Below are 139,811 nucleotides of genomic sequence, written 5' to 3' on the forward strand. Positions count from 1 at the left end.
GCTTGACCTTCCTGCCTCCTCAAGCCCAATATCTCTTCTTCCTTTCACAGCAAAATTCCTGGGAAAAGGTGATCTTGCTTCCCCTTCCTCCCCTCCCACTCTCTCTTCAACCTCTTGCAATCAGGATTTCTATCCTAGTCAGTTATTCGCCTTTGTTCTTGAAGAGGACCAAAGTGACCTCTCTGTGTTGGGGTCAAGGTACAGTGTGTCCGGCTGTGGCTGATCAGACTAATACAAGCTTAGAAGGCTCTACCACAGGTTGGGCACAAATAGTCCATGTGAACATTTGGAGTGGAGATGGCTCTAAATGTGCACATCCGCTCCAAATGTTCACACCTCACATTTCCTTTGTCCTACTTCAACTCTGCTTTGCTTATAGAACACAGCACCTTCTCTGATGAGGGTATGTCATGATGGGGCAGACCTTTGCCGGTGTCTCCCATGTCACAAATTGATTCCAAAGTTCCTCAGAGAGACCTTGAGAGTGTCCTTGTATTGCATCTTCTGACCTCCATGTGAGCACTTGCCTTGTGTGAGTTCTCCATAAAATAGGCTTTTAGGCAAGCATACGTTTGGCATTCAAACACTGTGGCCAGGCCATCACAACTTCACTCTCTGCAGTAGAGTTTGAATGCTTGGCAGTTCAGCTCTAGAAAGGACCTCAGTGTCTGGTACCTTATCCTGCCAGGTGATCATCAGAATCTTCCTAAGACAATTCAAATGGAAATGATTCAGTTTCCTGGCATGGAGCTGATATACTATCCAGGTTACACAGGTATACAACGATGAGGTCAGCACAAGGGCTCTGTAGACCTTCAGTTTGGTAGTCAGTCTGATATCTCTTCTCTCTCACACTTTCCTTCAGAGTCTCCCAAACACTAAGCTAGCTCTGGCAATGCATGAGTCAACTTCATCATATATGTGGACATCCCTGGAAAGTATACAAAGTAAATGAACTTATCCATAGTATTCAAAACTTCTTCGTTTGCTATAACTGATGGTTCCACGCAGGTTGGTGTAGGCTGGTGGAGAACCTCTGTTGGTGTTAATTGTAAGGTCAAAATTAGCACAAGCAACAGAGAACTGACTCAAACATTGTTGCATCTCAGCCTCAGAGGCTCCATTGAGTGTGAAATCATCTGCAAACAAAAAGTCACACACCAACTCTCCCTCCACTTTAGTCTTGTCTTGTAGCCTTTTCAAGTTAAATAATTTAGTATCAGTGCGGTAGCTGACCTTGATGCCATTTTTGGCCTCATTGAAGATGTTTGAGAACACAGCTAAAAATATCAAGCATTGGAGCTTGCTGATGGTTTCAGATAGATGCTACTTATCATTTTAAGGAAGATTCCATTTATTCCTATGCTCACTAGTGTTTTTAATAGGAATGGGTGCTGTGTTTTGTTAAAAGCTTTTTCTGTATCTATTGGGATAATCATATGATTTCTGTTAGTTTTGTTGTTGATATGGTCAATTATGCTGATAGTTTTCCTAATATTGAACCAGCCCTGCATTCCTAGTATAAACCCTATTTGGTCATAGTGTATTATCATGGAGATAAGTTACTATAATCTCTTTGCCAATATTTTATTTAAATTTTATTTATTTGCATCTGTATTCATTAAGGAAATTGGTCTACAATTTTCTTTCTCTGTTTCGGCTCTTCCTGGTTTAGTTATAGCACCATATTTGTATCATAAAAAGAATTTGGTAGGACTCCTTTGCCTATTTCCCCAAATCATTTATGTAGTATTGCAATTAATGATATATGTTAGAGAAGATGTGGGAAAATTGGGACACTAATGCATTGTTGGTGGAGTTGTGAACTGATCCAACCATTCTTGGACAGCAATTTGGAACTATGCCCAAAGGGCTATAAAATTGTGCATAGCCTTTGACCCAGCAATAGCACTTCTAGGACTGTATCTCAAAGAGATCATAAAAATGGGAAAAGGACCAACATGTACAAAAAAAATTTATAGCTGTTCTTTTTGTGGTGGCAAGGAATTGGAAATTGAGGGGATGCCCATGAATTGGGGAATGACTAAATAAGTTGTGGTATATGAATATAATGGAATACTATTGTGTTATAAGAAATGATGAGCAGGCAGACTTCAGAAAAACCTGGAAAGACTTATATGAACTGATGCTGAGTGAAGTGAGCAGAACCAGGAGAACATTGTACACAGTAATAGCCACATTGTGCGATGACTAACTTTGATAGACTTAGCTTTTCTTAGCAGTGTAAGAATCTAAGACAACTGCAAAAGACTCATGATAGAAAATGCTATCCACATCCAGAGAAAGAACTGTGGAGTCTGAATGCAAATCGAAGCAGACTATTTGCTCACTATTTTTAGTTTTGTTTTGTTTCTCCTTTCTTGTGGTTCCTCCCATTGGTTCTAATTCTTCTTTACAACATGACTAATGTGAAAATATGTTTAATATGAATGTACATGTAGAACCTATATCAGATTGTACACCATCTTGGGGTGGAAGAAGGGGAGGGAGGGGGAGAAAATTTAAAACTCAAAATCTTATGAAAGTGAATGTTGAAAACTAAAAACAAATAAACTAATTTAAAAAAAAACATGGGAGCAAACACACAGCCTTGCTTCACTCCATTGGTGACTGGAAAAGTGTGAAAGAATCGTCCATTATCCAGACTCTAGGCAAGCATACTTTCATGAAACTGATGCTTTGTCACTCCCCTGTTGCCGCAGGATTTTCAGGTAAATAAAAAAGGCAAAGTGGTATGGGTGACATCTTTTGATTCTCAAATTAACTGGATTTAAATAAGGCTGAGTTGCTCGACTCTCTTCCAGAGTCATCGGAATCCAGTGGCAAGACCAAGTCAAGACAACTGGTGATGGCTCAGGACATAGTGGATCACCTTGGCATCCTCATGTCTGACCAAGCTCTCAGAGCCCCATGGTGCCTGCTTCAGCAGCCTTCATGGCCGTTAGAACAAATTGTTCTCATCTGCCCATTCCTCTGGGGGAAATATTCCCATGCTTGGGGTAGACATCCCCCTAATTCACTGAACGTTTTGAGACTCCTCAGTTGCCCTCAACCTGGTTTAGCCCATCTACCGAAATAGTTTACCAAGGTGAGGCTGCTGTGCACGCTGTGGCTTCTTGGAAGCCCAGGTGAGAGCTGGGTGGCAGGCGGACCCTGAAGGTGGAAAGCAGCCCTGGAAAGGGCCCAGCTGCCCTCACACCAAAAGATACTAGTCTGCCCTGAATACAGCCAACACCCCAGCTTCTTGCTCTCCTACTCACCTGAAACCAATCTCCGTAAGAACGACTATGTCTTCACCGCTAAGTCTGAGGGTCTTTTCTTCGTCACCAGCAGTACTTGATTACATACGCACAATGCATCCACACATACTTACACACGTGTATACATGTGACTTACATACGTGTTGAGAACCCACCCTTTGGGGAGGACCAGTTCCTTTCCTCAGCTCCTCTGACATCGTTCTCTCCTGATTCTCCTCTGACCTGGATAATCTCTCCCCAGTCTGAGACAGTCAGTCGGCAACAAGCCTTTATTAAGCACTTCCGATGTGCCAGACACTGGGTTCAGCGCTGGAAATACAAACAGAAGTGGGGGGAGGGGGAGAAGGAGAAGGTGCCTGGCATAGGGGGCACAGAAAGTCCTTCAGAGATAAGGCAGCTGTACACGTTGCACGTATGTGTACGTAGGGCATCTTATATATACTACATATGATGTGTTACACACACACACACACACACACACACACACACACACACAGAGCTTCTCTCTCCTAAACTCCAGGTCCCACATTACTAACCGGCTGCCAGACATGTGCACCTGGATGCTCCTGTCCCTGATGTCTCAAGCTCCCCGTGTCCTCATCTACACTCCTCCCAAGCGCCCTTGTTCTGGCGTGGTTCCGCCCTCTTCCAGGCACCTGGCTTCACAGCTTCCTCAATTCTTCTTCTACTCCACTCCCTACCCCCCCCATATCCAATTTATTGTCAGTTCTTCCTCCACATCTCCTGCACCTGTTCCCTTCTCTCTCCATCCAGCCACCACCTGGCCAAGCCCTCAGCACCTGTCACCTGGATATTGCAATGGCATCCCAGCTCAGTTCTCACTTCAGTCTCTCCCCTCTCCAGTCTACGCTCTACATAGATGCCGAAGTCACAGATCTCATCATGTAACTTCCCTGCACCACAGTCTTCCATAACTCCCTGTTGCCTCCATGGCCCAATGTTTAAAGCCTCTGCAACCAATCTGCCTCCACCCTACCCATCCAGACACCGTGTTGCTTTCCTTTGAGTGTTAATCACTATTCTTTACCTCTTAGAATTGGGAGCTTCTTTCAGGTTCTGTTCTGCTTCTAAAGCTTCTGCTGATCTCATTAAATTGACTTGGATTTGCCATGTCCGTATTATGTGCCCCTACGAGAACATAAGCTTTTAGAAGGCAGGGCCTGTTTCATTTTGCCTTTGCATACTGAGCATGAGGTCTTGCACACAGTAGGAACTTAATGTTTGCTGAATAGGATACAATTACTCAATGTGTGAACATGAGCAAGTTCTGAGACTCAATCTCCTTACCTGTGGGTAATGAAATCTACAAGGAACCCTGGGGAGTGATTTCAAGAGCAGGATCGAGCTCAATCTGAAGCCAGGAGGGCAACCATGGCTCGGGTCAGCCCTGTCTCTGCACTGCTCCTGTGAGCTTTGCCCAGAGAGAAATGCCCACTATGCTCTTCCTTTCCTCCCCCTCCAGGAGAGTCAGAGGGCGGGGACTCCAGGGCAGGGAGCAGAGCCTCCCTGTCTTCATCATTTTGCAGAGTATTCTGGACAGTGGGACTGGCAGCATGGCCAGCACAGCTGTATTCTGGGGGTTGGGCTAGCTGCTTTGGACAGCAGGATTATCGGACACAGGAGGACCAAACCCCCTTCCTAAGTTTGAGGTCCATGACCTCTGAAAAGGGGATCCAGACACATCACGCCTGCCCCTCATCCTTCCACCGCTCAGGGAACATGGACAACACACCAGATTTTCCACTTGGGGAAAGGTGGGGAGGATGAGTGGTGATTGCATGAAGCTGTTTCTTTATAACCTTGTTATGCCGAAGCTTTGCTGTCTTAATAAATCATGTGGCCACTAAAAAGTCAATAGGCTCTATTTTATGAATGAGTTTGGTCAATGAGAGTCAATTGCCTGGATTGGGGGTGGGGAGGGCTGCAGTGAGAGAGCGACTTCAGATAGATAATCGGCCTCCAAACTTTGCTATGCACCCTTATCAGTTAAAAAAATTGTAAGCAGGCACTTCCAGCATAAGTCTATTTGTTTATTTCTTTATTTATAAATTAGGTACATATGCTACAGCTTTTAATAATTATGCAGGTCATAAAGCTTGGACAAAAACAGAAGTCATAAAAAGGATAAGATAAAGATGAAATATTATTTGACCCCACAGTCCACAGGATGCCATTGGAATTTATTGAGGAGAGGAGTGACATCCAGCCAGCTGTTTGATTTCAGAATATCATTTGGGCAGCTGTGCTGAGGATGGACAGTGTGAGCAGAGAGAAAGGGACAGGGGTGGCAGATATTAGGGAGAAACAAATTTTGGTAACTGACTGCATGTGTGGGTTGAGGGAGAGGAGGCTTCTAGGGTGATCCTGAGGTCACACAACCCAGTGTGATCAGAAGCACCACGAGTTCCTTGACAGATATAGGGAAGTAGGGTGGAGGGCTGGGGTTTTTTTTGGGAAAAGAGGACATTGGAGATCTGCAATACAAACCACAACCCATCCTGGGAAGCTCACTTTGTCTCACAAAAAATGAGCCAGTCAGTGGCAAGACCCTCCAGCTCTCCAGCTCAGAGCTCACATGCTAAGTAAGCCATAAGGCTGTGAGTCCAGCAAGCTGCTTCAGCCTACAACTGGGTCCAAAGGCTAATGCCGAGGGATGGCTGGAAGAGCAGGAGATGGAGGTGTCTTGAAGAATAAATGTCTGAAAGGAGGGGTGTAGTGATGCTGGAAATAAACCCATCATTGGCCATCTTGGAGAGGCAACCCCCCCCCCCCCACCGAAGACCAGTGTTCTAGATCATACTCGTAGATCTGTTTTGAGCCCAGGACTGGCATCGGCACACCAGAAGCCCTAGAGAGGCAGGGCAGTGGAGGGTGGTGTTTTTGAAGAGCTGGCCGATTGAGGCAGAGGTTTGACACGTGCCGGCAGCTTAGGGACAGTATAGCCTGGTAGCCAGAACACATACTACACTCCCTCTCTGATGGATTAATTGACAGTAGAGTGCAGAAAGCAGGTGAAGGAGCTAGATGTGGCTGCTTATAGTGCCTGCAGATCCACCCAATCTATACCTAGCACCCACTAGCTATCACTAGGGAAAGGGTGAAGTTAATCTTTGCACCACCTACCTGTCTCATCAGGTTCTTGTGGGGGAAACGCTTTGCGAGTACATAAGTGATTGTGAGACTGTGAGCCACTCCTCCTCCTCCTCCTCCTCTTCCTTATTACTCTTCTGGTCTAAGCTTCATCATGAATCGACATTCTCATTGACGTGGGAGCTCCCTCTAAAGATGGAGGTTGTGGCCTTCCCATCTGCATCCTTCCATCAAAGTGCTAGAGGCAGTCTCCCAATGAGCTTAGAGTCTTCTTTACATTCCCTCATCATTGTCTGGATGTCCACGGAGCACGTGGGCTCTCCTGCAAGCTCCCTGGACCCATCATTTTTCCGACAGGCTCCGGTCCACCACCATATGGTTTTCCATTGCCCTTTGAATGGTTCTCAGCTTCCCTTGTTTGAAGATGGCGGCATTATTCCATGACTTCTAGCCAAAGGACACCACCAGAAGAATACCAGCACTACCAAAAGATGGGCCTTTGCTTCTGGCAGAATCTTTGCGTCACTAAAAGAACTGGACAGTTTCCCAAAGGCTATTTAGCCTTCCATGCTTGTGCTGTTCAGTTCTGGACTCATCTTGTCATTCAGTTTCTACTCCAAATATGTGTGCTAATGGAGTGCCCTTACAGTTTGGTTTGGTCTTCCTCTGCCTAGGGGGTAAAGTGAAGCACGCTGGAACCTGCTTAGATACAGTACCCCCACCAAGGACATTGGGACTCTGCTGTCAGTCTGGGTTGGGAGTAGTTTTGTGGAGGGTGAGCCCTTTGCCTATTCCAGAAGGCTTTGGGGATTTCCCTCCTGCTCAATAAGAGGGATAAAGCACACCTTTCTACCCTTGACAATTTTATCAGATACTGTGCACTGTAGTGGAAATGCTGACTCGATAGGAAACCCCCACATCTATCAAGGAGTGTGGACACACACTCTTCAGATTGACACAGAGGGATGGAGGAGCAGTGGCTTGAGTCAGAGGTCGGCTTCGAGGAGTGTGACCCCAAGCAGCCGAGGAAAGAGTTGGGAGAACTAGTCCTGCCAATAAAGAGTCTGTCAAAGAGGAGCAGCCCGTGGAAGTCCCGGTGAGCAAGGCCCTCAGGAGGCATGCAGTCTGTGGCCGGTGGGATATCTGGAAGGGTGGTGAGGGGCCACGTTGCCAGAGGGGTGAGTCGCCTTGGCCACAGGGGCTCCCTCTCTGTGTGCCTCTCTCTTATTATACCCCAAGCTCATGCCCACTCTTCTCATGGCTGCTGGGTGTATCTGGGGAAGCACGTGCCCTAGGTGTATGGTGGGAATGTTTTGTAGCTTCTGTTTTTACTGGACCATTTTAGTAAATGCTATTGCTTTTAGCTGTGCTTTTTTAAAGGCATCTTTCATCCACGTAGTTTTTCTGGTGTGAACAATCAGTCCAAATTCTTCCAAACGGTTATGCATCTGGCTTAGAAGGCACTGCAACATTCTGAGGCATGGTGCAACCAGCATGATAATATCCAATACAATCCAATAAGCATTTATTAAATCCCTGCTGTGTACAAGATGCTTTCCTAAATACTGGGAATACCAAAACAGAACCAAAACTGGCCCTTGCCTTCCAGAAGCTTACATTCTACCTAGAATAAAGCATGTAAATAGATAAATGTGTATGTACAGAATTTAAGGAGGAGAAACAGTGCATTAACAATGAAGGGGATTCTTCCTGTTGGAGGTGGCCTATGGGCTCTGGGAAGGTAGAGAAAGACCTCGTCTGATTTATATCTACCTCTTCTACACGTGGGATCCTGCATGTATATAGTAAGTGTCCACCAGTATTTTATGAGAACCATGCCAGGTGAGAGAGAAGCTCTCAGGAAGACCTGGGCTCACATGGTTCCCCTTCACATAGCCTATGGTAGTTAAATTGGACTCTTAGCTATTTCCCAGTCTTACCCCTCACTCTCTCACCTCCACATATTTGCACCAGCTGATTCTTCCTTTCTCCTCTCTGTTGAAATCCTCCTTTTCCTTCAAGGCAGGGCTCAGGTACTTGTTCTCCAGAAAGTCTTCCCTGACTCCCTTGGAAGGAAGGAGTCTTTCCCTTGCCTTCAGATCATTTTGCCTGGGTCTCTAGTTCTCCCCTATCACATTCTCCCCTGTATCATACTGACTTGTGGGCGTATCTGAGACACCCCATCAGGTCATGAATTCCTCCAGAGCAGGGTCTGCATAGCCTTTCATCTAGCAGCAAGCAAGGGGGTCACTTCCCTGTTGCAGGACCTCATTGGCTTACACTTGGGCCACAGCCTGCTGCTGGGTCTCCTGGCCTTAAATCTCATCCTGCTCCAGACGACTGTACACTCAGCTGCCAGAAGCCCAGCACTGACCGCCGTCACTCCTTCTGCCCCCTTTCCCGAGCTCCAGGATCAAACAGAAAATCCTCTGCTTCGCTTGGGAAGCCCTTCACAGCCCACCTGGCCCTTCCCGTCTTTCCAGTCCCTCTACACCTTTGGTCATTGCTGTTCGGCCGTTTCAGCTGGGTCCAGCTCTTGGTGACTCCATTTGGGGTATTCTTGGCCAAGATACTGGAGTGCTTTGCCATTTCCTTCTCCTCTTGCTCTCCACCACCAATGCTATGATCTGGTGACACTGGATTTCTCCCACAGCATGCTCCATCACCTGACTGCTGTGTCCCCTCCTCCCTCCCCCTCCCAGTTTCCCTCAAGACTCAGCTCAGATCCCAGTGCTGACCAAGCTCTCCCTCCACCTCCTACAGCTAGCCACTTCCCTCTGAGATAACCTCGCATTTGTGTCTAACATCATTTGTATGCATGGAGGTGTCCGCATGTTGTCTCTGCCCTTAGACCATGAGCTCCTTAAGGGCGGGGACCATGTTTTTGCCCTTTTGTGGTACTCCCAGCATGTGGCAAATTGTCTGGCATGTTGTAAGAGCTTAATAAATGTTTGAAGTCAGGACTTGAGTTCAAATGCAGCCTCAGACACTTACTGACTATATAGTATTGATTGATTCCCTTTACCTCTGCCTCAATTTCCTCATCTGGAAAATGGGGACAATAATAGCAGCACCTCCCCGGGCGGTTGTGAGGATCACATGAAATCATATTTGCAAAGCTTTCAGCATGGTGTTTGGCACACAGTAAGCACTTAACATCAGAGTTTAATGAACATCTTAAAAACTGAATTGAGTTATGAAAGCTAGAGTTGGATGGCTACTTGTAGAAGGTGATTCTTGAGGGATTTGGGCTAGATACTTAGCATAGCCATGCAGAGGCTGGGCCTGGAGTCAGGAAGACCTGGGTTCAAATCCACTCAAAACACTTACTAGCTGTGTGACCCTGGGCAAGTCACTTAACCTCTCTCTGCCTCAGTTCCTCATTTGTAAACTGGGGATCCATAACAGCACCTCCCTCCTGGGGTTGTTATGAGGACCAACTGAGATAATATTTGTGAAGCACTTTGCCACATAAATGCTGGATGTCATCATTAAACCTCGGAGGCCTTTCTGAGCTGCGACTTATACAGTACCAGCTGACTTTTCCCAACTAGGTACACACACACACACACACACACACACACACACACACACACACACAGGCCCTCGCGGATGGTTTCATCAAAGACAATGTGGTAGACTGGCACTATCAGGAGACCTGGCTCCTAACCCCAGCTCTTTCACTCCTATGTGACCTCAGCCAGCTCACTGCACCTTTACAATCCACCTTAATCTACCTTTCTTCTCCCCTCCTCTCCCCTCTTCTCCCCTCCCCTCATTCCCTCTCCTCTCCTCCCTTCCCTTTCTCTCCCTTCCTCTCCTCTCCTCCCCTCCTCTCCTCTCCCCTTTCCTCCCCTCTCTTCCTTTCCCTTCCTCTCTCTCTCTCCTCTCTCCCCTCCTCTCCCCTCCCCCCTCCTCTCATTCTCTCTCCTCCCTTCCTCTCCCTTCCTCTCCTCTCCTCCCCTCTCCTTTCCCCTCCTCTCCTGAAGAGTTGGATGAGATGGCTGTCATAGAATTCTCTCGAGTTTTGGGGAGAGGCAGCACCTCTACAGTTGGGGTCTGATGATGGCAGGTCAAAGATAGGAGGCCAGAGTGAGATAAAGAGATTCATTAGCATACTAAAGACTCTTGCTGATAGCAAATTCTAATTCCTGGGACACAGATTTGCTCTTTTTAACTTTTCAGGTTCTCTTAGGGTTCATATCCAATCAGAACATTCTTCAGCGCCTTAAGACAGAAAAAGGAAGCCTTTCACAGGCGAGGGAGGGGCAGAGAAAGAGAGGGATCAATTACGGGAGAAGAGGGGACTATTTGGAACCGAGCTGGTAGGATTTATGATGAGAAAACATTCCCTATTCAGGGGCAGGAGACAAGAGAAAGAGGCCAGATACGATTCTGAGAGCAGTCTGTTTAGACGAAGCTACACAGGGTCTCTTATCGAAAGCCAGCAAATAGTTTGTACCATAGTGAATGACACCATCCTCTCTTACCAGGTCCTCGAAAAGGGGTTGGGGACTTTCTAATGCTAGGTCACCGTCTATCAAGATGTCACAAAATAATTGTGGCTCCAATTTCCCCCCACGCGGAGGAAAAGTTTTTTTCTGGTAGAGATCCTGGGATTGCATGTTGTATCAGAGGGGAAGTCACATAAGACGCAATCCAGTGGGAAGAGCCCTTAAATCCTGGCTCCCCGTGACAGACCATGTGATCTTAGACACATCCTTGCACCTGTCTGGGCCCCTTTCTTCATTTATAAAAATAAAAGGGTTGATCTCAACAATTTCAAAGGTTCCTTCCTTCCCTCAATCTTATGATCCAATCATCTGCCTCACATGTCCTTTCCCACTGAGGCTCCATGATTCTTGGGGAGGGAGAATGCTGCACTAAGAATCATGGAATTTTCATCAAGACCTGGAGTCAGAAGATTTGGGTTCACATTGCCATACTAGCTGTGTGACTGAGATTTTCACTATCTCAGAATTATGGAGAGGATCTAGTCTGGCATGAAACAAATTCTCCTCTGAGTAGTCGGTCATTGAACCCCTTGAACCAACTAGCTGTATGACACTGGGGCCCCCGTCCCTTCCCCTGTAAAACAGAGCTAAGGGCACTTGCCCTCGACCCCTCCCAGAGCTGCCCTGGGGACCAAATACAATAAGAATTGTCCACGGAAGCTCTCTGAGAAGTCAAAAGTGCTGTAGAGGCTCACATCTGGCAGGAATGCAGAAATCTAGCTGTGCTCAGCCTCAAGCACAGACCTGAGAAAGGGAATCAGCAATTGGAAATTAACTGTTCAATAGCTAACAAGGGGCAAAGTGGTGTAGATGTATCCAAAAGCCTGAGTAGATATGTGACTAACAAAGCAGATTTTCTAGTGGAAGCATAGGAAACAGGAGTCCCAGACCCATTTGGAGGAAGCCTGGGAGGCTGGGCTGAGGAAGAAAGAAATCAGGCAGGTGAATGTTCAACCACAGCCTGATTTTGGCGGCTCTCAGTCACAGACTTAGAGACTGTTAGAGTTGGAAGGGACTCCAGAACACAGACGGCCTCGGTTTCCTTCCCTGTAAAATAAAGAGGCTGGACTCATCAATCTTCTAGCTCAAACAGCCTGACTCAAACCCCTAGCACTGATCTCCCCCACTCCCCCAGCTTGGTCCTTTGGCGGGACGGGGAGGAGGACTGCTCCCCCCGTGAAGAGAGAATCCAACCACAAGCCAGGCCAAGCCCAGCTCTGGTGGGCAAACACTAGCCAAGGCTCTGCTGCTGCCTCTGCCTCGGAGGGTTTCAGGGTTGGATTCTCGTCTCTCTCAGCAACTGTCTCTTGGTGACTGACTTTCTCTGACTGCGTCCTCGGGCTCTGTTCAGGCTCATTCTTCCCTCCCTGAGTATCTCTCCTGTGACCACCTCTGTCTTTGGTGGAACTGGGTCAGTTTCTCTTTGATAGATTTTCTGTCCCCCCCCCCGCCCACCCGCAATTCTGCAGCTCTCTCTCTGTCTCTAAGCCACCATCTCCCTGCTCTGTCTCTCCCTGTACCTCTAGAGTCTCTGGGGCACTTACCCCATCTCTGCCTTGCTGCCTTTTCCTTGTCTCCATCTCTGTGGCCACTCCCGACCCCCTCTACCCGTCCCTGTGTCCATCCATCACCCTCAGTGTTCCTCGCTGTCTCGGCGTCTTTCTCTCCCCTCCCTACCTTCACGTCTGTCTGTGTGTCTCCTCCCTGTCTCTGTCACCTTCCCTCAGCCGGTCTCCCTGTCTCTCTCCCCATCTCTCTACTTGGATTGCCCTCCTCCAGTCTCTCGATCTTCATCACCATCCCCTCCCCTCCTGGGGTCCCTGGGGTCAGCGCTATCTCTTGGTCTCCCATCTTGCCCACCAGCCCTGGCCCCTCTTCCTGGAGTTCTCTCTTCAGCTTTGCTTCTCTCCCTTTCTCCACGTGGTTCTGTTCATCTTAGTATCTGTCTCTGTCTGTCTTTTATCTCAGCCCCTGTTTGTCTGTCTCCACCTCCCCATTGATGTCTCTACCTCTCAGTCTCCCAGGGCTCCATCCCAGCACCTGCCTCTCTGACTTCAGCCCCGTGTTCTCATCAGTGGTTATCTCTGTCATCTCTGTCTACCAATGTCTCTGTTTCCATATCTCAGTTTGTCCCTTCTCTATCTCCTTGTCAACGCCTCTGTCTTTCAGCCTCTGTCCATCTCTGCCCAGGTCTCTGTCTCTCTTTTCATGTCTCTGTCTTCCAGACTCCGCCTGTCTCTATGTCTCTGTGTCCAGGTCTTTGTCTCTCTCTGTCCCCGTGATGTCTCTATTTCTGTCTCCCATCCTGTTTCTCTGTCCAGGTCTTTATCTCTCTGTCTCCCTGTCTCTGTCTCTCTGTCTCTGTCCCTTTGTCCAGGTCTCTGTCTTCAAGCCTGTCTCTCTCTGTCTCTGTGACGTCTCTGTCTCTGTCTAAATCTCTGTCTCTTTCCATGTCTCTGTCTTCGTCTGTCTCTCTGTCTGTGACGTCTCTGTCCCTGTGACATATCTGTCTCTGTCTCTGTCTCTGTGACATCTCTGTCTTTCCCTGTGTTGTCTCTCTGTGTCTGGCCCTGTGACATCTCTGTCTGTCTCTGTCCCTGTGACATCTCTGTGTCTCTGTCTCTGTCCCTATGACGTCTCTGTCTCTCTGTCTCTGTGACCTCTCTGTCTCTCTCTGTCTTTCCCTGTGTTGTCTCTCTCTGTGTCTCTGTCTCTATGACATCTGTCTCTCTGTCTCTGTCCTTGTGACGTCTCTGTCTCCCTGTCTCTGTCCTTGTGATGTCTCTGTCTCCCTGTCTCTGTCCCTGTGACGTCTCTGTCTCTGTCCCTGTGACCTCTCTATCTCTCCCTCTTTCCGTGTTGTCTCTCTCTGTATCTCTGTTTGTGTGACATCTCCGTCTCTCTGTCTCTGTCCCTGTGATGTCTCTGTGTCTCTGTCTCTCTGCCTCTGTCCCTGTGATGTCTCTGTCTCCCCCTTTTTCCCTGTGTTGTCTCTCTGTGTCTCTGTCCCTGTGACATCTCTGTCTCTCTGTCTCTGTGATGTCTCTGTCTCTCCGTGTCTTTCCCTGTGTTGTCTCTCTGTCTCTGTCTCTGTCCCTGTGACGTCTCTGTCTCTCCCGCTTTCCCTGTGTTGTCTCTCTCTGTGTCTCTGTCCCTGTGATGTCTCTGTCTCCCCCTCTTTCCCTGTGTTGTCTCTCTCTGTGTCTCTGTCCCTGTGATGTCTCTGTCTCTCCCTCTTTCCCTGTGTTGTCTCTCTCCGTGTCTCTGTCCCTGTGACGTCTCTGTCTCCCTGTCTCTGTCCCTGTGACGTCTCTGTCTCCCTCTCTTTCCCTGTGTTGTCTCTCTGTCTCTGTCCCTGTGATGTCTCTGTCTCTCTGACATCTCTGTTTCTGTCCCTGTAACGTCTCTGTCTCTGTGTGTCTTTCCCTGTGTTGTCTCTCTCTGTCTCTGTCCCTGTGATGTCTCTGTCTCTCCCTCTTTCCCTGTGTTGTCTCTCTCTGTGTCTCTGTCCCTGTGATGTCTCTGTCTCCCCCTCTTTCCCTGTGTTGTCTCTCTCTGTGTCTCTCTCTCTGTGATGTCTCTGTCTCTCTGTCTCTGTCCCTGTGATGTCTCTGTCTCTCCCTCTTTCCCTGTGTTGTCTCTCTCTGTGTCTCTGTCCCTGTGATGTCTCTGTCTCCCCCTCTTTCCCTGTGTTGTCTCTCTCCGTGTCTCTCTCTCTGTGATGTCTCTGTCTCTCTCTCTCTGTCCCTGTGACGTCTCTGTCTCTCCCTCTTTCCCTGTGTTGTCTCTCTCTGTCTCTCTGTCCCTGTGACATCTCTGTCTGTCTCTGTCCCTGTGACCTCTCTGTCTCTCCGTCTTTCCCTGTGTTTTCTCTCTCTGTATCTCTGTTTCTGTGACATCCCTGTGACGTCTCTGCCTCCGCTCTCCGCACCTCACCCCCCCCGCTATATTGGGGCTCCTCTCAATCGCCGTTCTTGCCCTACTTCCGTTCCCGCCTTTTTTTCTTCACCCACGGCACGCATGCGTTCTCACGTTCGCGCTTGCTGGAGCCCGGACATTGGATCTGCTTGGCGACCAGTGACGTCATGGAGCTCTACGAGTTTCGATTGGCGAACATGCTCCGGACCATAGGATTTCCACTCTCTTTCCAACACCTCCCACACACACCTTCCTCTTGGCAAGCATTCGGAAGTCGAGACAGAAGCTCAGAGACAAGTGGTCCCGCTTCACTCAACAACTGGTGACGTCATCCAGAAAGTGAGCTGCGTGATTGGCTAACCGTTCCTCGGCTCAAAGGAACTCTCCCTTCCTGCCTCTTATGACTAGTGCCAGCACCGCATGCGCTGAGGCCGTTAGACTGCGGCGCGAGGCGCCAGGTGGCGCGTGGCCCTTGGAACCGCTCAGCAACTCGTGACGTCACCTAGGCCTCGAGCTTCCTGATTGGCTGTCCGTTTGGCTCCAAGGATTTCTGCTTTCTCTCGTTCTACGCGGCTGCCAACCCTTAGCCCGCGCGGAGACCCCGGGGGCGGACGTTGAGCCGCCTCGCGGCCTGATTGGCCACGCCTCGCCCGCGAGGATTCAACTCAACTGGAAGCTAGAGGACCTCAAAGCCTTGGCCAACAGAGGGAGGGAGGGAGGAAAGGGAGCAGAAGGCGTGAGGGGCGTGGCCACGTAGGGGGCAGGGCCAGCGGGAGGAGGGCAGGGCGGGGCTAGGGCTCCCACTCAGGGGCTGCGGGTCCGCCAGCCACGCAGAAACAATGAAGCCAAGCCTCAGTGGGAGACCAGAGATTCAGGAGGACAGAGACTTACAGCGAGAGAGAGCCAGAGACCTGGCGGGAGAGACATGCACAGGGAGAGAGACAGGAAGAGATCAAGAGAGACAGGAAGCGACCAAGACAGAGACAAGAAGAGACAGAGAGACAGGAAGAGACCAAGACAGAGACAAGAAGAGACTAAGAGAGAAAGAGACTGATGGAGACAGGAAGAGACCAAGAGAGAGAGAGAGAGAGACAGGAAGAGACCAAGAGAGACACTGAGAGAGACAGGAAGAGACCAAGAGAGAGACTGAGAGAGACAGGAAGAGACTAAGAGAAAGAGACTGAGAGAGACAGAGAGACAGGAAGAGACCAAGAGAGAGACAAGAAGAGACCAAGAGAGAAAGAGACTGAGAGAGACAGGAAGAGACCAAGAGAGAGACTGAGAGAGACAGGAAGAGACTAAGAGAGAAAGAGACTGAGAGAGACAGGAAGAGACAGAGAGAGACAGAAAGAGACCAAGAGAGAAAGAGACTGAGAGAGACAGGAAGAGACCAAGAGAGAGAGAGATACTGAGAGAGACAGAGAGACAGGAAGAGACCAAGAGAGAGACAAGAAGAGACCAAGAGAGAAAGAGACTGAGAGAGACAGGAAGAAACCAAGAGAGAAAGATACAGAGAGACAGAGAGACAGGAAGAGACTAAGAAAGAGACTGGGAGAGACAGGAAGAGACCAAGAGAGAAAGAGACTGAGAGAGACAGGAAGAGACCAAGATAGAGACTGAGAGATACAGAGAGACAGGAAGAGACTAAGAGAGAAAGAGACTGAGAGAGACAAGAAGAGATGAAGAGACCAAGAGAGAAAGAGACTGAGAGAGACTGAGAGACAGGAAGAGACCAAGAGAGAAAGAGACTGAGAGAGACAGGAAGAGACCAAGAGAGAGACAGGAGGAGACCAAGAGAGAAAGACACTGAGACAGGAAGAGACTAAGAGAGAAAGACATTGAGAGAGACAGAGAGACAGGAAGAGACCGAGAGAGAAAGAGACTGAGAGAGACAGGAAAAGACTCAGGGAGAGCAGACTGAGGACCCAAGAAGCAGCCACAGAGACCGCAAGGAGGCAGGCGTGTAGGGCCAGAGAGCCGCAGGGGACCTGGGTGATGGGGCACAGATGGGGTCGCTGAGGCAGGCAGGTGTGGTGCCTGGCCCAGGTTTCCCCCGCTTTATCCATATCCCAGTGCCTCTCATGGCAGTCGAGGCAGCAGAAAGTTGTGTGGAGGCCCCCACACCCAGGATACCGGGGACCATGTACCAGCCAGGCCTTAAGGCCTCAGCTTCCTGAATTTCTGACATGTGAACTGTACCCCTCCCCCTCCTTCCTGGCTACTTTTACTGAAAGTATACAGTAAGTGCTTAATTGTGCATCAGATTGAATGGAGCCTGGTGAACTGCCTATTGGACATCTTCAACTGTATGTCTACTTGCTCTCAATCCATAAGCATTGATTGGACTCCATCTAAGACTGGATGCACCCAAACTGAGCCCATTTTCCCCGCCCGCGTTGCTGTCTTCCCTCTTACTGTAGAGGGCCTCCCCACCTTCCTCCCGGTCCCCTGGCCCACAGCCTAGACGTCATCCTGGCCTGCTCACTCCCCCGCCCCATATCCAGGCTGGTGCCTGTCGGCTTCGCCTCTGCCCTCCCTCCCAAATGCACCCCCATACTGGTATAGGGCGTCCTCGCCGCGCACCTGGCCTACTGCAATGGTTGCTGGGGGATCTGCCTGCCTCCAGTCTCTCCCCACTCCAATCCATCCTCCAGCCACCAAAGGGATTTTCCTAAAGCACAACAGCAGCCTACTCAGTAAACTGCTGTGGCTCCCCATGGCCTCCATGAACAAATACAGCACGCTGTGTTTGGCATTCAAAGCCCTTCCTGACGTAGCCCCCTCCTACCTTTCCTGGCTTCTTACACCTCACTCCCCAAGGTGTTCTCCTCGGTTCAGGGACACCGGCCTCCTGGGTGCTCCTGGAACAGGACACGATCTCCCCCCCATGCCGACCGCGTTCCCATCAGCCATGAAATCGCCTCCATTTCCCTCGTGCCTGGAACTCTCTCCCTCCCCATGTCTGCCTCCGGCCTTCCCTGGCTTCCTGCAGCTCTCAGCTAAAGCCCTGCCTTCTGCTGGTGCCTTCCCTCGGTCAATTGCTCTGGTTCACCCTGCAAAGCTCAAACGTACTTGTTCGCACGCTGTCTCCCCCTTTAGACTGTAAGCTCCTCAAGGGCAGGAATTGTTTCTGCTATTGCTTGCCATTTCCAGTGCTTAGCACAGTACCTGGAATGCAGTAGGTGCTCAATAAATGCTTCTTGGTTTGATTTGGAGAGCTGGAGCATTGGAGCAGGCTAAATGCAGTGGCAGTCCTAGGGCAGCTAGACAGATATTTGTCGGGAGACCCTCCCTGTACACATCCATAGAGGGGGAGGCTCAGAGAAATGAGGCGAGAGATAGACACCAAGTGAGACATCAGCCTCCGGTTTCTCCCTCTCCAGCCCATCCTGCACACAGCTGTCAGAGTGCAGATCACACCATGTCACTCCCCTGCTCTATAATCTTCAGTAACTCCCAGCTGAGAGAAAGAAACCAAGAGATATTTTTTTAAACAGAGTTCACACCTATTTGTACACCTCAGAAGGAGATGGCTGGGGAAATAAAGGGAGGGACTTTGGAAGAGGTCACCCTGCCTGTCCTTCATGCCTGGCCTCCACAGATGACACTGGTCTGGGCAGGGTGACAGACCCACGGTGTGTTTATTCTGGTGTTAGCAGCAGCAGTGAGGGAGGCCAGAGACATGGAACAGGACACACGAGGAGCTGGGCACGAGGAGGCCAGCCTGGACATCGCCCGGGCTCAGACGCGGGACAGGCCTGCCTGCAGGGGTGGGCTGCGACATTCACACAGGCTGGGCACGGGAGGGGCAGATACCAGGAGGGGAAGCCCATGGTGGACGTTCACAGCAGTACGAAGGGGGAGGGATGTGAGGACAGGTCCTGGACGAATACTGGGGCAGGAGGTTAGACAAAGGGGGAGGGGTCCCCCAGGACCTTCGACATGCACAGCCCCTTCCTGAGAGGGGAGCCCAAGGTTGGGGAGGACAGATACACTGGGGCTGGGACCAGGTTCCCCCTCGTACATGGCACAGACCCACAGGCCTCGGCCTCCTCGGAGCCCCAAGTCCCTGGCTGGGAGGGAGGGGGAGAGGGAAGGGGTGAGCAGCCTGGAGCCTCCCTCCTTCCCCAGCATTGGACAGCTAGTCCGTATGGCTTTGAGGAGATGAATTCTCTGCGGGGAGTGTGAGAGCCTAAAGGGCCAGACCTGGTGGAGAGAAGTGAAGAGGAGTCTGCTCAGTCACTCCCCCTTCCCTCAGGTGCCAGGCATCCACCCCCTAAGCCCCTTTCTTCCCTCTCCCTCCTGCTCCCTCCCTGGCCCCCTCTGCCTCCTGCTCCCTCCCAGGCCCCCCTCTCCCTCTTGCTCCCTCCCTGGCTCCCCTCTCCCTCCTGCTCCCTCCCTGGCTCCCCTCTCCCCCAGCGCCATTGGTGACCCCATGCTCACCCATTCACTCTGAGCTTTCTCTCTCACTCAGTCCCTTGGCACCCTTGGTGAAGCTGGTGAGCGTCTTCTCCTGGAAATGAAAATCCAAATCAGGAGGGGGAGGAAATTAAAGCCCAGTGATCCTGATCATGTTTAAATTAAGAGGCAACAAGTGGGGGCATGGGCAGAGAGCTGCCCCTGGAATCATAGGGACCTGGATTTGAATCCTGCTTCAGACAGCCGGACTGTGTGTGACCAGCCTATGGTGTGACTGCCAGCCAATGTCTTAATATTTTTGGCAAATCTTTGAACACAGGACGTTCCAGAGGAGGAGCTGAGCTGCAATACTAGAAAGAGTTTCCACACTGGGCACTCCCCAGTGATCCTTGTGATGGAATCACAGATCCAGACCCCTCCCCCATTTCTTAATTTAGGGTAATGTCATTGTGATCAATAACCTTGGGCTTTTGGCCTCTCCTCTTTTCTATCCTCTTTCTAGCAAAACACCATCCACAGCTGAGGAGAGAGACCAGGGAGGGGGTGGCTTCTGAGGGGGCTGCCACGTGGTCTGGGCCAGTCACCTCCTTCAGACATCAGAGGGTTTGGGCTGGAAGCGCTCTTGGAGACCATTAGTCCAGTTCCTCTATTTTAGGGATGAAGAGGCTGAGGCCCAGAGAGGCCGAGCAGCCCGAAGATCACACAGCAAGGTGACCTGATTCAAGCCTGCATCCTCTGCCTTCAAAGGCAGTGGTTTGCTGTCTCTCCATTTCCCATCCGCAGAGGAGGGTTGGAATTGGGGGCAGGGAGGAACAGGATGAGCTTGACAAGGGCTCTTCCCCTCCCCAGGCCTCAGTTTCCCCAGGGCACTGATCAGTAGGCACTCCTGCAGAGGTGATGAGCCATTAGACAATGTTCAAGGGGCCTGGAGGACAGAAGACCCCCTTTCTCTCTCCAGGCCTCAGGCTGTACTTCTGGACAGTCTCAGATGAGTTTGGCCCAGGGAGGGAAAGCGAAGGGGACTGGAGCCATCCTTTGTGGGCCAGTGGGACAGGAGTGGGGCAGTGAGCAGGCCAGGTCCTCCTTCACCCCTCCCAGTCACCCTCACGGCCCAGGACCCACCTCCACCAGCTGATGCCAGTACTCCACAGGCTTTCGGGGATTGGCCAACATCTCTGCCCAGTGTTCTCGACCATGGGCGTCGGCCGCATCTGCCCCGACTCGGCACACACCAATGACCTCATTGTGACCAATGCTTTGATGGAAGGCAGACAAGGGAAGAAGGCAGGAGGGAGGCAGAAAGAAGAGAAGACTGTCAGTCGGGGGATGGTCCTGGCTCTGGCCCAGGCCCCCCATCTCCACTCTGCCTCTAGCCCAGGCCCTGTTGGCCCCAGGCCCCCCAGCCCTGCTCTGCCTCTAGCCCAGGCCCTGTTGGCCCAGGCCCCCCAGCCTCACTCTGGCCCAGGCCCAGGCCCCCCAGCCCTGCTCTGCCTCTAGCCCAGGCCCTGTTGGCCCCAGGCCCTCCAGCCCTGCTCTGGCCCAGGCCCCATTGGCCCTAGGCCCTGTCCCCACTCCGAGCTCCTGCTTACCAGTCATAATCCACCACTGCAATACTCAGCCCCACGACCTCCACGCTCTCAGGGGCCACATCAAACACCAGGGCCTCATTGTATGTGGGGTTCAGGGTGTTCTTCTTAATGGAGGTCTTGCGCTTTTTCAGCCTCCGCCCCTCCGAGATCAGCGAGGCCTTCACATAGGGGTCTGGTGGTGGGAGGAGGGAGGCAGGTAGAGCAGGCCTCAGAGCCTCTCAGGAGCCCCCAGGGTCCCCTAGTCCTTGGCCATTCTTGGCCTCTTAGCTCCTGCCCTGGTTACCTCACCCTACAGGGACCTGGGTGTTCGATCCCCTTGCGCTTGGGTCCTCCTGGGCCCTGGTTTCCAGCCCTCTCTGGTGCTGAGTCTCCCAAGGATCTAGGTGTCCGAGCTCCTAGCCTTTCTCTCTGCTATCCAAACAACCAGGCAATGTGGTTTCTAGGCCTCCCCCCAAGTCTTTAGGGGACCAAGTGTCTGCCACCCCTGAGCTGGGGCTCCCTGGGACCCTTCCATTCAGGCCCCCCTCCTCAAGTGCTCAGGGCCCCTCCAGGCAGCCGGGAGGTGGGGAGAGCTACCTGAGAAGCCTGTGAGGTCCATAGCTTTGAGGTTGGAGGCTTTGATGATGGTCACGGTCAGACGCCCGGCCGTGGGGAGGTAGCACAGAGAGAAGTTCAGCTCCCCGAGGTCAGCTTTCTCCTGTGGGCAGGGATGCAGTCAGGCCAGGCCGCCCACAGGCCCAGGGGCTGCTCTGCAGGCTCTTCTCCCACCTCCACTGCCTGCCTGTCTCCACAGCATGGAGCCACAGATTGAGAGCTGGAAAGGGACCTCAGAGGACTGGCTAGTGGGATCCCTTGGAGGGTGGAGACCTGCCCAAAGCCCCCCTCACCAGGAGCAGAGCTGGCCTCCAGGCTGGAGTCCCAGGTCCCTTCTCCCCACTGGCCTAGTGGAGCTCCTCAGCTCTCCCTCAGCTCCTACCAAAGGTGGAACTGTGCTTCCAGGACATAGGCGCCCAGCCCTTGGTCATCTTGGGCTCCTCACTTTCCCTGGGCCTGAGTCTCGGTCCATCTCTGGAGTGCCTCTCAGATCCACAGCCTTCTCTCCACTCGCCCCTGGCCCAAGCTACTGCCTCAAGTCTTTCCCCTCCCCATTCCTCTTCCATAGAGCTTCCAAAGTAATTTTCCTATGGCACTCCTCAGCACAGTCAGCTGCATGGGGGGCTCCCTCTCATCTTCAGAGCTCTCCCCACCTGGCTCCAACCCACCTTCCCTGTCTCATTATACAACAACACCCTTCATCCAGACTGGTCTTTTGGCAGCTCCACGACACCTCCTCTCCCATCTCTGTACCTTTGTGCAGGTGGTCCTCCGAAGCTGGGATCCACCCCCCTTCACCCCTGCCTCAGCACCCATTAGCCTTCAAAGCCCCAAAGGCACCTTCTATATGAAACTCTTGCCGATCCCCCCCCCGCAGCTGCTGGTGCTGCCCCTTCCCAAAGCGAGTTAACTGGTATGCATTCTGTGTAGACAGACGTAAGGCTGCGTCTCCCTGGATAGAATGTAAGCTCACTGAGGGCAGGAAGCGTTTGGCTTTTCAAGGAGAACGCCAGACACACAGATGACACTTTGTAGGTGTCTGTTGATGGATGGAGCCCGCTTGGGTGACCAGAAGGGCCCAGGATAGTGGGTATTCCCCTCACTTATCTGGGGTGAATTCTCCCACTTCTGCCTCCTCATGTCTCCGCATCTCTCTGCAGTCCTCTGTATCTCTCTCTGTCTCCCTCCCTCCCTCTATTCCCCTGTTTCCCGTGTTCTCCATCTCAGTTCCTGCCTTCACTCTCTGAATGCTCTCAGCTTTTTGATCCATTTAACAGTCTGTCTCCATGCCAGGCCTGGTAAAGCTGTGGCCGCAGTCCCCTCCCCCCAGGGACCCGTCAAACCCCATTTGCTCTTCAGGGAAGATGGGAAGAGCAGCCAAGGCCAGGGCCAACGCTTGGGGGCGGGGGTGAGGGGCATCTAGAGAAAGCAGAGATAGAGAGGGAAAGGCTCATAGGAGCCAAGGCCCAAAGACAGAAGCAGGGGCCAGAAGGCAGAGTCCCAGACACACGAAGGGAGACAGTCTGAGACAAGGAGAGACAGAGATACGCTAAGAGTGGAAGAGAAACAGAGCCTCAGTTACCCAGAGAGAGCCAGAGAGGTGGAGAAGGGCCTGCTAGTGGGCTGGAGAAGGCTTCGGGGGCTCTAAATCAGCGGAGGAAAGGGGGGAGGCTGGAGGGCTTGGGGGAGGAGGAGGAAATTGGGGAGCAGGGCCTGGGAGAGCAGGAGGGGCCCAGAGGCCCTGCATGGGTGTGGGCTGGGTCCACGTATTGGAGGGATAAAGAACAGTGCCAAGGAGATGTCCGCTTGCCTTGGGGTGTCTGTCAGGGCAAGTAGGGTTTCAAAGTCAGGACCTGGGTAGACAGCTTGGAAGGTATGGATTTTTAGCACTACAAGAGCCACTGGAAATGACCCAGCCTTTTTACAGATAAGTAAGCCCAGAGACAAGAAGGGCTTGGAGACTGCCAGAGCTGGGATTCAAGACCAGTTCTGATTCCACATTTTGAACATCATGCCTGGCTGGGGCCAGGATATACAGAGAAAGGGGAGGAGGAGTTCTTCCTGGGTGTCAGGGAGTGGCGAGGTGCTCTGAGCAAGAAGCTGGGAAATGAGGGGTCATCAGAACATGAGGAATTGGCAGGCTGGGGTATTGGGAGTGAGTCTGCTGGGGAAGGTGGATGTCAAGAAGTCAGCACTCAAGGTGTAGAGGGGAGGGAGCATTAGAAGATCTGAGAGTCCAGAAGGCAGAAGGAGAGGTCAGGATGCTGGGGAGTCAAAACTGGACTGTGTGAGGCTCTGGAGGTCAGGATGGCAAAGGGCTGGAGTCAGATGGCCCGGGAGTTGGGACATCAGGAAGACAGCATTTCTGGGAGTGTCGAGGCCAAGGTCAGGGCTGGGCTTGGAACAGTTGGGGAGGAGCCAGATCATCTAGCAAGAGTTAGAACATTTCAGACTTGGACTTTAGGGACTGGAAGACTGGGAGGTCAGGGGTTGGGAGGTCAAGAGGTCCAGAGTGAAGACCAGGAGGGCTTGGAGGCGTGGAGGTTGGGAGTCCAGAGGTCAGGGTGTTGGGTCCAATTGGGGAGACTGACCGATCCGCCTTCGATGATGTCTCTCCAGAGTGGGCGGTCAGGGGGCTGCTCTGCCAGTTCCAGAAGGTTGTCCAGCACCACTTGGCCGATGAGGTCATGTCTCGAGAATCGGTCAAAGTCATAGATGCTAAAGTGCAACTTCCTCTGGGCCAGCTCTGCTAGCGGCACAGAAAATTGGAAGGTCTCGTTGAACACGGGGTTCAGCGTCTTCCTGTGCACCTGCGGACAGAGAAAGGGGGAAGGCAGCTCAGGAGCAGCCTCCTTGAGGAGGCTGTGAGCCAGGCCTGCAGGCCAACCTCTTCAGAGGCCGAGGCACGGGCTCCCCAGCTCCCGGGCCATGGACCTCCCAGACCCTGGGATTGCACCATTAGCCTTGACATTAAGCTCCCACTCCTCTAACACTTTAGCATTGTAGCTAAGCATTTGATAGTAATGATTTCACGGGATCCTCACAACAACCCTCGGAAAGAGGTGCAATTATTTATTCCATTTGGCAGAAGAGGAAACTGAGGCTCAGAGAAGCTAGTCACATGGTCATGCAGCTCCTAAGTGTCTGAGGTGGGATTTGAACCCAGGTCTTCCTGACACCAAGTCCCGCCCTCTCCTCATTGCCCCATACTTCCTCCCTATGCCCCTTCCTCTTGAAGACCCAGCTGTCTGATCCTCGGTCTCCTACTTCCCCAGGTCGCCCTCATTAGAACCCAGTGCTTGGTCTTTCCCATTGCCTCCAGCTCCTGTGGGGGACCTCAACGTCCAGGCTGTCCCCTTCCTCTGTTGCCGGGTCATTCAGGCCCTCAGTTTCCACCCACTTTGGGACCTAGACAACCTAAGTTTCTTTCTCCTCAGGGATCCCATCATCCCAACCCAGACCTTGGTCTGAAATTTTTTCTTGCGGTCCGGCAGCAGGTAGATCTTGACGTAGGGGTCGGAGAAGCCGTTGGAATCTTTGGCTGGCAGGTCAAGGGCCTGGAGGACCCGCACGACTAGCTGGTCAGAGCCATAGAGGTAGCGCAGGGCGAAGCTGAAGCGTCCGGCCCCTGGCCCCCCACCGGGCCCGGCCCCTGCCCGCCGGCCCCCGGCCCCGGCCCCAGCCCCTGCCCCCTGGTACAGCTCAGGCTGGATCTGCCCAATGAGCCTTGCCTTCTCCTCGCCTGCAGGCAGGGGGAGAGGCAAGGCTGGGGCTGGGGGTCTATCCTCAGGCTCAGTCAGGCTCGGGGCTGGGGGCTGGGGGGTCAGAGGCTGCTGAGTGAGGGGCCGAGGAAGAGCTGGGTACCTGTGGGAGGTGAGGCAGAGGAAGGGTCAGGGAGGGGCTGGCCTCCCAACCACCCCCCACCTGCAACTGTAGGCCTCAACTCAGAGAGACCCAGGGGGCCAGAGAGACCCAGGGGGCCAGAGGCTGGATAGGACCCAGAGGTAAAGGCAAGCAGACAAATGCACAAAGAATCAGCAGACAGAGGGAGGGACCCAAGAACAAAAAGAAACAGGACTGGACACATGCAAGGAGATGAAACAGATCCAGAGGGTCAGAGAGAGATTGCAACAGGTAGACACTGACAGAGAGACACCCGAAAAGAACTAAGCAGGGAGAGAGACACCAGGATGGAAACAAGGAGACTCGGGAGGGGAGTGGGGAGAGAGGTAGGGGAAGAGGAAGAGAAGGGGGAAGAGGGGGACAGAGGGGGAGGTGGGAGAGAGAGGAGAGAGAGAGAGAGAGAGAGAGAGAGAGAGAGAGAGAGAGAGAGAGAGAGAGAGAGAGAGAGAGAGAGAGAGAGAAGAGAGGAGAAGGGGGAGAGAAAGGAGGGAGGAGAGAGAGAGAGAGAGAGAGAGAGAGAGAGAGAGAGAGAGAGAGAGAGAGAGAGAGAGAGAGAGAGAGAGAGTCATATAGGGACAGAAAGGGATACACAGAAGGATAGAGGGAGACACTCCTTGAAGAGAAAGCCCCAAGGAGATGCCCAGAGCTTGAGAGAGAGGGACAGGAAGAGCAGCCATCAATAAAGAGACAGAAGGAGGCAGAGTAATGATGAGAGACAAAGAGAGGCAGGCACCAAGGCAGAGACAGAGCGAGGGGATGCTTCTTACCTTGTTGGAGGGGCCAGGCTGGTGACCTGCTGGTGGGACTGGGCACTGGGCAGCCCAACCCCCCCAGGGGGCACCAGAAGGAGACCCCCACCAGTTCCAGCACTGCCATCAGCAGGCAGCTCAGGCGATGTCTGGCTGGGCTTGACCCCAGCCGCTACTGCGGCGGCTGCTGTGGCGGCATCTGGGTAAGAGTCCATATCCAGGTAGGATGGTTCTGGAGGGTCGGGGCCCCCCACCCCTCCAGGCTCTAGGAGCTCAGAGAAGGGTGGATGGTGGTGGGGCCCACCCAGGAGATGATGTGGGCCACCCAGGCCAGGCCCTAGATGGTGACTGGCCCCACCACCCACCAGCCCTGCCAGTCCGGCCCCAGGGTCCTTGCGAAGGGGTCCACCCCCAGGGGCTGAGCCCCCCTTGTCCCGCCAGGGCACCCAGCACAGCTTCCATGACACGAAGAGCGAAACACCCAGCAGGACAATGCCACAGAAGGTCACGATCACTGAGAGCAGGCTCACCGAGATGTCTGGAGGTGGGGGAGAGGTGGAAGGGGCATCCTATAAGGCTGGCCGAGCACCAGCAAGAGCCTGCAAGGGGTGGTAGGGACCAAGGCCCTTCTTCGTTCCTGTCTCATCTCTCTCCTTAATTCTCCTGTCCCTCTCTCTTTGTGTGCCTCTGACTGATTCACAAATGCATCCAGATGGATGGACTGTCTGAACGGGAGGTGGGCAGGCAGACGAGAACCAGAACCAACCAGCAGCCCTTCCCCTTTCCCTGATGTCCAGCCATCAGACATGACAAAGGTGGTGGTGACATGAGGGCAGGAGGAAAGAACATGGAGGACTTCCCTTAAAAGGGAAAGCTGGGGAGACAGGACAAGGTGATTATGGGATAACAGACTGAGAGTTGAAGATACCTCACAGGACGTCTGGTCCAAGATCTCAAGTTTACTAATGCGCCTCTTGGAGGCCCAGAGAGAGCTGCTTGCCTTAGGGCGACCAGGGAGAAAAGAATCTGAACCTCAGTCTTTTGAACCCAGATCCACCACTTTGGGGAAAGTTAGAAGAAGCTCACCTTTCTGGGCACTTTGGAAGTACTGCAAAGGCCCTTGTCTCAAAGATTATAGCTAGTGTGGAGCTGGTGGGGAAGGGGGGTAGACATATGGGCTTTGAAGGGCAGCAGCATGGACAAGAGTCTTCTAGGAGACAGACCTGCATCTGAGGGCCCGGGGTAGCCTCGCCTCCGCCAAAACTCCTGGCATTTTTCATCAGCATCCTGGAGCCGGGAGCACAGGTCAGAGACTAAGGTCAGAGCCCGGTGACAAAGGTCATCATCATAGTCTCCTGACATGGCTGCTGGGTATCCTGTCCTGGAGAAATGAGGGGGAGAGAAAGAGAGAGAAACAGAAAGACAGAGAGACACACACACACAGAGACAGAGACAGAGAGACAGACACAGACAGAGACACAAAGAGACAGAGACAGGGAGAGAGAGAGAGAGAGAGAGAGAGAGAGAGAGAGAGAGAGAGAGAGAGAGAGAGAGAGAGAGAGTCAGGAATAAGGAGTGAGGGACAAAGCTAAAGGGGATAGAAGGAAGAATATATGTGGTGATAAAGCCAAGAGATGGACAGATAGTGGGACAGCTGGGGACAAGCTAAGAGGTAAAGGATGAGAAACGGGGAGAGCCTAAAATAAGGTGAGGATACTTAGGGCAAACACATAAAGTTTAGTTGGATGGGGAATGGATAGGAATGAAAACTGGAATGGATAGCAATAGGAAAAGAAGGGAAGAGAAATAAGGGATGGATGGACAGAAGAACAGGAGCAGGGGAGTGGAGAGGGAGACTGAGATATGGTGTAAACAGGAAGGAAGATGACAGAGTGAAAGTTTAGACAGATGGTGGGACAGGAGGAGGCCAAACAGATGGGGACATCTAGAAGTGATGAATGAAGGAACAAGAAAAGGCCAGATTGGGAAACAGAGATAAAGACTAGGAAGATAGGAGAGGGGAATGGATATGGCCACATAGGGGTAGAGATCAGGGCTGGACAGAATGTTCCAACAGCTGGGAGAAGGGTTAAATAGAAGGAAGAGATAAGAGTTGGCTGGCTGGGAGGCTGGATATAAAGAAAGACAGAGAGGATGCTATAAAGATAAAAAATAGACAAGGAAAAGGAATAACCTAACAGGAAAATGGAAATAAAGGATGGGCAGATGGGAGTATGGACACATGAGAACAGACCCAAGTGATGGTGGGCAGGCAAAGGATGGACAAATGAAGCTAGACATAAGGGATAGACAGACATAAAGGATAAACAGAGGAAAGAGAGAAGGGATGAAGAGTGAAGGAATGAACAGAGAGGACAGACAGAAGGTATGGTTAGACAGAAGGGATGGGGAAAACAATGGCTAGATTGAAGGGATGGGCAGATGGGGGACAGAAAGACCTACAGAAGGAATGGTCAGATGCAGAAAGAGATAAAGTTTAGACAGATGGGGATTGAGGAAAAGGGACCAAAAAGGGATGGATAGCTGTGGAACAGAGAAGGGCGGGGGATGAGAAAGGAACAGAGGAAGGAGATAGAGGAGATGGAGATGAGAAAAGGGGATGGTGAGCAAGGGAGCAAAGATAAGGGGTAGATATACATGGAGACATGAGAAAGGATGGACAGAAATAGGAAACAGGCAGACTGAGTAGGAGAGGAAATGGGCAATAAGGTTTGCTCAGAGGAGGAGATGAGAGGCTAGCCAGCGATAGCAATAAGAGACAGGAAGGGTGACAGAACAAGAGAGAATGTGCAAGGAGACAGATAGGGATCAGGAAATTGGAAGAGACTGAAGGACTGTGATCAGAGGTGGCCAGAACAGGAGACAGTTTTGATAGATGGATGGGGGGACCAAGATAAGGAGGGGGTTAAGAGACAGGGGCAGAATGGGGGCAGGGTTCAGACAAAGGCTATATGGGCCAAGAGGGGAGTCAGACAAGTAACAGTGAGTGAAGAGAGATGACAAAGGTCTGAGAGAAGGAAGTGAATGGGGTACAGAGAAAAGGGCTAGATAGGAAATCAGGACAGGGGACAGGAAGGGGAAAGGGAAGGGACAAAGATGAAAGGTGGACTGATAGGGGAAGAGATAAAGTTTAGACAGCTGGGAGGCTAGGAAGGCAGCCCCCAAAGACTAAGACAGAGGGGATGGCCAAGGAGGGACAGAGAAAAAAGATAGACGGATAGGAGGGAGACAGTAGAGGGGGATTAGGGGTGACAAAAGATGGGGAAATGGACAAAAGGGACGGACAGAGAGTTTAGGGCGACACTGACAGGAGAGAATCAAGATAGACGGTAAATAGATGGGGAGACAGACGAGGGAGCGGCAGGGACAGTAGAGAGGTACGGCCGAAGACGGAGATGGGGGATGGACAGAAAAGGAGACAGGCGAGCACAGAGAGAGAGAGAGAGAGAGAGAGAGAGAGAGAGAGAGAGAGAGAGAGAGAGAGAGAGAGAGAGAGAGAGAGAGAGAAAGGGTGTGCAGATGGGAGATAGCGGAGGGGACCCAGTGAGAGCTGCTGAGCTCGAGAGGGACAGGAGCGTAGGATTGCGGGGGGCACTCACCTTATCCTCATTCCTGATGAGTCCTAGGGGGCATTCGGGGTGGGCGGGAAGAGCCCATTGGGGAGAGCGGAGGGGAGACGACCCCCGCCAGCCTGGTCCCCCACGTTCTGGGAGATGCCACAGGACCTGGGGGAGCGAGGAGAAGGGAGCCTTAGCCCGGCTCTGCTCTCGAGCTGCAGCCTCCGACTGGAGAGAGCCTTCTCCTCCCCAGCGCTTCTCAGCCCGCCAGCTCTCTAACCTCCGCCGGGATACCGAGTGCCCTGCACCCCCAATCAGCCCGCAGCCCGCGGCCCCCTTCCCGGGCTAGGGGACTCCATTTCCCAGCAGGCCGCGGGGCTCTGGGCCAGGCGAGTGGGGGGCATCCCGGCCCCGGAGCCTGCTGGGAAATGGAGTCCGCGCTGCCTCCAGGGCTGCCTCGCCGGGCTGGGAGCCTGGGCTGGGGCTAGGGACCGCTGGGAGGTTGCGAGCTAGAGGAGCACCTGGCCTCCGGAGGCTGTGCCGGTCTGCGGCCCAGGGAGACCGAGGAAGCCTGGGGGCTGGAGGCACCTGCCCCTCTCCCAGGTAGAGGACGCCCCCCACCTCCCCTCCCACCCCCAGGCCCTGCCGGGCCAGGGCCAGCTTCCGGAGGGGAGGGACCAGGGTGGGGGGCACTCACCCAGAGCTGGAGCCGGAGCCGCCACCGCCGCAGCCACCGCCGCAGCTCCGGCCCGGCTCCGCCCCCGTCCCCCCAGCCCGCAGGTTGGCTGCTCCGCCCCCCACCCCCCGCTCCAGCCCCAGCCTGGGATCGGACCCAGGCATCCGAGCGCACACTGGCCCTTCCCTCACTCCGGCCCCACCCCTGCTGTGCCAGGACCCAGGCGTTCTGGCCCCCTAGTTCTCTTTTCATCAGAGACCCAGGCATAACTCATCTTGGCGTCCCCATCGCCCTCCCGGCTTAGGGGCCCAGACATCCTGGCCCTCCAGCCTAACCCCCTCAGGGACTCAGGCGTCCTTGCCCCCTAGCTCTTTTTTCATCAGAAACCCAGGTGTGACCTATCTTGTCGTCCCCATAGCTCTGGTCCTCCAGTCCTCTCCCGTCAGGGACCCAGGCCTCTGAGCCTACCCTTAAACCTGAGGCATCCAGGCATCGGCCATTCCCTCCCCTCACTGCCCCCCACCCATACACTCACTCTCTCTGAGGACTCAGGTAATTAATTCAGTTCAACTCAATTTAATTTAATTCAAGCATGTATAAATTGCCTACTGTGTGCCAAGCACTGTCCTATGTGCTGAAAATACAAAGCCCAATCCCCCAGACTATTCCTGTTCTCAAAGAGCTCACATTCTTCTTGGGCCCAGAGTCTTGTCTCCCCTCCTCCTCCTTCCACTTAAGGACTGAAGGCCTGGCCCACCAGCTCAGCTCTTCCTACCTCACCCTGAACTTTGAGGACTCTGGCTTGGTTTGGTGGGTAGAGGGCCCCCAGCCCACAAACCCAGAGGCATGTGGGGTGGGGAAAGTCGAGAGGTTAGAGATTGTAGAGAGGAGGAGAGATAGGAACCAGAGAGCTAGACTGGTGGAGGGGAAGTGCACTAACTTGGCCAATCTGGGGGTCTGCCTTAGTCCTCTCTGAGGGTTTCATGCTCTTCACCTGTCATATGGGAACAATCAACCTGTCCCAAATTTCGCAGGACTGTTGTGAGAACCAGAGAGGTGTGGCTGGGGAAGGAGACACATAATAATCACAATTGCCATCTCTATGGAGTTTTAAGGTAGAAAACTTTTCCCTCCTCACACAGCCCGATGAGGAAGGGAAAAAGTGCAGAATAATTGCTCTCCCCATTTTATAGATGAGAAAACTGAGGTTCATAGAGGAGAAAGTAATTTATCCAGGGTCACAGAGCTGGTAAGAGTCAGAGCAGGGACTGAAACCCAGGTCTTTCTAACTTCAGGATCGACACATAGGCACAGAATCAGAGACCCAGAGACACATATTCAGAGACTCAGAAATCCAATATGCAGAGAGACAAACATAGGAAGACTCATATATACATAGAGACAACTGAAGATACATTTATATACGCAGAGACCAACATAAAGGTACAAACCCACAGGGAAACTCAGATACACTCAGAGAGAAACATACAGCGATGGAAATTCAGACTTACAAATACACTCCCCCAATGGAGGCATGCCCACTCGGAAATGTACAGAGGCACACAGAAACAAGAGCACATTCATAAACACACACACACACACACACACACACACACACACACACACACACCCCTAGAAACATCCAAGGACCCAGCTTAGCAGAGACAAATCCTGATAATCCTATAAACACACACATAGACACACCCTGAAATTCAGATGCACTCAGACAGTCTCAGACAGACTGGGACACCCACCACATACATACACACAAATCCCAGTGGACTGGTGGTCAGGATGCCTGGGTTACCCCTGCAGCTGTGACATAATTTCTCTACTTTGAGGACAAATGCTGAGTGTCACAGGTTGGGTGAGGGCCAGAGAGGGGACTATAGGGGAAAAGAAACAGTGACAAAAGTAAGGGATAAGACAGGAATACAGAGACAGAGAGATGTATACAGAGCCAAAGAGAGAAGGGGATTGAGCTCCAGATGATGAGACTGAGAGAGACAGAGAACAAGGGAAGGATTCAGAGGTAAAATTCTTCATCTCACTGAGATGGAGAATGAAGAAGACCCCATACACAGGTATAGTGAGCTGGGGGGGCGGGGAGAGAGAGAGAGAGAGAGAGAGAGAGAGAGAGAGAGACAGAGAGAGAGAGAGAGAGAGAGACAGAGAGACAGAGAGAGACAGAGAGGCACTATATACAAAGAGATATGTGTGGAGAGAAATAAAAAGATAGGAAAGAAAGCAATATAAGTCAGAAAGAAAGATATAGTTTATAGGATGGTGGAGAACAAGAGAAAGATAGAGAAGGGGGAAAGGGGCCAGGAGAGGGGCACAGAGACAGACACATACAGAGCAACAGAGAGAGAGTGAGATGGAGAAAGAAGGCCACAGATGCACATAGAGACTGAGACACAATCAGAAACAGTCAGAGACAAAGGACTGGTGAAGACCCAGGGATGGGCTGCCAATGGAGAGATAAAAACAAGGTCCCCAAACCAGTCTCAAGGAATGAACTGGGCAGAATCAGAGATTCACAACACACACAGAGATCACACACACACACACACACACACACACAACACACACACACACACACACACACACACACACACACACCCATACACTTACAGGGATAGCTGTACAGAGAGCCCAATGGATAGACAGAAGCTTGGGATGGTAGGGAGAGACAGAAGTAGAGAGACTGAGGGTGAAAGGCTGAGATGCAGAAAAGCCAGAGAAGAAAAACAAAATGAGGGGATGAGTTGAAGATAGCCAGGGACTGGGAAGATCAAACCAGACAGAGGCTGGAGGAACTGCCAGGCTGGGGAGACACAGGCAGACTTGCATTGTTTCCCGGGGTGTGTGACTCCCATAGAAACCCTAGCCCAGCCAGCCCAAAGGTTCTAATTGAGATCGGTCTTTGGGAAAGGTAATGCTTTCACTTCTAGTCCTTTTTTTTTCCTGACTGGATGCTGAGTCCGGCTCCCAGCTCCTACCCAGACTTTGGGGGCAGCACCAGGGAGGGCATGGAGTGACTGGATGACTGACTTAGAGGTCTGGTTCCACTTAAGGGGCTTAGGCAACTATTCTCCAGCCCCCACCTTCCCTTTGGTGCTCCAGCCTGCCCCTCCCCCTCCAGTAGAATCTACTTTCTGTTTGAATTTTTTTCTGTTTTGTTTATTTCTGAGTGAGATGGAAGTGATGGGAGAGAGACTGGGGAGAGAGAAAGAGGCATGGGAAGAGATGGAGTAACAGAGATGAGGAGAGATGAAGAAAGATGAGAAAAGATGAAGAGATGGGGAAAGATGGGGAGAGAGGGGCTAGAGGTGAAGACAGAATCAAGAGAGAAATAAAGGAAGAGAGACTGAGAGAGATGAGGAAAGAGAGAGAGGGTCAGAGATGAAGGGAGAAAGGGAGAGAGAAACAGGAGGAAGATAGGGAGAGAAGATGGAGTGGAGAGGGAAGAAAATTGGAGTGGGGGTGGGAGGATGAGACCAGACCAGTCACCAGGGCAGGAGTGGGAGAGAGATGGGGGTCTCCACTGAATCTGAGGCAGGAGAGCCAGTACCCCATGTCGATTCCCTTCCAGGTGTGCCCCTCCGAGGCTGCCCTGTCCCTGCCCCTCTGTTGGCCTGAGAAATGGGCAAGTGGATAGGTCCTGGGAGGGTTGGTTGAGTCAGGGCCAGGACCCTCCGTGACCTCCCTTGCCTCCCCACCATTATTCACAGATGCAGCAGCAGCAGCAGCAGCAGCCACAGCAGCAGCAGCAGCAGCAGCAGCAGGAAGGTGAGTCAGGCTCTGGGAGCCTCCCAGGGTAATGGGAGGCAGGTAAGGGGGCTGGCAATAGGATTAGGGTGGAGGTGGGAGGGGTCACCCAGCCTTGGCTACCTCTCTAGGAGCTGGGCCACTGTTTATGGACTTGGAGACCCCAGAAGAGGTGCAGGCCCGGAACCTGGGCAGAACCATCAAATCCTCGTGAGTTGGAGGGCCCCGTGTCTGGCCTAAGCTTTGGCTTCCCAGTGCCTGACGAGGTCCCAACTTGGGGGTTAGTAGTTATCTGACCTGACCTCTGCCCTGAACTCTCTGCCCACTGTTCACCAAGGCCCTTACTGGTTCCCAACTCTTGACCAGACTTCCCATTTCTGACCCTTGACCTTTTCTGCCCCCTTCCACCAAACTTCCCAGGAAGCTTCAGGTTCATCAGATCCTAGCGGAGTATGAAGCCCTGGATCGGGAGCTCCCATGCATCCGAAAGTTCCCCAGCCCACCTCCAGCCCAGCCCCTCTGCTTGTGTATGGAGACTTCGGTGAGGCTGACCTCTTTGATCCCCAATGCCCCCTCCCACCCCCTGCTGGTTCCCGGGGCCCCGCGGTGCCCCATCTCGGACCCCTGCCTTCCAGCAGGGGCTTCTGACAGCCCCGCCCCACGAAGGGAGCTCGTGACCAACTTGGGAACCTAGATCTGAGATTTCCCTCTCCCATCCTAGCCTGAGTACGACTTCACCCACCTGGATTTGCTGAATGCTCTGGAGGCTGAGGTGCCAGGCGCCCTAGAAAGTGGGCGCGTGAGCAGCATCCGGTTTGAGAACATGAATGTCATCTGTGGGACAGCTGGGCGCAAGGACCGGTGAGCAGCCCAGCTCGGGACGCATGGGAGTAGGGGAATAAACCGGCAGGGCCATGGAAAATGACCTTCAGACCGTCCGACTTACTGGAGAAACAGGGAGTGATCCCGAAACTGAGCATGGACACAGGGCGACTCTGGGACAGACCAGGGGCACGGGCAGCGACCCCCTCCATTGACCAATGACGCAGGGAGTGATCCTATGGCTGAAATGGCACCCACGGGTGACTGTGACCGAGGAGGGGCATGGGCAGTGACCTCTCCATTGACCAGTGACGCAGGGAGTGGCCCTTTGGCTGATGACTGAAAGGGAACTGGGGAGTGACCCTGTGAGGGAAGGAGCAGTCACCAAGGAAGAACACAGGGTGACTGACACGGGATAAGGGGATCGTAGGCTCCTGATGTCATAGGTATCAGATCACAGATTTAGAGCCGGAAGGCAGCCCAGCAGCCATTCAGTCCAACCCTCTCATTTTACTGATGAGAAAACTGAGGTGCAAAAAGCTGTGACCCCCTGCTAATTCTATAGGGAATGATGACCACTTGAGTGGGACTCAGGGAGTAGCCCTATGACTAAATAGGGACCTAGGGAGTGACCTGAAGACGGACCAGGGACATGAGTGACCCTTGATCCCCTGAGGCCACAGGGAACGAGTGACCCTCTGACTTGAGCAGGGACATGGGGAATGACCTTGGGACAAAGGAGACACACTAGGAGGACGCCAGGAACTCGAGACTCATCGTCACGGTGCTTAGAGATCCAGGAGATGGGGGAGGGGATGTGACGTAGGCCCGGACTTCTAAAAAACGAGGGTGAGGGAGGGCTACAGCGCCCACTTTCCTGCCGTGAGGTGTTAGGGGAAGGAGAGGAGAGAGGGCGGCGCCAGTCAGAGAGAGGCAGACAGTGGGCGGGGACGGCTGGTTCTTGGGATGGGGAAACTGAGTCAGCAGCCTCGTCGCCCGGCAATTGGCACATCGCAGCGGGGCGGGGCGCCCCGGCAGCCACACCCTTCCGCCGCAGGTGGCTCATCACGGTCACGGACTTCCAGACCCGCTCCCGCCTGCTGCGCTCGGGGCTCCGCCCCCGCGGGATCCCCCACCCCCTAGCGCGCCACGACGAACTCCTGCTCGGAGACTACCGCCTGCACCTGCGCCGAGCCCTGGCCCGACGGCGCATGCTCGAGGCTCTGGGGGCGGGGCCCACCGAGGAAGACTGAGGCGGAGCCACGCCTGCGCACCAGCCCCTCGGGCCCCGCCGGGAGGAGGGGCGGGCGGCCGGGGCGGGGCTTTAGGGGGCGGGGCCTCCCTAGAAAGGAGGCGGTGCGGGCTCGAGGGGAGGGTGGATACTGTGAGTTTAATTATAAAGAATGACCCGGTACAAAAAGCCATTTCTTTGCAAAATCGGGGAGGGGGCGGGGACACCCCCGTCCATTCTCACCTCCCCTGCCCCCCCCGACCGTGGCCTTGGCCTGGACGCCTGGGTCCCGACCCCGGCCCGGGAGGGGCGGGGGAAGAACCGGGCCTGGGCCGTGGAGAGCCTCGGGGCCCCCCGGCCCGTCCTGGCCGCGAGGGGAGGCTGAGGTCCGGAGAGGTCGGGCCGCCTGCCCAGGGTCGAACAGCTGGCCAGTGGCAGTCCGCCTTGATACTGCGCGGCTGCCTTGTTGACCCCGCCCCCGCCCCCCCAAGGAACCCAGGCGTCCTGCCGCCCCGCCCCGCCCCCCGCCCCCCACCCTTTGGAAGACAATTCTTCGGGGTTTGCTTTGAGGTTTTTTTTGTGGGTTTTTTTTCTTTGTATCACCTCCCCCCGCGCTCGGACCCCCCCCCGCCCCCTCCCATCCCACCCTGGGTCTCTCTCCCCTCCCTCCCCCTCCCTGACCCCGCCCCCCTTCCGCGGTGGCCATCCGGAATGAACAAGCCCTTGATAGACGAACACCGCGGGGTCCCCGGGGGTGGGGGAGAACAACGGACGACGGACATGAGGGAGGGAGGACGGATTCCCTCCCCCCCTTCTCCCCCCTCCCCCCAACCCTCCCACAAGATAACCCGCAGATCCCTGACGTGGTGAGGGGGAAGAGGGCTGGGAGCCCCCCCCACCCATGGACGGAGCAGCCCCCCGGGAATTTGGGGGGTAGCAGAAGGGAGGGTGGGCTTAGAGTGAGGGGGAAGAAAGGGAGCTCCCTTCTTTGGCAGCTGAACGTGTGTGTGGGGAAGCTTAGAGGGGCTGTCCTTCCCCCCCAAATGGAAGTAGAGGAAGGGTCCCTAGGGTAGGGGGAGGGGTGACTTCAATCCCCCCCAAGGTTTGTGAGGGAGCTGGTAGTGGGAAGGAAGCATTTGGGCAAATGGGGGGCAGAAAGAGGGTAAGCCATGCTAGAAAGGGGAGTTGGGGGTGGGCTGGGAGAGGGAAGAGAAACCATCATGCAAGAGACGGAGGAAGAAAGTGAACGTGAGAGGCGGAACTAGGAAGAATCAGCCAAGTGTAAATCCAAGAATGAAGTGGAAATATCTGGGAAAAGGCAAGTGTGCACGGAGGAGAGTGTAAATGTAGAGGAAGAGCGAGCGTGCCAAATGAGCAGGAAGAAAGCGAGCAGGGGCTCCAGAAAGTCTAGAGGAGGAGTGGGAGCCGAGAGGAGCAAGAAAAGCGAGGCAGGAGGCTCTAGTGAGCGTGCAAGAACAGGGACGGGAGAGCTAAGCAACAGATGGGGTGCGAGAGGGGCGTGCGAAGGGTCACCGGGAGAGGAGGAAAGGAGAGTGTAAAAAAGAGAACGGACCGAAAAGTGAGTGTGCAAGAGGAGAATATGGTGGGGAGCAAGGAGGGAGAAGAAACAGAAAAGTGAGTGTGCAAGGGAGAGGGAGACAAGGGTTTTACAAGAGAAAGCTCAGGGAGAAAGGGGAATGTGCCAGAACTGTGTGAGAAGAAAGTATAGTGAAGCAGTGTGCCAGGGACGTAAGGAAAGAAGGAAACGAGTATGCAAAAGAGGCAGGAATTTTAAAAGGCGTGCAAGCAGAAAGCACATCAAAGGGAGAGCACAGATCGAGTGTGTAAGAGACTAGAGAAATGATCTGTAAGAGTGGAAAGTGGGAAGAGCAAGAAAGTGTGCGGCAAGAGGCAGTGTATGAGTGTGTAAGCAGGGCATGCACAAAGGGAGAAAAGATCAAGAGGAGTCAGGAGTAGGAGGGTGAATGAGCAAGAGAAGGGATCGGAAAGCGGGCAAGAACAGTGTAGGAAAGGTCAAGGGAGTGTGCAAGGGAAGGTTCGGAACAGACCGTGAGTGTGCAAGAGAAGGACAGCAGAGTGAGTATGCAAGAGGAGAATGAGCTGAGGAGCAAGGAAGGAGCAGAAACAAAGGTGTGTGCGAGTGTTGTGAAAAGTAATCGATAAGTGTAAACGAGGAGCTGGGCCCCAAAGAGGGAGGGGAACAAGGAGAGCGTGTGTGCCACTGACCATGTATAAGAGCGGGGTTTTGGACAGGAGATAAAGCATGTACAGGGTGTGTGCAAGTGCAAATGAGAGAAAGAAGGCTAGGAGCGGGGGAAATGTGCCCGTTGGTACCAGAGGGGCCCGGATGGAAGAGCGGTGATCCTGAGCACGCGGAGAAGCCGAGCGTGCAGGCGAGCGTGAGAGGAGCACAGGGCAGCGAACAAAGGTCCCCAGGGGAGAACTGCTATGGGAGCCAATATAATGGAGAGGGAAGACAAGAAAAAGTGAGCGTGCAAGAGAGCTGGGACCTGCAAGCACCACCTTGGGAAGTGTGCAAGAAAGCAAGAGACATAGCGCAAATTTGTGCAAAATAGCAGCCCAGGGGAGGGGGTGGCACATAGGCGAGCGGGAGTGCAAAGGAGCGTGCAAGAGGCCAGGAGGCAGGGTAGTTTGGAAGGGAAGGAGAGAAGAGGGCAGAAGAGGAATGGGAGTTAGGGTGGGGGCGGGGAGGTCAGGAGAGAGATGGGGGTGGATTTGGGGCGTGGGGGATGGTCAAATCTGGGGCCTGGGGAGGAGATTGGGCACCCCTGCTTCGCCCCCTTCCCCTGCTGCCCAGGGAGCCCCCTTCAACCAATTAGCTTTGGGGCTCCCCGTCTATGGCTCTGCTATTCTTCCCTCCTCTCCCAGGGACCTGGAGAGGGGGAGGTCGGGGTACATCTTCCCTCTTCACGCCTCTCTCCCTCTGGTCCCTTACAGCTTCAGCCATCTCCCTGGGAGGGAGAGGGGTCGCATCTCTCTCCCACCTGCTCCCTCCTCTTCACCCAACACTGACGCACACACTGTCCAGGCCCAGCTGCCCCCTCCTCTGAGGTGCGCATGTCCAGTGGGATGACTGTCGGCGACCGGTCGAGCAAGTGTGAAGCAAGTGGCCGGCCCAGGTCGGGGGGAGGTGGGGAGAGGGCGAAGGGGAGCGTCACATAACATCTGGCCAGCATTCCAGAGGGGCGGGGCCGCTTCGCGAGAGCCCTCCCCGAGGGTCCTCGGTGGGCCGGCCATCACCTCTCCAGGAAGAACTTGAGAGCGCGGTCAATGTTCATTCGGTGCCCCACCCGGGTTACGCCCAGGTCCACGTAGTCCTCCTTGGTCAAGGCGGGCAGGTGGGAGCCATCGATCTCGTGGTCCAGGAAGCGAGCTCGGTGCTCGGCCAGGCCCAGCCACTCCAGCCAATCTGCCACGTCAAACTTGGTCCAGAAGCCTAGGGGCTTGGCCCCAAATGGCTTGTCCGGGGGCAAGGAGAGCAGGCGTGTAGGCGACAGCGAGCGCGAGGCCCCAGCCAACGCCCCACCCAGGCTTCCCGCCATCCCTGCGTGGGGGGGCACGAAAACGGGAGCGAAGGGGTCCGAGGCGCCCCCAGCCCCGCCAGTGGGTGAGCCTCGGAGGTCGAAGAGGCCGGGATACAGGGGCCCAGAGGGCAGGATGGGCAAAGAAGAGGGCCGGGGAGCTGGGCTGACTTTGTGGTCCGAGGGGGGCAGCAAGGAGGGGCTGGGGGCACGTCGGAGTAGAGGGGGGCGCATTTCAAAATCCACGCCCTGGAGGTGGCGGGTGGATGAAGATGAGGACGGCGAGGGCGACCCAGTGCCGGTTCCCCCAGATGCTGGGGTCACCCCAGACCCTGAGGGCAGTGGCGGCAGCGGCGGCTTGGCCCAGTTCTGGAATAAGCTGCTGACGGGTTTGGAGAGAAGCGAAGACGGGGGATCATCCGCGAGCCTGGGATGAGGGTGTGGATGGAAACGTTGAGGGATGGAGGAGATGGATTGGCGGACAGGGGGATGAGAGAGAGAGTGACAAAAAGGGGGAGGGCAGGGCTCGGGAAGAACGAGGAGTCGCGGGGAAGGCGACAAAAGATGAAGGAATACGATGGGAGAGACGGAGAAATAAATGATGCCGAAAGAGTGAGACAGATATAGTGATTGGGGATGTGGGCGGGGAGGGGGGAGAGAACAACGGAGGGACGCAGAGAGGTGGAGACCAAAAGGCAGGAGAGAGAGAGAGAGAATGGAATGGAGGGGAGAAAAGGGGGGGGAGAGAGAGAGAGAGAGAGAGAGAGAGAGAGAGAGAGAGAGAGAGAGAGAGAGAGAGAGAGAGAGAGAGAGAGAGAGAGGCCAAGTTACGGGAGGGATGGGAAGAGGGTGAAGGGAGGGAAAGATGAGAAAAGTGATGGAGGGACAGGAGGAGAAGACAGGATGGGGAAGAAATGGGGAGAGGAAGAGAGAAAGGAGAGATTGAAGAGAGAAGAGAAATGGAGGGAGAAATAAGAAGGATGGGAAGGGAGACAGCGGAACAGGGTAAAGGAGAGAAATGAGCCCAGGGGAAACAGAGTCGGGAGGAGAGATGTAGGAGAGAGGCAGATAGGGACAGAGAAATAAGAGAGAGAGATAAAGGAGAGAAGGGGAACACGGCGAGAAATCTCTTCCCTGTCCCTTTGGCACCAGGCTCTGTCCCTTCTTCCTCTGTCACCACCCCACTTCCCTCCAGAATCAGGTTTCTCCCCTCCCGTCACCCCGGAGGCCTCAGCTTTCAGCTCACCTTTGTCGCTGCAGGGAGGCAGTGCGGTCATAGCTGGGGCCTCCATGGTTATCCCCACCTCCTCCACTGCCTCCTCGGGCCCAGGGCAAGGCCCCGCCGGCTGCGGCGCCCCCAAACTGCTGCAGCTTGGAGCTCAGCTCACTGATGATACTGGCTTTGACTGTGGCCAAGGCCGAGGGTGGGGGCTGGGACAGGGGTCCGGGCAGCGGGGGCAAGGGAGGCGGGGGTGGGCCTGGCCCTTCCTCCCAGGGTAGCAGCTTGCGGGGCAGTGAGGTCGCCCCCGAGGGACCGGGCGCCCCATCGGTGTCGGAAGAGCTAGACGGCTGGGGGCCTCCGCAGCTACTTAGAGCCAGTAGGCCGTCGGCGCCGGCCACCGAGACAGTGGGACTGGTAGGGGTGGTCGGGTCCCGGAGGCCCCCGCTTGGGCCTGGCCGGAGGGCTCGGCCTCTCAGCTTGGATGGGGTCATCAGCTGCGGGGGATAGGCCGGGCCGACCCCGCCCCCTTCCCCGAAAGCCTGGCCATCCAGGTAGGCCACGTAGGTGTCCAGGAGCTCAGGGCCGCCCCCACCGCCGCCGCTGCCGCCGCCGCCGCCCCCGCCGCCTCCTTCGGCCGACAAGCTGCTCAGTGTGGACGCGCTGCTGATGGTCTCCAGTGGGTGGTCACTGCTACTTCGGCTGTCCACCTCCTCGATGCCCGAGTCTGTACCAGGTGGCGGGTCAGGGCCTGAGCCCGGGCCTGGGGCTGCGGGGGCTGCGGGGGCGGGCGCCGCAGGAACTTGGGGCCCCGGAGCAGGGGGGTCGCCGGGGCCGGTGGCAGCTCCTTGGGTCAGCGTGGCCACCTCGCTGTCGTAGGAAGTCAGGCTGGACGCGGTAGAATCCAGGGCAGGGCCGGAGGCGGCCGCCGGGGAAGGGCCAGGGGCCGGGGCGGCGGCTGTGGCAGTGGCTACGGAAGGCGGGTCCGGCAGCGGGGGTGGTGGACCGGGCGTGAGCGGGGATTCAGGTTTCTCGAAGCTGTTGGAGAACTCCAGGGGCGGGGGCAGTGGTTCGGCAAAGAGAAATTCGCCATCCTCCACGTCAACTGACGGGGCGGGAGGGGGCAAGACTAGCAGGGGCAGCCCGTTCTCCTCCCGGCTCCGGGGGGACAGGGCGGATGCCTGCGGGGGGCCCGGGGCCGCGTCCTCCGAGGGGACCCCTCGCCCGCCTCCCCGGGGCTCACAGTTCTCTAGGAAGCGCACGTGCAGGGGGAGGCGCTCCGAGTCGTCGGGGCCGCCTCCTCCCCTCCAGCTCTTCGCAGCAGGTGGGGGCGGACTGGGCTCAGGCCCCAGCTGGAGCAGCAGGGGCCCTACGCCTGGGGGCCCAGGAGGGAGGCGGTGCAAGAGGGAGCGGCGAGCCGCCGGGGGACTCGCAGGCAGGGGCTTCTCCTGGCTGCCGAGCCCAGCCCGGTAGCCCAGCTCTCTTCGCCCGGGCTCGGGGGGCGGGGCGCCCCACAGGCGCAGCACTGGCTCGTGGTGAGGGAGGGGGTGCGCGTGGTGGGGGTGAGGAGGAGGCGGGAGGGGGGCCTCGTAGCGGGGCGACGGGGGCCGAGGAGGGGGCTGCGGAAGGGCGCCGCTCCCCTCCGACGACTCCTTCAGCGCCCGCTCTCGGGCAGCCAGAGCCAGCCCGAGGGGCGACGCGGGGTCCAGGGCCTTGCCGGTGAGCGGATGGACCAGTGGGCGCGGGGGCAAGAAGCTGGTGAAGGCACTGACCCCTCCGCCGCCGCTGCCGCCGCCGCCGCCGCCGCCGCCGCCGTAGGCTCGGCCGGGCCCGTAGCCCCCGTAGGCGCCGCCACCGCCTGCCTCCAGACGCAGGTAGGGCTCGGCGGAGAACATGCCCTCGTCTATGGACTTGGAGTGGCGAAGGCGGGGTCCCGGCGGAGTAGAGCCTCCCAGGCCGGCTTCCCCGCCGTCCTCGTCCCCGGCGTCGGTGGACAAGAAGAGGGTGGAGCGCCGGCGGGCCTCGTTCTGCCAGCCCCCCTCCCGCCGGGCCGCCCCAACTAGGGCTGCCCCGAACTGGCTGGTGAAGTCCAGGGTGGCCGGACCGCTTGGCGAGGGCGGAGCGGGCAGGGGCGATGAAGGCGGCCCCGGGGATGGGGCCGGAACCGGGGAGGCGGGAGAGGGTCCGGCATCGGCAGGGGCCGGGGGCTCGGCCTCCGTGCTGCTGCCCTGGCTGCTGCGCCCGCTGCTGCTGGTGGACGGGGCTTTGATGATGATGGTGGGGATGGGGATGGAGTTCTTCTCGGCCGCCTGCTGCGGGGCGGCTGGCGATGAGGGCGCCGGGGCTGGGCCCGCCCCAGGGCTGACCTTCTGGGGCTCGCCTTCCACCTTGGTCTGTTTGACCAGGGGACCTTTGCGACCCCGGCCCGAGCGGGCAGGTACGTACATGGCGGCGCTGGCCGCCCGGGGCGGGAGCTGGAAATAACGCAGGGCAGGAGCGGGTGATGATCCCACGCCGCCCCCGCCGCCTCCGCCGCCGCCGTGGTGAGAGGGGGAGGGTCCGGGGCCCCCGGGAGATGGACTCGGGCCGCCGCCACGCCAGCCCCGAAGGCTGGGCTGGGGGCCTAGGGCCAGGCGGGGCGGGGGGTCGTCTGGGGAGCCGCCGGTCTCCATCTCCGGGGGGTGGGGTGGGTGGGCATGGTGGTGGTGGGGTTGCGGGGGCGGGGCATGATGGTGGTGGTGGTGTGGGGGATGGTGGTGGGCAGGAGGGAGAACGCCTGGCCCCGCGTGGTATAGACCCTTGTCTCGGCCGGAAGGCCGGGAATCTGGGAGGGTGGGCCCGTCAAAAGAGGCTGGGGAGGAGGAAGGCAGTGGGCCCCCGCTCCCTGGGTTGAATGCCCCAGCCCGGGGGGAGGGAGTGAGTCGTCCAGAAGAGGAGGATGGGGCTGGCGGAGTGCTGTAAGGGGGCTCAGGCGGGGACGTCGTCGGAGGTGGGGGTATATCTTCCGAGCCCGGGACCGACAGACTTCGGCTGAACTTCATAGCTGGGGGCGTCAGGTACGGCCTGTCGTCCTCAGCAGCCCCTGAATGGGCATGTGTGGAAGGGAGGAGCGAGTCAGGAGTGAGCTAGCCTGTGGGACCTCTCCTGCAAGCCTCTAGAAGACCTTATCGATTATTAGGCGGAGTGGGGTGGGGGTCGGGCAGTAGCTGGGCTACCTTACTCCGACACTTCTGGGCTCTGTGAATTCTACCTTGTGGGCTGCCCTCCATCCACTGGTGCAGATCACAGCCCCTCTTGCCTTAGGAGTCGCCTTGCTCAGTTGTGTTTGGCCAAAACAAGCCATCACCTGGTGGCCAGCCCTCTGGTGATGGCTAAACCTCTGTGGACTTGGCCAGGCTAGGCCTCAAACTGAAGACCCACAGTCCAGCTCTGGTTTAGTCCGAGAAGCCTCACCCACCCGCTAACGAGGTAGAACTTGTCGAGGCATTCCAGAATGACCCCAGATTGGCCCTCTCTGTGCCTCTCTTTCCTAAAGGAGGGATAGAATCTGGGCAGGACTGAGGCAAAGTTTTGCAAACCCCAAAGCACAGGGAAATAGCCGAGGCAGAATGGGCAGAAAGCCCGACTCCGAACCAGGAGGCACCTGAATTCAAGTCGTCCCCCCCCCCCCCGAAATCTACTGACTGTGTAGCCCTGGGCAAGTCACTTAGTATTTTAGCGATTTAAACAACTCTAAGACTTAGTTGTGGAGACTGGTATCCTGCGTTTGTAAAAGGAGCCCTTCCTCCTTATGAAATGACAGGGCCAGTCCCCAGCCTGATACCAGTGGGACTCGAACTGTCCTCTGGCCTTTGGTCTCCGCCAAAGGACAATTGTATCTGACACCTCAGAAGGAAGTAGAATGTCAGGACACCCCCCGAGGGCGAGGCCCAGAGCAGGCAGGAATTCCTAGGATCCCGTTTCTTTTCTGACTTTGGGTTCCCAGTGCAGTGTCTGCACGGATTTCTTTTATTACACCTGCTGCTTGCCCGTGAGTATGGGAAACTCCCAGTGAGGAAATTTCTTCCACCAAAAGAAATTGGCCCCAGATAGTATATCGTTTCAGAGAGTGCACCTCAAGGCTAGGCGACTGCTCGGGGTGACCCAGGTAGCGTAACAGCTGACACAGGGTGTTTGGAGGTTTGCAAAAAGCTTCAGAAATATACCGTTTGACCCTCACGACAACTCGGGCAGGTAAGCGCTATTATCCCATTATTATCCCCATTTTACAGAGGAGGAGAGTGAGGAGGAAAGACTGGTGGTCCCAGAATTAGATGGTACTTCAGTAGCCAACTAGACCAGCTTAGAAAGGGGCAAAGTGTCCCATCCGGGATCCAAAGGTTGTCTGAGGCAGAATTCAAATTCGGCTCTTCCTAACTCCAAGTCCAGGGCTCTCTCCACTTCTGGGACTCGAACCCAGGTCTTTGTGATTCAGAGGCCAGCTGTTGAGCTGAGAAGCAACATCCCTTCCCACATAGATGCTTACCAAGCACTTGGTGGGTTGAGGTGGCAGGTTCCCAGGAGGAGGTTTGTGTTTCTCAAAGAGCCCACCATCTTGGGACAATTCCGTACCTGACTCACTCACCTTTCTACCACATTTGAAGTTTGACAAAACCCTTTGCTCCCAATACCCCACTGAGATGAGAGCAGCAAAAAAAAAAAAGAAGTGACCATCCCCATTTAACAGAAGGGGTAAATTGAGGTTTAGAGCAGGGACATGGTGTTTCAAGGTCACACAACAAGTCCAGACCCCGAATCTTGAGACAAGGGAAGAAGAGGAGGCTCTCAGGATCTCAAGGCTGCCCATAAGGTAATGTCTAACCCTCCACCAAGGTGGCCTGCCCAGGCCCATTCTCTAGCCCCATGCAGACTTACCAATAGACTTTTGCCGCAGCATGAGGCCTGGTCCAGGGGGTAGGTAAGATGGCCGTTCATAACTAGGCTGGGAACGGTGATGGGGATCAAAGCTGGACTGGGAAGGGGGCAAGGGCAGGGCAATAGAACAGGTAACAAGTACGGAAGTTAGAGTCATGTTTCCTCTCTCCCCAACACCCTCCCAATTTTCCCCTCCTTCCCCAAAGGCTGCCTTAGGGACAGATCGCCGATGTCAGAAGAAAGGGGAAGCAATTAAAGATGGGGGAACCACCAATCTGTACAGGTCTGTGTCCCCAGAAGCCAAAGGAAACAAGGAGCCCCTTGCCCAATCTGCCATGTTTCAAGAAATAGCCTGGTGTTTACAGCTGGTCACCGAGGCTTCTCTGGAGCAGACGTTTGGCTGCAAAATGTCTGAAATATTCTTGGGAGTGGGAGGGGAGGGTGATGAATCCAGACCCAGGTGAGGTGTCAGCAAGGAACCCCGCAAACCAAAGCAGTGACTCACATTTCTGTAGTGACCCTGGGGCAAGTCACTGCACTTTTCTCAGCCTCACTTTCCTCATTGGTAAAATGGAGATGATGCCTTTAAGCATTTACCTCCCAGGGTTGGTAGGAGGACCCAATGAGATGCTGTTCAGAAGCATTTTGCAAACCTAAAAGTGCTATGCCATTACCAGTTACTGTTATGATCATGTCTCTGTTTGGGACAGGGCCTGCGATTTCAATGGCAGAGGGAGCTCCTGGGGGAGGGTTTCCAGGGCACCCAGAAGCCAAAGCTCCCCCAGGTGACTCACCAGGCAGCCCTCTAACCGCCATGATGTACTGAACCTGCCCTGGTACTCAGGCTTGCACATGAGAGCAGGCTAGCCTTCAGGCAAGGGAGCTGGCTTTTAAAACTCCCAGCTCTAAGGCATACTGGTTGTGAGGACACATCACTTCAGAGTTCAGTCTCAGGGCCCTCTCTAACACCAGAAGATGCAGAGCCAGGCCTGACCTGTGTTGGTTAAGGAAGTTTCCTCATTGGGAGATCACCACACCAAGGAAATCAGAGGCCTACTCCTTACCTCCCCAAATGGTTTGTGAATCAATCTCTCAACAGCACTGGGAGGTAGAGAGTGCAGAGAGAATTGTGTCATTTTACAGATGAGGAAACTGAGGCCCAGAGAGGCTGTGAGTTGCCCAGGGTTAAATGAATAGTAAGGGTCAAGGGGCAGCTAGGTGGCGCAGTGGATAGAGCACTGGCCCTGGATTCAAGAGGACCTGAGTTCAAATCTGACCTCAGACACATAACACTTACTAGCTGTGTGACCCTGGGAAAGTCACTTAACCCCATTGTCTTGTCAAAAAAAAAATAAGGGTCAAGACCTCGCTTCAAACTCAGACCTCTCCTTACCAAAGTCCACTCTGCCACCTTGAGGAGGGGCAGATATGATCACCTTTTCCTGGAAACTGATAGCTTGGGAACAAGGAGCGTCATGAATCAAAGAGGCCAAGCTGGAAGAATCTCTGAAGCCAAGTCCAAGCCCCTCATTTTATGGATGGGGAAACTGATGGGAAAGGAATCTGCCCAAGGTCACACAGGCAGTAAGGGGCAAGAACAGGATTTGAACCCATGTCCTCTGACTCAAAATCCCACGTCCTTTCCCCAAGTCAAGCAGTCAATCATGTAACACACTAAGGCACATGCCCCAGAACATCACTGTGAGTAAAGGAATGCTGAGATTTCCATCAAGAATAGTTCACTTGGGGGCAGCTGGGCGGCGCAGTGGATAGAGCACCGGCCTACAGGCAGGAGGACCTGAGTTCAAATCCAGCCTCAGACACTGGACCCTTACTGCCTGTGTGACCTTGGGGGAGTCGCTTAACCCCGATTGCCTCACCAAAACAAAAAACCCACTTAGATGCATTCACTGAATTGTTTGTCTTTGTCCCGAGGAAAGGTTCAAGGCAGATGGGGTCAGGTAAGGGGTGGGGAGGGATAAAAATACTCAGGTGCTGTGCAGTAAAGACAAAGGGCATCAGTGAAAGATGAACAAAAGAGCCAGCCCATGCCACTGATTTCCTGTTTTGGAAAGGGTCATTGAACTGGTGGGCAGAAGGAATACTTTTGATGGAGTTTATCTAGTTTTGTGAAGCATTTGATAAAGCGTCTCATGATGTTCTTGTGGAAAAGATGAAGAGGTGTGGGTTAGAATTCAGGCTTCTTAAACTTTCTCCACTTGAGACCCCTTCAGCACTTCTTAGACTGTAAGTTCACTCCCTTCTGGGGTAGAGCCCCACAGTTTAAGGCAGATGATAAAACAATTAAATAGATTCAGGCTTGGCTGAAGCGTTAGTCTTCAAGAGCAACCATTAAAGGCTTGATGTCAATCTGGACCAGGGTTTCTAGCGGAGTGGCCCAGGGGGCTATGCTTGGCCCCGTGATATTTAACATTTTCACCAAAGATTTGGTTAGATGGCATCCTTATCAAATCTTCAGATATTCAAATCCAGCCTCAGACACTTGACACTTACTAGCTAAGTGACCCTGGGCAAGTCACTTAACCCCATGGCCTAGCAAAAAACAAACAAAAAACAAATCTTCAGATAACACAAAATCAGGTGTGAGAGCCAACATGGTGGCTAAAAAGATATAAAAAGGCCTTAACAGATCAGAAGGAAGGGCCGAATCTAAGAAGGTCTAATCTAAAGGAGAGAAATGCAAAGGCTTACATTTTCATTCAAAAAGCAGCTTTCTATGTCGAAGATGGAGGAAATCTGGCTAGACACCGGGAGACTTCAGTAGGCTCTAAGTTCAATCTGTGACAACAGTAGGACATGACAGCTAAAGAAGCCTGGGGACCCTGAGGCTGATTAGAAGAGTCCAGAGATACTGTCCCCATACCAGAGGCCTTCAGAAGCCTTGTGGTCAGTTCCGGGCATCCCAGTTTAGAAGGGACATGGGTGCTGTGGAGGATGTCCTGAATGGTAGAGGGCTTCAAGTTCAGGCTCTCTGGGTTATCGGAAGGAATTAAAGAGGCTTAGTTTGGAGAAGACATGTGGTGGGGGAGGGGAGCGTGATCACTGTCTTCAGTCATTGGAAGGGTTGGCCCATGGAAGAAGGTTTTGACATGTTCATTTTAGTCCAAGAGGCAGGACCAAGAGCATAGGTGGAAGTGGGAGAGGATGATTTGGGTGTGATATCAGGAAGACCTTTCTCATGAGGAAAGCTGCCCCAGAATGGAAAAGACTACCTGGGGAATAGCCGGTCCCCCCTCACTCGAAGGCTTTCAGGAGACGTTGGAGGACCATTGTGGACAATGTGATAGAAGGCTGCTTCAGGTTGGATTAGATGGCCTCTGGGGTCCCTTAGAATTCTGGAATTCTGTGGATTTTGGCAAGTTCTTCCTCCCTTCAGCCCCCTTCTCTAAAAATGGGGAGAATACTCCTCAAATTGCCTATTTCACTGGGCCGTTGCAAGAAGAGGTCTTTGTTGACAGTAAAGCAGTATAGTTAGCAAAATATGAACTATTATTTATGTCATTAGAAAATAACTGAGGTGACAGGGGGATCATACTGTTCTCCCTCATGAGGAAGACCAGACAGAGCTTTCTTTCACAAATTGTGGCAATATTAGAAACCCTTAAAAAGCCAAGCAATCTGAGAGCCCCTGGACTATTGCAATGGCTTCCTATCAGATCTCTTCACCTCCAGTTTTCGCTCTTCTATTTCTCCTTCACCCCTCTGATGGGCTAATCTTTATCGGTAGCGGTCCCCCCCCCCCGCCCCCTTCAGTGGCTCGGGCAACTCCCAGCATTAGAGAATTTCAGAGTTGGAAGAGATCTTCTTGGCCACTTGTCCAATACATATGCCTAAAGGAATCTCCTCCACCTTATCCTCTACTTGTAAGCCTCCAACAAGGGGGAGGGGGTCCTTTCCAGGGTGTCCCATCACATTCTTGGATGGCTTCAATGCTTACAAAGTTTTTCTTTACTATCCTGTGTAAACGTGCCCCTTGGCATCTTCCCCCTTTCTCCTAGTTCTGCCGTTTGGGGCCAGGGGAACAAGTCTAGTCTCCTTTCACATCGTGGCCTTCAGAGTACTTGGAGACATCTCTTGTATTTCTCTCTGAGTCTGCATGCAAAATCTCTCCACATCTCCTTTGGTTGATTCTCATGGCAAGAACTTGAGGCCTTCTGCCATGCTGGTTGCCCTCCTTGGACATTCTCCACATTATCAATTTCCTTCCTAAAATGTGGTGCCCAGAACAAAACAAAATATTCCAGATGGAGTCTGACCAGGGCAGAGGACAGTGAACGATCACTTCCCTAGACCTGGAAACTGGGCCTCTCCACACAGCTCCTGTGCACGTTAGCTTTCTTGACAGCCACACTGTCCTTTTGACTCCTCACACACTTGTGGTCCACTAGAATCCCCAAAACTATTTCAAATTCATATCTAACCATGCCTTTCTCTAACTTGTGCTTGTGAAGTGGATTTTTTGAACCCGAATGTAATGATGTGCACTGAACCCCATTGAATTCCATCTGGTTAGAGTCAGCCTCTAGGCTGGGAAGATTTTGGGGGATCATGATTGACATTAAGTGTGTTGGCTACTCCTCCTAGCTTGGGGTCATCCATTTATTTTGCTCTCTAGGTCTCAGTTTCCCCACCTGTACAAAGTGAGAGGGTTGCAGTAGCTTTCCATTCTAGCACTAAATCTGATCATGCTCTTCAGCTCTATTCTTCCCCCAGAGCCAAATATGATCAGGTATTTTCTTCACAAGTTGTGGGATTTTTTGTGACACTGACAACAGACAGTTTCCTAGAATGCTGAGCTGGATGGGACCTTCAAAGCCATGCCTGACCTTGTTGAATCCAGGACCAATATGGAGCTAGCAGGAGAGTGTACAATTGAGGATTAGCGGCTCCTTGGGACCAGACCGGTCGCCAGGACATCAAGCAAGTTGGATCCATTGATACATAATCACCTGTGCAAGTGGTTTTACCCTAGGGACTGAAAACTTGGTGCTTTAAAAACATTTTGAGAACTGTATTTCAATATCATTAGTTTCCTTTGGAAGCCTATGTATCTTCTTTTCTGCATTTAAAAATATTATTCTGAGAAGGGGATCATAGCCTGACTGCCCACGGGGTTCTGCAACACAAAAATGTTTAGAAACCCCTGTTCTAGTGAGACTATGAAAGGGAGAGAGCAACAAAGAGAGGGTGGTCACATTGACCCAGAACTTCCACTTGAGAAGCCTTGGGGCCACATGAAGCCAGAAGCCTGCCATATGCACTAGTGTCAAGCATCCTGGGGGCACAGAGGTGGACACCTGAATGATGGTTAAGTGCTTATGAAGCCCTTTATACTCCTGATTTCAGTGGAACCCCACAAAAACCCTGGATAGCACATAATGCAAGTATTGTCATATGCATTTTGTAAGGGGGAAGAGCATGATCAGATTTAGTGCTAGAGTGGAAAGCTACTGCAACCCTCTCACTTTGTACAGGTGGGGAAACTGAGACCTAGAGAGCAAAATAAATGGATGACCCCAAGCTAGGAGGAGTAGCCAACACACTTAAGGCTCAGAGATGTCAAGCGAGTTACTTAAGGTCACACAGCTATTAAATGCTCAAACCTGGAATTGAGTCCTAGGTTCTCAAATCCAATGACTGCTCTTTCTAAGACTTAATGTCCCCTCCCAGCTCCAAAAAGCAAGATGCCATCTTGCCTGATGTCCCCCTTGTGGGCTGGGATAATGAACTAAGATGCTCCCTGTCCAGACCCTGCCATGTTCAATTGCCCCTGGCAGCCATAGTGGAGAGGTCATTCCTTCATAGGGGCAAGCTGGGAAAGAGAAGAAAGAGAATGGGGACATGAGCTTCAGCTCAGAGTTGGCATCAGCAACTGCCTGGCTCCTTGCTGTCTCACAGCTGTATCCACAAGCCAAAGGGATCCCCTGGGGCTCCCATCTCCCCACACTCTGAGGCTAGCTGAAGAGCCTTCTGCCTTGCACGACAGCAATAACTCAGAGTTCTTGCACATTATGCCTTACAAAGTACCCTCCCCCAAACCGCTCTGGGACGTAGACAGAAGACTGCCCTGCCTACTTGATAGATGGGAAACTGAGGCTCGCAGCTGTCAAAGGACTTATTCCCAGATGCACTTTAGGAAGTGTCAGCTGCAGGATTCAGGTTCACTTCCTCCAGCTTCATTGTCTTTCGATGACGACACGCCACCTCTCACTCTGCACCAAACTCACATCTCACCGTTCTCGTGGCTGGGGCCCCACTGGCTGGTTACTCTGACTAGGCCTGGGTTCTGCCCTCTGCGTGCCCAGCCCTTCTGCTGGGATCTCTTTATGTGCCCCTACCCCTTCTCCTAGTTTGGATCTATGAGCCTACTGTCTTGGATCTGGGACCCTCCTGAATTCAAGGGACTTATGGACTCTTCTCTACCTCAGAAGCCCTCCCTCCCAGAGGCTCATGATGGGGAAGGGCTTCAGAAGTCATCATACCAAACCTTTACCTGAAAGGGGGCGTCCACTACCACAGTTCCAATCAGTATTATCCTGCCTGAATTGACCTGAACTTCAATGATTGAGAACTCACTACCTTCCAAGACAATCAATCTCACTTCTAGAAATCTTTGTTCTTCTTTCTGTCATGACTCTCCCTCCCCTGCTGACAATTTTTCAGTAATTCACTGTAGCCTTGGTAAATAAAAATTAAATTAAATACAAATGCTTCAGAGTTTTTGGCTTTAATCAACCTTTTTAGCCTGCCCCCTTCTCCCAGCCTGATCTGGCCAAACTGGATTACCAGTTGTTCCTAAAGCTCATCCTAAAGCCTTCCTCCACTTCCACACCCTTGCCCATGCCACCTGCCAGTTCCTGAATGCCCTCTCCATAGGCTTGTAGACCTAGAACTGGAAGGATCGTCAGAAGCTATCTAGTACATTTAGAGATGAAGAAACTGAGGGACTTGCCCAACATCATATCTGAGGCAGGCTGGGAACTCAGGTTCTCTGCTCCAGCTGGGGCTTCTCTGATGAGCCATACTACTTCATCCCCATGACCTCTGCCTCTTCTTTCAAGGTCCCACTCAGATCCTCTGTCTCCAGGAAGCTGCCTGTCCTAGTCACCCCAGGTGAGTGATTTCCTCCTCAAAGTATGGTTAGAGGTCTTTGTCTGCACCCCTCTCAGTATGTTTCCACTCTCCCATGTGTCCAATTCTACTTTGTAATACTGTTGTTTGTATACATACTATCTAGATATTAATGCATTTGTATGTATGTATTAATTCATTTGTATACATCCCCTCCCCCAATCAGGCTGTTATTTCCCTAGCAGAATGTAAGCTCCTTGAGATCAGGGACTATATCATGTTTCCTCTTTGTCTTTATCCACTCATCCCTTCATTCAACATTCAGTAAGCATTTGTTGAGTTGTATTAAGAATCTATGAGGATGGGGGCTGGTGGGGGAGGGGGGTGGAAACATGACAGCTTTTCTTTCAGTATCTGCAGAACTGTCAGAGGGAGGAAGGGTTTGTTTGGCCCAGAGGGAAGAACCAGGAACCTGGGGTGGGGGAGTCTCAAAGAGGCCCATCCAAGTGGGGAGTCTGGAAGAACTTGATGACAGTGGGAGCTGTCCAGGGTGGAATGGGCTGTCCCTCGCTGAAGGACTCCATGCTGTGGCTGGAGGACCTCTCCTGGACAGGGGAAGTTGGGGGGTGGGAGGGAAGGGTTGGGTTAAATGCCTCTGAGGTCTCTCTGATTTTGAGATCCTGTGATTCTGGGAAGTTGCCCCAGGCTCTCAACTACGCACTGAATGGGGACAGAGTCGGTAACAGGGTTTCTGCCCTCAAGGGGTTTTCTTCTCATTAGAATGTGAACTCAAGAGCGGGGACCATCTTACATTTCTGTTTGTTTCCCCCAGTCAATGCTTAATAAAAGTTTCACTCATTCATTCATTCATTCATTCATTCATTCAAGGAGCTTACATTGTACTTCAGGGAGGGGGAGAACAATATGATCCCAGAGAGTAAAAACAAAACTAACACAGGGTGATTTCAGGGAGATGAGACACAGAAAATGGGGGGAAGCAAGAAAGACTTCTTGAAGGAGGTGATGTTTGAGCCGTGTCTGGAAGGGAGCTAGAGCTTCCAAGAGGCAGAGGTGAAGAGGGAGAGCATTCCAGGCACAGGGCACGTCCTGGGCAAAGGCCTGCCTGGAGGGAGGATGGTATGTCACAGAAGCTAACAGCATCCCCAGTTCAACACAGAACCTTAAAAGTGGGCAGTATTTAATAAATATTGATACAAGGGACAGCTAGGTGGTGCAGTGAATAGAGCACCGGCCCTGAAATCAGGAGGACCTGAGTTCAAATCTGGCCTCAGACCAAACACTTGACACTTACTAGCTGTGTGACCCTGGGCAAGTCACTTGACCCCAATTGCCTAAAAGCAAAAATAAATAAATGAATGAATGAATGAATGAATGAATGAATGAATGAATAAAATATTGATACAATTGGATTATAAGGGGCTGAAACCTGCCTCCCTGTACTACTCTGCATTGCTCCTAGTTCTGCCAAGTAGTTCTGCATCCCTGTCCAAATGACAGATATTGTAAATGGTCCCCAGAGGTTCTCTCTCCTCTGGGTTTGCCTGGATGTGATTAGTAGGCTGCCTCACTTGGGAATCCTGACCTTGGCCTTGACTCTTCCCTTCTCAGAGCCTCGGTTTCTCAACTGGGAAAGGGAAGGGCTCAGACTTGACGGTCAGCTCTGACAGTCAATGATTCCATAGGATAGCAGAGGTCTGACCCCCTTCAAAGGAAGTGATTTTGGAAGGGTAGCAGAATGAGGAGAAAGATTTTGGGGGGAAGTAGGGAAGGTAAGGCTGTATTGGAGTACCAAATCTCCCCAAAGAATATTGAAAGGACAGAAAGAACAAAGAAGACACTAAAGGAAAAAGCAGGTGAGAGATGTCCCCAAAGTAGACCTGAGGGGCTGGGGAGGAGAACAGGGGGTACAGACTTGCCGATCCCTGAGGCAAAAGTCAGGGAGTACTGGGGGGCTGGTGAGAGGGGGCAGGAGGGGCCCCTACTCCCACTGCCAGGGGTCTCCAAGGAGGCCCAGGGAGGGGAGGGCTGACATCAGAGCCTGGGAGAGACAATGGAGATGAGATTATGGGGGTGAGGCACACTGGTGAAATGGAAGGTCCTTGTGAAGAAAGGAATGAGGATAGGGGCATAGTCCAATCTGGACACAATTCAAAGTGGAGGGAGCTAGAGACAGATAAGTGGAAAAAAGACAGAGCATAGATGGAGAGGACAGGTACTGGTGGGTAGACACATGGGGATGTATTAGCAGGGGCAGATAGACTGAGGAAGGCACAGATGATAGCTGAGAGAGAGATTGAGAGGGTATTATATAGCCAGGACAGAGCTCCTGAGGAGGAGAGAAGAGGGGATTGAAGAGAGGTAAACTGAGGCAGGGGTAGACAAATTGATATGGAGATAGGCCTTGGGGTGGGGTAGCCTGTCTGCACAGAGCTCAAAGGGTGGGATTGAGGGGAGACAGACAGACCAAATGGCAAGACAGACTGTCAGAGGGAACAGATAGATTGAAGGGGAGGGGGAATTGTCTAGTTTGTACAGTGCTTAATGTGGAGGAAGGATGGAATGGAAAAAAAGACAACAGTGAAGGAAGACAGATTGAGACTAGGGAGGAGACATATCGACTGAGGGGCAGACAGAAAGGTAGACTCAAGGCAGAGAAACCCACAGATTAATTGGAAAATCTCTCTGTCTCTGTCTCTTTCTCTGTCTCTCTGTCTCCCCCTCCTCTCCTCTCCTCTTTTCTTCTCTGTCTTTCTGTCTCTGTCTGTGTCTCTCCCCTCTCCTCTCCTCTTCTCTCTCTCATCTATAAATAGATGAACAGATGGGGAGACAGACAGACTGAAGGGGAACAAGGTGAAGAAAGACAGACAGACTAAATGAAAGGGGCAGGCAGGCTAAGGAATAACTGCCTAAGATGACTGCATCTAAAATGGGATTTTGAATTTTGGACTTCGGCTGTGATGGAATACTATTGTGCTAAAAGAAAAGACAAGCAGGATGGTGTCGGAAAAACCTGGAAAAGCTTACATAAACTGATGCTGAGTGAAGTGAGCAGAAGCAGGAGAATGCTGTACACAGTAACAGCAACATTGTGCAATGCCTAACTTTGATGGACTTAGCTCTTCTCAGCAGTGCAAGGATCTAAGACATCTCCAAAAGACTCACGATGGAAACTTCTGTCCACATCCAGAGAAAGAACTGTGGAGTCTGAATTCAGGTTGAAGCACACTTTTTGCTCTTTTTTTCCTTCTGTTTTGTTTTGTTTCTTCTTTCTCATGGTTCCTCCTATTGGTTCTAATTCTTCTTTACAACATCACTAATGTGAAAATGTTTAATAGAAATGTATATATAGAGCCTATATCGGATTGCATGCTGTCTTGTGCAGGCAGGAGGGGCAGGAGGGGGAGAAAATTTAAAACTCAAAAGTTTATGGAAGTGGATGTTGACAACTAAAAATAAATTAATTAATTAAAAAGATTGGGAAAAAAAGACATGTGAACAAGATGGAAATAAGGGTATGTAATTGAGGATGAATATAAATGCATAGCAAGACTGTATCCCCCAATTGATAAATGGTCAAAGGATATAAATAGGCAGTTTTCAGAAGAAGAAACCAAAGCTATCTTCACATGAAAAAATGCTCTAAATCACTACTGATTAGAGAAACAGAAATTAAAACAACTCTGAGGTACCATATCACACCTATCAGAAATGACATGTTGAAAGGGATGTGGAAAAATGGGGACGCTAATGAACTGTTGGTGGAGTTGTGAACTGATCCAACCATTCTGGAGAACAATTTGGAATTACACCCAAAGCATTATAAAACTATGCATACCCTTTGACCCAGCAACATTACTATTAGGTCTGTATCCCAAAGAGACTAAAGGAAAAGGAAAAGGGATCCATATATACAAAAATATTTAGTGGTGGCAAAGAATTGGAAATCAAGTTGGGAATGGCTGAATAAGTTGTGGCATATGAATGTAATGGAGTACTATTGTGCTATATAAGAGGGGTAGGGGTGGTCTCAGAAACACGTGGGAAAGACCTGTATGAACGGAAGCAAAGTGAAGTGAGAACCAGGAGATCATCGGGCAGGGTAACAACAGTGTTGTAAAGATGATCAAGTGTGAGGGACTTGGCTACTCTGATCAATACGAGCATCCAAGACAATTTCAAAGGCCTCATGAAGAAAAATTGCCATTGACCCCCAGAGAGAGAACTGAGGAACTCTGAGTGCACATTGAAGTATGCTTTCCTCGCTCTCTTTATCTCGCTTTAAAAAATATGGCTAATATGGAAATGAATGGCATGATCTCACATTGATTACTGCTGTCATATTGCTTGCCTTTTCGGTGGGTAGGGTAAGGAGTGGGAAAGAGGGCAAGAATTTGGAACTCAAAAGTTAAAAAGAAAAGAATGTTAAAAAAAATTAACTTTAGAAATTTTAAGTGGGGACAAAAGGAAGGAAGACACAGCTTCCGGGACTACGGGAGCAAGTGTCTCCCTGGATTTTTAAAGTGCTGATGTGCAGCATTTCAAAGTTCACAGAGCGCTTTCAACATATTGTCTCACTTTATCTCATCACAACCATGGGCGGTAGGTGCTATCATCCCCATTTAACAGATGAGGGAACCGAGGCAGGAGTTATGTGGTTTGGCCAGGGTCTCACAGCTAGACTTCAACTCATGTCTTTCCGACTCCAAGTCCAGAGTTCTTTCCCCCCATGACACCTGCTCTGGTCAGATCTCAGCTGGAGCATTGTGTTCAGTTACGGGTACCCCAGTTTCACAAAGTGGAGTCTTTCTGAGGGCAACCAGGGTGCGGAGGGGTCTTGAGTCCATATTTGTGGTGATCGGCTAGAGGAAGTGGGAAGGTTTAACTTGGAGAAGATTCAGGGTGGACGCGACGGATGCCTTCCAACATGTGGAAGGCTTCGGTGCAGAAGGCTGAGACCTGGTCTGTTTGGCACCAGAGAAGAACCAGGAGCAGGGAGATGAAAGGCGCAAGAGGGGAAGCTGAGGCTTGAGAAGAAGAAAGGCCCGCCGGTTAGGACTGTCCCGAAGCAGAGTGGACCGCCTGCCGAGAAGAAGGGGCTAGGGGGGTATGGGGGCGCGCGGGATTCTTCTCTGGCGTAGACCCTTCCCTTTCTAAAAGTCTGTGGCGCTGTGACAGATGGAATAAGTGAAGGGTGGCAGAAACATAGACAAGATAAGATGGACAGACTGAAGGGGGTGCAGAGGATGGAGGGGGAGAGACAGTCTGAGCCAGGGGGACAGACTGACTGGGGGAGGGGGCGGAGTGATGAGGGGAGGGGATGGGCTGCCAGGAGGAGCGAGGCTGGAGAAGGACTAAGAATCTTTTCCCGCCTCGAGGCCGCCAACCAATCAGGCCGCGCCCCGTACCCGTGACGTCACTAGCTGCCGGATGACTTCTTCAGGCAGTAAGGCCGCCTGCACAAGCCCTCGCGCGCCCCCTGGCGCCTCGCGCACGCTCAGGAGGCCCACGGGTCGTTCAGGACGCATGCGTAGAAGGAAGGGCTTAAGCGGGGAGCTCCCGGCCGCAGTGAAAAAGCGGGAAAGGAGCGAGGAGCTAGAGTCAGGGAGGGAGCGGGGCCGGGGCGTCTGGGGCAGAGACCGAGAGAGAACGAGATTGGGGGAGGGGGGCACCCCGTCCCCGCGGAGGAGGGGCCGTGGGACACCATGTGCAATCCCGCAGGGAGCCCCTCCCCACCGCCTCCCGACAAGGAGCAGGCCCTTCCCAAGGGGGGGGTCACGATGACTGGGGGAGGGGGAGGGACGGGGATGTCTCCAGGCTCCCAGTCACGACCCCCCCCCAGCATCTCTCAGACCGATCCCTTTCTTGGCGCCTACCCCCCACAATTGCCACGGCTGGGGGGGGTCTTCTCCCGTCGGCCCCCTCCTCACTCAAGGCCAGGGTCTCCCCGGGGCCTCTTTCCCCGAAGCCCCACCCCCATTGTCCGGCGCTCCCCCCCAGACTCCGAGGGTCTCTGCAGGCCCCACCCCCCACCCCCAGACCCGCTCTGCTCTCCGCCCCGCCCCCACCTGGCCCCTCCCCTTCTGGCCCCCACGCCCAGCCTCACCACGAGGGCTCGCCCCTCTCTGCCCCCTTCCCCGTCTCCGGCCCTCGTGGTCTCGGTGACCTCCTCCCCCTCCCCCTCCCCTGCCCGTCGCCTCATCCAGACCCTAACACAGGACGCTAAGTGGTGCGTGGGTAGAGCATCAGGCCTGGAGGCCAGGAGCCCTGAGTTCAAATATAGCTTTGGACACCTACGGGCTGCTGTGTGACCCTGAGCCGATGTTTGCGTCAGTTTCCTCATCTGTCAAATGGGAAGGAGATGGCAAACCGCTCCAGGATCTTTGCCAAGAAAGCCCCGGATGGGATCACAGCGAGTGGGACGTGACTCAAACCAATGAAGAACAAAAGAGCCTGCCATCCCCTGTAGCTATCATCCCATACCTCTTCTCCCCTTCCTAGCCAAACTCCCAGAAAAAGCTCCTGTTTGCTCTCGCTTCCTCTCACTCTTCAGCCTTTGGCAGCCGGGATTCTCGGCTCATTGCTTGAGGCAATCAGTTCTCTCTAAAGTTATCATTGACTTTTCAACAGCCAAATCTAACAGCCTCCTCTCACGCCTCATTCGCAAGCCGTCTGTTGGCCGTGCTTTTACCCTGGGTGCTTCCTCCTCTCTGGGCCTCCTCAGTCTACTCGGCTGGTCCGTCACCCATCCCAGAGCTGCTCGGCTCTGTCCTGGGCACCCCCGCTCCCTTCTCTCTACACACTCCCTCTTGGTCACCTCATCAGCTCCCCTGGGCTTAATGATCGCCTCTCTGCCCATTACTCCCAGCCCCAGTCTAGTCCTGATGTTCAGTGCCATGGACATTTCAAACTGGATGTCTGGAGTTATCTCACAGGCAGCATATCATGACCTCATCCCCCAAACCCAACCTTTCCCAGACTTCCCTATTTTTGCCAAGGTCCCTAGCCTTGGCATTCTCCTGGGCTCCCCGCTTTCCCTTCAGCCTGCACACCAAATCCATGGCCACAGCTCTTCATTTCTGTCTCAGAGCTTCTCTGTGCTCCCACCTCAGCTCAGGCCCTTGCATCTCCCGCATCAGCCTCCCTCCACACTGCTGCCAAAGTAGCTTTCTTTAAACGCATGCTTGACAGTGGCACTTCCTGCCCTGACACCAGTGGCTCCACAGCACCTCTGGAATCCAGAACCAGCTCCTCTGTCCCTAACCTCAGTTTCCAGGCTCCCATCCTCAGCCAAACTGGCCTTCTCTCTGTTGCTCCCACAGGATCCTCCCACCCACCCATGATCTCCCTTTCCCTGCAGCTCCTACAATCCCACTCTCTCCTCTGTCTCTTCAAAACCCAGTTCAGGCAGCCCTTCTCCACGAATCCTTTCCTGACCCCTCTGCACGCCTAGGACTCTGAATAATGCGTGCAGCTCGGCCATTTTCCTCCTTAAGCTTTATTCTGTGGGCATTGACCTCTGACCTTGTTGTCTCCCTCGGCCTTTGCAGGGAGGGACAGCTGCACACATTGCCTTGGCATTCCTATCCGCTCCCGCAGCACCCAGCACACAGCTGGCGCTAAATTAGCGCACACCCCTGGCTGACGCGTTCATTCACAATCTAGCCAAGCTGCTCTTTTGACTGTTCCTCACAGACTGGGCTCCGTCTCCTGTCCCCAAGCCTTTGTCCTGCCTGTCCCCCAACCAGGAGCACACTACCCTCTCTTGGAATTGCTGACTAACTTGGAGACTCCTCTGTGGGGCCACCAGCAGCAGGGGCCCTTCATAGCTCTCTCAGGGAGGGGCCAGTGCCTTACCCCACCCCAATATTACCTGGTATCTGCTAGGCACACACGTATACATCCATGTGTCCATATGTAAGCAATGGCACAGATAACAAAGTCAGGGTGGCACAGTGGGTAGAGAGAGCTGGAAGAGTTTGTGCTGGCTGCAGACGCTGGGCATCTGTGCACCCTGTCTCAGGGCCAGGTACTTCTCTACAGCAGGAAGGTGTGGACAAGGCACCTGCCTACACTGAAGAGAGAGAGGTCCCCACACTGAGGCCTAACCCCCTCCCGGGTGCATGCATGTGCACATGTGTGTGCAATACACACACATCATACCAATGAAATCATGAAATTGCAGGGCCAAAACCTAGGCCTGACCTTCTCCTCTAATTGTGTGTGCATGTGTACACAGGTGTGTACACAAACACACATGCTATCCATCCTAAAGGAATCATGAAACCACAGATCCAGTCCTTGGTTCTAACCCTCTCCAGCGTATGTACGTGTGCTTGTGTATTCGTGTGTATGTACATACACACATGCACACGAGCACACATTTTACTAATGAAGTCACAGGCTCACTAACCCTCTCCTGTGTATATGTGTGTATTTACACACACACGCACACACGCACAAGCACACACACTATTGCTCCCATTGGAATGGAAGCTCCTTGAGGGCAGAGGCTGTCTATCTTCTCTCTTTTTATTCCCAGCACCTGGAGCAGTGCTTGGCACATAACAGGAGCTGATAAGTGCACACTGATTGACTGGATAATAAAAATACTAGCAATGATGACCATTTATATGGACCTGAGGGTTTTCAAAGGGTCTTGCCATCCAGTGGGAGCTGTCCTGCACCTTCCCAGTCCACCTTGTGTAATAGTTATCTGCCATCTGTCTTAGGTCCTGCTGGACAGTGGGCTCCCTGGGGGTGGAGGCCACAGCATACCTATCTCTGGATTCTGCTCCATGGGCAGTGCTGGGCCCTAGCCTGGCCCCTTCCCACACCTTGAGGTCAGCGAGGATCCCACACGTCAGAGGTGAGAAGTCTGGCCCAAGGCCCCATACGAAAGAGAAGAGGTTCCTTTGGAGCTTCTGCTCAAGGCTCACCGCCTCCTCTTTTCAGTGGGAAACCCAATACATGGTTTAAAATCCTCAAGAGATTTGGAGCTGAAAGGGACCTCAGAAATGGCTTTGTCCCACCCCTTCCTGATAGAGAGGAGGAAGCTGAACTCCACTGGGATGAAATGACATCTCCAGTCACCCAGAGTCGACAGCAGAACCAGGAGCACAGGCTGGGTCCTCTGACCCCAGGCCTGGGGCTTGTGCCAGGCGCCCGCTCTGAGCCTCTGAGCTTCTCTGCTCTAGAGGGAACTCTTCTATGGGGGGAGTGGGCATGTGGGTAAAATGTCGTCTGGGCTCTAAGGTTGGCTAGGATCACGGGCGTCTTTGGGGGATGGAGTTGGTGCTAGCCTGCCACCTTACTCTTCCCATCCCTCCCCATCCCACATATTCTGTGATCCAGGGACTCTGGCCTCTTGGTTGTGCCTCAAACATGACCCCCCCACTCCTGACTCCAGGAAGTCTCTCTGCCCATCTCTGAAATGTTCCCCCTCCTTATCTTTGCCCCTAGGCTTCTCTGGCTTCCTTCAAGTCCCAGCTGAAATCCTGCCTTCTGAAAGAAGCCTTCCTCAACCTCTCTTAATCCTAGTGCCGTTCCCTACATTGATTATCTCCAGTTTATCCTGTCTATAGCTTGCTTGTACCTGGTTGCTGGCATGCTGTCTCCATCATTAGATCATGAGCTCCTCAAGAGGAACTTTTGCTCTCCTTTGAATGCTCAGTGTCCAACACACAGTAGGCACTTAATAAATGCTTGTTGACTGACCAAAACTCTGACTCTCAGAGGAATAACTACTCTTCCAAAACTAATTTACACAATGGAATCAATGAAAAGAATGTGAAGGAAGGTGGCCTAGCAGTACTAGAGCTCACAATATATTGCAAAGCAATAGTCATCAAAACAATCTGGTCCTGGCTAAGAAATAGAGAGTGGATCAGTGGACTAGATTAGGTACACAAGACAGCAGTAAAAGACCAGAGTCATCTAGTGTTTGATAAGCCCAAAGATCCAAGATTTGGGTGCAAGGACTAACTATTTGACAAAAACATCTGGGAAAACTGGAAAGCAGTTTGGCAGAAACTAAGTATAGACCAACATCTCACACCATAAACCTAGATAAGGTCAAAATGTGCACATGATTTAGACATAAAGGGTGCTATCATATGTAAATTAGGGGAGCATGGAAATTTTTACCTGTCAGATCTATGCATAAGGGAAGAGTTATGACCAAAAAAGAGATAAAGAGGATCATAGGAAGTAAAATGGATGATTTTGATTCCATGAAATTTTTTTTAAAAAACCAAACAACTTTTGCACAATGAAACCAATGCAGCCACAATTAGAAAGGAAGCAGAAAACTGAGGGGGAAATTTACAGCAAATTTTATCTGATAAAGGCCTCATTTCTCAAATATATAAAAATAAGTTGCTCCTCAGTTGACAAATGATCAAAGGATGTGAACAGGTAATTTTCAGAAGAAGAAATCCAAGCTAGCAATAGTCACATAAAAATGCTCTAAATCACTAATAACTAGGGAAATGCAAATTAAAACAACTCTGAGGTACCATCCCACACCTATCAGACTGGCTAGCATGACATAAAAGGAAAATAATAAATGTTGGAGGGGATGTGGAAAAATTGGGATACTAATTATTGGTCGAGTTGTGAAACAGTCCAACCATTCTGGAAAACGATTTGGTGTTACGTCCAAAGGGCTATAAAAGTGTTCATACCCTTTAACCCAGCATACCACTACTAGTTCTATATCCCAAAGAGACTAAAGAAAAAGGAAAAGGACCCAGAAGTATAAAAGTATTTATGGCAGCTCTTTTAGTGGCGACAAAGAATTGGAAATCAGGAGGATGCTCATCAATTGGGGAATGACCAAACAAGCTGTGGCATGTGATTAGGGTGGAATACTATTATGCTGTAAGAAATAAAGAAGCGGATGGCTTCAGAGAAACCTAGGAAGGTTTGCATATGAATGGAAGCAAAGTGAAGTGGGCAGAACCAGGAGAGCACTGTACACAGTAACAGTAATATTGTAATGATGATCAGCTGTGAAAGACTTAGCTACTCTGATCATGACAATGATCTAAGACAATTCCAAAGGACCCCTGATGAAAAATGCTGCCCATCTCCAGAGGGAGAACTAATGGACTCTGGATGCAAATTGAAGCAGTTTTTTCCACTTTCTTTATTTTTCTTGCAATATGGGTAACATAGAAATATGTTTTGTATGACTTCACATATATAATGGGTATCATAGTGCTTGCCTTCTCAATAGGTGGGGGAGTAGCTGGAGAGAAGGGAGAGCATTTAGAACTCAAAATTTAAAACAGTGAATATTAAAAAAATAAAGTATGTTAAACAAAACTGATTACAAAATATCTGAGGAACACAGGCTGGTAGACTCAGGAGAAGTGAGTTTAGGGATGCCAGAGTCACCGCAGAGGCAGCAAGCATAGCAGAAAGCACCTTAGATTGGAATTCAAAAGAGATGAATTCAAATTCCGTCTCTGCCCCTAACTTGGCTGAATGACTTTCAGCAGGTTGCCTCTCTCAGATTTCTGTTCTTTAAAATGAGAGTCAGAACATGAAAAATTACTCAGAGAAAGCCAAACTGGGTAATTAGACAGCCAATGATGGTCTTGGAGAACAGATAATGAAGCATCTCTACTTCCCCATGACTGAAGGTCAGGGTACTACTAGGGCAGAGTGTGGCATACATTGACCAATATGGCCACCGCATTTGGGTGGTTCGGGTTCAATATGAGTGGGAGAGGGTTTCTTCCCTCTGAATGACTGGGTTGTAAAGACAAAAGACATCAATAAACTGCATTTTTAAAAATGAAATGAAATAAAAAATATTATATAAATGTCCTCTAAGTCAGTCAGCCAACAGGCATTGATTAAGCTCCTACTGCATACCAGGCATTGTGGGATACGTAAAAAGGAAAAAGACAATGCCCGCTCTTAAGGACCTTGGTCTAAGTGGGGGGACTCCATGACAATGGCTATGTACAAACAAGATCTGGACAGGACACACGGGAGATAGTCAACAGAGGGAAGGCACCCGGAGAGGCCTGTCAGAGAAGGGGGATTTTAGCAAGGCTTTTAAGGACCCCAGGAGGCAGACGGCAGGCATGATGGACAGCCCAGAAACATGCCCAGAGTCCAGAGATCCAGTGTTGTGTCTGAGGAACAGCCAGGAGGCCAGTGTCACTGAGTCTGAGTATGTGCAGAGGGTCAAGATGTAAGGAGGCCAGAAAGGCATGGGCGGTGAACATCGAACAGAGGATTTCATATTTGGTCCAGGAGGTGACAGAGAGCCACTGGACTTTACTGAGTTAGGGGTGACATGGTCAGATATGTACTTCAGGAAAGTCACTTTTGCCAGCTGAATGGAGGATAGACCGGAGTGGGAAGAGACTGGAGGCAAGAAAGCCAACCAGGAGGTTCTTGCAAAAGTCCAGATGTGAGGTGAGGATGGCCTGTACTGGCTGGTGGAGGTGTCAGAAAAGAGAAGAGGGTGGATACAAGAGATGTTACAATTGTAGAATTGGCAGGGCTTGGAAACAAGTTGGATATGGGGCTGAGAGGGTGAGCAGTCAAAGACAACACTTGGTTTGCAAGCCTGTGTGCCTGGGAGGTTGGTGGTACTCGCAGCAGTAATAGGAAAGTTAGGGTGAGGGAAGGTTTGGGGGGAAATAAGGACATGTTTTGGACATGTTGAGTTTGAGGCGTCTGTAAGATATCCAGCTGGAGATGCCAGACTAGACAAGTAGATCTGAGAATCATCAGTATAAAGATGGCCATTAAATTCATGGGAGCTGAACAGATCACCAAATGAAGTAGAGTAGAGGGAGAAACCTGAAGAGAAGAGAGGATCAAGGAGGAGAGAGTGACCTACAGTGTTAAAGGCTGCAGAGAGGTCAAGGAAAATGAAGATGGAGGAAAGGCCATTGGGTTTGGACATTAAGAGATAATTAGTAACTTTAGAGAGCAGTTTCAGTCAAATGATAAGGGGTGATCCAAGGCTAAGGCTTAGCAGGGCCGGGATGTGGAGAGTTAATAGTGAGAAGAAAGGGAATGGAGGAACTTATCATGGATGACCTTCTCAAGGCATTTAGCCACAAATGGGAAGAAACATATGGGAATATAGTTAGTGAGGATGGATAGAGCAAGTGAGGACTTTTTAAGGAGACAATGGTATGTTTGTAGGCAATAGAGAAGGAGCCAGTAGACAGGGAAACATGAAGATGAATAAGAGAGTGGAGAGGATGGGATGGGGGCGGTCCACTGGAGTAGATGGGATGGAATGGGATCCCTTGTGCCTGTAGAGGGGTTTGCTTTGGCAAGGAGAAAGGTCACCTCATCAGATGAAACAAGGGTGAAGGAGATAATGGAGGAAGGCATGTTAGTGATGCAAGATGAGGAGGAGGAGAGAAAGCTTACAATGAATGGTCTCAATTTTTTCTGTAAAATATGAGGCAGGGTTGTCAGCTGAAAGGGTAGGGGGAAGGGCAGCCATGGGAGGTTAAGGAAGGACAAAAAGGTTTGAAGGAGCTGCTGTGGAGAGTGGGAGAGTAAATTAATAAAGCAGGTGTAGTAAGATTGCCTAGAAGTAGTGAGGGCCCAGTTAAGGCTGTGTAACATAAATGTGTAGTGGGTCCCATCAGAATGGTTGCATGATTTTTCTACCTTCATTCAGCAGTACATGTGTAGCAATGAAGGCCACAGATGGTGGGAATGATCTAAGGCTGAGGTGGGCATAGCTAGATTGGGGGTTGGATAAGGGAGCAGAAGACTTAAAAGAAGTAGACAGTATGGAGTTGGAATGGTTCACCAAGGGGTCAAGATGGGAAAAGAGAGTGCAGCTAGTGCAGGGGTGATGACCTGGGAAAGAATTGAGAGGCCAAGGGATTAGACAAAGAAGGGGTTGGAGATTGGAAGGTAGAGGCAGATGGAGAATGACGGTAGATGTTGATTAGATAGGGGATTTTTGGAGTTCTCCAATACGCAAATTGTGCGTTTATGGGTGATGACAAGATCAAGGGTATAACCATCTTTGTGTGTGTCTGTGATGAGGTGGAGGAGGAGCTTATGGGAAATGAATCAATCAGTTGAAGAACTGAGAAGTTGGGGTGTTTGAAGGTGTGCCAATAGGCGAAGTCCCCAATACAATGGCAGGAGTGAAGGAGGAGATAAGACTGTAAGCCAGCACTGACCTCATTGATGAAGGAAGGAGAGTCTCTTGAGGTCGGTAGACAACAGCTACCAGGACCATGACTGAGAGGCAGATATGGATTGGAGGAAGCCCACTCAAGGAGAAGTCAGTGAGGGACGGGGGCAGAGGGAGAGCCTGGAAATGGCAGGGAGAGCTCTCACTGTCCTTGCTGCTCTAAAATCTTATGATTTTGTGTCCAACATAAATATGTTCTAGAAATTGGCTACTCAAGTACTGAAGTGGATTTGGCAATCTCATTCATTCATCTACTCTGTTCAATGATGTCGACTGCAGCCCCTCCCATGTGACCCTTGTCCATCTCCTCCCATGCGTTTGTCTGTTACAAATATACAAGTACTGCTCTGTCACCAGGAAGGTGACCAGGGGGCTAGAGGAAGGAATGATCTCTTCAAAACCTGGGTCATTCATGGCCAGAGTAGCCAAGTCTCCGTTGGGGAAAGTGAGATAAAAGAAGATAAGAAGAGATGAAGCATCTTGACTTTGAGGAAAGTCAATGCATGCAGAGGCCCCAGGAGCTGCAGTTTCACCAGAAAGCAAATCAATTGATCTAAGACCTATTACATGTAAGAGAGGGCCAAGGACCACTGCATGTCTTAGGCCAGACAAGACTTGCAGGAGGGAAGGAAGTGCCCAGGAAGAGGAAGACTGAGATTTGAGAGAGAAGCTGCTTTGAGAAAGGGGTCTCAAGAGCCATGGAAAATGCAGAGGGCAGAGCTGGAGGAGGTCCCAGAATATCTCCCTTTTTGTAGTCAGAGGTGTGCTATGCACATTTAATAACCAGCTCTCCCAAGGGAAGGAATATCTGCATGAAACACTTTTAACACTTTTTCATTTGCATCATTAACCTTTTCTCTCAGTTTCTCAAGTCTAGAAAACCAACAAAACAATCAGTCAAGCCTGATTTGTAGCATTTTCTGATTTCTGAGGTGTAAATGTTCTCATTGGGATAACAGCTGGCTCCAGCCTACCTGTACATACTTCTCATGCATGGAGAATATTAAAGTAGAAAGTGCCATTAGAAATAATTTAGTCCAAAGTTTCAAACCCTTCATTTTATGGGTGAAGAAACAGAGACTCCAACTGGAGGTTAGAGTAATATGCCCAAAGCCCTATGCATGGATCATTGGTAGAACCAGAACATTCCAGAAACTTATAGTTCTTATTTGCAAAAAAGGATGTCTACCTTGAAAGGATTCTTTGACTCATGATAAAGGAAATGTGCAGTGATGGGTGTGTACACACACATGCATATATGCCTATGTGTAGACATATGTGTGTATACATGGGTACATGTGTGCATGCACAATGCTGCGTGTTGTATGTATATATGTGTATGTGTGTGCAATGTGTTTGCAAGAATGTATGTGCATATACATGTGCATGTGTGTGTGTGACACTGTGCTGCGTGGTGTATTGTAAGCATGTATGTATGCATGTGTGTGTATGACATGCTGCGTGGTGTATTGCAAACATGTACGTATGCATGTGTGCGCATGTGTGTGCATGCATGAACTGAAGCTAACTGTCTAAAAAGGAAGACAGAGGTGGAGAGGACAGTGACTGGGGTAACTAGGGTTTGGGGAATTAATCCTCTCAGTGGTCAGAGTCTCCTCCCTTTTGAAAACACTTTTCTTTGTGTCATGCCAGATTCCCTTAGTAAAGGCGTTCTTGACTTGGGGAGGTGGGGAGTCAGTGCAGAGATTCCAGCAGGTGCATAAGCTTGCTTTAAAAAATATTTTGGTAACTCTTTCAATCTAATCAGGTTCCTTCACCAAATGAGATATTTGTAAAGTGCTTAGCATAAGGCCTAATACACAGTAGGTACTTAATAAATGCTTCTTTCTCCCTCCTCTCCTTGATGATTCTCTGCTTTGTTTTCACTTGTGCCTTCTGCCAAGGGGTCCAGGGCACACAAAGATCCAGAGCCCCTGCCCTCAAGACCTGGAAGCCTTTCGAAGCCATCATTCTTGACTTTGCATCCCTAGCATCAAGAATAGTGCGGGCACAGTGGAGTTGCTTGATAAAGGCATCTTAAATTGAACAGAATTGGGGAAGTCTGAACAGACTTGGTCTATTTTTTGACTTTGGCATGGCAGCAGAAATCCCAGAAGCCTACAAGCCCAACTGGCAAGAATGGCCTGTGAGTAGTGAGCCCCTGTCTCATTTTATCGTGGAAGGGTCAACGGAGGACACAGAGAAAAGAGGAAGAGAGAACAGCCCCAAGGGCTGAAGCAGGATGGATGGAAGGAAGGAAGGAAGGAAGGAAGGAAGGAAGGAAGGAAGGAAAGAAGGACTGGAGGGAGGGAGGGAGGAAAGGAAGGGGAAAGAAAGGGAGGGAGGAAGGGAGAGGGGAAGCACAATGGGAAGGAGAAGACTGGAAAGGAGGGAAGGGATGGACAGAGCTAGAAAGAGAGATGACTGGTGAGGGAAGGGACAGATAAGAGTGAGAGAATTGGGGATGGGGACAGGGATCACGGCCAGGCCTGGGAACAGAGAAGGCCAGGGAGGAGGGCAGAGCCAATGAGGAGGAGAGCAGGAGTAGGGTGTGCAGTGCTAGACACTGAAGAGGGACCAACAGACAGACAACATGGTGAGAGCGGAGGCCCAGATTGGACAGAAACAAGGCAGGACTATGTTCTCTGTGTTTTAGGAAAGGAGAACGGGGACTCCTCAGAAGCTGGACAGGGCCGAGAGCAGCCTGGCCCCTCACCTGACAGGTTTCTAATTGCCGGTCGCTTGTTTCCTTACCTCAGTGGCAAAGAAGCCCTTGGCTCGGTGTTTGCCCAGAGAAGGAAGGCCACCTGGCCCCGGCCCCTCACTTGCACTGATTGTCTGCTGAGCTGCTGCCAAGATCTCATCTAGTTTGTCTGCAGGGAGGAAGGGCACATGGTAAGGTCACTTCCACTTCGCCTGCAAACCGAGCCAATTCCTCTCCTCCCCAACCCCTTTCTGTCACTCTCCATGACTGGATGGACTCTGGGGGGAGGCAGGAGAGCAGGGCAGAAGGAGTGACCAGGGCTCAGTGGATGCAGTGGAGGGAAAGGAAAATGATCTGGGGTTGCAGTGGAGAAACTGAAAGGGAGAGGGAGGGAAGAAAGCCAGTGGGATTGTGGAGAGACAAAGGGGGAGAGAGGCCAAGGGGAGAGGGGAGACAGGAAGACAGATCAGCCCTGGGAGCATTCACATCAGACACAGTCATGGACACACAGCGATGACAAGTTTGGGGAACAGACAAAATTGTTGTTGGGAGGCGGTGTAGGGGACCATATGATAGTGACTGGCCAAGGTAAGTGAGGATGGGCAGAAAAGGAGAGGTAAAATGCAAGATTAGACAGAACTGGGGTGGGGAACCAAGTGTGAGGACAGACAGAAGAGTCAGGGACAGAGCATAGGGATGGATAGTGGGAAGAGGGAGGGTTGAGATAGAGAGAACTGGGGAGGGGACAGAATAGGAGGGACCAAGTGTGAGGACGCACAGAAGAGTCAGGGACAGAGCATGGGGATGGACAGCAGGAAGAGGGAGGGTAGAGATAGAACTGGGGAGGGGACAGAATGGAGGGAGGGACCAAGTGTGAGGACGCACAGAAGAGTCAGGGACAGAGCATGGGGATGGGCAGCAGGAAGAGGGAGGGTAGAGATAGAACTGGGGAGGGGACAGAATGGAGGGAGGGACCAAGTGTGAGGACGCACAGAAGAGGCAGGGACAGAGCATGGGGATGGGCAGCAGGAAGGAGGGTAGAGATAGAACTGGGGAGGGGACAGAATGGAGGGAGGGACCAAGTGTGAGGACGCACAGAAGAGTCAGGGACAGAGCATGGGGATGGCAGCAGGAAGAGGGAGGGTAGAGAGAGAACTGGGGAGGGGACAGAATGGAGGGAGGGACCAAGTGTGAGGACGCACAGAAGAGTCAGGGACAGAGCATGGGGATGGACAGCAGGAAGAGGGAGGGTAGAGATAGAACTGGGGAGGGGACAGAATGGAGGGAGGGACCAAGTGTGAGGATGCACAGAAGAGTCAGGGACAGAGCATGGGGATGGATAGTGGGAAGAGGGAGGGTTGAGATAGAGAGAACTGGGGAGGGGACAGAATAGGAGGGACCAAGTGTGAGGACGCACAGAAGAGTCAGGGACAGAGCATGGGGATGGATAGTGGGAAGAGGGAGGGTTGAGATAGAGAGAACTGGGGAGGGGACAGAATAGGAGGGACCAAGTGTGAGGACGCACAGAAGAGTCAGGGACAGAGCATGGGGATGGACAGCAGGAAGAGGAGGGTAGAGAGAGAACTGGGGAGGGGACAGAATGGAGGGAGGGACCAAGTGTGAGGACGCACAGAAGAGTCAGGGACAGAGCATGGGGATGGACAGCAGGAAGAGGGAGGGTAGAGATAGAACTGGGGAGGGGACAGAATGGAGGGAGGGACCAAGTGTGAGGACGCACAGAAGAGTCAGGGACAGAGCATGGGGATGGGCAGCAGGAAGAGGGAGGGTAGAGATAGAACTGGGGAGGGGACAGAATGGAGGGAGGGACCAAGTGTGAGGACGCACAGAAGAGTCAGGGACAGAGCATGGGGATGGGCAGCAGGAAGAGGGAGGGTAGAGATAGAACTGGGGAGGGGACAGAATGGAGGGAGGGACCAAGTGTGAGGACGCACAGAAGAGTCAGGGACAGAGCATGGGGATGGGCAGCAGGAAGAGGGAGGGTAGAGATAGAACTGGGGAGGGGACAGAATGGAGGGAGGGACCAAGTGTGAGGACGCACAGAAGAGTCAGGGACAGAGCATGGGGATGGACAGCAGGAAGAGGGAGGGTAGAGAGAGAACTGGGGAGGGGACAGAATGGAGGGAGGGACCAAGTGTGAGGACGCACAGAAGAGTCAGGGACAGAGCATGGGGATGGATAGTGGGAAGAGGGAGGGTTGAGATAGAGAGAACTGGGGAGGGGACAGAATAGGAGGGACCAAGTGTGAGGATGCACAGAAGAGTCAGGGACAGAGCATGGGGATGGATAGTGGGAAGAGGGAGGGTTGAGATAGAGAGAACTGGGGAGGGGACAGAATAGGAGGGACCAAGTGTGAGGATGCACAGAAGAGTCAGGGACAGAGCATGGGGATGGATAGTGGGAAGAGGGAGGGTTGAGATAGAGAGAACTGGGGAGGGGACAGAATAGGAGGGACCAAGTGTGAGGACGCACAGAAGAGTCAGGGACAGAGCATGGGGATGGACAGCAGGAAGAGGGAGGGTAGAGAGAGAACTGGGGAGGGGACAGAATGGAGGGAGGGACCAAGTGTGAGGACGCACAGAAGAGTCAGGGACAGAGCATGGGGATGGACAGCAGGAAGAGGGAGGGTAGAGATAGAACTGGGGAGGGGACAGAATGGAGGGAGGGACCAAGTGTGAGGACGCACAGAAGAGTCAGGGACAGAGCATGGGGATGGGCAGGAAGAGGGAGGGTAGAGATAGAACTGGGGAGGGGACAGAATGGAGGGAGGGACCAAGTGTGAGGACGCACAGAAGAGTCAGGGACAGAGCATGGGGATGGGCAGCAGGAAGAGGGAGGGTAGAGATAGAACTGGGGAGGGGACAGAATGGAGGGAGGGACCAAGTGTGAGGACGCACAGAAGAGTCAGGGACAGAGCATGGGGATGGACAGCAGGAAGAGGAAGGGTAGAGAGAGAACTGGGGAGGGGACAGAATAGGAGGGACCAAGTGTGAGGACGCACAGAAGAGTCAGGGACAGAGCATGGGGATGGGCAGCAGGAAGGAGGGTAGAGATAGAGAGAACTAGGGGGGTCACAATAGGAGAACAGAATATAAAGCCAAAATGAATGGGGGCACAGGATGTTGGGATGGCAGACTGAGGGATCACAGAGAATGGGGCAACGTTCAGTGCAGTGGGCTGGAGTGTGTGGCCAGACAGAAAGGCAAAGGCATGGCCAGGGATGGGAAGCAGCTTGGACGTGGGGGCAGGAGCTGACGCTTACTTAGTGCCATTTGATAGACCGTCCTCTTCTTCTCCACGCTAGGCATCGGTGCCTGCTCATAATCTGTGGATAGAGGCAGGTGATGATCAGTGGGAGCCCAGGCAAGGGGGGGGAACAGAACAAAGAGTCTGCCAGCCGGGTGAAACAGAGGGTGCCAATGGATTGTCTGGAAGTGTAGGGTTATCCCCTGGGGCCACCACAGTTGGGGGGCTAATTGGAAGGGGACGAGACAGGGATGTACCTGGGGGCCCTCCCCCCAGCCCTGGGACCCACTCACCACTCTTCTTCTTCCAGGGGGAGACTAGCCAGGGGGAGCAGCAGAGGAGCCAAGAATTAGGAGGTGAGGGGGGGAGGCCCAGGGTCTTGGAAACTGCCCGCCCCTCACCCCCAGGGAAACCTGCCCTCCCAGGGGGCCATGTCCCCCTCCTGAAGCCCTAGGGGTGGTTTGAACCTTCCTGTATTATCATGGGTGGCCAGTGAGGGGCAAGGACTGAGTGAGGGGCACACAGAGAAACAGAAAGACGGCAAGAGACGGGCACATCTCAGCTCCCATTTCTATAGCTCTTTGGCCTAGAAAGCACTTTGCTCATAACAGTCCTGTGAGGTGGGTGCGGGGCTGGGCTCTATGCACCTTGCAGAAAGTGGGCCGAGACCAAGTCTCGTCTAACCTTGCTACTGTGCCCCCTTTTCTGAGGACCAGCACGGTACTCAGGCTACAGTTGGTGCTTAGCCATGTTTGTTGTATTTATATTATCTCTGGTTTACATATCAGGAAACAGGCCCAGAGAAGATTTGGGACTCGCCCAAGGTCCCCTGGTTGGCATGTGGTCAGACCAGGACTAGAACTCAAGTCTTTGGACCCCCTGGTCCGGGACCCATGTGCTCTACTAGCTGTCAAACTGCAGAAGAGCCTGAGACACAGAAATGGAGAGAGGACTGAGGACATGGAGACCAGACTGGGAGCAAAGCCAGAGAGACAGTGGGCCAGACGCTGCAGGCTCCAAGAGGTGCTGACGAGGACCCCTGCTACTAGTGACACTAACAAGCCCTTGGTCCCCTCCCCCTGCCCCACTCAATGCCGCCTCACCCATCTCCTCCAGCTCCGAAGTCATGGACTTAGACCGCAATGAGATGGCGGGGGGTGGGAGACGTTTAGCCTGCTGAGGCACTGAAAGAATGAAGAGCCGAGTTAGTGCCGTGGCAGAGTGGTGGCGCAGTGCATGGGGCTGCATCTGCTCCATCCACACCAAAGTTCCTCTGGGGTGGGAGGTTCCCCTAGCAAGGACCTGGCCTGGCTCTTTCCCCATAGATGGGGTTTCTCAGTCAATGAGCATGTCTTAAGGACCTACAATGTGCAGGCACTTCCCAAGGGGTAAAAGATAACATCCCCTTCATTAGACTGGGGGTGGGGGAGATAGGCTGATTACCTCCAGTTCACAGAAGTTCAGGAACTGGCCTATAGGCCCATGGTTAGGAAGTGGCAGGCTAGTCAGGGTGCCCTGGGTGGGAAGTTGGAGGTCTGGTCTCAGAAAAATCTCTGACAGACAGGGAGGGCCCTTGGGGACCAGGGAACAGGTCACCTTTCTTGTGAACAGCCTCGTCCATATCTGGGTGCCGTGTGACCATCACCACCTTCACCATCAGGGTATTGCCACCCTGGCGGATCATATTGACCACTTGCCGATGCCCAACCTTTACAACATTCTGTCCATTCACCTAGGATGGAAACACCCCAAAGAAGAAAATGAAACTGTCCCTGCCCTCCCCCGTATTGGGAGAGACAGTGTGAACCCATCGAAGTAGGTATAAAACACAGAAAGGGTGATTACAGGACTTCTTTAAGGCCCATTGACCTAAGGACCCCTTTAGAGCGTTCTCTCCTTGTGACCTTCCCCCCACCAACTCCCCCTGTCCCTAGACCTCCCTTTCTCTGTGATTCCCAGATGCACGTCTCCCTCCTCAGGACTCTCATATAGCAAGACAGTTAGGGGGAGCCCCAGTACACCAAGAGTCTGACTCAGAATCAGGAGGATTAGAGTTCAAATCCAGCCTCAGACACTTCCTAGCTGAGTACTCCCTAGGCAAGTCTGGTCACCTCTCTCTGCTTCAGTTTCCTCCTCTGTAAAATGGGAATAATACTAGCTTCTATCTCCCAGGGCTGCTGTGAGAACTGTGTGAGATAATACTTGTAAAGTGATGCTGGCCATTATGATTCTTCTCAATCTCCTTCCTTGAGAACTTCTGATGACCCCTAGTAGACTGTGAGCCCTTGAGAGCCAGAACCACTCTCTGCCCTTCTTGTACCCCAGCTCTCAGCACAGCACCTGACACACAGTAGGCACTTCAGTGCTTGCTGACTGCTCCAAACTTTCCATTCTTGTGACTTCCCCATGGGTGTCTCTTCTGTCATCTCCAGACATCTCTTTTCCTGTAATTGTTAGAGTTCTACTGCCCTGGGACCCTCCCAAGATCTCTCTCTTCCCCATGATTTCATAGGCTCTCTCTCTTCCCTATGACATCTCTCACTCCATCCCTTCCTGTAATCAGCCCAGGTCTCTCCCTCTCTGCCCTTTCCATGGATCTCCTCCCTTTTCCAATGTAGCCTGCAAAAACCCCGACATTCTCTCCAGCTTGTGTCCATGAATCCACAAACACCTTCCCACCTAACACCCTCTCTCTCATTACACCTTTCCCAGGACAGGAAGTCTTTGAAGAACTGGCAAGAAGGAGGGCGGCCAAATTCCTTTAGCTCAGTGACATCCCTGAAAGGAGAGGAAGCCAAGGGGAATTTCTGGGGGCTGGATACCCAGGGTGCCTATGTGTCTAAGCAGAGAGCAGAACCAGAAGAATGGGACCCTGAAGGGAGAGGGAACCACGGGGACTGAGGGTGAAGGAAGGAGGGAAGGAGGGAAGAAAGGAAGGAAGGGAGGGAAGGAGGGAGGGAAGGAAGGAAAGAAGGAAGAGAGGGAAGGAAGATAAGAAGGAAGGGAGAGAGGAAGGAAAGATGGAAGGAAGAAAAGAAGGAAAGAAGGGAGAGAGGGAGGGAGAGAGGAAGGAGGGAAGGAATAAAAGAAGGAAGGGAGGGAAGGAAGGTAAGAAGGAAGGGAGGGAGGAAGGAAAGAAGAAAGCAAGCAAGCACACATTTATTGAGTCTTTACTATGTGCCAGCACTGTGCTAAGCACTTTTTAAATATTATCTCATTTAATCCTCACAACATCCCTGCAAGGAAAGTTCTATTATTATCCCCATTTTTGAGTTGAGGAAACTGAGGCAGCAGAGGTGAAGTGACTTGGCCAGGGTCATACAGCTAGTAAGTGTCTGAGGCTGGATTTGACCTGAGGTTTTCCTGACTCCAGGCCCAGTGCTCTGTCCACTATGACGTCACCTAGCTCCCTGGCAGGGAAGGTTACAGTTCCTGGAGACTCGAGAGCTAGATGTTAGGTCCCTGACAGGACAACCAGACACTGGGAAGTCAAATGCCTGAGTCCCGACAGGGTCACCAGGGAGTTGGGGGCTGGGCTTGCTGGCTCACCTCGATGAGGAAGTCCCCCATCCGAAGTCCTGCTCTCCAAGCCACGCCGCCCTCATCCACCGATTCGAGGTACTGTAGGGCAGGGAACGCTGGGGTGGGAGTGAACTCCTCGATGGGGGTCTGCGCTGCGGGGAGGAGCAGAGAGGGTCGGTGGGGAGGGGGGAGGAGCCCAAGGAGGGCACAGGAGCCAGACCCAGGCTCCCAAGGTAGCAGAGCTGACCACAACCCCTCCGCCATTCCCTGGGCTCAGCAAGCAGCCATTCTACCCCATTCCTAGTACTCACCCTTGGCCCCCCGTAGCACAAAACCGAACCCCTCACTGTCCTTCTTCTGTAGCAGGACGGTCTTCTCTTTAATGATGTAGTCACTGTGTGTGGGAAAGGGGAGCGATAGAGAAGAGTGGAGTGAGCCCCAAGCTCCATGCTTCCATCCCTCACTCCAGGAGACCTGCTATTGTGGCTCAGGCTCTCTCTAGTGACCCCTCCATGTTTCCTAATATTCCTACTCTGTAGTCAGATTTATATCAGCAATAACCCACAGTGCACTCCAAAATGCCCAAAGCCAAAATGCTGCCCTCATACTGAGATCTCTTGTGCATTGAGCAGAACCTCTCTGCTAGGTTGGTGGGGGGACACAGCACAGGTGGCCAGAGTACTTGGCCACTGAGATCCTTGAGTCACTAAAGTAATGACCCTGTACCCTTCCAACATATTCAACTAATGGTCCCAGGACCTTCCAATGATGAAGCTCCTTGTTGAATAGGCCAATAATGTTCCTTATGCAAATTCCCTACTACAATCCAATAGGGCCTCACCATATAACAAGCCTATTCAAATAAGTCCAGTAACACACTCAATATTTTCACTAATACTCCAATTCACATTTATGCCTCATCAGCAATACCAAGATGTGCACCAAGTATATTCTAATAATAATCTCTCCTACCAAGACCCACTTCACATGGGTTTTAGCAATAGCTACACCCATGGCCTGTGTCCAGAGAGCCAGCATACCTCAGTAATGATTGGACATGCACACTCTAAAGCCATCCAAGCACCTTCTATAACATACACAGACATACCTGGGCAATGATGTTACCAACAAGGTAATTCATGAGGTGCTTTCTATGGAGTTTCTTTCTAAAGCACTTGCCTCTATGATCCATTATTGGACTATATAGAGTTGGTTTCCGAAGGGGAGGGAGATCGTGAATGCCTTATCTCCCTTTTATACATGAGAGGGATACCAGGGTCCAGGAAAAGAAAATCATTTGTCTAGGGTCACACAGCTAAGGAATACTAGAGCCAAATCCTCCAAATCCAAGGCTTCCTTGGGCCATTAGGTTAGTGAATCCAGTCACTTGCCACCCATACAAGAGTGTACCAAACGGAAGCTACTAAAACCTAGCCACAGACCCAACATATTCCAGTAATGACCAAAGTTACATCCATTGCACTCTAGTATATTATCCTCCCCAAATGTTCTGGTAATCACAAGATTCCCACATGCTCCAAATTCCAGGTATACCCTAAGTATGGTCCAGTTATACCCAGTCCAATATAAATCCAGGGTATGCCAAATAATGCCAAAATATAGCTCTAACATGCTTCATTAACACTCAAATATATATGCTACAATAATATTGCATACTCTAGTATGCATCAGTGATATCCAAATACTCCCTTCAACAGACTTCAGTTCCCAACTATCCCCCATTCCTGTCATATCCAATCACCCACACAGCGTGCTTCAGTAATGCCCAAACATGCACCAAACCCATTCCAGCAAATAGCTATAGATCTCAGTACAGGCCAACATACAGAAACGCCACAAGCAGACTTCAGAAATAGCCAAGCACATGCCCATCATGCAGTGCGACCTAGTATATTTCAATAATATGCAAAGAGCCATGTATACTATAGTATGCTCCAATAATATACTTTAATACCCCCAAAGCTCCTAAGTATAAGCTAGCAAATGCCATCACATCCCAAGGATAGTCTAGAAATTCCCATCACACGTGCAGCGTATGCCATGATACCAGCATTCTCAACTCAATTTAACACAAAGCATTCATTGAGAACCAACTATGTGCTGGGCACTATGCTAGGCACCCGGGTAACAAGGATAAAACCACAGTCCCTGTCCTCAAGCAGCTTACATTCTATGGGGGCAAAAAAACGCACAACAGAGAAGTCAATACCAAATCTATTCTAAGTAAATCCAAAGCCATTTCAGGGGTAGGGTGTAAAAAGCACTGACCCTTGAAAGGATCAGACAGGGGCTCAGGAGGCCTGTGGCGCTTGAGCCCCATCTTCAAGGGAGCTCAGGATTCTAAGAGGCAGAGGGAAGAAGGAAGAGCATTCCAGGCATGGGGAGCAATAAAAAATGTATTAACCACTTCCTGTATGCCAGGTACTGTGCTAGGCACAAGGAACTGGGTTGGTGGTAAACCTGTTGTTTCTTCATTGTGTGAACTCCTTTCACCAAGGGAGAAAGCACTCCCCTGTGATGCCCAGTCCTAGAGACTTGCCTCGTGGACTGAGAGCATCTAAGACACTTGTGTGGAATCACACTAGAGGTAGACCTGAACCCAGATCTTCCTGGCTCCAAGATCACCACCCTATGCACTGTGCCTGGATACAAAAACCCAAAGGAAACAAATTCTAATATTCAATTAATATGCCCCAGAATACTCCAATCAAATGCAATTACACACCCGTATTCTCTAGCAAAATCCAATCCCAGACCAAATATACACAAAATTAATTTGATTAATAGCAGATCACATAGCCCACATATTACCCAAGCATTCCTGGAGGAAATCCTAGTAATACACAATCAGAACCCCAATATAATTCAATAAACTTCTATTGTGCTGGCTACATTCCAGCAATGCCCAAATGTGCCTAGAATAGACCAGGAACACTCAAAGCACCAATGAAGGGTATCCAAACGGCCCATTCAAGCATGTGTGACACAATTATGTATTCTTTATATTTTAGTACAATCCCTCTAGGCACAAACTCCAAGATCCTTCAGGATTACCTCTATATCCCAGGATATGTAGATATACATAGACACAAAAATCCCTGTGGTGCCCAAACAAACTGTCATATACTAATACCTTCCATAACACACCAATACACTTAATTTCCCCCATAATTGCAGGAAATACCATTATATACCATAGTATACTCCCATAACACTCTCCTTATAAATACCCCAATACTCCAATAATATTTCCCACGTATTTCCTTATCTTCTAGTAGTACACACACACACACACACACACACACACACACACACACACACACACACACATATATATATATATATATATATTTATACCCTGCCTTCCACGGTAGACTCTACAATAATATACACTCATGCCCCAGGTTGCAGCTCCCACAAATATAGTATGCTCAAGTCTGGCAACCATTGTGATCTGGTAACCCCCAAAGCTCACACCGTGGCTGCATTAGGAGACACCAAATGTGGAGATTCGGGAAGAGGCAGGCTCCCTGGGTGGGGGGGGTCTGCTCTGCCCTGCTGTCATCTGACCACACCCGGGTGCTGGGCTTAGTCATTGGCACCAAGTTTAGAAAGGAGGGCAGCTAGGCTCGCCAGGAACTTTGAGGCTATAGCCTGGCATCCGATGATGTTTAGGCTGGAGAAGAGAGAACTCAGTGCAGACATAACTGTTTTCAAGACTTTGAAGAGATTCTGCTTGATTTGCTAGCCCCAGAGGGCAGACAGAATAAGGAAAATTGGGTAGAGGTTGCAGAGTCATGGGCTTGATGGAAAGAATCACTTTACGACAATCTGAGGCATCCATACGTGGGCTGGGCTGTCTCAGCAGGCTGTCTCAATGGCTTCTTCCTCATTTCACAGGGATGCTGGATGACCACTCATCCACTCTGTTCCAGAGGGAGCTGTTGGTCAGGTACGCCTGGTCTCTAAGAATCTATGGTAGAGGGAGACAGCTAGGTGGTGCAGTGGATAGAGCTCCGGCCTTGGAGTCAGGAGGACCTGAGTTCAGATCCAGCCTCAAACACTTGACAATTACTAGTTGTGTGACCCTGGGTGAGTCACTTAACCCCAATTGCCTCACTCCCAAAAAATCTGTGGTAGCATGCACCCCTGGACACAAGCCTTCAGCCCAACTCAGTGGCTTTGTAGACCGTGTGGCCATACGTGGTACACACCTTCCCAGGGTGCTTCTCCAATGCGGCACAGACTCAGCCTCCAACATTCCATCTTTCTACCCAGCATACCCCAGTCTAACATACTACCTACAATACGTTATATCCTGCCCACCTACAGCACATACATGCTCTCACCCCAGCACACAGTCCACTTCAGGATAACCCAGCTACCTACTCTGACCAGCAAATTCTACCCATCAAGAGGCACATTCCAATATAACCTCTGCACTCTTGCCTCAGTATACTTCCCACAATATGACAGACTCCACTGTTACATGTGCACACCTTGTGACCCCTGTGCTGCTCTCACTTAAAACATACTGCTTCATATCAACAAACGCACACACATGATGGTGCCTTCTCACAGACCTCCCTACACCATATGCTCCTCTCCTGCGCACACACACACACACACACACACACACTGATCCCAGTAGGCTTTATAGCATAGTCCAGTATAACACAAGCACACACAGTTATGTGCACACCCCCTCACATGGGACATCAGCATATGTACACAATGTGTACCCTGGAATGATCCATTAGCGTCCAGCCCTCCACCTTCATAGCAGATACCAGAGATCAAGCACACTTCTGTAGTTCGGTAGGAGGGAGCCTTGACGCTCCTTACAGGTTTGAAAAAGAAGTGTGAGAAAGAGAGGCAAGCATGCATTCAAGGATCGCACGGGAAAAAAAGTCCAAGAAAGAAGGAAGGAGGTCTTTGGGAGGATGGAGGCAGAGGAGGTGAGAGGGTAGCAAGGGCACCTGCCGTGGGTCTAGCCCCTACAATCCCTAGTGCCCCTTCCACACCATTGCTGCCAATACCCCCTAGTAAGGCAATGTGCCACAGTGGAAAATGTTCTGGATTTGGAGTCAGGGCAACTGGGTTTGAATTCCAGCTCTGTTACTTCTCACCTATGTGACCTTGGGCAAAGTATTTAACCTCTCTGGGCTTTAGCCCCTCATCTGTAAAATAAGGAAGTTGGATCAGACATCTTTCCCAGCTCTAAATCTATGACCCTGGGATTTCATATTTCCTTCAAGAACTTCCATATCTTTCCTCAACCTCTTGGTCCCTGACACACTCAGGATCCCCTTCCAAGTTTCTGGATCATCCCACACCATCTCCCTATAGTTCTCACAGTCTCCAGTAACAGCCACATGTCTCCCTCCTATCCCTCCATCATTCCCCACATCTTTCTTACACTTACTACATCACACCTTCACCTTCCCATAGTATATTCCCCAATCCTTATACCCTCTTATACCTCGGTATCCCTTTTGTAATCTCATAACCTCAGTCCCTCCCTCTCATCCTCATATCCCTATATCTGCTTTCATTTATATCCACATCCATACCCCCATATTCCTCTTATCCTTCCCTTAGAATCTCCCCACTCGGGATAGTTTTCTTATGGGGAATTCTGTATACCAATGAAATCATAGACACAGTAAAAAAAAATCCCTCCATACTCCTTGTAGCTCCTTACTCTGCTCCCTTACCACAACTGTGTTCTCCTCCACATAATCTCTTCTCCCCATCCTCCTCACAAGGTCTGGAGCTCACCTCATCCTCACATATCCTCCTCATATTCCCTAGATCCCCGCATTGTCCTCACCCCCTGTATCTACTCCTTACCTATATCCCCTTCTTATTTCTCATCTCCTCATTCCCCATAGTCTCTTCCCACCCTCCATGTCCAATCTCCTCTATGTCCTTTCATTTCCCATATTTCTCTCTTATCTCCTGTATTCTCCAAATTCCCCTTAAACACCCCATAATGCCTTTACCCTTGCTATTATTAAAACTACTGTCCTCATCTCCTTCCTTGTGCTGCATCCCTCACGTCTCTATATACCCCTGCCTAGATACTTTCTTATTTATCCTTCTTCAGTATATTCTGTCTGCATCCCCCATCTGCCCTTCCCAGCACCCCATTCATGTGGGTACATCTGGCATACTTTCACTCAGGTATGCTTCCAAAGACCCCTGCAGGATCACTCAGCATTAGAGCCTGGCCCACACATCTCCCACACAGAGAATGCAGCACCTCCTTCCTCTCCTGCCCCTCCACCCCCAGGCCCCCCCCACACTCACACTCATTCAGAATCCCTCCCACACCAGTATGCAGGGGCCTGTGTGCTTCCCCACCTCTTCGCATGTGTGCTAGCTTCTCTGAGTGATGTCCCAAAAAGCAGGGACATCATCTCCCCACAGAAACATTGCAAACTGTGTGAACATGGACGAGGATATGGATGAGGAGAGGGTGGGAGGGAGAGAAGGTCCTGCACGTGGACAGACAGACAGACAGACACATGCAGATTTACAAAAACATATGAACAAATACAATGATACTCCAACAGACCCTTGTATCTACACTTGTACTGGCACCCAGAGACCAGAGACCCTAGCATGTATAAACATTTCTGTGTACAGATAGATAGACAGACAGACAGACATTCAGACCTGGAAAATACACACACATGGGGGACAAGAAGAGGGACATAAGTTCTTGAGGAGGCACGTAGAGACAGAAGACAATCATGACAAAGACATGAGCAAATTGCCATAGAGTAGAGACCCCAATGCTTGGGACCAAGCACACAGAAGCATATCTCATCTCTGGACACTCCCCTCTGCCCACACACTGTAACACACATGGTCTCCCTAGACATGCAGGATATTGCTCTGAGACATATGCCATCACACAGGAATATATGGGCAGAGACCCAGATACATAGGACTCTTGGGGTCAGACAAAAATCCACCATTTTACACATACACATGCACCTCTCTCTGCTCTCTGTCTCTCTGGCCCCCCCCCTTCTGACACAGTCACATAGTGACATGCAGTGAGGGAAAGGGGAGGGGAGGGAAAGAGGGGGCGGGGTGTGTGTATGATAGGGGGTGGTGAATGACTGTGAATGGAGAGAGGGGGATGAATGAGGTGGAGGGGTTTGCTGGCTCTGGGAAGGGTGAATGGGAAGATGGGGGAAACAGAGGGATGGAAGATTGGAGGAGTGTGTGTATGAAGGTTCATTTGGAAGTGGGAAGATAGAGTTGGGGAGCTGAGTGATGTAGAGGGGTGTCAGAGGATAGCAGACAGGGGAGTTTGGGACTGTAGAGTAGATTTGTGGGGATACTGCATAGGGTATCTGGGGTACAGAGATAGAGAGAGAAGACTATGGGAAAGGGTCTGGAAGAAAGGTGATGCTTGGGTTAAGAAGGCACTGGGCACTGGGGGGAGAGTCTGAAGAGTTTGGGGGAAGCAGGGAAAGGGCTCAGTAGTGAGTTGGGGAGAGAGGTCCTGGCAGGGAACTGTAGAGATAGGGGAAAGGGACAAGGGTTAGAGAAATGGAAAGATAAGGAGAAGGGCTGGGAAGAGAGAGGTAAAGAGGAGAGGATCTGAAATGGGTCCCATTGGGGCTAGAGAGATAAAGGAAGTGAGGGCTAGGGGTTGGAGAGTGGGAGGTAAAGAGAAACCCAAGAGGGTGTAAATAGAATGGGGCCTTTTTATGGGGGAAGCTAAGGAGAGGGATGGGGGAGGGGAAAGGGATATGTAGGCACTAGGGAGATGGTTCTCAGGGGCCTGGAGAGTAGAGGAAGGACATAGGATTGGAGAGATGGAGAGTAAAGGTAGGGGCCCAGCGTGAAAGGACTAGAGATAGTGTGCCTGAAGTTGGGGGAGGGGTTCTGGAGCAACCACGGGGGTGGGGGGAGAAGATGGGTTGGAGAGGTGGGAAATTAGAGGGGGCTGTGGGGTAACGGCAGAATCTAGTGAAAGTGTTGGGTGGGGAGAGGCAATGAAGAGGGGGTCCTGGGCGAGGGGAGGAAAGGGGGTTTGTGGCCCAGGGGGACTGGAAAAAGAGATCCTGCGAAAGGAATCCATCCAATGGGAGGAGGGGAAAAGGGGGTGTTTGGGGGCTCCATTACCTGTAGATATACCAGACGCTGCGCCGCCGGGGCCCCAGGGCCGGCCAGCTGGAGGACAGGGGGGGCGGCTGCGGCAGGGGGCCCCCCCCTTCACCGCTACTGCCACCGGCCACAGACAAAGCCATCGCCCTGGCCCCGGCCCCGGTCCCGGCCGCCCCCGCGTCCCCCGTGTCCGGGCCCCCAGGCCCCACCTCATGCTGACCCGCGCCGGGGGAGAAAGGGGGCACGACCCCCCCCGGGGGGCAGGGATGAAGGGGGGTAGGGAGAAGGAGGCTCACATGCTGGGGGGCGAGGGGGGGCTGGGTTCAATACCACGGACAGCGCCGGGTTCAGCACCAGGGACAGCGCCGCCGGTTTCAGCCCCGCTGACAGAGCGGGAGGCAGGCGGGCAGGCGCCTGGCTTTAACCCCTTGGCATCCTGCGCTGGGATGCGTAGGGGGGCTGGGAGTGAGGAGGGGGGGAGGGGAGACCTGGAGGGGAACGCAGGGGCCCCCTTGGCGGGAGAAGGGGGAGGGGCGAGAAGGGGGGGAGGAGGAGAAGAAGGGGGGAGGCACTTCCGGTCTGGGTCCCCCCCCCCTCCACTTCTCCTCCCTCCAGAGCCCTCCCGCGCAGGTGCAGACTGAGAGAGAGAGAGGAGAGAGGAACACACAACACCAAACAAACCACACTGCACAAGCAGGGCCAGAGAGAGCATGACAGGCACACAGCAGATTGTCCTAGTGGAACCATCTACCGACACAACATGGTCAGGGCAGAGTGAAAGAGCCCACCACGACCTGGAGGAGGAGGGGACGAGAGCTCCAAGACAGGGTCTCTCCCTCTCAGGGTCTCTTTCTGTCTGTCTGTCTCTCTCCTCTCTCTCTTTCTCTCTGTCTCTGTCTCACACACAGACACAGACACACACACACACACACACACACACACACACACGTGTACTCAAATGGAAAGAGATAGCCAGGATGAACCATACAATGTGGATAGAGGTACAGAAAGAGTTTTACAGTCTCACGAAGATGATTCTCAGCTGCCACCACCACAGCAGCATGAGAGTGACAGAGAAATAGGCCCACAAGGCACAGTAGGAATGCTAGGAGAAAGAGAGAGGAGGGAGACAAGGACAGAGTTAGAGAGAAAGAATGGGGGGAGACACAATAACAGGCCCAGAAAGGGGGACACGAAAAGAAAGGGGAAGATAGGAAGGAGCTGACAAAGAAAGAGGGAAAAAGGAAAACCAAGAGACACAGAGAACCACTCAGGCACCTAACTAGGGCCAGAGAGGGAAGTCTTCCTAGGGGGTGTGAATAGGTCCAAATGCCTCAGACATAAATACAGGTGTAGAATAACACAGTCCCTCTTCCCACATCTTGCTTTTTCCCTCCATCCACCCTCAAACCCTTTTCCACTGGCCAGAACACAGACACACAGGTTTGGGACACATTTAATGTAACAACACCATCAATGCAGGACCTTCTTGAGTTTGATCTAAGACACTAAACTGAGCCTCCTTCTCCCCCTGCGGGCTTCTGTCCTGGGAGCAGAGGCAGCCAAAGCCTCCCAGAGACCCAGATGCAAAGGCACGTAGAGACACAGAGTTAGACAAGAAGCTAAGCATGTAGTAAGACAGACACTTCCAGAAAGCACCCGTGGGCATACACATACACACCCATTCCCTGCAAACACACAGCTGCTCATGGGGACACATACGGATATACAGATAGATTCAGGAACATGCCCATGGAGATACACAGGCATGTATCGAGACATACATACACACTTGGAAAGAACACACACAAATCAACAAAGTCACATAAGCAGGGTCACTCACACACCAAGACATAAGGACATGTGGACACACACTCAGAGAAAAGTACCTGCCCATACTCACAGTCATACACACATAGAAACATACATTCAAAAATTATTAAAGGAACACAGCCACTCACACTGGGACACAAGCATATTGATCACCAAGACACATTTACTCTATCTTAATCATGCCTGTATCGCTTTGCACACAGTAGGTGCTTAATAAATAGTCATGGAATGAATGGGTGAGCATACCCATTTGAAAATATATTTTCAGGGAAACATACTCATACTCACATATATTCCCAGAAATACATAGGTTCATAAATTTATACTAGCCTTGGGAGCAGGAATACACACACACACACACACACACACACACACACAAGTTGTTCCACTTCCAGACCCCTTCCTCCCCAAAACAAGTTCAACCCCTTGCATCTACTAGTTTCAGAAGATCTAGACAGCAGCTGGAGAGAGAAAACGAACCAGTGCATCCTTTCACCAGCCTCCTCTTCCCTTTTGTCCCCAATTCTTCCTGGCCTAGGCCCCCAGGACTGGGACATTTGTCTGATGTACCAGCCTGGGCATAAGCATTAGGGAGATGGGACATCTGCTTATTGTTTCCCCCAGCCTCTGACTCTGGATTGTATAGACACAGAGAGGCCACAGAAGGTTGAGATGTATTTGTTTCCCATAGCTAATTCTGGCACTACTCAACATAGGCAAGACTCCCTTCTAAGAAGACTCCCTTGGGAGAAGGAAAAGGGTCTGCACTCAAGGAGAGGCAGCTTGGCAGGGGTAGGGGGCAGGGGACTAAATGGCGTGTAAATGGTATGCTGGACACCACGCGAGAGGCTCTATGTTTGAGTCTGAACTCTCATTCTGCTTCTGACTCTGCTAACTATGTGATCTCGCCTTCTCCAGGCTCAGCTTCCTCCTTGACAAAGTAAGGAGGTAAGACAAGATGACCTCAGTGGCCCTTTCAGATAGAACGATCTATGAATGGGTTGGGGAAATAGGGTTCAAAGGTATTGGAAAGTTAGGGTGGACTAAAGTGGGGGGACTAGGAGAACTCCTTACCTGGGGGCGTCAAAGCTGTCGTAAGAGCCCACGGTGTAGTGTCGGAAGAGCCTTTTGGCTTTATCACTTCGACTTTCTGGATGGGAGAAGGGTCAGGGGAGAACCTGAGTGACATCCCAAGATCACTTCCTTCCTTCCTTCCCTTACTCCACCCACAGCCTTCTCTCTCCCCTTGACAGATTTCCCCTTGACAGATTTCCCATCAACAGTCCAATCCCCTCACCCCCAATCAAGGAAATGGAGGTCGTGTTACCTTGCTTTCCCTCCTGGGAGCGATTAGCCACCTCCTCTAGGCACTCTGAGGGGAACCAGCCAACTCGACCTTTGACCTGACCTTCCCAGAAGCCTCCTTCCCCGATGCTGAGCACTGGGCCAGAGAGCAAGACAGGGAAGCATATTCAGAATCTGTTCACCACCTTCCCACCATCCAGCAGCTTTCCCCTATTGTCTGCACAGACCTCTACAGCCCCTTCCCCAATCAAAAGTCCTTAAGCTTAAAGTTAGACATGACCCTCTTCTTGTTGGCTGCATTGCAGAAGATTCCTGGGCAAGTGAGGAGTGGATGACATGATCTCTGAAGTCCCTTCAGCTCGGACACTGCATGACTCTATGCAGTAGCCCAGTGGGTCAGCCCAAGTGTCTGGCCTTCTATGGTGCTCCAAGGGAGAGGACATGCTCTTCTCCTCTGAAGGTCAATGATACCCTGCCCCCACACCAAGTAGCTCTCATTTGTCTCAAAAATTTATTCATAATCAGTTGTTATGGAATTTCTTTAATCTCTTCTTGAGCCTCTTTCTTCCTTTTTTCCTCTTTCTTTCTTCTTTCCTTCTTTCCTTCCTTCCTTCTTTCTTTTCTTTTCCTTTCTTTTCCTTCTTTTCCTTTCTTTCTTTCTTTCTTTCTTTCTTTCTTTCTTTCTTTCTTTCTTTCTTTCTTTCTTTCTTTCTTTCTTTCTTTCCTTCCTTCTTCCTTCCTTCCTTCCTTCCTTCCTTCCTTCCTTCCTTCTTTCTTTCTTTCTTTCTTTCTTCCTTCCTTCCTTCCTTCCTTCCTTCCTTCCTTCCTTCCTTCCTTCCTTCCTTCCTTCCTTCTTTCTTTCTTTCTTTCTTTCTTTCTTTCTTTCTTTCTTTCTTTCTTTCTTTCTTTCTTTCTTTCTTTCTTCTTCCTTTCTTTCTGTTTTTGGCTTATATCACCTCTGGGGAGAAAAGACCCTAGATCTATCTTCTCATCCCTTTATCTCATAAAATGATAACATTTCCACATTGGAAGTGACCTCAGAAGTCATCTTCACCCTATGCAGGCACCCCCCCCCCCGTGCAGGCTGGGAGAGACTTCAGAAGGTACTTCATCCAAACTATCCCCGAAGCGCCATCTTGAATGTCGCTGAAAAGCAGCCAATCAGCCTTTGTGGGTTTTCTATTGATGGGGACAACGCTACCTCCCAAAGCACCCAGTTCTACTTGTGGACAGCTCTGATTACCATATAAACGGAAGCCTTCCCTCCCACCCCAATGGCTCCACTGCTGCCTTCTGGGGCTAAGATGTACAAGCCTACTCCCTCTTCCTCCAGACAGCCAGCCCTTCCTATATTTGAAGATAGTAGCTTTACCCCTCACCTTAATATCTTCTCTTTTTCAGTTGAAACATCCCCAGCTGATTAATAAATCCTTATATAGCAAGGTTTTGAATCTCTGCTCTCCTCATCCCACATACACACACCTCTTCTCACCACTGATGTTACTTTTTTATTTTGGTCAAGGAGTTCTCCTATGTCCCCCAATTTGCGCTTTAAAGAGGAGAGAGAATCACAACTCCTCCTTTCCCATTAGCCTCCCACACACACAACTGGGTGCAATTTTTCACCACCATGAATCCCTAGAGAGGGGTCCAGGGAAACAGAATTGAGGACAAAATGTTTTTTTTTCATGGACTCAAAATTATTGGCATAAAATTACAGAAAGTCATGTCAAATGAGAAGTAAACTCCATACTGTTTCACCAGATATTGAAGGTTCTCTTCTACCTTCTCCCTCCTTTCCCCCTCCCCTCTCTCCCAACATCACAGAATCCTAGTATCTCAGTGCTGAAAAGGATCTCAGAACCTATCTCCTCTGACTTCTCACCCTATATAGAGGTTCTCCAAACTGGGAGGTAACTCAGAGGTCATGGATGAGCAAGAATTCCTTTGATCACATCACATAACTACTATGTGATGACCTCAGAGGTCATTTGGTCAAGCTGCCACCCAGGACAGTTGGGAAGGGCTTCAGGGAATGCCTTGGATAAATTGGACCTGTGCAGGAATTCACACAATCAAGTCTCATTCTTCTTCCATGACCACTTTTCAAATACTCATCCCCTTTCATGTTTCTCTTTTCTAGGCTAAGCATCCCAAGTTCCTTCTACCAAATTCACCCATTTGTCTTATTTTCTTACATCTTTCCATCTTTTCCATAAGAAAAGTACAAGAAACTTGATCAAATACTGTGCTAAAATTGAGGCAAATGACATTTATAGTACTAAAATACCCAACCAGGAAGGAAGAATTTGTGAAGCGCCGACATTTCCACTGTAGCCAGTCATTCAATGTATGTTCATTAAAGGCCCACTCTGTGCACAGCTCTGTGCTAGATGGAGGGGACAGAAAAGTGAAAAATGACACCCATGTTGCTCTCAAATTGCTTTCTTCTCCTGGGGGTGGGGGGGGGAAGTGGATATGATGAAGCAAAGTTGAGATCCACATAGAGTGCTCAAAGGAAACTTGGAGTGGTTTCACTTGGAGGGGAGATGAGAGAAGGCTTCAAGGTGGCACCCAAGCTGAACTCTGAAGGAAGAGAAGAAGTCCAAAAGGTGGGGACTTCAAGGAGTCTTCCGCTGGCATAGGTGTAAATCTCCTTCCTGCCTCTGGTCCCACTTCTCTGGATGAACTCTCACTTATCAACATCCTTCCTCAAAGGTGGCCCCCAGAATTAAACCCAGACCTTTAGACAGGCTGACTGGGGAAAAGGATGGGGGGTACCAATAGAGGCTCCTCATTCACCCCTGCCCCCATTCTAGACACTGTGGCACTTCATGTTGTCTAACGTCACAGTAGGCTGTATACCTCGGTCCGTTATCACACTGGACTCACTTGGAGATCACCAACTTGTGCATTTAGACTGCTATCTTTTGGGATTTAAGGGCAGAATTGGCTATTTCTCCCCATCCAACATTTCAGCCGACATTTCAAATTCTTAGCAAAGGCCAACGGCACCATCTCATGTAGTAGCAGCCTGGTCCTCATCTGCCTTTCCAGCCTTACCTTCCCCTGCTCTGCCCACATGGCTTCCCTGTTATCTATGCACCCCACACTCCAAGACCAGAGAGTGAGCAGGGACTTCAGAGAGGTTCAGCCATCTCCTCTTACATTCGCTGAATCTGAGGCTGAGTGAATATTCAGGGACCTGCCCAAGGTCACAGGTACCAGAACCAGGACATGAACCTTCTGCTTCTTCTTCCTCCAAATCTGCTTTTCCATTCCCTGCTCATCTCTTATGTTTGCCCCACTGATTGCTTGTTTCAGCCAGCCTTCTGCCTCTAATTCCACCCTCAGTTTATTCCACACAGAATGCCTTCAGGAGTAGTAACAGTGTACACTTATACAATTTCTATAGCACTGCAAAGCTCACTTTTCTCATGACAACTGTGACCTATGTTATGCAAATGTAATTTTCCTCATTTTACAAATTAAGAGACTGAGGCTCAGAGGGCTAAGGTGACTTGCCTGGTGTCACACAGCTAGTGAAAATGCCAAAGGCAGGATTTGAATCCAGGTCTCATGGGTCCAAGTTCAGGGTCCTTTAAGGCCTGCAGGTGTCCTAATTTTGTACATGAGGAAAGAGGCCCAGAGAAGTTAATCGGCTTGCTAAGAAGTAGCATTTGGTGGATTGAACTTTTTTATTCTTTGTTGCCCGCAGTGGCTTTCTGGGGAAGATGAAAGCTAGGGAAGGGGGACATTGTAATAGCAGGTGGCAGAGAAACAAGATAGCAAGAAAATATTGAAAATATGAAACAAAATTCTAAGATGCAGAAAAGGTTCCAATCTGCAATGGAAGAGGGAGCTTCATGTACCAATGAAGTCACAGTCCTCATCTCATTCTTTCCATCCATCAATAACCATTTTAAGAAAGTGGCATTGCCAGCTCTGAACTCCAAGGCCAGTTTATTTTGGCTCCCAGCCCAGCCCTTGGCCCTCTCTCCACTGTGCCCCTTGCCTGTCTGCCACCCTCTCCGAGGAGGAGAAAGAGGAAGAGGAAGAGGATAATAAACAGCTGACATTTATCTGAAAGTCTCCAGTTACAGAAGCACGTTCTGTCCATGATTTCATTTGCTCCTCACAAGGACCCTAGGATATCATTGTATAGTATTATCATTCCTATTTTACAGATGAAGAAGCAGGCACAGAGCAGTTTAAGTAATTTGCTCATGGTTACATGGAAAGCAGTGGAGCTGGGATTTGAAACCTGGCTCCTTGGTGCATTCCACATTCACAGCTGCCTTCCCCTCCCTCTATCTCTCAAGGTTCCAAACAAGTTATACCCTCTTGGTGAAGTCTTCCTTGACCACCCCAGCCTACAATGACCTCTCCCTTTGAACTCATAACACTCACTGCACACTTCTCAAATAATGTCTTCCATGAGTCTCTCTACTGATTTCACAGGGCAGCTAGGTGATGCAGTGAACAGAGCATGGCCTAGAGTGAGGAAGACTCATTTTCCTGAGTTCAAATCTGGCCTCAGACACTAGCTTTGTGACTCTGGGCAAGTCACTTCTCCCTATACACCTCAGTTCCTCATCTGTAAAATGAGCTGGAGAAGGAAATGGCAAAGCACTCCAGTATCTCTGCCAAGAAAGCCCCAGATGGGTTCATGGAGAGTCAGACATGGAAAACACAGAAAAATGACTGAACAATTAGTTTGACTATTGGCCACCATTTCCCCCTCAAATCTGACTCATGTACAGCGGTAGTACAGTCTATAATTGGTGTTATTTTCAATGTCTAATTCTTCAATGATGAAAAGAGCTGTAATAGAATCTATGTGGGTCCTACTTCCACCAACAGAACTCACCACCAGTGCACACCTTCTTGCTCTGTTGGATTCTTATCCATACCATTGCATCAGCTTCCACAGAGGCTGGGCTTAGTGGGAAGGAAGAGTCCCTCTAATTATCATACTCAATATCTCAAGGATTTGAAATTGAGGCAAAGGGTAAGTGTCCTCCTTCAGCCAAGGCACTTCTACTCCATCTCATTCTGTGCAGTTCCTCTACCTTCCTTCCCACGCATCTTCTGTGAGGGATCCTCCCAAAATGCAGGAGGCATTTCTTTCCTTATTGAATTATAATCTCCAACTCTTCCGGCATTGTCGAAGTGATCAATGTGGGTCTTTTTTTCCACTGACAAAAGATCCCAAGCCTTCCATACCTCAGCAGATGATCTCTTGACTTGCTGTGGCCAGTCTGCTGGTAATGGGACTCTCTGGGCTGCTCCTCAGATGATGGATAGGCAGATATTTTGTCCCTGGATCTGTCCTCCTGAAGGTTTGCCCCAAGAAGGAGCCATCGGTTCCTACTTTCCTAGTTTTGCCTTTTAGTGCCCAATGCAGTATGCCCCTAGTTCTTACCAGAAAGAATTTACTTTGAGGAATGCCTCTCCTCAGACTAATACCCAAATCCCTTCCAGGGATCCCGATTGCCCAAAAAGAAAAGTTCAAATTCTCTAGCCTAGCATTGAGGGCTCTCCATAAGCCTACCTTCCCAGCCCTGTCTTGTCCAAATGCCTACCATATGCTCCACCCTCTAGCCGTACTGGGTCAATTACCATTCCTCAAACACACTTAGCACTTCTCTTCTTCCAGGACTTGGCTTACCCTTTGCCCTAAACTCCAAAGGTTCTCTCTCCCTTCCCTTGGGAGACCTGCTGAATCTCCATCTCTCCCCTCCTCCAATGTGCCACTTGTTGACACTTCTCTGGCACACTTTTTTGCATTAGTTTGCATCATTCTTGTCTGCATACACAATCATGTCCCCCATCACACTGGGGCCAAGCCCTGAAGGGTAGAGAGCAGGCTACATCTCTTCTAAACTCTCTGCCTATTCCAGTGCTTGATCAGCGTTTGCTGAATTGAATTGGACTGGATTACAGCAGAATGAAGGAGTAGAAAGAGGGCTGGGTTTGGAGTAGCGAAGCACCAACAATTATGGCCCTTCTCCGTTTTCTCCTCATCTGTAAAACGGGGGAAGAATTGTTGTACTCTCTTCCTCCCACAGTTGATTACAGGAAAAGTTTGCTATTAATATGAGTTGTTTTTGTTATTTGTTCCAACCTATGTATTCACTTTGCATGTATCCCGTACACCTCTCCTCATCAGCAAGCATGCTGAAGTCCCTGTGTAGAATGTTAGCTTCTTGAGGGCAGGCACTGCCTCACTTTGGTCTGTATATCTCCAGCCTAATCTAGTAGACACTGGAGCACTTCATCAATGCTTCTGTACTGACTGGCTGATGATTCATTCATGTGGGGGCTCACTCTGCTGATACATGTCTGGTTGGTGACTCCTCAATGGTCTTTCATAGTGGATAAAAAATGCATCCCCCTTTGGCCAACTTGGTAACAAATCTCTCTGGACAACTTGTCTGGCCTTTGGATGACAGACATCCAATTCATCCCCGAACTTGGTTTTCACAGCCTCTTGAGCTAGCTCGGCTCTGCCAGAACTTGCCTGGCTTTGGTCATTGAACACCAGCTGCCTTAGCGTGGCAGTAATAGGTCAGAGATCCTTCTGTTCTCTTCAGACTACATGGCCCAGGTACCATTGGGCTAGTTCAGTCAGGCACCCCCTCTTCCCCCCCCATACATCAAAGCTACCTGACTTTAGCCAAATTGCTTCTCCTCTATTTGCCCCTTGGGCAAAACTCTCTACATTACAGGCCAGTTTCCATCTGCTTTGGTGGAGGGGGAGTGTCCTGGTGCTGATGAAATCAGAAATCTTTGACATATTATTGCATTTTATTTTTATATTTTTACATATATGTCCTGTCTCCCCAACTAGATTATAAGCTCTTTGAGAGTAGGGGCATGTCATTCATTTGTATCCTCCAGGGCCTTATACATAGTAGGCACTCAAGAAACACTAGTGAATTGATTCCACCCCCACACATGCTGATCAAGCCTATCCCACCGCCCCAACCCTAGGTACCTTTGATCTTCTCTCCCTTGCTCAAGGAGATCTCCCCCTCGCCCTGGGCCTGGTATGGCTTCACGGCCATGAAGGAGCGTCCTGGTACTGCTGTGTAGAGCTTCCGTCGCCGTCCCCGGCTTCCCAAGGAGCCCCCAGGGCCCCCGGATCCCCCTGTGCCCCCAGATGGCCCCTCTCTGGGTGTCCCACTGGAGCTGGGATATATATAAGGAGTGTTGAGGGAAAGGGGATGTCCAGAGGAGCACCATGGGGTGGGGCAGGGGGAGAGAGGGGAGAAGGGGATGGGGCTTGGTACATATTGAGTGGAAGGACCTTTGGTAGGAACTTAAGTGGAAAGGGAGCCAGAAAGTCAGGGAGGGATGACCGGGGGCTTCCTGTCTCTCTCCATAGCTACCTCCAACCCAAGGCAGTCTTACTGTAGAAGTCTCTTCATTCACCAACCTCTCCCTTTTAAATCTGTTTTTCACAGAATATCAGTGTCATTTCCTTACACTTCTGGCCAAGTCCCTACACTGCTCAGAAAACATCCATGGCTCCCAATGGCCCCCAGAAACAAGTCTGGATTCCTTTGCTTGGTACTGAATAGCCTGACCCTCCCTATTTAGAACTTCAGAGCTTCAGAGCTGAAGGGGTTGGACATACCAGCCTGCTCCTGTCCAAATCATGGCCATTTCAGTTAAAGCACCTTTGACAAGTTGGCAGGCATTCAGATCTCCAAGCATGGAGAACTTCCCACTGTTGGCCAATTCTGTCACTAGGATGGGTTTTTTTTTTACATTAAATCTCCCTCCCTGAAACTAGATGATCTTACTTCCAGTTCTATCCTGTGATGAAGCAAAGCAAGGCTCATTCTCTTCCTGCTGACAGCCCTTCAGATAGTGGAGCCCCCTTTGCCTGCATCCTGAGGTCTTTCCTACTTCTGACTACACCCCCACCCCCCTTCCTTGAGCTAATCCTAGTCTGGCACACTTCTAAGTTCCTTCTTTCCCACACACCTACCAAAGCCACCCTCCTCTAGACAAGCTCCAGGTTGTCAGGGGCCTTCCTAAAATGTGGCCCCCCAGAAGTGAACATAGTCCCCTGTGTTCTGCCATTGCCTGCTGAGGGCAGGGAGCTTCACATCATCACACACCCCTGATCTGGAACACTATTTCTGATCCTACATCTTAAAGCCAAATTTGCTTTTGGGGCTCATACAGAACTTGTGGCCCACTGAGACCCTCAAGCATTTCTTCTTCTGAGACATAGTCTTGTCACACCTCCCCCATCATGTACTTGTGTCGTTGGCTTTTTGAGTCCCATGAGGATGGCTTTACATTCATTCCTATTAAATTCCATCTTGAAGTCATCAACCCATTAGCCTATGGTTCTAGCCTGACAAGATCTTCTTGGATTCTAACTTGTTTAACCTCTTAGCTCTCCTTCCCAACTCTTGGATAGCTTTACATTTGATAAGCATGCTATCTAAATGGTGATGGGGCCCAAGAAAGGAGCCCTATGGCACTCTACTAGAGACCTCTCTCCAGGTTAACATTGATCCTTACATGTTTCACATCACCCTTACTTGCCTGGAAGTGCCTTGAGAGCAGGAACTATATTTTATCTTTGTACCTTTCCTAGTGCTGGGCATAAGGTTCTGCACATAGTAGATATTTTAATGAATACTTATAAAATAAATGGATGCATTGAAGGGGTCCTAGAAAAGCAATTTGGGAATCTGGGGAATTTGATATGCCTGTGATTTTTTGGACAGGGAGGGTGAAAATTAGGGAATGGAACAGGAGTGATTTAGGGAGTAGATCGGGAAGATTAGGGATATGAGCTTCTCTAGGGAAGGAAGGTATAGACCTTGGAACCGGAATGGGAGAGTTGGGGGTTTCCTTGATCATCCATGAAAAATGAAGGGATTGGATTGGAAAAGGAGGGATAAGGGACATTTGGAAGTCCATGAGGAAGAAGAAATTGGGGGAATCTATGGAGAATAAACCATTCGTGGAGAGCTAGGGATTCCTAGGTCATCCATGGGTTGGGAGGTAGGACCAATGGGAGAGTTAGAGGCTTATCTGGCCACCCATGGAGAGGAAGGATGGGGGTACTGGGGACAGGCATGGGAAAAGAGGGATACAGAGGTTAGGGTATTCATGAGGAAGTAGGGAGGAAGAGAGATTTACAGGGAAGTCGAGGGCTTTCCTAGCTGTCTATAGGAAAGAGGAGTATTGAGAGCAGGGGAACAGGGCAGAAGGGTATTGAGAGTAGGAGGAGGGATGAAGACTAGGAATTTTTATAGAGAAAGGGGATGTTGGGAGTGGGAGAAGAGGATGAGGGGGATGGAGATTTCCCTGAATGTTCATGGTGAAAAGGAGTTGGGATGTGGGGAGAGCAATGCAGTATTCCTGGCCATCTGAGGAACAGAAGGCCAGGAGAGGAGAGATTAGGATCTTCCTTGGCCATTCATGAGGAAAGAGGTCTTGGGAATAGAAAAGAAGGATTCGGGGGTATCAGTAGTTCCCCCTACCTGGGCCGTCCCCGGGGTTGCCTCCTTGCCTCCTCTGGGTGCCTCCCTCGGGAAGGGGAGCGGGCGCGGGCACCCCGAGGGCTGCTGGCACTACGCAGAGTGCCGCTGCTGAGTTTGGCCCCTGGGGTTGAGGGGGTTGTTGGAGCTGGGGCCGCTGGGGCAGGACCAGGGCCAGGGGGCCCAGAGGGTGAAAACACCATCCAATCAGGCAGTGCCATGCTGGTGTCGCTGTTAGCACGGAGTAGCATCGGGGGCACAGTCAGCCCTGTGCCTGGTGGACCCCCCCTCCGACGGGCTGCATACTTGGGGGACTCCTGGAAGGGGACTAGTAGGGTGGGTTAGAGTGGAGATGAGGGAAAGAGATTTGGGGAAAGATGGGGGTTGGTGAAGAGGGTTGAGGTAAGGAGAGAGAAGAGAAAAGGACAGATGAGAGAGGGGGGAGGAAAAGGGTAAGAGATAGGAGAGAGATGAGATAGGAGGAATGGGGAAGGAGGAGAGATCAAATTGGGAAAGGGGGAGATGAAGAAAAGGGAGATTGTGGAGAGGAGATGGAGGGAAAGATGAGAAGAGAGGAGAAGATGGGAAGATGTATGAGAAAGAAGCAATAGAAAGAGAATTCAAGTTGGGAAGATAAGAGAAAGGGATGAGAGGAGAAATGTAGGCATGAAGATAGAGGGAAAAGGAGATAAAAAGGGAGATAAGAAAGGGGGACATGGGTAGGTGAAAAGGATGAGGGTGAAAGCAGAGAGAAGGGAGGGAGGTGGGTACAGAAGAGTAGTGAGGGGAAAACAGAGAGATGTGAGTGGAGATAGGAAGTTGAGGTTGAGAAAGAGATGAAGGGAGAGATGGATGAGGGAAGTGGAGAGAGATGGGGAAAGAGACAAGAGATGAGGGGAAGGAGAACAAATTAAAGATGGAGAAGTGGAGGAAATAGATGAGGGAGGGAATGAAGGATTTGAGAAGATAAGGGAAGAGAGAGAGTTGGAAAGAAATTAGAAAGAAGATATGTAGGGATAAGGGAAGGGAAGATAGAGTTGTGAAGAGATAAGGGAGGGAAGAGATGAAAGGAGAATCGGAAGGAAAGTGGGGAAAGGAAGAGAGGGATGGTGAGAGTGGAAAGAGACGGAGATATGGAAAGAGATAAGGGAGGATGGAGGCAGAGATGTGGGAGGGATGGAGGCAGACATGTGGGGGGAGAGGGGAAAAGGGGAAGATGAGCTTGGGTAGGGGCAAGCACAGCCCCATACACTCCCCGGACTCACACAGCCCTGTATCCCTTGCTCAGCCCACCCTTAACATCAGGTGCCCCCAAGTTCCACACACACTCCTCTCTCTCATCTCCCATGTCACCCACCGTCCCCTAACCTCCAGCTCCCACCTCACTCACCCACATCCTGGTCTCGGTGGTTTCGGATCAACTCCCCCAGCTCAAAGTTGCCAGCTATTACAGCCACCTGGCCCATGTGGGGGCAGAGAAGAGAGGAGGTGACCCCAGGGGCCAGGTAAGAACAGTCACAATAGCAAGCCTAGCTCTAGCCTACTCCCCCCGTTTGCTAATTAGCTATGTTCCCCTAATACCACTCTCCCCACTCTCCCTATAGCCCTATTCCCCCTTTCCCCAAGCCCTTCCATATCACACCCATCTTCTGATCATTCCTTGCCCTAAATGCCCCTCCTGCCCTCACCCCTCTCTCCTATTATCCCTCTTTTCTAATTCCCTGTTTTATCCTCTGCCGCCCTTCCAAGCCATCACCTGGATCTTCTCCTGTGCCTTCTCTTCTGCACTGCCTCTACCTCTTCTTCCTCACTTCCCCTTCTCTCCTTTCCCTCTTCTCTCTCTGCTCTCTCAATTCTTCAGTCCCCTCTCTCCACCACTGCCCTTCACACTCTCTCCTCTTTCCCCTCCCTATTCTATCCTTGCCCTCCCTCCTTCTCTGTTCCTTCCATCCCTTCTCTTTCCACTTCTCTTCTCGTCAAACTCTCTCCATGTCCTCTCCCTTCCTCTTCTAGTTCTCCTTTCCTGCCTCCTGTCTTCCCTTTCCTCCCCTGTCCTACTTTTCATCTCTGCTTTCTCCTGTCACCCCTGCCATCTTCAATCCTGTGGCACTGGCCTTGCTGCTCCATCTTCTGGCTCCAGGCATTTCCTCTGGCTGTCCCCCATGCCTAGTACTGTCCCCGTCCTCATCTCTGCCTCCTAACTTCCTTCAAATCTCAACTAAAAGCCCACCTGGGAGAAGTCTTTCTCAATGCCCCGTCATGCTAATGTCTTCTCTCTGTGGATCATCTCCAATTTATCTCACACGTGTCTTGTTTGTACAGAGTTGTTTACATGTTGTTTCTGCCATTAGACTATGAACTCCTAGACAGAGAATCTATATTTTGCCTTTCTGTCTTCTCAGCGCCAGCTTAGTGACTGGTATATAGTAGGCACTTAATAAATGCTTGTTGACTTACTGACCATCTCCCTATCATCCTTTCTCCTCACTTTCTCCTATCACCCCTTTTTATCTTTCCTCTTCCATGTCCCCTGTCCTCACCAGCATCCCTCTCTCCTCTCCTTTCACATCTTTCACCCTTTGTTTTTCTATCCTCTCTTCCATCCCTGCCATCCTCTTCCATGTCTCCCATAACCTCTCCTATTTCTTCCAATTTCCCTTCTCTCCTGTTACTTGCATACCTTCTGTTTTCCTTATCCACTCTTCCTTCCTTCCTTCCTTCCTTCCAGTCCTCACCTCTACTTCCTCCCCTCCCCCCAACCTCTCCAGGGTCTCCTTACCTGGAAAGGGGTCTGTCCATTGTTGTTCTTCACCTCCTTGTTGGCCCCCCTATACAGGAGGATTCGGGCACACGTCTCCTGCAGGCAGGGTTGGGGGGAGAGGTTCAGGGTTAGGGCAGGCCAGGGGAGGGGAACAGACCTCAGGCAGATCTGGGGCATCCCAAAGGGAGTGGTATGGTGTGAAGGATGGAAGAGGGGGTGGACATAAGAACAGCAGAATTGACCCACGGGGCCAGGGCAGGGGGCTGGGGCTGTCCTAGGTTGCACCTGGTGCAGGATTGAATTTCCCCTGCCAGGAGCCATTCTGGGGGCAGTCCCTTGGCCCCTGCACCAGCCTGCTGTGCTTCCTTATTCCTAGCCTTACTTCCCTGAACTTCCTCCTGCCTAAAATGACCTTCTCACAGACTCACTCACTCACTGACATGCCTGTCAGCATATTTCATTCTTCCACATAACAAATACTTATTTAGACTCAACTATGCCAGTTCAAAGACCCAGGGAAGATGGGGGAAAAAACTAAAACAGAAGATAGTTTGGACCCTAGACTTGCCCTCAAGGAGCTTGCAGTCTAATAGTGAGGATTGGGTAGGCACTGGAAGTAATTTTGTCAGCGTAGGCTAATTTGCCTCCTTTTTTCTTCTGCTGGTTCTTTGTATCTCTAGTACCTGGCACACTGCCTGGTGCATAGTAGGCACTTAATAAATGCTTGTTGCCTGACTGACAGTCCCTCACTAGGAGAGCTTCTCACTTGAGCTTCTAAGCATTTAGCTGGTCTGGGGGTCGCCAGACAGTAGATTCAAAGTCTTTAAGTATAGACACAGAAAAATGGCACTGTACTGATTGAGGCCTCGGTGTCTCCTGAGAGTGGATACTATCCATGAAAGCCCTGCCCAGCTCCCTCACCAAGGCCTGTGGGTCATGCTGGGCTCTCAGATGCTCTGTGGGCAGGCACAGGATCAGCAATGGACCAGGGCCCAGCCTAGCTAAGGGCAGAGGGCTCCTCATGAGCTCAGATGCGTGGAGAAGGATTTGTCAGATACAACAACTCATGAAGGCCCTTAACTGAGGGCAGGAGAGTCCCAAAGTCAGTACAAGAAGAACTGATGACAGGACAGCGCAGTCAAGTCCAACACAAATCCCAGCCTCTCTGGGCCAGAGGAGATGATTTCCATGAGTGGCTGAGGCCACATTTGTGAGACTGAGGCTCTTGCCTTGAGCTGAGCCATCCTCAACACCAGCCCTGGCCACAGGTGAAGCCCTTTTAGCCTGGCAGAGACTGAGCTCCGTGCCATGCTGAAGTACCCTGTGAGACCTTGCTCACACGCACAGAATACAGGTTTCAAAAGGTCCAGAGGATCATACAGGTGGTGATGCAGAGTTCACCCTTTACTCACCCACTGCATAGCTTAATAAGTGGCTGTGGCCACTTGGTGGCCAACCTTTTGAGGATGCAAAAAGTGATGTAACACTAAAATGAATATGGGTTTATAATAGGAGTTATAAAGTGCTAAAGACCACTTCCTGATGAAGTCATCGAGGCTGGCTTCTTGGAGGAGGCAGCATCCAAACTGAGACTTGAAGGATAATAATAATAATAGTTCATATAGATAGGGTGACCCCAAAGTCTTGGTGCAGCCTTAATCGTTAGTAGCTTAAGACCTCAATGAGCCTTCAGGGATGTGCTGCATAGAGCACGTCTAGGTGTACAAAGCTGTCTTCCTGGTTTCACTTGATTCTCTGAGGGGGTCCCATAAGCAAATCTGGGTGGAGAAGTAGGGCAGCAGCTCTCCGTGACAGGCCCAGCCGGGAGATCGGCCATTGCTCGGTCTCAGGGCAGCAGGAAACCAATGGATATTTTGAACAATGGCTGAATTCCTTCTCCTTTAGGCAAGTCTAGAAGTACATGGGAAGGATGCATAAAAGGGACACAAGATGGAGGTGGACCTTCGGTAGCAGAGGAGAGGAGGGCCAAGGAAGGCCCAGAGAGAACGCTAGGCTTCGGAGAGATAGCTACCTGCATCGTTCAAGGCTCAGCTCAAGAGAGCTCCCCATCATTAAATGTCTTCAAGATCAGGCTATGATCACTGGTCAGGAATACTATTCAGGGAAAGGCTACAGACTAAGATGGGTGCTGAAAGGCAGCTAGGGGGCGCCATAGTGCACAGAGCGCAGGACCTGAGTCAGGAAGATTCCTCTCCCTAAGTTCATATCCAGCCTCAGACACTTAGTAGCTGTCTTCACCCAGTTTGCCTCAGTTTCCTCCTCTGTAAAAGGAGTTGGAGAAAGAAATGGCAAACCACCCCAGTATTTTTGCCAAGAAAACCCCAAATGGGGTCATGAAGAGTCAGACAAGACTGATGATGAATATCATCATAATATCATAATATCAATATAAGATGAATGCTGAGATCCCCAGGGCTTGAAGAATCTATGCTTTTGTTTCCAAGTTCCTTGAAGGACCCCTGGACCACAGGGGCCCCTTCCCCTTTCTAAACTCTGCTATCAATCCTCGTGTGGAGCCAGGAGTACACCACCACATGCCTCAATTTCCTCCTCTGTACCAATGGAATGGGCTTTGAAAAATCTTGCAGAGTGGGAGAGGTGCCCAAGAAGGTAGAACTGGAAGGACTGTGAAGACGTCACAGGGAGGCGGATTTGGGTTCCCTCTCCACTTCTCCCATCTGTAAAATGAAAGACTTGGACCAGGGGTTCTCTGAGGACTTTCCCAGCTCCAAATCCTATGCTCTAAGATTGGATCCTGGAGATTATCCGGATTTTCACAAAGGCGAAGAGGTGGATTCTTGCAACTCTAGGCTGACAAGCTTGACAGCCAATGCCTGGCAAAATTTTCAAAGCTCAGATGATGGGAGCACTAAGAGAGGGATGCGGTTGGTCCCCATGGGATGGTGAAGAGTGGGGCAAGCCAGACTAGGTTTTCTGCAAAGATGTAAAGACTGGCAGGTCAGGAGAATGCTGTAGAGGAGACTCAGAGAGCAGCAAGGCATAGGGCAGAGTCTTCCCTGATGTCTTTGGGGTCAAGACAGAGAGATGTGGGTTCAGGGAATTTGGAACTGGACCCATCCAGCAGAATCCTCCAGGCATCTCTCCTTGGCCTCATTCTCATCAATACTTTCATCAACGTCGTGGATGAAAGCATAGGTAGAAGGCGTATTAGATTTGCCACCAATGGAACACCGGCTATGATACAGAGAAGCACAGACTTTTAGGGCAGGAAGGGTCTTCAGCCACCATCCAATCCACACTATACCCCTACACACACATAACATAGTAGACAAGTGGTCAGCCCAACCTCGGCTTGGTCTCCAGCTCCAGTGCAGGTAGCTCACTACCTACAGGGGACATTTTGGACAGCTCCGATCGCTAGGAAGTTTTTCTCGACATCAAGACTAGGTTTGCAATTGCTGCTCATTGCTTCTCTCGGGTCAGCTTTAACAAGTGCCATCATCCTTCAACATGACAGCCCTTCAAATACAGGAAGACAGTGACCTTGTTCCCCTGAATCTCCTCTCGTCCAGGATGAACATTCCCAACCCCCTTGACAGATCCCCATGTGGCGTGATGTCAGGGCCCTTCTCGCTGCCTCTGGATGCTCTCCGGTTAATCAAGACCCTTCCCACACTCTTCCTATATACTGAGCCCGATACCCCAGAGGGGGGTCTGATGAGGGCAGTGGCACCGTTGCCTCGCTGCTCCTGGAAGCTGCATCCCTGTGCATGCAAGCTCAGATCGCATGGGCTCTGGGGGCTGCCATGTGGCAGGCTGAGTCTGGAGTCAGGCAGTCCTGAGTTCAATTTCAGTCTCAGACATCCACTACTAGTTGTGTGACCTTGGGCAAGTCATTTAACCTCTACCTGCCTTGGTTTCCTCATTTTTAAGTGATCATTTTATTGTTATTATATTATTATCATTATCATTATTATTATTATTACTTTAATGATAGTGGCTAGATGGCACTATGGATAGAGCACTGGGCCTGGAGTCAGGAAGACTCATCTTTGGAGATCAAATCTAGCCTCAGATACTTAGTAGCTGCATGACACTGAGCAAGTCACTTCACTCTGTTTGCCTCAGTTTCTTCACCTGTAAAATGAGCTGGAAGAGGACATGGCGAACAACTCCAGTATTTTTGCCAAGAAAATCTCAAATGGAGTCACGAAGAGTGGGAAACAACTGAAAGAACGATAGAACAACTGTAGCACCTGCTTGCAGGTGTGTTGTGAGGATCAAATGTGAGCCTGACACATAGTAAGTGCTTAATTAATGCCTGTTCCCTATCTGCTCACTCCCTCCCATGACAAGTCTCCAACTTGAAGTTCACTTAAAACTTTAAGTGATTTTCAGACAAAAGGCTAGTGAAATTCATGTTTCAAACCCAAGGACAGGGCCTTACACTTATCCCTACTGAATTTCATCTTATTAGATTCAGCCCAATGCTCATACCCCATCAAGATTTTTGGGGGCCTGACATTGTCATCCAGTGTGTCAACCCAGAAATAGGCCATGGAGAAAAAATGTGCACCAAGCCTCACCTAGATCCCCTGGTACTCCAATGGACACTTCCCGTCCAGTAGACATTGAACCATTAATGCTACTTTTTGGGTCTGGCCATTAAACCAGTTTCAAGTTCACCTTCCTAGCCTACATCTCTCCATCTTTTCCAACAAGAATAGGATGAGATATTTTCTCAAATGCCTTGTTCGAATCTAGGTAAATCATATCTGGCATTCTTCTGCTGGTTTATAGACACTGTCAGAAAATGAAATGAGGTCCAGGTAGATGAAGCCAGCCTGGCTCTTGGCATCACCCGTCCCTCTGAAGATGTTCAGCCATCACATCTGGAATGCTAAGCTCAGGAACATGGGGCCAGCTCAAGGGCTGAGAGTTTGCCTCCCATGGCCTCTTCCTATCTGGGAACATTCTCTGTTCCTGGGTAGGTCTCATGCTCTCCCAAACCACACCCACTAGTTCTTTTAATACCCAAAGATGGAGTTCATCTGGGCTTTCTTGCACTCTAATTTTTTATCTTAGAATGTAGAACAAAACAGACATCAAGAGGACAGAACAATGGGATGGACTTAATAAAATTACACTTAAGGTCTACTTTGGGGTTAAATATAAATATAGGATGAAGGGGGAGGGGGGAAGCCTCTATAGAGCACCTACTATGTGCCAGGCACTGTGCTCAGAGCTTTAGAAATGTGATCTCATTTGATTCTCATAACAATCCTCAGAGCTAGATGCTATTATCATCCTCATTTTACATATGAAGAAACTCAGGCAGTCAGATGTTGACTTTCCCAGCTAATAAGAGTTTGAGGCATTATTTGAATCCAGGTCTTCCTGACCACTATGCCCACAGCTGCCTCTACAGGGCATGTTTGGCTATACAGTAGTTCATGTGAAAAAGACCCAAAGATCTGAGCAGACCACGAGCCCAATCTGCTACAAGACTGGAATGCAGCGGCCGAGTAAAGTGACCTTGGTCTTAGGCAGCAAGAAGAGAAACATGATGTTTGGAACTAGGTGAGACTTGTAATGGGCCCACTGGCTCCTTCTTTGCTCAGACCCTCATCTGGAGCATTGTGACCCATTGGAGGAAGGACTTTGATAAGCCTGAGGGAACTCATGGGGGGACAAAGGCCAGGATGAGGATGAGATGGAAAACTGTGCCCTTGTGGGGTACTTCGAAGGAACTGGGGAAGATGAGAAGACTTGGGGGATGAGGACAGATACATGCTCGGTGAATGGGAAGGATTACCAGAGGAAAAAGGAAGGGATGGGACTGGCTTTGCCTGGCTCCAGAGGACAGATCTAGCAGCAAGAAGCACAATTCGCAGAGGTGGAGATGTCAGGCTGATAGATGGAAAAACTTCCTGCTCCAAAGTGAATGAGGTGATGAGCTTCCCATTGCTGGAGGTGTGCAAGTGGAAGCTAGGTGATCTTTTCTCAGGGTGGCCTAGATACCTGCTAAGATCCCTGGTACCTCATAAATTCTAGGATTCTGGGACATTGCAAGTGTCTGCTCTTGTGGGAGTATGCTTCTAAGTAGGGAAGGCAGGAGCTGGGCTCATCAAATATGTAGCCCAACCCCTGCCCCAGCAGGCAGACCTCCCTAGGGATGCCAGATTCCCTCGGGATGATTTGCAGAAGGTCATGATGGACAGGAAAGTCAAGGGCAGAGAGGGACTCCTGGGACCTCAGAGGCCCCACTGCTCTGCTACTAGGACTCTACAGAAAAGCTCTGGGTCTTTGCTGGCCGAGGACAGGCTCAGCAAACATCAGCCAGATCCCAGAGACCTCTAGGGTCCAAGAAGCCCAGACCATCAGCAGGACCAGGGATCTTGCTGTGGGGTGTCTGGGAAGTCCCTAGCCCAAACTGAGCCTCAGTTTCCTCAAATGTAAAATGAGGAAGGAGCTCAAAGAGCCCGTTCTGACAACTCTGATGTTATATGCCTGAAGGGCCCTTCCAGCTCTGACTCCTGATTCTGAGTTGTTAATATTCCCCCAACACCTACAGCCTTTTACTGAGCACAGCCCACATCTCCTCACTCTCTTGTAAATTTGTGGACAAGCACTGAAGCAGACGTCTGCCATCCCCCCAGAGTACACAGCAGAGGGCTGAGTGCACACATGCTTCCAGGCTGTGGGTGTAGGGTGGATTGTTGCAGGTGGCTCAGGGGAAGACCCAGAGAGAGGGGCTGGGGCATAAGGCAAGGTGGTGTGCGGGGTGGCCAGGGAGGAGCGGGAGCGGGAGCGGAAGCAGGAGCTGGAGAGGTCCCTGTAAAGACCGACCTTGTTGTAGAGAGCACAGATGTGCAAGGCTGTGTTCCCCGACGCGTTCTGGGCACCTGGCTCGGCCCCGTAAAACAGCAGGTGTTCCAGGTGTTGGGAGTTACCCCTCTGGCAGGCCTGAGTGGGGCATCAGGGAAAGGGAGCAGAAGTGAGAGAAGTTCTTTCAGAAACTCCCTTCCAGCTCCTCGCCTCCCTCAGGGACTCGGTATCTGCTCCCTGTTCACTCCATTCCCAGGGTCCCCAGAGGCCCGACAGCTACACACAGCCCAGGTCCCCCCAACCTCAGGACACAGGCACACACTCCGCCCTGGTCCTAATACTCCAGGCATCCACAAGCATCCTCCGTCCTCTCTCATCCTCAGAAACCCAACCTCGCACCTTCGGTGCTCCAGCCCGTCTGACCCATGCCTAGGCTTTCTCCCCAGTCTCTGCCCCGCCCCAAGAAGCCCTGGGTCCCAGAGACCTGGTGGATCTCCTGCCAGCCATTCTCATCAGCGACACCCAACTGGGCGCGATTATAGAGCAGGAGCTCGCAGCATCGAGGGTCTCCACCCACCATGGCCGTGTGGAACAAAGGAGTCAGCCCCCGGCGGTCCTTATAGTTGGGGGATCCCCCGAGGTCCAGCAGAGCCTGGAAGGGAGGCAAAGGATAGAAAGTAGGTCTCAGGTTAATGCAAACCCTTGCCTGTCCCTAAGAAGAGACACAGGAGGGAGCCAGGGTAACGGGGCAGGATCTCACTGGCATGGTAGGACGGGGGGGGGCGCGGGGGCGTTCACCGCACTCAAGTTCCAAAGTGGCTCTGCCCTCGGCAGGTGAGCAGACAGAATGGGTTACTGTCTAAAGTGACTTGGAGCAGAGAGAGTAATGGTTGCATGGTGGAAAGAGCTAGGGTTCGGGAGATGGAAAATTTGGATTAGAATTCTGACTCTGCTAATTTACGACTTGTAGAACCATAGCCACGTCATTTAACTGCTATAGGCCTCAGTTTCCTCTTCTGTAAAATGGGGGGTATTGGTATTTGATCTCTAAAGCCTTTTCCAGCTCTGAATCTTGGGATCCATGCCCCTCACTGGTCCGTTTCTCCATCTGTAAAAAGTGAGTGTTGGACCAGATGAACACAAAGATATGATTCTAATCCTGGCAGTGTCCTGGGCTCAGCCTGGGAATAGGGAGGGGAAGGGTCCATGGGCATAGAGTGAAGGTTGGGCTGAGCTGGGACTGACCTTCTCAGCATCTATTTCTTCATCCTGATTTGTCTGCATTGGCTTGATGTACCTTTGGTCTTTGGACCCAAACCATTTCCCTTTCCCTCATCCCCTGAAGCAGTCAGCCCTCCCTTGTTTCCTCATCACTAAAATGATACGGTTATATTTGGGCTAATTTGGCTGAAAGAACAACAGAATTAGAGTCAAAACATCTGGGTTCCAATCCCGAGAATCTTATTTTCTTTCTTTTTTTTGGCTAGGCAATGGGGTTAAGTGACTTGCCCAGGGTCACACAGCTAGTAAGTGTTATGCGTCTGAGGCTGGATTTGAACTCAGGTCCTCCTGAATCCAGGGCTGGTGCTCTATCCACTTTGCCACCTAGTTGCCCTGAGAATCTTATTTTCTAAAGCTAAAGGGACCTCAAAGGCCATTTTGTCCAGCCCAGACTTGTTATCTCATCAGTTTTGGAAGCTCTCTGGTGAGGAAACTCCTTCCACCAGCAGCTGGGAGGGAGAGAAAGTGAATCTTTGTTCATTTAAAAAATAAAATTAATACAAATTTTAAAAGACATCTTTCTCAAGGCAGCCCATACCACTTATGGACAGCTTTTGGACAGTTGGTAGGAAGTTTTCCTTGGCATCCTGGTGAAATCAATCTCTCCTCATTCTGGCCTGTGGGGTCAGGTGTAACCCAGCCCTACAGATATTTGAAGGTAGCTCCCACCTGTCCCCTAACTAAGACTTCTCATCTCTAGGCTGACCCTTCCATGGCATGGTCTCTAGTTCTCTGACTTTCCTTGTCTCCTTCTGAATGCAATACCAGTTTGTCCATGTCCTGTCTAAAACATGGCACCCTGAACTGAACACAGTTCTCCACATGGGATCTGAGAAGGGCAAAGTCTAGTGGGACTATCACCTCCCTCACTCCAGATACCAGCGTTCTCTTTACACAGCCCGAGGTTTGGTTAGGCTTTTTGGTTGCCATATCGAATTGATGATTGGCAGTGAGCTCCAGCTCCCCTAGAAGCCCCCAGGTCTTTTGCTCACAAACTCTTATCTAGCCACAAATTCCCCATCCTGTACTTGTGCAGATGACTTAAAACAAATGTAGGCTTTTCCATTTCTATTAAATGTCATCCTATTAAATTCAGCCCACACCTTCCACTCATGAAGTTGATTTTTTGAGCCCAAGTGTAGGCAGTAATTTACATTGATCTGTTCATTTCATTCAGCCCATCATTGCAGTCTGTTGACAGCTTTAAGGATCTCAAGGGAGGAAGAACATATGACTTTGGGAGGCAACTCTTTCTTTCTTTGGTAGTTCTAATAATTAGAAAGTCCTGACATGAAGCAGAGATTTCTCTCCATGTTTCTGGATTCTGCCCTCTGGGCTCAAGCAAAACAAATCTAAATCCTCTTCCCAATGACAGTCCTTCAGATACTTGAAGACAACTGTCATGTCCTCTTCAGGTCTTCTCTTTTCCACTCTAAGTGTCCCTGGCTCCTTCAAACGACTCTGACAGAGCATGACCTCAAAGCCTGTAACCATCATGGTGGTCATCCTCACGATGTCCCAGTTTATCCACATCTTTCCTAAAATGTGATGTCCAGAATGGAGCACAGTCCTGTAGATGGGATATGACCAGACCAGAATATGGGGGCTGTCACCTCTGAGAGTCCTGGACACATTCTGTCTTTCTGAATGTAGCCTGGTGGGCTTGGCTTTGTGTCACTGGGATGACACTCTAGCCAAAACCTCCGTTCACTAAAACTTCCAGATCTTTGTCAGATGAACTGCTGTATTGCCAAGCCTCCTTCCTCCCTCTTACACTAAGGAAGTTTATTTTTTGAACCAAAGTGTAAGACTTTATATTGATCTCTATTAAAGCTTATTTTATTCAAATGAGGCAAGATCTTTTTAAAGAAGACTTTGTCTTCCAATGTGTTAGTTACCCCTCCCAGCTTTTTGCCATCTGCAATTCTGATAAGCGCGTCATTCATGTTTCCATCCAAGCCATTGTTAAAATGTTGAGCAGCTCAGATGCCTGGAACTCTCTATTGGAAGAGACTTTCTGCCAAGATGATAGCAAATTATTGACCACACTCTGGGTCCAGCTATGCAAACAACTCCAGTGCCATGTGACTGTATGATGGGCTTGCCCATGTCTCTCCATTCTTTCTACAAAAGTAGCAGAAGAGGTTTTATCAAATGCTTTGCGAGCTCTGTACCTACAGCATGCCCCTGACCTAGCAGGCTAGTAGCCCTGTCAGAGAAGGAAATGAGGTTCACTTGCTTCGACCCTGTCTTGATGAAGGCATGTGGGCTGTGATCAATGCATATCTTTCTAAGCACTCACTGATTATCTTTTAAATAACACATTCTAAAATTCTGCCACATGTCCACTTACTGAAAAATCTAACCCACCCTTCCAGGTACATCTCAGCAGCCACCTCCTATAGGAAGCCAAAAGTGATCTCCCCATCTTCAGCTTTCAATAGTACTCAGGAGTTTGTGAACCAGGCACTGGCACACTGGGCTGTACTTATTCGTGGACTTAGATGACTCTATGTTGGTGTCCCCAGAGCTTGGCACAGAGCCTACACCTTAAGTGCTTAATAACTGCTTGTTGGCTTGAGGGACACCTGGATACTGTTCCTGGTTTGACCAGAGTGTCCTCTATGACCTTGAAAGGTCACTTTCCTTCTCTCTGCCTCAGGTTTTTATTCTTCAAAACAAGGGTCAGAATAGAGGATCTCTCTGGCGCATTCCAGCTCTAACGTCATCCCGCTGGGTCTTCTAAGGCATCTTTAAGCTCTGACCATCTGTGTTCTAGGTTCCCTCCCAGCTCTTAAGTGCCCGGTCTAAGGCTCTTCTTCCCAGTTATGACATTCTTGTGTTCTAAGCTCCATCCCATTCTTTGCTTTAAGTACCTTCCCAGTTCTGCTCTGCTGCAAGGCCCCTCTCAGCTCCAATATTCCTAGCCTCAGGGTCTCGTAATTCTACAATTCTGTGTGTTTGATCCCAAGAGTTAGCACAAGGGATAAAATGGAGGGCAAAGGGTGAAGCCAGGGGGGGGAAGGGGAACTAGAGCCTGCCCCCTGGGATGCACTCATTACAGCCTAAGATGAGAAGGGGGACTTAGACAGCATCTAATCCAATCCTGTCATTTTAGAGAAGAGGAAATGGAACTCCAAAGAGGACAAGAGACTTGTTCAAGGTCATCAAAAAATGAGTGACTTGAATCGTCTCTCCAAGTGGTCTTTGGTGTTCTTTCCACTGCACTAAATATTTGTGCTGGGATTCAGGGGGTGGAAGAGTGCCGCCTTTCTCTGAGGAAGTAGGGAAGATCATTTCAGAGAAGAGGAGCTGGGAGAGGGCATATCTAGACATTTAGAGGCCCCGGGGGAAGTGAGGTGTGTGAGGACAGTCTGCGTGTTCAGCCACATAAGTAGGAAATGGGAAGATCGGCAGGTCCAGCAGACCCCAGTTCAGCCTGAGTCCATCTGGAGGTTGAGGAGCCCTTAGGGGGCATTAAGAAGCCTGGGGCGGCATTTGGGCTTGTGTCCTCTGAGCCAGGCCACTGGAGTTTTGGGTTCAGTTTTAAAGCCCACCACATGTGAGGTAGCTGGATTGAGAGAGGAGGGAGGCCAGGATGGGGTTGTGCCACATGAGGCCCATCCCAAAGGGTCTGGGGCATCTCACCGGGAGAAGAGCACGATTGCTAGGTCCAGATTCAAAGGGCCAGCCCCAGGAAGAGGGATTAGACTGGCTCTGATTGGCCCCAGGGGCCAGGGGCAGGAGGAGGGACGATGAAAGTGGCTGACAGAGTCTGATGTCAAGGCTGTGGAGCCTAGTGGAAAGGCGAGCTGCCCCAAGAGGGAAGGGGCTGCCCTGAGAGGAGCCAGGAAGCTCAGGGACCATTAAACGGTTAAGACTGGATGATTGCTTTTTGGGTCTATGCAGCAGTAGGGGCAAGTCGGCGGGAAGGAGCGAGCATCCCAGGGGCAATGCAGAGCCCCCGGGGGACCGTCTAAGAGAGGTGGGGGGTTGACATAGCTTGTGTGGGGGTATTTTAGTAGTCCTCTGAGAGGCCTCCCTTTGGGGGGATCTCTGAGGAGACTGTGGGGGGGGTCTTCATTAGGAGGTTTCTGGGGTCTTTGTTAATTTGGTGCTTCCTCTGGAAGGGGAGTGAAGAATAGATATTTCAGAGCTTCTCTGGGGAGGTCTCCAAAGAACTTGGAAGGATCCCTGTTGGAGCATCTCTCTCTGAAGTCTCTGAAGGGTCTCTGGGGAATCTTTCTGGGTAGTCTCTCTTCTGGAGAGTTCTTTGGGGGTCCTTGAGGTTTCTATTGGAGGGGTCTTTGTTGAAGGAGTCTTTCCAGAATGACCTTCTGAAAGGGTCTCAGGGGAATATCTAGGGAGTCTGAATGGGCAATGTTTGGGGAAGAATTAGTATTTCCGGAGGTCTACTTGTGTGGAATGGGGTGTCTCACCGTGAGGGCCATGCAGTGCCGGGCACATACAGCCTTATGTAGCGCCGTCATCCCATCTCGAGCCCGGAAGTCAATGTGGGCTCCACCCAAGCACAGTGTGCGGATCACATCCACCGAGCCCTCAATCTGGGCTGCCAGCGTCAGAGGAGTCTCTGAGGAAGGGTTAGGGGTGTTCTTATGTCCTCCAGTCTGGCCCCTCTTCCCCCATTTTCTCAACCTCAGAGTCACCTGAGCCCACAGCCCACTTGGTTCCCTGACCTCTTTAACCTACTGCCTCCAGCCTCTGCCCCCCAATTCATGAAACCCTGGTCCCCAGTCCAGTCCCCCAGATCTCAGGAATGGCCCAGTTCTCTGCCTTGTGCTAAAGCACCAAATTTCCATGTCCTTTAGTCCCTTAAGCTCCCAGAATTCTCCATTTCCTCCACATCCTCAGACCTCCCGAGCCTGTATCCCCATAACCTTTCACCCCTTCCCTCAGTCCCCCAAACCTAGAACACATTCAGAACATTCAAATTAGAAGGGACCCTAAGTCTAACCCATCAATGAACAGGAGTCCTCTCTGTAACCTCTAAGAAGTAGTCAGCCGACCTCCACTTGAAACCCTCCTGGGAGGGGCCAACACCCCTTTTCATTGTCAAACTCATCTCCCTCTGTAACCATCACTCACTGCTCTTACCTTTGCATCTGGGGTTACAGAGCACAGCTTCACCCCCAAAACTGTCCTTCAAACATTTAATGATTGGTATCATTTCCTCCCCTAAATTTTCTTAAATACCTCAAACCATCCAGTCATTTGGCCCCTCAAACCCAGTCCTTTGATCCCCAGAACCCCAGTCCTCTACTCCCCAACTCCCAGAATCCCTAAGCTGCTAGATCCTCAGAAATGTCTTGACTCCTAACACTTTAGCCTATAAGCTTTCACCACCTGTAATCTCCCCAAACTCCAGACTCCAACCTACCAATCCAATAGCTCACCTTAACCTCTCAGAACCCCTCCACCTCAATCCCCAGGACCTCTGCATTCCCTTCAGTCTTTTAATACATCCCCAATCCTCCAGGGCTGGACCCTCACCTCCTGGCATGAACCTCGGAATCTTCCAATTGCTCATCATCTCAGATTCCCAGCCCCCAAGCCCCTAGTCACCCAGCCACCAGCCCTCTAATCCCCAGCACCCTAGAGATCATACCTCCAGAGTCAGAGTCATGATAATTGGGGTCCAGCCCCTTGTCCAACAGTCTTGCCACCTTGTCAGATGTGCCAAGCTGTACATACTCCAGAAACTTCTTCAACCCGGTCTAGGTCAGGACATGCACACACACACACACACACACACACACACACACACACAAAAGAACACACTTAGGGCCATGGAAGAGTAGGGGATGATGCGCAGAGGTTGGGGAAAGGATGGCGGATGGTAGGAGACATAGGGTCTCCCAATGCCAGACATCCTCTACTTCCCTTCTCTGGTGGACTCAGGTATCCCCAGGCCTGTCCCTCTCAGAGAGGAGAAGCTTAGGGAGATGAAATGGGGAATGATTGGGGATAAGGATAAGAGACAGGAATGGAGTGTTCCAGGATAGGAAATAGGGGGTCAAAAAAGAAGCCTGTGAGGGGTCAATAGAGGATGTTTGGAGGAACCATGAGATGAGAAATGAACATGGTGGGGCCACAGGAGGATGCGGCAGCCAGTCAATTCAATTCAATAACTCAACAAGAACTTATTTAGCACCCACTATATGCAAGACGCTGTCCTAGGAGCTGGGGATACAAAGACAAGAATAAAATATCCCTTGCTCTCAAGGAGCTTATTCCTGAGGAATTGAAGTAGGACCCACAGCTGTTACCCTCCTCCCCACCCCCATCCCAGCCTCTTGCAATGTAAGAGAAATAGGAGATACAGAGAAAGGAATAGATAAACAGACAGACAGACAGACAGACAGACAGACAGACAGACAGACAGACAGACAGATAGATAGATAGATAGATAGATAGATAGGCAGATAGATAGATAGATAGATAGATAGATAGATAGATAGATAGATAGGTAGGTAGGTAGGTAGATAGATAGATAGATAGATAGATAGATAGATAGATAGATAGATAGATAGATAGATAGGCAGATAGATAGGCAGATAGATAGATAGGCAGATAGATAGATAGATAGATAGATAGATAGATAGATAGATAGATAGATAGATAGATAGATAGATAGATAGATAGATAGACAGACAGGCAAATAGGTAGATAGACAGGCAGATAGGTAGGTAGATAGATAAGGAATTGCAGGAAGAAGAACATGGGGGTTTATGAGAAAGTGGAATGGGCATGGAGGGTGTTGGCAATCGTGAGGCAGAGGATATGGTTAGTGAGGTAAAGAATACAGCAGACACAGTGGGGAATGTAGAGATTCCAGGGAGACAGGAAGGGATTGTAGAGTCCCAAAATAGAATTATAGCTCACAGGTATATAGTGCTTTCAAGTTTGTCACTTGACAAACTAGACACAAGCCCACGTGATTGATTAGAAGAACTTGGGGAGTACTGGGAGAAATTCTGAGGCTCACATATGGAGGGGGAAGATGAGGGGGGAAATGTGGAGGGTGGCTGGAGGTGTCACAGGGATGGAAGCAGATGATGGAGACAGAGTCCCTTTCTTTCACCTTGGTATGGAGTTTTGCTAGCTGCTTCTCATCCAGATTGGTCTGTTTGTAAACCCGGGTCTTGTATCGGAACTGAGGCACAGTGGGAAGTGACGTTAGAGAGAGAGAGATGAGACAGTGTCAGGGAGACAGTGAGCTAGAGAGGAAGCCCAAGACTGGGGGACAAGGAGGGAACGGGGGGAGGGGAAGGGAAGTACCCCTCAGCCCCCAGCCCTGCCCTCAACTCAGTCTGAGCAAAGGGGACAGGCCAACAATGGATGTCAGGTAAAGAGGAACGGAGATATGGGTTCCCACAGTGAAAAAAGTGGAGAGATAACCCCGAGTGTCGGGGTCAGGGAAGCCTTGAAAATGAAGTCTCAGGGAGAACATGAAGCGTTCTGGGACACCAAGGGCCAGCAGTCAGCCAGTACGCTATTGTCCTGGGGAAGTTGGGGTCATGGCTACAACCGGTAACTGGAATGGTATGCAGGTAGCAGATAGTTACCTGGTAAGGAGAACCTTTGGGAAAAGGGTCACAGGAGGACCTGGGGCCAGGGGACTGGGGGTGGCCTGTGTGCCAGCTGGAAGGGGCCAGAGGGACCACTCATTTCAATTTCTCATTTTACATTTACAGAGGAGACTGAGGCCCAGAGGGACTAAGGGACTCGATCTAATTCCACCAAAGCTGGACGCGTGTGTTCTTCAGCTGCCCCAAGGACAGTGGGGAATGGGGAAAGAGCCCTGGCTCTGTGGTCTAAAAGCTGTCGCCGCTTCTTACTTCTCTGACCTTGCAGGAGGCTCCTGACCCCTCCCCTCCAATTCCCTCATCTCTACTACAAGGGCATTGCTCCATCTCCAGGCCTGGCACTCTACTGCTCTAATGGCTGTATAACCTAACTCTAGAATCCAACAATTTCAGGAGCACCACCTACCAGAAAGTCATTGGAAGACGTGCCTCAGTTGGAGGGTGTGTCTTGGGAGGGGGGTGTGGGGGAAGAGAGCTGGGTAGACCACGACCGGGGTGCCGCTTACCTCGAGGTAGGGTACGCCCTTCTCAAAGGACTGGGGGTATTCTCGAAGCAGCCTTTCCTCCTCCAGGAAGTTGGCATCCCGGCCGGAGGATGCTGGCTGGAACAGCCCATAGTTAAGCACATCCTGGAGGCTTTCGCTCAGGGCACACAGGACTTGCTGCTTGGCAGCCCAGATGGTGGCATCCGGATTGAACCGCAGACATTTCTGGGGTAGGGACGAGAGTGTGCAGAGGCTTAGAAGGGAGGTGGGCCTTTCTGAGGGAAGGGCAGCCACTGAAGAGAGCCCATCCCTCTGCCTTCCCTAGTGATCTCCCCCTCAGCAGTCAGCCTCCCCGGCCCCTGAGTAGTAGACTATGGGATCTGGAGCTTAAAGGACCTCGCAGGTCCGGCCTTCTCTCCTGTTCCTGACATGAATTAGTTCCTACATCTGCCCAACTTGGTGCCTCCCAGTTCAATCCAGACCCTCCCCACTCACAGTCTGATGCAGATCTGGGATCCCAATCCGGAAGACCATCATACTGAAGTGGGCGTCGTCGGGCACCGACATGGAGCGGCCCTGCAGGCGGCGGGCAGAGGCCAGGCTAATGCCAGCCCCCCCAGCCCGGCCCCGGACCCCTTTGGGTCCCCTCCCCGGGCCGTCCCGGGAGCTGTCGGACTCGGAGCCCCCTTCGGGGCACTCGCTCACACTGCGTCGCTCCTCCTCGCTGGACACAGGACTTCGGGGCATCGTGGGGCCGCGGGGCCACAGGGAGCCGCAGCATCACAGGCAGCTGGAAGAGAGAGCAGGTGGTCGGCCCACCTCAGACTTGTGGGAAAGCAGGAAACTAGGAGCAGGGATGTCACGATGAAGGGCTGCCAGGGGCTGGGAAGAGCTCCCTCGGGGGCCCGCGGCCCATCAAGCTCTGCAGAGCCCCGGGCCGGGCATTCTCCTCTGCCCCTCCCTCCTGTTCTGTTGGACACGGGACTGGGACAAGGCAAAGGAGGGGGACTTGTCCCCACCCCAGACGGAGGGCACGTGGAGGGCTGAGGGCAACACTGCTATCTTACACATCCAGCTTTGATGCCCAGCAGCTGCCCAGGTACCGAGGTGGTCACTGCCCTTCCTCACCTCCAGACGCGCCCCCAACATGAGTCCCCTACACACATGCAGCCCAAGCTGTCTCCTTGCCCTTGTCCTTGGCTGCCCCCCCATCTGCCCCACTTCGCCGCTGACCCAGCGTAGCCGTGTCCCAGAAACCGAGGAATCACCGCGGGAGCTACTGGCCCACTTTGCCAAGCCACCGAAAATGCTGCTAAAATTAGGCATGGGAGCATGAATGGCCTGACAGGTAGCCTGCCCTCCTGCCCCAGCCTTGCACCTCACCCTGGCCCAGCACCTGGAAGAAGGGGGCATCTGGGATCACTAGGCTGAGAAGGGAAGGGAAGGCTGGACAGCAGCTTTGGGAGTTGGGGTGACTCTGTGAGTACATGTGGAGCTGGACAAGGTACCTCAAAGGGTGTTGTCTAGGTAACTGTCCCCAGAAGAAAATGTGAATGGGGACATAGTGGGGTAGAACATTGTGGAGGTGTGCTGGGGCAGCCAGATAAATTTGGGTGAAGACTGTGAGGGTGGGTGGAGGTGAACAAGGCCTTTTATGGGGATGAGGTGGGTGTGGCACCTAGGAGGACTGATGCATTGGTGCTGGTGCCAGTGGGATGGTGGCAAGGGTGATAGTAACTGGGTAAAGGGTCAATTAGGACAGAAATACTGGGGATGTAGAGATAGGGGGTAGACTTGGCGATACAGAGAGGGAGTGGTGCTGATAGTGAATGAAGTGAGGGGACCTGATCTCTCTCTCTCTCTCTCTCTCTCCCTCCCCCCACTCTCTCTCCCTCCTCCCTTCTTCCCTCTGTCTCTATCCCCCCTTCCTCTTCTCACTCACTATCTCTCTTCTCTCCCCCTTTTCCTCCCTCTCAACTGACACTGTGTGAGGAGGTGGTCCTGAGGTGGAAACAGGAATCGGCTTAAGACCACCCCCTTGTCTAGCCCCTTCCCCTCAGCCCTAGAAACAAGACTGCATGGTTTTGGCCCGCCCCCCACCCCCATCCCAAGTAAGGCCAGGCTCCTGGGTTTCCATGGAGATCCAAAGCAGCCAAGGCCCAGCTGACTTTGGGAGGGGGGTGAGGGGAGGACAAATTGTGTTAGAAGCATTTTTCCCACAAGAACCCAGGCAACCCCCTCTCCTCCCAGCTCCTGTTCCCGTCAAGATTTGGCATCCAGTCACATGATCCCCAACCCAATGCTCCAGTTGACCTCAGCCCTGATGGAATTGGGGGGAGTGGGGTTTCCAAAGACTCAGCTCATCACCCCCCCCAAAATCACCCAGAGCAATAGAGCTGATACCTGGCTCCATCTGCCTGCAGATCTGCCTCCTTACCTCCTAAGGCTAGCACTAGAACCTCCCACCCCCCAGGCCTGGACAAACACTGGCTTCCCCCTTCCCCCCCAGCCCTGGGCTGAGGGCGGGAGCTGGCACACATCGCCGGGGCGGCATGAATCAAGCGCGCCGGTAGCTAAGAATAGCTAGAACGCAGCTGGTGAGGAGACAGGCTGAGGATGGCAGCCCTGGGGGGTGGGGGGGAAGAGAAAAGGGGAAACAGGGGGTATGGGGTGAGGGGTGGCCAAGGGGACACTGGGCAGGGCCAAGCTGAGGGAGAAAGAAAAGGAGAAGTGAGTGTGCTTGAGATGGGGAGAAATGCAGAGAAGAGAAGGAAGGGAAGAGGAGACAGGGTGCTCCTGGGGGAGGACAGGGAGAGACTGGACTGAGGTGGGGGAGAGAAGAGGGAAGTGGTGGGAAATGGGGAGCAGGCAAGAGAAAAAGGAAGGAGGAAGGGCAAAGAGGAGGCTCCTGGGGGTGGACAAGGGAGGCTTTCCAGGAACTGAGAAGGAATGAGACTGGGGGGAGGGGGGCGGGAGGCGTAATGAGGGGAAAGAGATAAGAGAACCCGGTTGTAATGAGGGTGGAAAAGGGGAGACTGGGCAGAGGCTGGGGAAAGGGGGAGGGAATAAGAGGCTTGGGGGAGGGGTGCAAGGAGAGAAGGAAGAGGAAAGGGAAGAGTATCATAGTACGAGCTGAATGAGGGAAGAAGACCTGGAATGGCAGTGGGAGGAAGGAAGGCAATGGGAGAAGGAAACTGAGGTGTTAATAGGGCACAGGGGTGAAGAATACCGGTGAGAGATGGTGGGGGAGCACGGGAGGGAGGAGAGAAGGGGGCAGGGGGAAAACGATGGCAGCAGACATGGGGATCCATGTGAAAGAGGAAAATTAGAAGGAAGAGAGAATGAGGAAGGTGCCGGAGGAGAGATGAGGCAAAAAATAGTGGGGAGATAGGGGGGCTTTTATGGGAGCCTGAGAGGCTAGGGAGAAGGGGCCTCTCTGAGGATGAAGAGGAAGGGCATGGAGGCCCAGGCCTCACGGAGAGGAGGGGAGGGGTGCCACGGCCAGAGTGAGCATGAGGTGAGGGCTTCTGGGGTGGCCTGGGATAAGGGACTGGAAACATGGGACAGAAGAGACGAGGGATAACGAGGAAGAGAAGGGAGAATGGGCAGGAGGGGAAACAAAAGGGACAGAGGACAAAAAGAGGGAAGACAAGAGAGATGGGGTGACGGGGAATAAGGAGAAAGGACAAGAGAGATGGGTGGGGGCGCTGGGGAGAGAGACGGAGGGCCAGAGAAGACAAAGACGGATGGGGTCAGAGAGGACAAGAGGGACAGAGGCGCTGGGAGAGATGGTGGGACCGGGCATGAGGGAGGTGAGGGACACTGGGGACAGGAGACAGCGGGGGATGGGGGAGTGGCCACGGAAGGGGGATTAGTACTGGAGAAGGAGCACCCAAACCCAGGAGGCTAGGAAGGTAGGAGTGGAGCAGCAAGGCCAAGGTCTGGGGGAGACGGGCACTAGGGGGACCGCCCCACCTCCCTCAGGACCCCAACCCCCTCCCCGCTTGGCTCGGGATCTGGGACAGGGCACCGGGGACTGGGGCGTAACCCAATTCAACGTTGCCCACGGCAACCGTTCCCCTCACCCAGTCCCTCCCCCTCCCCCAAATGGGGAGGCAGCGGCTAAAGACGGCTCGGAGTGTCCCCCCCCATCCCTTCTATCCGCACTCACACATGTTCCAAGCCCCGGCCTCCCCCCACGCCCCCAGTCCCCCTTACCTGACCGGCGGGGCTGCTGCGTCCCAGTCGGCGGCGCCCGCGGCCCCCTGTCCCCCCTCCCTCCCCACCCCCCACCCCCCCGAAGACAGAGACCCCCCCCTCAGGCCATGCCCTAGCACCCCGGAGGGGGGGAGGGGGGAGGGGAGGGCCGGGGACCTCACCCCCCCCTCGGGCCGTGCCGGGCCCTGGGCATCCGCAGAACGCCCCCTCCCTCCTCGGGCCGCCCCCTCTTCTGCCTCTGGGTGGGCTCCGGGCTCCGGGCTCCGGGCTCCCCCCTTCCCCGCCCCCCTCGTGGCTGGCAGGCTTGGCGGAGGCTTCGGGATTCCTCCTCCTTCTCCTCCTCCTTCTCCACCTCCTCCTCCAGCCGCCGCCGCTGCCGCCTCCCGCTCCTTCCTCCTCGCCTCCTCCTCCTCGCTTCCTTCCTTCCTTCCCCGCTCCCTCTCTCCTGCCGCCTGCTCTCTCCCTCTCTCTCTGTCTCTCCCTCTCTCCCTCTCCGAGTGTGTGTGTGTGTGTGTGTGTGTGTGTGTCTCTCTCTCTCCTCCCCCTCTCCGTTCCCTCCCTCTCCCAACCGGCAGAAGAGACCTCGCCCCTCCCCACGCCCCCAAACCTCGCCCGCTCCTCCTCTTCGCAAGTGGGACCCCAAGCCCTTTCGTTCCCTCCCCGCCTCCAACTGAGTTCCCCCCTCCCGTGACCCGCCCACCTGAGGCTGTGCCCCTCCCCCTGTGCCCCCCATTCATATTCCCCTTCCCCTGCGCCCTAGGATTTGGGAGGCCCTCCATTTGTCACCCTCTCCTCCTTTTCCTCCTCAGACCAGCCCCCCTCACCTTCCGATAGCCCTCCCTTACCCTTTGGCCGTCCAGCTGGGGGAGGGGGCGCTGGCTTCCGCCCCCTAACAACTGAGCCCCGCCCCGCCCTTTCAGACCCGCCCCTTCCCCACCTGAGAGCCGGCCATGCTGAACTGTCCCCCTCTGGCCTGAGCACACTCATACTCGCATACATATGGGCACACACATTTGTTCACATGCATACCCAGGTACATACATACTCCTACACACACAGACCCAAGTGTGCGTGCACATAGAATGCAAGCTTCCTCGTTGGCACACTGGCATGCCACACACATTTATCTTGTGTTCTACTTGTCTGGGTCTCTATTGTGCAGCTCCTTAGCAGAATGAGGCCAGGGCTGTCTCCTTGGTGCCTCAGTAGCCCCATACTTCCCAGCTTCCCCAAGGCAGAGGCCAGGCTGATTCCTGCCCCCAACCAGGTCTGCTCCCCTGCACTGATGTGCCTGCCAGTAGACTGCCTGCCCAACGTGGGGTGTGGGGACTGGGGACTGGGAGACAGTGCTTTGGAGTAACCATGGATCTTCTGGAGGCGGCCCAGGAAAAGCTGAGGCACATTGTGGTCCTCAAGCCACCAGGACGTGGAGGACCTCACCCTCTTCCATGCCGGACCTTGTCATGGCGAACATGTTCCGTGACAGCCTCGTACACCTGGGTCCAGCAGCCATCCTGCTTTGTGACTCACTGAGCAGCCACAATGACAGGGTCATTAAACAGAGTCCTCTCCAGGGCTGTTATTTATCAAGGAAAATTGCATGACCTTAACATAGATTGAACATAAAATATTTCCTCCCCCACATTCTGGAACTCTACCTACCTGGCCTTCTCTTTAGTCCTCACAAGTGACTGTTCATCTCCCATCCCCAGGCCTTTGAAGCCATCAGACATGCTAGGAATGCCCTCCCTCCTTACCTCTGCATTCTAGACTCTTCATTGGTTTCTAAGATTTGGTTCAGGTGCCATTTTCTACATGGAGCCTTCCATGGTCCTTTCCCAATTGCTGGCTCTCTCCTTCTCAGAGTATCTCCAGTATGAGTACTTTGTATGTATTTGTATTCATTCACTCTGTTCTCCTGTACAGGTTGACATGTGTAGCGTGCTCCATCCCTCACTAGAACACAAATGGAATTGTTTCCCCCTTTGGACTCGACCTTCAACGTCTCACCCAGTGCCAGCCGTACACAGTGGGCACTTAAGAACAGGTGTTGTGTCTGGACTGACTGACGGACAGAACCATTTCCAGGTTACCTCTGCTCAACCTGCTCAAAGGATGATCCTTTAAAAAAAATAAACAAATGGGGAAAACAGAGGGATCTTGTATCCGAAGCACCTGCCAGGACCTTGTGTGACAAGATGTTGTTTGCTGTGTAGAATTGCTTGCAAAAGCCTACCTGATGGGTCCACTCTCATTTTGGTTAAGAATATAAATCATCCCTGTAATCCAGGCTGCTTCCTAGTACAAAGAGCCATCTTCCTTCCTCCCTCCCTTCCCTCCCTTCTTCCCTTCCCTCTGTCCTTTCCTCTCTTCTTTTTCTTCCTTCCTCTCTGTTCTCCCGCCCTCCCTTCATGTCTTTCCTTTCCTTCCTCCTCCCTTCTCCCTTTCTTTCTTCCTACTTCTTTCTTTCTTCCTACTTCTTTCTTTCTTTCTTTCTTTCTTTCTTTCTTTCTTTCTTTCTTTCTTTCGTTCTTTCTTTCGTTCTTTCTTTCGTTCTTTCGTTCGTTCTTTCTTTCTTTCTTTCTTTCTTTCGTTCTTTCTTTCTTTTGTTCTTTCTTTCTTTCTTTCTTTCTTTCGTTCTTTCTTTCTTTCGTTCTTTCTTTCTTTCTTTCTTTTGTTCTTTCTTTCTTTCGCTCTTTCTTTCTTTCTTTCTTTCTTTCTTTCGTTCTTTCTTTCTTTCGCTCTTTCGTTCTTTCTTTCTTTCTTTCTTTCGCTCTTTCTTTCGTTCTTTCTTTTGTTCTTTCTTTCTTTCGCTCTTTCGTTCTTTCTTTCTTTCTTTCGTTCTTTCTTTTCTTTTTCACAAACTAATGCTAGATGGCTAGAAAACTTGGAAACATCCCGATGTCCAAAGAGTCACAGTGACAGGTGGTCCAAAGGGTGACGGAGAGATTTCAGAGGGGCACAGAGTGTGCTGCTGCGTTTCTCCCATGAGCGTGTACCAAGAAGTACCTTCGAGGGGGTCATGGAGGAAACAATTTGCCAGAAGGAGCTGGGCGGTATGAGTAGTGGAAGCACTGCTAGTACCCACGCACATTAAGAACCTGGAAGAAGGCACAGGGTTTGGAGGGTCAATGGAAGAACTTGAAGAAGAATCCAACAGGCCTCTGGAGCAAGTCATTCATTCATACAACAAACATTTCTTTCTAACCCTGTGAGTCTGTGAGGTATCACCAGCCAGCCTCTCCCCAGGATTCACAGAGGGCCAACCTCAAGCCCCCCATTGTAGAACTAGGTGGGATCACTTTGCCCCAAGGCCTTTGTTTCAACTTGGTCACACCCCACCTGGCTGGGGGGAGGGGCAGTTGCCTGTTGTAATTTATTGGGGATCCCAACTCCCTCCATAATGGACTGACTGAATGGATGATGGGAAAGCCTGAAGAAACCCATCACACCCAAAGGCACAGTGGCTATTTCCTCCAGCAGTGCAGATAGCAGCCATCCTCATGAGACCTTGCCCACTCCTACCATGAACCTTCCACATGAGGTCCCAAAGGGTCTGGGGGCTTTCCTGGAGATCTCTGCTCCCACTAAGAGCCAGAAATCCTCCTCCCCCCTATCATCTAGATAGAAAGGGAAGACCTTCAGTCTCTTACTGAAGGCCTCCTATTGTCTCCAGGAACAAATACAAAACGTTCTGTTTGACATTCAAAGCTCTTCATGACCTGCTCCCTCTTACTTTTCCGGTCTTCTTACATCTCACTGCCCAAAGTGTACCCCAGTCCCCTGACACTGGCCTTTTGACTGTTCCATGAACAAGACCCTCCATCTCTTGGCTGCTACCATTTTCTCTAGTCCCGATTCCTGGACTGCTCTCTTTCCTCATCACCTACTGACCTCTCTGGCTTCCTTTAAGTCCCAACTGAATTCCCACCTTTTACAGGAAGCCTTACACAACCCCTCTTAATTCCAGCGCCTGCCCTCTGTTAATTAGTTCTTATTTACCCCATCTATAGCTTGTTTGCATGTATTTGTTTGTTTTCTCCTCCAGTAGATTGTAAGCTCCCTGAGGGCAGACTGTCTTTTGCCTCTTTTTGAATCCCTAGCTTTTATCACAGAGCCTGGCACATTGTGGGTGCTTGATACCTGTTTCTTCCCTCTTCCTGACCACATACCCCATACAAAGCCTCCATACACACGTACCTCACACGCGCGTGCGCACACGCACGCACACACACACATACACACCCTATACCTACAGCTACACACACCCCTTACATTCTTGGGCTGTTATTTTTCGTTTTCCAAGAGGCCCAGTGACATCACGGGGGATGTCTTCACTCTTGCGTGAATTGGATTTAAGTGAGGCAGAGTCGTGCAAAGTCATCAGCCTCTTCTCTCTTACTGATTCGTCATAGTCCAGCGGTAGGACAAAAGTCAGGGCTGGTGATGGCCTGGGATGCAGTAGATGCATCTTCAATGTCTGACCAGGCTCTAAACCTCTACAGCATCTGCTTCAGCAGCCTTCGTGGCCATGGGAACAAACTGTTCTCATCCACCCATTTTGCTGGGGGACGTCTTCACGAGCTTAGTGCAGACACCCCCTAATTCAACAAAGGGTTTGAGATTCCTCAGTTACCCACAACCTGGTTTAGTCTATCTACTGGGATGGCTTCCCCTGGCTGCGTCTGCCATAGACCCAAACCTACAAGACACATACAACCCATGGAGAGTCATAAGGCACACATAACACACAGGATTTAGAGCTAAAAGAACATTAGGGATTATCAGATCCAACCACATCATTTCACAGAAAAGAAGCAGGCGTGGACATGCACAGGGATAGACACAGAGGCACAGGCACGCTCACAGACACAATATGGAGCTTGTGACCTTTTACCTGTGCAAGCGCGCGCGCGCGCGCACACACACACACACACACACACACACACACACACACACACACTGCTCCTGCTCTCTGTCTTTCTCAGTCAATCAAGCAATCCATAAACATTTATTAAGCACCTGCTATGTAACGGGCACTATGCTAAGCAGTGGGCACACAAAAAGAAGCAAAAGACAGTGCTTGCCCTCAAGAAGCTTACAATCTAACGGAAGAGACAACATGAAAAAATATATATTCTAAGTAAGCTTTATACAGGATAAGTAGGAACTAATTAACAGAGGGAAGGCACTGGAAAAAGAGGGTTTGGGGAAGGTGTCTTGTAGTAGGTAGGATTTTAATTGGGACTTAAAGGAAGCCAGAGAGGTCAGTATTCAGAGCAGAGAGGGAAAGCATTCCAGGCACGGGGGACAACTACACAGACTGCCCGGAGCCAATAAATGGAGGGTCTTGTTTGTGGAACAGCCAACAGGGCAGTGTCCCTGGATCGAAGGGTACATGGTGGGGAGAAAGGTGTAAGAAGACTGGAAAAGGATGAGGGAGGGGTCTCTGTCTCTTTCCCTCCCTCTGTCTCTGTCTCTGTGCGTGTTTCCCTGTCTCTCTGTCTGTCCCTGTGTCCCTGTCTGTCTCTGTCTGCCTGTCTACCTCTGTCTCCCTGTCTCTCTGTCTCTCTGTCCCTGTCTCTCTATCTGTCCCTGTCTCCCTGTCTCTCTGACTCTCTGTCCCTGTCTCTCTGTCTTTCCCTGTCTCCCCATCTGTCTCTGTCTGCCTGTCTCCCTGTCTCCCTGTCTCTCTGTCTGCCTCTGTCTCCCTGTCTCTGTGTCTCTGTCTCTCACACACATCCACACAGCACACACACTCAGGATAGTGGTAGGACTTGGGAACTAGCACCAATTATCTCCTGCTGTCATAGGAGCCGTGGGAGCTGGAAGGGAGGTCTGAAGTCTTGGCTGAGCAGGAATGCCTTCGAGCATACACTGTCTCTGTCAGGTGGTGATCTAGTCTCTTCTCGAGCATTTCCAATGATGGGGAGCTCACTGCGTGCAGAGGCAGCCTACTTTACTTTTGAATAACAGGGACAGTGACTAGTGAGAGAAAAAACTGAAAGAGAAGGTGAGAGACAGAAATGGAAAGTGCGAGAGGAGAGGGGAGGAACCCGTGGGTTTTTAATCACCTACTTTGTGCCTGGTGCTGAGCTAAGGGAGCACAGGGGATACAAACACAATGGTCCCTACCCTCAGGGCGCTCCCGTTTAACAGGGATTACAAGGAATCCAGGAGCTCTGCGGGGGGGCGGGGGGGCAGCGCGGATGGTGCAGACTGTTTGGGCCGCAGAAACATTGTAGAGGCCTGACTCAGGACAACATAAAGTGAAAACTCACCTCTAACCCAGGAACAATCTTTCCTAAATACTTTAAGGAAGCATTTCTTGATACTGAACTGAAGTCTGCTTCCCCAGAATGTCTTCCCCCCAAAAATCCCACACAGAAATCACACAAAGGCATGATTTCAGGATGCACTAGAGGAACAGATGTACTTAAAAGGGCCCCAGGCATCCAGGCCCCTTAGTTGCAGTCCCCCCCAAAATACCCAAAAATTTAAGGGCCTAGGGCCCACGGTTCAAGACCCAGGGATCCAGGCAATAAGCCCCAGCCCCTCCCCCAACCAAGATTGAGCCAGTCCCTGCCAGGCACCTTCCCCCTATTGGAGACCCAGGCATCCAGGGCTCCCATCTCTCCCTGGTCCAACCTCTAGAGCCAAGCTGACTGAGCCTGACCCTTCAGACGCTCAAAGACCAGGCTTCTAAACGGCCCTGCATAACGTGGCTCCACCCTGGTCAACTCGCTCTGGGTTGGAATGTTAATACTCTTTGTAAGCTATGGTGCCTACAACTGAACCGGGTGACCTAGATGCGATCTGACCAGAGCAGAGGACAGAAACGCTCCTGGTGCCCCTGGACAGGCCTCTGTCCATGCACTCCACGAGAGCGTGAGCTGCCGCTGCCCACTTCTGATAGCATGCAGTCCACTAGGACCCTGAGATCACTTCCACGTGAACTGCCACCACGTCACGTCTCCCTTGCTTTTTATGGGTCAGCTGAATTTTTGAACCCAAGGGAACAACTTTATACTTGAGCCAATTAAACGTCACCTTATCAGTTCTAATTCCTCTCTCTAGACTACTAGACCTTCGGGATCCCGCTTATGTTGTCCACCCTGTTAGCTATCCTGTCCAGCCTATTGGGTCCAGCCTCTCATCTCCTCCCCACCTCAGATATAGACGACTGGCCAGGAGCCAGGTACTGGGGCTTTCTCAGGTCCATCTCTCCTCAAGTATTCAGACCTCTGACTCCAACCCCCTTTAAGGATCCCTGGGTCTAGGCCCAGTGACCCAAGCACCTAGGCCCTCCCCACACCTGGGCCCCGGCTCCGGCCCCCCTTGGTGGTCCAGCCCCCCCTGGTGACCCCGGCTCCAGCCCCCCTTGGTGGCCCCTGGCTCCAGCCTCTCTGGTGGCCCCTGGCTCCAGCCCCCCCACCCCACCCCCCAGTCACCTGGGCTCTTCCTGCTCTTGCCCTCCCACCACTAGCACCCAAGCACAGCCATCCTTCCAGATGGGAGTCAGGGGGATCAAAAGAGGTCCCAGAACCCCCAGTGGCAGGGTGGGCTCCACTGTAACAGGGAAGTACTAGCCTCGGCTACAGTTGTATATCAACAGCTATTTAGCAACAAATAAGCCCAGACAGGCTGGGTGCCTTCCATCCCCTCTGGGAATGGAACTCAAAAACGTCAGGAGAAAAGGGACCAGGCTCACGGCCACCACAGCCTGGGACCAGACGGCTGGGGGAGGGGACCTTGGTCCCTGTTCCATGGAGGCAGGGACTGGAGGGGCCTCCAGGGGGGTGGGGGAGGGGGCTTCACCCTCACATCCCCAATGCCCAATGCCTGGATCCTGAAACTAGACCCCTGGTCCTAGGCCCTTAAATTCTTGGGTATTTGAGGGGGGGGACTGCAACTGGGGGCCCTGAATATCTGAGCCCTAAGCCCCTTTAAGTACACCCATTCCTCCAGCCCAGCTTGAACTTGTGCTGGAGATCATGGAAAGAATGGGGCGGAGAACTCTTGGAAGTAAGAAGGGAGGAGGTTGGGGGGGGGGGACGACCCAGGGCGGGGAATTTAGCTAAAGAACGTTAGAGGTTTCCGGCCACAGCGGCAGGACCTCCTGGGAGCCAACAGGCAGGGAAGGATAGCCGGGAAGAAAAGAAAGAAGGAAAAAGAGAAGAAAAGACAGAAAGAAGGAAAGAGAGAAAGAGAGAGAAAGGAAGGAAGGAAGGAAGGAAGGAAAGAAGGAAGAACAGTGAATCATTAAGAGATAGAGGCAGAGAACAAGAGTCCACCTCTGAGTCCAGGTGTTCAGAGGGTGCTGTGCCATGCAGTGGGTCTGGGTTCTGGGCTCCCTTCTGGCCCTCGGGTCCTTCAGTGCTGGGAAAGACCAGAAGGGCCTCGGGAGGAAGGAGAAAGGAGGACGGCGAGATGCCCAGGCAGCGGAACAAGTGAGAGAGTCGCTTATGCTTAAGGTAAGCAAGATAAAAGGAAAGGGGGATGAGGGGAGGTAAAGGAGGCAGATATGTGTTAGGAGCTGGCTGATGGATTAGGGAGGTGTCAGCAGCTAGGCATGATGGAAAGAGGCCTGGACTTGAGAGTCAGGAAAGATGAGAGTGCCAATCCTGTGTCTGGAGCTTCCTAGCCAGGCCAGTCACTTCCACCCTCTGGGCTCATTTCCCCCAAATATAAACTTTTAAATGCCAAATAAGTATCAGTTATTATAATGGGGAGCAGGTATGGAATTGAGAAGGATACGGAAGAATTCAGAGACAGGGATCAGGAGAGGAGTCTGAGGAACTGAGGGAAAAGGGCCAGGGCAGCAGGGAGATCACGGCAGAGGAGAGCTGCAGGATGGGTGTCAGGGGGCGTTGGGACAAAAGGGAACTGAAAGCCCTGCTCCCCTCATCCACCAGCAACTCCAAGAGGCCCTGGAGCTGTCCCCGTTCCAAGGGCCAGAAAGCCCCGCTGGAGCTCCTGAGGCGGAGGGTGCCCAGGGAGAGGAAGATGAGGGGGAACCCACCGTGAGTCCCACTCCTGGCCTCATGCCGTCCCCAACGCCTGAGGATGCCATTTCCTATGTCTGTGAGTAACAGGAGGGGAGGGTGTCACCCCTCTGAGGCCCGACTGCAGCCAAGGCAGGGATGACACTGAGTTAGCCCTCAAACTTGGGCCTACCTCCTGAACAGCCCCCTCCTCATCCTCCGAGGAAAGGTGCTTGGGCCAAACTAAAAACCAAACCTAGCCAGTGTTCCTCCTCACTGTCTCCCCCAGACCCACTGGCCTCTCCCTCTCTGACAAACCCTGGAACCACCCCTGCTGAGCTCCCCTCTGCTGACCGTCTGTCCCCACACTTGGGCCCCTGGTCACTGATGCCTGCTGACCATCCCTACACTTGGCCCCTGATCATTGATGCCCACTGACCGTCCCCACACCCAGGCCCATGCTCGTGCGCTGCTCCCTCACTCACAGAGACCCCGTCTCTATCACCCCCTCCCCAGTGGGCCGCCTGACGGGGCTGGACACTGGGCTGCATCAGCTGCATGTCAGACTCTACACTCTGGATGCCAGGGTGGCAGAGCTGTCTCGGGGGCTGCAGCTACTGCGGAAAGAGGCCAGAGATACTCGGGAAGCCCTGGAGGCCCTGGAGGAAGCCCAGAAGCAGGGGCAGCGAGATCGAGGGCGTCTGGAGGGTTAGTGTGGGATGGGGCCGGGGAGACCCAGAGGACAGAAGGGAGTGGAGGCTGCCGGGCATCAATGTTGGGGTGTGGTCTTGGGGGATACCAAATGTCAGGGAGTCTGGGGGCACCCTGAGTGGGGGCTGGCGAGGGCCCCAGGCCGACACTGTGCCCTGCTTCTCGCAGGTTGCCTGAAAGGTCTCCGCCTGGGTCACAAATGTTTCCTCCTATTCCGGGACTTCCAGGCCCAGAGTGCAGCCCATGCCCACTGTGGGGCTCGTGGGGGAAGCCTGGCCATGCCTGCTGATCAGGCCCAGATGGAGGGCCTGACTCGATACCTTAAGGCTGCCCTGGCCCCCTACAACTGGCCCGTGTGGCTGGGCATTCACGACCGGAGGGCAGAGGGCCTCTACCTCTTTGAGAACAGCCAACGGGTCTCCTTCTTTGCCTGGCATCGAGCCCCGCTCGTGGGTGGCCCAGGGGCACCTACTCCTCATGGTCCAGGCCACCCTGCCCTGGGACCTGACCAACCCAATGGGCGAGAGCAAGAGAATTGTGTGGCCCAGGCCTCGGATGACGGCTCGTGGTGGGACCATGACTGTGAGAGACGATTCTATTATGTCTGTGAATTCCCCCAGTAGGGGTACAGAATCCTTCCTTCCAGTGTCCTCCCCCACCCCCTCCTCCTCCTAGATCTCTTACCCCGCCCCAATGCCTTCCTTGAGGACCCCTTCCTCTCCTGAAGTAGCCTTTCCTTCACCACTCCCTGGCTTCTCCCCGAGCACCCCAAGGCTGCCCTAGGCCTCCATAAGTCTCCTCGCCCTCTTTGGGGAATGCTTCCCCCTCCTTTTGAAGGAGAGCTCCAGAATTCACCCTTCAAGACCCAGCTCAAGCCCACCTGGGCCTTCTCCCCACTGAGACCTTCCCTTGGAGCTCCCAGCCAGAAGTGCGCTGTGTAGCTTAGAGTGGGAGCCTCGACCCCTTCCCCCCCCCAGGGCATTACTCTCCTCCCCGACCTGGTGCCTGACCCAGGGCAGGACCCACAAAGGCAGCCAGGAAACCGGCTGACCCCCAACGACGGGGCAAGCTGACTTGGAAGCTAGTGAGCTCCCTGTGTCTGGAGCTCTGCAAGCAGAGACAGGAGAGGCCCCGAGATGATTCACGTTCAGCTGTTGAATGGCTCAGATGACCGCTGAGGCCCCAGCTGCAAGGCCTGGGGAGTTTATCACTTGAGAATGAGCAGGAGTTTTCCATCTTGCCATCCATCCCCCCCCCCCAAGGGATGAGTCCCTGCAGGGCCAGAGGGCATCTTCTTGGAGGCTTCCCAGGAAGGACTGGCTCCTTCTTCACCCTGCCCCCTACCCGCGCCCCTGCTTCTTTTCCCCCGGTTCCTTTCTCTGCTCTCCCCCTCAGGAGGGGCTTGGGGAAGGCGGGCGTGGTGAGGAAAACGCTGAAGGCTTGTGTAGCCAAGGCCAGAAAGGTCCGGCTGTGATTACAGGAAGAAGGTGACCAGAGACCTGACAGGGGAAAGGGCGCTGGCCTGGGAGTCGGGACACTCCTCAGGCCTCCTTCCCCAAACCCTTTCCTCCCCTCCTTTGAGAAATAAAATCTGGAAAGAGGCGGCACAGAGTAGCGAGTCTGAGTCCATTCAACACACATTTATTAAGGGCTGACTTTTTGCTAGGCACTGTGACTACAAGGGCAAAACTGAAACTGTCCCAATCCTCGAGGTGCTTCCTCTGTCCTGATGTAGACATGTTTCATGCTGACAAGGATGTAACCCATGGGACAGAGCTTTCCTCCTGACAAGAAGGCCCCGGGGCACTTTGGTGACCTCCCCCACTTCCCTCGATCCTCACCCCCTCCCATGAGCTGGGGATGTCAGCATCGAACCCAGCCAGCCAGCCCTCTCTGCTTACACATGTGGGAACACGATCAGGCTCAAGATTGGCGTGGGCATTTAGGATTCTACAGGAGCCAGGAAGGCTCTTGTCGGTGCCCAGAGACAACAGCACCCACCAGGAAGCCAGCTTCCCTCCAAAGCCGTCATGTGCAGCACCGCCCTGGGCAGGGGTCCCCAGGTGGGCTTCGCTTCTGTCCTTCCGGGGGTCCTGTCTGCCTGGCCTCCAGCAGATGGTACTCGCACCCTTCCCCAGGGGATCAGCTCTCTGATTCAGAACATTCTAAAGCAGAAAGTTCTAGACTTTTGTGTGGGGAAGCCTGGCTCCAAACCCTACTCCGAATCACAGTTTTAAACGCATAAAGTAAAACACACAAGATTACAACAGAAACCAATTATACTAAAGTACAGTTATCAAAACATTATTTAAAAAAACAATCTCACAGACCCCAGGTTAACCCCTCTTCTAGAGTCTCTTCCTCTGGACCAGTGTGCCTCCATTTTCTGAGGCCTCCTTTGGTCAGGACAGAAAGTGGAGGAAATATCACCAGCCTAGCACATTCCCACCCCAACCTGGTAAGTGTTCTGCCTGGCTTCAGCCAACTAGAGCACAGAAGCCTTGAGCTATCCTGGGGCTATCTTGGGCACACTTCTTGTCAGTGCTGACCCCTGAGGGAGCCTCCCCTGTACACACACTGCCCCTTCTCCCACCCTGGTTTCCATGCCCCAGGGTCGGGAGCCTCGTTCTAAGCTCTATCCCTGCCCGCCAACAGCTATCTCAAGGTGGGATGCTTTGTTGCAAAGGCCCCTTCGATTTCTGACATTTTGAGAGCCTGGGGCCCACATTTCAGCCCTGACTCGTCCGGTGCTTCTTCAGCCGGAGCCCCCTCCCCCTCCCCGTCGTTCAGCCCAGGTCCGCTCCTCTCAGAGAGGGAGAGTGGTCTCAAACAGTAGGGAGGCGTATAGGGGGGCCAGGGACTAGGCCCTGGCTGACTGACCCGATTGTCTCCACGAGCTCCACCAGCTCCAGGACAGCAAAGGAAATCTTTGGCAACGCTCAGAGGGACAGTCTGAGCCTGTGTCTCAAGCTGTGGCTGGCTCTGAGCCCCACATCTTAGGAGGAACGTTGACACGCTAGGTCAAGGAGGGCATCCAGGCCAGCCAGGGGCCCGGGAGGAAGGGCACACAAGGCCCTGCTGGCAGCTATCCAATCCCAGCCCGGTGCGATTCCACTCTCACTCCAGACCACCCACCAGGAAAGAACTGGGCTGGCCAGGGGCGCTGGGCACAAGTGGGGAGACCAGGGTTTAATGTGGAGAGCGCCTGGGGCTGGCACGGAACCATGAGGGGAACACCAAGTTCTTTCCTGAGGTTCCGCGGGACTGGGCTTGGCCTCTGGCTACCCCCAGCGGGCAGCTCCAAAGGACCATGACCAAAGCTGCCAAGAGGGCCAGTGAGACAGCTGGGGTCTCAAAGGCTGCAGCAGGAGGCTTAGAGGACCCTGGGGGCAGCTGTGCAGCCCCAGCTCAGAGCAGGGACAAGGAGGAAGGCTCAGTCCTGCCTCTGTGCTGCGGTGACCTCGAACAAATCCTCTCCCCACCTTAGGGCTCGGCTTTGCCAGCCACGGAGTAGAACCAGGACCTCTCTATGAACCCAATTCTACATCCAAGGAGCCTGCTCATGCCCTAGGCTGAGTCCTTCTCCCCCTGGGCCTCACTTTCACCAGCCCTACAATTATTGGAGCTCCCAGGCCCTCCCGGATCTAACTGCCCATGATGTGGAGGTCAGAGGTGGGTGAGGAGTGCCCACGTTCACACAGGCCTCCACACGGCCCTTGGAGCACCAGGCACGTCTCCCACCATCCCTCTGGCCCTTGGCTTTCTGTTCTGTCAAGGGATGAGATTATACTGGGTGGTCTTGACACGCCCTTTTGCTCCAAGTGAACGGTGGCGTTTCTGTGTCTGTATCCCCCCTCCCCCACCTGTCCACCTCCCCCCACCACACACACACACACACACCCAGGCTTGGCACAGAGCAGGCTCTTAATGAATCCTTGGGGATTAAAAGGCAGATGGATTAAACAGTCCGAGAACCCTAGAAGCCAGTGACTGATGGAAAGTCCTGCCCACCCCCCCAACCCCCACCTCTTTCATACCCACCCTCCTCTCCAGGGAGTCACCAAGAGTTGTGGTGAAGGAGGCTTCAGACCAGACGGAAGCCACAATTCCCACTGCAGAAGTGATGGGCTTCCAGGCGGATGCGGCCAGGGCTCCCCAGAGGCACAGGCTGAGCTATGGATGTGTAGGGATCAGCCTGAGTTCCGCCTCTCCTACACACACACACCACACTCATGTATGCACACACATGTGTACACATGCTTGCTCATGCACACCCACACACTCACTGTGCACATGTGAGTACACACATGTGCACACCCCCACACATGCACTGCGCACATGCACTTACTCACATGCACACATGCACACACCATACTGGAAGACCCAAACGTGGAATATGGAAGAGGAGGACCCGTCCTCTCTCCTTCGTTGGGAGTCGGGGGAACTGGGTGTGAGTGCCAGCTTGGCCCAGACTCACTGGGTGACTTTGGACGCGTTACTGGGAAAATGAAGGTGAAGGGTCACACCGGAGAGCCCCCAGCTGGCCTTCCTTCTGACTCTGGTATCCCGGGATTCTAGGATTCAGGGTGACCTCACCTGGGGTCTGTGGCTGGGCCTCCACTTCAAGAACTCAAGAGCTAGCAGGAACCTTAGTGAGAGCTAGCCTGGCATGCTCATTTTACAGATGGGAAAACCGAGGCCCAGATGGGGGAGGCAATGTTACAGGAGAACGAGGTCCAACCTTGCATTTTCTTTTTTTTTTTTGGTGAGGCAATTTGGGTTAAATGACTTGCCCAGAGTCACACAGCTAGTGAGTGCTATGTGTCTGAGGCTGGATTTGAACTCAGATCCTCCCGACTCCAAGGCTGGAGCTCTATCCCCTGAGCCACCTAGCTGCCCCCCAACCTTTCATTTTCCACTTGGTGGAACTGATGTGGAGGGAGGTGCAAGTCACTAGACCAGCATGCCACAAGCAGTGTTTGCCCGAAGTCACAGGTGTAGACCCCAAAGCTAGTTCTAAAACCCAGGCCGCAGAATCCTAAAAATCAGACTTGGAAGGCACCTTAGAAGACATCTCTCTAGTCCAGTCCCTTCAGCGCATAACAACTTCGAGAGGATGAGGTGGCCCAGTGGATAGCACCCTGGGCCTGAATTCGAATCCTGCCTCACGCACTGGGTGACCCTGGTCAGTCTCTCAGCCTTGGTTTCCTCATCTGTAAAACTGGGTGATAGTTATAGCACCTACCTGTCAGTGTTATTGTGAGAGGATAAAATGAAATAACCTATGCAAGTTGTTGTGCAAAGCTTAACACTCTGTATAAATGCTAGATTGTTATTGTCATCATCATCATTATTATTACAGATGAAGATCATGAGGCCCAGAGAGGTTGGGTGGCTGACCACAGCCTGTTAATCAACACTGTTAAAGTGCCCACTATGTGCCACGCCTAGAAGTGAGCGGCAGCCCAGAGTCAAAGCCAGGGCCTCCACCTCCAGGCAGTACAAACATGGGACCATTCCTGTGCACATGTGATCGGGCCAGGAAGAGGCCTCCGATGAGCACTGCTGTGGTGGCGATGCGGGGATGACCTCCCGGCCGGCAGTGGGGCTGGAGCTGGCCCACAGTGGGTAGACAGTCCCAAGCCAGAGGCTCTAGCACCGGATGCTCAAACCCCAAGACCCCAAGAGTCCCAGAATGGGTGCCAGGCTGAGACAGCCCTCTGCCCACAGCCTGGGCTGGAAGTCTGGAGGCCCCCAGCCCTGCCTCTCCCTCACTGTGTCAGTGCTCCAGAGTGGACTCCATCTGGCCCCATCCTCTCACTTTATGGATGGGGAAAACTGAGGCCCAGGGCAAGAAAAGGACCCGTCTGAGATCTCACAGTTGTCCCAGACTCAGGCAGAGCTCTGGAGCTTGTAGGAGACCATCTATTCCAACTCTTTCATCTCACAGAAGAGGAGACCAAGGCCCAGAATGGTCCTTAGGAAATCGGGGGCAATGTCGTGGACAGCTCCCAGAGCAGAGGGCCCATCCTGGAGGATCAGCAATGGCCTCGGGGGCCATGATGAGCTGTCCCAGAATGGAAGTGGAGGTGTCAACTGAAGGGCCAGGAGGGGAAGCCAGAGGAGGCCAGAAGGGGGACTTCTTAGTCCCTTCCGAGGAATGGGGAAGAGGATGAGCATTTATATGACACCTACTATGTGCCAGGCACTGCACACTTTACAAATATGATCTCCTCTGACTGAACAACCCTGGGATGAAGGGGCTATTATTTGCATTTTACAGATGGGGAAACTGAGGCAAGCAGGGCCCAGGGTTGCTGCAGTGTCTGAGGCCAGGTTTGAAGGCCTCCTCTTCCTAGGTCAGTCGGGTATCCGTGAAGGGCTGACCAAGTCTGGATCGTGCAAGGGAACACAGATACAGAAAGGCTCTGCCCCAAGTGGCCGCTCCCCTTTCTCCATCTTGTTCAGAGGCTGACTGAAGGAGCCATACCAGCTTGGCCCAGAGATGAGAAGACCCGGGCACGGGCGGGAACAGATGAGCTGTCTCCAGGCCCTTGAGGGGCTGTCAGGTGGAAGACTCGGCATGGCCCGAAAGTCAGGAAGCTCTGGTCTTGTGGCCCTGGACAGGTCACTTCACCTCCGGCCATCAGAAAGAGGTTATTAAGCACCTACTGTGTGCCAGGCCCCATGCTAAGCCCTGGGGACAGCAAAAGAGGCAAAGGCAGTCCCTGCCTGCCCTCAAGGAGCTCACAGTCTAAGGGGGCAGCCAGCCCCCCACAGCTCTGTGCTGGAAAGCCATAGCACAAGTGGGTGATAATCAGCAGAAGGAAGGCTCTAGAATCAAGAGGGGTGGGGGAAAGCAAGGGACCGCCCTCCCCACGGATCTCTAAATCCTGGAGGGCCGCATGGCAGGGGTTTGGGTGAGAGACTTGGGAGGACCCTCCAGCCCTGCAGGCCTGCGGAGGCTGTGGGGGTGCCCGTCCTGGGAGCTGGCTGCCTGCTTGCCCTCTGGCTCTGTTCAGGTAGAGGCTGGGCTGGGTGTGGGACAGGCACAACACAGGCGCTGGTCTCAGGTCTGTGAAGGATTGTAAAGATGGGGAGGTGGGTAAGGGCGTGTGCGTGCGTGGGTGTGTGTGTGGATGTGTGCGCACACATGTATGTGGCATGTGCTGCGTGGTGCACGTTGTGGTGTGCATACATTTGGACATGGGTGCACACACACATGGGTGTGATGTATTGGCAGGTACGGTGCATGCGTGTGGAGTATGGTGTATGCAGGCACACATGAGTTGTGGCAAGTGTGCACACATGCACATGTGTGTACGCTTGATCCTGGCACCACGTGGTGCCGTGCCATCTGACTGGGAGGCCGTGCACGTGTCTGCATGTGCCATGCTGTGTGTATGCCTGTGATGAGTCAGCTTGCCAGAGACTGGGCTGGTGTCTAGGGATGGAATGTGAGGGGGTGCAGAGAACAAAGTCCTCCTCATCCCGTTCAGCACCCCCTTGGAGCCTCTCCTGGGTGGGTCTGGAGCCCCCTGGGGCCTCAGTCCTGCAAAGGGCTCTGGCTGCAAGCTGAGGGCCTGGGGAGGGGAGACGCCTCTCTGCCAGCTACGCCTATGTGGTCTCCGGCAAATCTCACCCTTTCTCTGTGATTGTTTCCTCGTGTGTAAAATAAGGGGGTTGGACTAGGGGGGCTCTAAGGTTCCTTCCACCTCTCAATCTATGCCCCTTTAATCCTCACCCACCCCTGCTTCCCACCAGGAAGGGATTGCCTGCCTCCCTAGAAGTTCTGAATCTGGGAAAGGCAAGCCATAGGCTCAACAGCCCAGGGATAGAATTGAGCAGCAGGCTGGAGAGTCTGGGAATGAGGAGTGGTGACAGGGGGGAAGAAAGGAGGAGACAGGGCTGGGCAGCCTACTGGTTAAAAAGGAGACACTGGGTCACAGTGGACCCCAAGACAAGGAAGGTGTGGGCTCCAAAAGCCAAGCAGATGATGGGGTTTCAGATTGCCCAGTTTCCAGCAGGGGCACTCAGGACCAGCCCTCTGCTCAAACTCCATCTAGTTCTAGGATACAACACATGAAAAACAGGGACACCTGATGTTGGTCTTTGCATTCTGGGCACACAGTAGGAACCACCTGAGTGCTTGTGTGGTGACTCAGGAGCGGGGCAGCACGAGATGGAGCAGAGGCCTGCACGGGCAGGCGGTGAACTCTCGGAGGAGAGCTCTGTAACAGAGATCTGGCAGCTGGCGGCATCGAGGCGGGAAGGGCAGCCCCAGGGAGGCGGCATTAAACCGGCCAAAGTCCTGGCTCCTCATGAGAACTGCCAGTCACCTAGACCACTGGGAGGTCTGCTGGGAGCTTCAGCAGTAATGGTAGCTGGCACGTGAGCACAGCCCTCACATTTACGTGGAGGTTCGAAAGCACTTCACAAGAGCGATCCCATGTGACTCACAAAAACCCTGGGAGGTGACACGATTATTCTCCCCGTTTTACACAAGAGCAAACTGAGGCAGACAGAAGTGAAGGGACTTGTCAGGGTTTAGAGGCTAAATTTGAACTCAGGCCCCTTTGCTGCCACATGAGGGCTGGGGAGCAAAGCCTCCCAGGTTGCTGCTGGTCCCTCATTTCACAACTCCCTGAGTCCCCTGCTTTCTTTTCAGAGAGGGCCCAGAGGCCCTTCTCCTTCATGTGCGCAGAGGTGTCTGCTCACTGGCAGGGAGGCCCCAGGTCGCAGTCCTAGCAAGGTCAATGCTTTTGCCACCACCGGTATTTCCCCTCTTTTTCTGTCTCTGCTCTTTCTTGTGTCATGCGAAGTATAGGTAAAATAAATGCAAAATGATCCTTTTGGGGTGCAGCACTAGCAAGGAAGGCTCGTAGAGGAGGGGTGCTGGAGCCAATGGAGGAGATGAGGAAGTCTCAGAGGCAGAAAAGAGGCATGAGGAATGGCCCGCATAAGACACGGACATAGGGGATGGAATGTCATGGGCAGGGGACGGCAGGAGGACCAGTGTGGCTGCACCATAACTTTGTGAGAGGGAGGAATGCATAGTAAGTCTTGGAAGGGAGGCTTGAATCTGATTGCAAGGGTCTTGAAATGCCCCCAACGAGACTCTAAATGCAATAGGGAGCCACGGGAGTTTCCTGGGGGAGGGGGAAGCAATGAAGAAAGGTGCTTTCAGGAGTACCAGGGAGGGTCAGAAGAGAGGAGGGCTCTGGGGAAATACCGAATTCTGCTCAGGACACGCTGTATTTCATTTACCGGCAGGACAATCTTCATCGGTTGTCCTCCTGGCCTGGAAGGCTCTCCCTCCTGGCTTCTTCCAGGACCCAACTACCATCCCCGCTTCTACAGGAAGCAGTCCCTGATCAATCCCCCTTAAGGCTCTGGCGACAAAGTCCTGTCGACCCCGTCTGGGGCTTGTTTGTACCCAGCTGTTTGCACCTGGTCTCCCCCATTAGATGGGCAGCTCCTGCAGGGTAGGGGCTTAGTACAGTG

At 52.1% G+C, this 139,811-nt stretch overlaps 4 protein-coding genes and 2 long non-coding RNA genes across 17 annotated transcripts; 3 read left to right on the top strand and 3 right to left on the bottom strand.

Annotated features, from left to right (window-relative positions):
• Positions 1 to 10,847: 10,847 nt before the first annotated feature.
• Positions 10,848 to 16,049, bottom strand: LOC110197887 (uncharacterized). Its single transcript, XR_002321585.2, has 2 exons — positions 14,939 to 16,049; positions 10,848 to 11,953 (listed from the first exon to the last, which is right to left on the bottom strand). It is a non-coding gene; the product is annotated as an uncharacterized LOC110197887 (long non-coding RNA).
• A 2,397-nt stretch (positions 16,050 to 18,446) lies between these two features.
• SYT3 (synaptotagmin 3) lies at positions 18,447 to 30,420 on the bottom strand. Of its 7 annotated transcripts, none has more exons than XM_020971932.2 (11): positions 30,354 to 30,420; positions 29,699 to 29,824; positions 27,302 to 27,454; positions 26,097 to 26,616; positions 24,888 to 25,290; positions 24,018 to 24,236; positions 21,409 to 21,529; positions 20,833 to 21,004; positions 20,366 to 20,498; positions 19,268 to 19,337; positions 18,447 to 19,030 (listed from the first exon to the last, which is right to left on the bottom strand). In XM_020971932.2, exons 3-10 carry the CDS (start codon positions 27,438 to 27,440, stop codon positions 19,272 to 19,274), a joined length of 1,773 nt encoding a protein of 590 aa, XP_020827591.1. In that variant the 5' UTR covers positions 27,441 to 27,454; positions 29,699 to 29,824; positions 30,354 to 30,420; the 3' UTR covers positions 18,447 to 19,030; positions 19,268 to 19,271. The 7 variants fall into 7 exon arrangements, with proteins under 7 accessions (XP_020827591.1, XP_020827589.1, XP_078002537.1 ...); XM_020971930.2 differs by having other exon boundaries at positions 27,302 to 27,459; XM_078146411.1 differs by having other exon boundaries at positions 27,302 to 28,371.
• Positions 30,175 to 36,662, top strand: CUNH19orf81 (chromosome unknown C19orf81 homolog). 4 transcript variants are annotated; one of them, XM_020971933.2, is made up of 6 exons: positions 30,175 to 30,259; positions 34,067 to 34,124; positions 34,235 to 34,313; positions 34,524 to 34,644; positions 34,825 to 34,964; positions 35,983 to 36,662. In XM_020971933.2, exons 2-6 carry the CDS (start codon positions 34,067 to 34,069, stop codon positions 36,176 to 36,178), a joined length of 594 nt encoding a protein of 197 aa, XP_020827592.1. In that variant the 5' UTR covers positions 30,175 to 30,259; the 3' UTR covers positions 36,179 to 36,662. The 4 variants fall into 4 exon arrangements, with proteins under 4 accessions (XP_020827592.1, XP_078002562.1, XP_078002561.1 ...); XM_078146434.1 differs by lacking the exon at positions 30,175 to 30,259 and adding an exon at positions 33,220 to 33,664; XM_078146436.1 differs by lacking the exons at positions 30,175 to 30,259; positions 34,524 to 34,644 and adding an exon at positions 33,203 to 33,664.
• Positions 36,663 to 36,837: 175 nt separating this feature from the next.
• SHANK1 (SH3 and multiple ankyrin repeat domains 1) lies at positions 36,838 to 120,683 on the bottom strand. 3 transcript variants are annotated; one of them, XM_020971955.2, is made up of 24 exons: positions 120,613 to 120,683; positions 116,890 to 117,184; positions 116,416 to 116,619; positions 115,405 to 115,476; positions 113,929 to 114,037; positions 112,742 to 112,893; positions 107,506 to 107,673; positions 107,043 to 107,159; positions 100,230 to 100,307; positions 98,841 to 98,907; positions 97,454 to 97,778; positions 94,939 to 95,132; positions 87,961 to 88,074; positions 87,708 to 87,783; positions 76,961 to 77,043; positions 76,677 to 76,801; positions 74,724 to 74,859; positions 74,231 to 74,311; positions 73,421 to 73,444; positions 73,144 to 73,206; positions 69,914 to 70,032; positions 45,853 to 45,949; positions 40,966 to 44,020; positions 36,838 to 40,146 (listed from the first exon to the last, which is right to left on the bottom strand). In XM_020971955.2, exons 2-24 carry the CDS (start codon positions 117,139 to 117,141, stop codon positions 39,435 to 39,437), a joined length of 6,423 nt encoding a protein of 2,140 aa, XP_020827614.1. In that variant the 5' UTR covers positions 117,142 to 117,184; positions 120,613 to 120,683; the 3' UTR covers positions 36,838 to 39,434. The 3 variants fall into 3 exon arrangements, with proteins under 3 accessions (XP_020827614.1, XP_020827617.1, XP_020827616.1); XM_020971958.2 differs by lacking the exon at positions 115,405 to 115,476; XM_020971957.2 differs by lacking the exon at positions 73,421 to 73,444.
• LOC110197909 (uncharacterized) lies at positions 76,676 to 116,399 on the top strand. The gene is made up of 3 exons (XR_002321588.1): positions 76,676 to 76,745; positions 80,571 to 80,622; positions 116,018 to 116,399. It is a non-coding gene; the product is annotated as an uncharacterized LOC110197909 (long non-coding RNA).
• Positions 120,684 to 128,691: 8,008 nt separating the features above from the next.
• CLEC11A (C-type lectin domain containing 11A) lies at positions 128,692 to 131,914 on the top strand. Its single transcript, XM_020971975.2, has 4 exons — positions 128,692 to 129,086; positions 129,528 to 129,696; positions 130,113 to 130,304; positions 130,476 to 131,914. Exons 1-4 carry the CDS (start codon positions 128,940 to 128,942, stop codon positions 130,928 to 130,930), a joined length of 963 nt encoding a protein of 320 aa, XP_020827634.1. The 5' UTR covers positions 128,692 to 128,939; the 3' UTR covers positions 130,931 to 131,914.
• Positions 131,915 to 139,811: the final 7,897 nt, after the last annotated feature.

Source organism: Phascolarctos cinereus, unplaced genomic scaffold (assembly GCF_003287225.1).
Source record: "Phascolarctos cinereus isolate Bilbo 61053 unplaced genomic scaffold, phaCin_HiC Scaffold_726;HRSCAF=1367, whole genome shotgun sequence".
Taxonomy (NCBI): domain Eukaryota; kingdom Metazoa; phylum Chordata; class Mammalia; order Diprotodontia; family Phascolarctidae; genus Phascolarctos; species Phascolarctos cinereus.

Coding starts and splice junctions, on each gene's coding strand:
- SYT3 (XM_020971930.2), bottom strand. Junction 26,617..27,301: donor CCCCGGGCCCTCAGATGCAG/GTCTGTCTCCTA, acceptor CCCCACCTCCAG/ACATCTCGGTGAGCCTGCTC. Junction 24,237..24,887: donor AGAAAAAATTTCAGACCAAG/GTCTGGGTTGGG, acceptor CTCTGTCCGCAG/GTGCACAGGAAGACGCTGAA.
- CUNH19orf81 (XM_078146434.1), top strand. CDS start 33,626: ATGAAGAGATGGGGAAAGATGGGGAGAGAGGGGCTAGAG. Junction 33,665..34,066: donor TGGGGAGAGAGGGGCTAGAG/GTGAAGACAGAA, acceptor CATTATTCACAG/ATGCAGCAGCAGCAGCAGCA. Junction 34,314..34,523: donor GGCAGAACCATCAAATCCTC/GTGAGTTGGAGG, acceptor CAAACTTCCCAG/GAAGCTTCAGGTTCATCAGA.
- SHANK1 (XM_020971955.2), bottom strand. CDS start 117,141: ATGCCCCGAAGTCCTGTGTCCAGCGAGGAGGAGCGACGCAGTGTGAGC. Junction 98,908..100,229: donor ATGGACAGACCCCTTTCCAG/GTAAGGAGACCC, acceptor CACATGGGCCAG/GTGGCTGTAATAGCTGGCAA. Junction 74,312..74,723: donor CGAGGCTGTTCACAAGAAAG/GTGACCTGTTCC, acceptor TCATTCTTTCAG/TGCCTCAGCAGGCTAAACGT.
- CLEC11A (XM_020971975.2), top strand. CDS start 128,940: ATGCAGTGGGTCTGGGTTCTGGGCTCCCTTCTGGCCCTCGGGTCCTTC. Junction 129,087..129,527: donor GAGAGTCGCTTATGCTTAAG/GTAAGCAAGATA, acceptor CTCATCCACCAG/CAACTCCAAGAGGCCCTGGA. Junction 129,697..130,112: donor GGATGCCATTTCCTATGTCT/GTGAGTAACAGG, acceptor CCCCCTCCCCAG/TGGGCCGCCTGACGGGGCTG.